At 47.8% G+C, this 118,465-nt stretch overlaps 2 protein-coding genes across 2 annotated transcripts; both read left to right on the forward strand.

Annotated features, from left to right (window-relative positions):
* Nucleotides 1-16,753: 16,753 nt before the first annotated feature.
* LOC119441907 (4-pyridoxate dehydrogenase) lies at nt 16,754-40,876 on the forward strand. Its single transcript, XM_037706573.2, has 11 exons — nt 16,754-16,980; nt 17,313-17,515; nt 17,670-17,856; nt 20,460-20,591; nt 26,018-26,142; nt 27,354-27,521; nt 32,700-32,847; nt 33,595-33,755; nt 35,885-36,062; nt 39,476-39,698; nt 40,697-40,876. The coding sequence occupies exons 1-11, from the start codon at nt 16,800-16,802 to the stop codon at nt 40,851-40,853; spliced, it is 1,863 nt and encodes a 620-aa protein (XP_037562501.1). The 5' UTR covers nt 16,754-16,799; the 3' UTR covers nt 40,854-40,876.
* Nucleotides 40,877-44,717: 3,841 nt separating this feature from the next.
* On the forward strand, nt 44,718-105,072 carry LOC119440467 (uncharacterized). The gene is made up of 22 exons (XM_049662931.1): nt 44,718-44,841; nt 58,202-58,404; nt 58,495-58,900; nt 59,446-59,577; nt 62,099-62,223; nt 63,212-63,430; nt 66,697-66,844; nt 67,345-67,505; nt 69,473-69,650; nt 71,028-71,250; nt 72,298-72,430; nt 81,073-81,250; nt 93,924-94,126; nt 94,873-95,059; nt 95,265-95,396; nt 96,743-96,867; nt 97,151-97,318; nt 98,823-98,970; nt 101,049-101,209; nt 101,793-101,970; nt 103,071-103,293; nt 104,307-105,072. The coding sequence occupies exons 1-22, from the start codon at nt 44,736-44,738 to the stop codon at nt 104,494-104,496; spliced, it is 3,927 nt and encodes a 1,308-aa protein (XP_049518888.1). The 5' UTR covers nt 44,718-44,735; the 3' UTR covers nt 104,497-105,072.
* The last annotated feature ends 13,393 nt before the right edge of the window (nt 105,073-118,465 follow it).

Consider the following 118,465-nt stretch of genomic DNA (forward strand, 5'->3'; position numbering starts at 1 on the left):
GAAATATGTGCACAAGCACGACTTGTTCGCACCGGATATGTGACAGGCGGAAACCTTCCTTCCCCCCTTTTTTTTTTCCACTCGGTCGACGACGACGCGATTGTTGCACCCACCATTAAAGCGTCGTTTGCGCGCTGGTGGTTTTTGAGCGTCGGACCGAGATCCACATCCTCTGCGCAAGGGGCGGCTGGAAGCAAAGCACCGGAAAATTCTTTTTTTTTTTTTTTACGGAAATTTCGTTGTTTTTTTTTTGCGTCTATTAATAAAGAAACAAAAATTGAGTGCCGTGAGCAGCGCCACTGCTTTGTTTCTCTGACGTGATGTACCTTTCAGGTTCTTCGTGAGAAGCGCTGCAAAATTTGGAGACGTCTCCCGCAAGCGTTACCAGCCGTGTATGTAGATATAAGTTTGACTCCCGACAAAGAAAAGTGTTTGCACGTCAACGAAACGTGAGAAGCACCTGAAACGATCACGCTTGGCTTCTTGGATTTAGAGAAACATTTGATAGGGACCCATATGCTTACAGCGCGTTAATGTGAACGTACCACGCCGTTGAATAATTCGGTCATAAATTAATAAGGTGCGTACAAATACCTGACACGTGAGGGGCGGTCTACGCCAACACGAGTGTATATGGTTAGTCACGTTCCACTAAGACGGCCGCATATCAGATGCGACATTCTGCCACAGAACATACAGAACAGAGCTTGTTTTGTGTTCTTGTATCTGTTGTCCCAGTCTGGCGGTTGTAATTATATTGTAACTCGGCCAAATGAAAGCTTTACTTTGTAAGAATTTCCCATTATATAGGAGCAACACGTAAGAAAAAACGTGTATGATGACGTGAGGCCAACCAGGGTGGCGTGCTGTCATTTTATTTACACGGAAAGGCGAAGAGCAAGCGGAGCGGGTTCAGCGGGCGGCCGAAAACAAAAGTGCGTTCTTGTTCGCTCGTCGCTCGCGAGTCGAGCTTACCTGCACTTGCGGTGGTGATTACGACGCGTGATGAATATGATACATGGCGATGATTACGACGCTACAAAGAAAGAAATGTCTATACAACAATAATTTCACGTTTTTATATCCGTGCAATATCCGCACGCTCAGTTTTTCCAAAACATGCAAACAAAAATAAAGGCGTTGCTGAGTTGCTCTGTGACATGTATATACCAGCTGTTGTCTTTTGTGTTGTTTTCCTTTTGTTGTTGGTTAGCTTCATCATTTTTTTAATCGCCTGTGGCAGATAGCACAATTCTAACCCTTTAACTATATTACTCGATGATGCGGACATTATATACTTCCCCCGAGCAATGTAATGCGTAATTCACTAATGAAATGAAGTTGTTTTTCTTTCTTTTTTATTTATTATTTCTTTAGTAAGAGACTGACGTTTTGAAGCCACTTGGGAAGAGCACCGGATGGTAAGTTGCTTCTACCTGAGCGTTGCTGTTCCCCGCTACGCTTTGATAGCACAGCAATACTGGAACGCGTACATGAATGGCCTGCATGGAGTTCAGATTTCCAGTCCGCAGATAGCATGGAAGAGCAACACAGCGTTTCATTCGTATCGACGGCGCATGCCTTGAACGAGCAGAAAGTAAGGTTTGGACCGCGATACTTGGCGTCCCGCCAGCATTTTACGCCGACGGTGCCGCCCGCCCCTGCACAAAGCTGAAAACCGTGCAATAAAATCCAGCGGTGCCTCACGGAGCGGCCAACTTTGCCACCTGGAAAATAATTAACAGATTTTAGTGATCTTGCAGAATCGAGACTGAATCTCCAGCGATGCTTTTCAGTGCATCTGTATATAGCTCCGAAGCATATATTCTCGTTTCGTATAAAGTCTGTATCAGGAACGCGTTCAGTAGTTTTCCCGCTTGCGCGTCATATGCAGCTTCAAAATGGGCCTGAACAAGCAGTGACAGAAACCGACCACCTAACTGAAACGCACGCTTGTAACTTTACCCAAGCGTCCAACCGTATCACCTTTCACATTTCTATGAATTTCCATCACGGTTATCGATGTTTTGTTCTTCAGATAGGTGGACGCTTGCGCCCATGCGTGTGTGATTCATCGCGATCAACCTGCATTACGTCTGCTCCTGGACGACGTCTTCTCCTATCGATTTCCAATTAAACTTGTCTAGCGCCACCTGACCCCATTCGATGCCTTCAAGTTTTCTATAGTTTAATCACACCACTCAATTCCTTGCCGTCCTTTACTGCGCTTGCCTTCCCTTGCCACTCATTCTGTATATAACTCTAATAGCTAGACCACCAACCGCCTGCCCTACGCGTTGCACGGGCCTGCCAAACTTCACTCCCTTTTCTTTATTCTGACTAGAATATCGGCTACTCCCGTTCGCTCGCTAGTCCACACCACTGCCATCCTGTATCCTTACCGTGAGGCCTATCATTTTTTAGTTACATCTTTCCCAGCTTCTACGGTAATCTCCGATTTGCTGGCCCATATGTTAGTACCGGTGGAACGCACCGACTGTACAGTTTTCTTTTGAAGGATAGCGATGCAGGCTGCTGATCATGACTCGGCAATGCCTGAGGTATGAGCGCCAAACCATTTGTACGCTTCTGCTGGATTCCTTATAGTGATCGGGGTTTCCTATGACTAATCTGCCTAGATAAACGTACTCGCGCACAAGTTTTACAGCCTGGCTGTCTTTAGGCGTTTCCTGTTCGCGATTACGCGTGTGCGTTGGGGTTACCTTTCCGAGTGTTTCTGTAGTCGCAATAACAACTTCGCTGTGCAACTGAGCGACTCCTTCAACAGCAGCTTACTGGGAACAGACGGAGTACGTAATCAGAGCCGACGGAACGCACACCCGCGACGAGTCCCTGGAGACCGGCAGCGGGAAATGTTCGGGTACGCACGAACGTGTTCGCGAATAATGGACACGTGCCACGACAGCGTCCACCCGAGCCACGCGACCACGCAGACCGGAACCACGCGCAGCTGCCTCGCCTGCGGCACTGCTTGCTCGACAGGCTGTCAACGCCGGCGCGTCGCGGTGCATGCGCTGTGGAGATGATGGAGCGTTGACAGGTCGGCGGGAGACGGCCAGAATCAAGCGTACATAGATAGACGCACTATACTTGGCAGACGGACGTTAGTGAATCTAAAGCCCCTCCATACGCGGAGGGGCTTTCAGTGAATCCTCCTTGCTGCCCTGCCATTCTTGTGCCTCGATAAATAGCACCTCGCGCATCGGGTGTTGCGAAATTAAGCATGCGCTCGAGAACCAAAATAGGAAAGGCAGCTCGCGCGTGTAATAGGCATAACAAGAAGCGGTCTCACAATATTTTACAGCGAAGCTGATAGCCTCTAGTTGGTCGGCATTTTTCGGTCTGTGCTGACCGAAAAACAAACGGCAGCTGGACAAGGGCTTTCTTTTTTTTTTTTTTTAGTTTCCCCGTAACACAATTATGTTTTCTCGTATGTTCGAATTACAATCCGATGCTACCATGCCTGCAAGTTGTATATAATTCGTACGCTACAAATTTTGTGATGCATTTTACTTTGCGAAAGTGAATTACTTCAATAACCCACTTGCGCTTGGCGGATGGCCTAGAAGAATGAGGGTGTATGCTGCACTTCCGCACACGTGCGTGAGCACGTGACGTAGGTCGCTCTTGGTGGTGGTGCTTCTCTAACGTCGGCAACATCTTCGCTGTACATCCACTTTCACAGGGTGGAATGGTGATGACGCATTTTTGTACTTTGAAACATTACTTCACCTCAGTGCACGTATTAATTTGAACCACAGTCCACGTCATGCTGTAGTGCACGTTGAAGAACCCCCCAGGTGGCCAAAATTAACCCTCCACTACGGCGTGCCTCATAATCAGAACTGCTTTTGGGACGCAGAACTCCAGAAAGAAGAAGCCTACGGCATGTGAGCCGTGTGGGTTTTCTTCAAAACGGGCCGTTAGACTTGCACAATCGAATTCACAGACCACGTTTCAGACCTCATAAGGGAGAGTGGGCTCCGCAGTTGTGTGTAACTAATTTTAAAGCGAAGCTCTACATATATGTCTAGGCGAAATCACCAGTGTACAGAAAACTATCATCAGCATTAGCTCGAGCGTCGTCGTCGTCTTCCACAGCTGGCTGCGTTGCCGCTCATTATTCCAACGTAGAATTTCACTTCTCTTCTGTCGTCGTAATGGGGAGGCTGCATTTACGGGGGATAAGCCATTGCTAAAGGGGGGTATGAGCCATTCATTGTCTTACGTAACGGACAGATTTAATTTTGAAGCAATTTGATATCGAAGAATCGCAAGCGGCAATGGCGGGCGAATGCTACTATAACCACGCCACCGAGCAAACTCGAGACATCGAACGCAAGCGACAACGGCGGACTGCGGGCACACCATCAGTGACGTCGTTCTCTCCGTCGCAACCGAACGTTTGCGTAACCTCATAATTGAGAAATAATTTAATGAACCCTCGGGATTAACTCAGTGATAAACACCGGGGCCGCGCGTTTCAACTTCGCTGTTTAACCATCTTCACGAAGTGGTTTACACAGACGGGTCCGCGTCATCAACGGCATCGACAGCAGCTGTGGTGATACCAGCCCAGCAGATGACTCGAGGTTTCATTCTAGATCATAATTCAACTTCAACCGCTGCAGAGCTTGTGGCTATACGGGAAGCGATTCGCCACATCTGCGGGGAAAGACCTCAAGAGTGGTGCATTTTCACGGACTCAAAACCCGCGCTGCAAATTTTGAGATGCTTCCTGCGCCACAACGCATATCAGGTTCTGGCACTGCAGATCGCCGAGCTACTTTCATGCGCTCAAGAAAAACACCACCGCATAGTGTTCCAATGGATCCCAGGACACTGTGGGCTCAATGGTAATGAGATGGCCGATGCTGAAGCAAAGCGCGCCCTCAGCAATGGCCTGCGAACTGTAGTGCCGTTGTCTAGACCAGACATCACATGCCTCCTGTCGAAATTATTGAGGAGTGCGACGAAAACCTACTGGGCCCAGCCAGACGCTCGTCACGTTCGCCTTAAAAGGCTGGATCCCGATATGCAATTTCCTGTTCTGCGTGGAATTCCACGCCCTCATACATGCTTGATACACAGACTGCGACTAGGCGTCGCTTTCACGCGCAAATATTTGCACATCATTGGACGGACAGACTCCCCGGACTGTTCAGTGTATGGTGTTATAGAGACTATAGACCATGTTCGTGGTGTGCCCTGAGTATGCACGCGAAAGACTCACACTGGCAGCCACCTTGAGGCATTTATATAATAGACCACTGTCGGAGGACCTCTTGCTAGGCGCAGGGCCACAGAGTTGTCAGACAACAGAGGCAATGCGTGCTTTTTCACGCTTCTTAGGCGACACGGGCCTGGACTCACGCTTGTGATAATCATCTGTGCAATGTGTCCTTTCACCTAGTTTCTCCCATTATCATCCCCCATTGTGAACCTCTTTCTTCCCCTCCTCCCCTTCCCTTACGTAGAGTAGCAGGCCAGATGCTCCATATTCCGGCCGACCTCTCTATTTTTTCACATCAGTAAACTACTTCTTCTTCACGGAGTGGAAAGGCCGATGAATTATTGTCATTCCGTAGGGCTAACCATTGCACAAAAAAGAACAATAATATCATAAAGGATTTCGGAGAAAACAATAGGATACACATGACAGTGGCGCACCGACGGAGGAGGGGGGGGGAGAGGGGGGTTGTAAGCCCCCCCCCCCCCCCCTGAGGCCGACTTAACCCCCCCCCCCCCCTTTTCTTTAACCCTTTTTCTTTCCTTGCGCATTTGAGTACTGCAACTAAGACGTAAGACGCGCAATTATCGTCTGCACACTCGCAAAACGCGCATTTCTTGACAATTTATCGTGAAGAAATCGAAGTTAGTGCTGTTTAGATGTTATTGGCAAACGTGTCAACCCCCCCCCCCCCCCCCCTAGCAGAGATCCTGGGTGCGCTACGGAGAGAGGGCAATACTTCTGTCACTTGAAGAAAACAAAAAAAAAAAAACACGGTAGTACAATTCGGTTATCACTGCTTATCTCCCCATTATACTTATTCTGTGGCGAAGCTGATACCACAGATCCTTCCATACTACCGACGTTGCCTTGTTCTAAGAAAACGAGTATTACAAACTCCGCACGGCGTTTTGGACATGAATTTGTCGGTACTTTTAATGCTGTCCTAGGAACCTCTCTTTTTGTTCAGCCACAAAAATGCTGTTTTCGTAGTCCGAAACTATCTCACTGAAATCAGCCGTTCACCATGACAAATTGTTTCTTCGTATCTGTATTTTTTAGGTATGTGACTTGCGTCTATTTTTATTATCTTTTTGCCTGCAGCCTTATATTTTCCCGCGATGAACTTACCCTTAGCACAAGTGTGCAGAACATCCGGAACTTCAAATACAGGTTGCCACAACAGACGCGACGTGTGGCTGTATTTATAAGTTTGCACGCAGGAGCTAACGCGTCATCTCCCTACGAGAGAAGATTTATCACCTCGAGCTCACATCGTTAGCGACAAACGTTCCAAGCAAAGTGTACTCCGGTCTGCCCAGCACTCGCTCAAAAAAGCTTCCTGCCACGTGGATCCGACAGTGGCGATCCGTGCGGCGATCCGTGCCACATCGATGACCTTTCTCCAGCTAAGCCATCAGCCGAAGTGGAACAATGACCGAAGAGGCAAAGAGCACGCTTGAGGGCAATGCTCCTTGATAGATTCGCATAGCAGTTCACAAATTCACGCCTCATTTACTATAAGACGTGCATGCAGCCGGGCTCCTTTCTCGCGCTTCTCTCTGGACATGCTACGCCATCGGGCGGCGGCGCCGCGAAGTAATTCTTAGTACGTATGTGAATCCACATTTAGATTAAATTGCCCGAATATGCATTTCGCGGGTTCAATTTATCTCAGCACCGGAGAAGTCTTAAATCATTTTTCGTCATCGAAGAGTGGGACGCACCCAGTGACACAAACCCGCGGTGCCCCTGTGCCCCTACACGAGGTTCACTGAAGAGTGGCACATGGCCAATCGCAGATAACCAGTGACCCAAGCTGACGTCAAAGGGGTTCGCTGAAGGGCGGCACATACTCAGTAGCACAAACCCAGGGACCCAAGTTGGTCCGATGGTTGGTTTTAAACCCCGTTCCCCCAGCACGGCAGTCCAATGCTCGACCCATTAGACACCGTGACCCAAGTTGGCTTCAAACACGGTTAGATACCCAGACAGACAAGCAGAAAGGTTAGTCGCCGGGAAGTGTGAGAAGTATCCTAAGAATGATAATCGCATTAACATGGGCCAATCTCGGAGAGAGAACGCGGTCACGTAGATCACGTGGGGCGCATAGGTTCCTCGTTTCGCTGATTTGCCGAGCAAGCACGCAATCGCTACGCTGCTAAACGCGTCGCAGGAAACGAACAGTTTCATAGCACTTAACTGTTTGGCAAAAGGTTTGCTTCGCACAGACTCCAAAATATGCGTTGGATCGGCCAAATATTTTCTCGCCATATGTTCACCCTCGCCGTACGGCGAGGGTGAACATATGGCAAGGAAATGTCGGCAGAAAATGTTGATAAGGTATGATGTTGGAAAAATGATATGGTAAAATGTTGATATGATATGATATGGCAAGAAAATGTTGATTCTCATGTACGGCGAGGGTGAACATGAGGATCAAGGAGCGAGTCTGACAATTACGACGGTGTAACCAAAATGACTGGTGGGCGGACACAACAAACACACTTTCGCGCTCTTAACTGTTATCGCAGTTACAAAAATCTATCGAATTCATCGTCGCTAAAGACACACCGCTGGCGCTTTACACACACAAAAAAAAAGAGGGAGTGCTGTGTACAAGTCGTTCTGATATAGAAACTGTCTAATATTTGACTCTATTTTCGAGTGTTGTCGTTATATTATATAGTCTACGACGCCATGCATTCGCTCTCCCTGGTACAAGCCAATCCTATACTTACATACCTTCCTTTATGAACAAATCTGTGTGTCACTCGCCGTGGTTGCTCAGTGGCTATGGTGTTGGGCTGCTGAGCACGAGGTCGCGGGATCGAATCCCGGCCACGGCGGCCGCATTTCGATGGGGGCGAAATGCGAAAACACCCGTGTACTTAGATTTAGGTGCACGTTAAAGAACCCCAGGTGGTCGAAATTTCCGGAGTCCCCCACTACGGCGTGCCTCATAATCATATCGTGGTTTTGGCACGTAAAACCCCATTATAAAAAAGCACAACGCTGTGGTATCAAAGTTACATGAACAGGGATAAAGTGCCTCAGAAACACTGGCTCTCGTTTGGATAGGTGGACCTATCTTTGTCAAATGCAGCCTTGTTATCGTTGGCGGGTTAGTATAGTCCACTTATCGAAACGTTGTCTAGCCATTCTGAGGCACTTTATCTATGCTTATATGACTTCTATACCACGGTGTGCTACTATACTCCATCTGTCGACTCCTTCCTTGATTTTGGATTCTAAATAACGAGCATTTTATATCGCGCTGCCGTACATAGACATTAATACATCCGATTCTTCGCGCCTCTCTATTTGTTATATTATAAACTCACCGGCTATATAGACGAAGACATGTCATGTGCGATGTTGGGTAGCCTTGGCTATGTCTCCAATCCGCAACACTGTCTCCATGCCTTTTAACGTAGCGCCTATCATTTCTCGCTGTATCGCTCATTCCGCGGTTCATCAAAGTTCTTTATTATCCTTCAAGTTAAGGCGCAGAACGATATAATCGTGCAACACTAAGTATAAAAAAAACGATAGGTGTTTTCTTGTTTCACTATGCCTAGATATTTCAACTATATAGGGCTCTTCGCGCCTATGTCTGACATAGCTATGAACGTTCCACGAACGTTTGTCTAGATACCTTACGAAATGCTTCCTACAGTAAATACTACATATTTAATTTATAGCTTCTGCAGATGATGCAACTCACTACTCTATACAAGACTCAGAACTCTGATGAAATCCCGACATTGAGAAGCTTCGAGCGTCATTCACATATGCACCTCTGTTACAGGCTTCGATGCCTATAGAAAATAACGTAGCTTCAGTTTACATTCGTCTTTCCAAATACACGGGCGGGAGGATTGCGCACACACGAGCCATGTTTAGAAAACCGTTCTTTCGCATGCGCGCTGCCGCATGTCCGAAAACAAAAAGAAGGAAAAGTGGCGAAACTGCTGTACAGGCTTCGACATTTGTCAGCCCGGTGGTGAGCGAGCGACGACAAAAAGTAATCGTTATTGATCGCGCGATCTGACGCCGGTGTAACGCCCCTAGATACACAGCACCCGTGTTCAGACATTCTGGCCTTTGTTCAATCGGAGCTGCAGCCACGTGCCCTATGTCGGGAGCAGGAGCCGAATCACACAGCTTTGTGTACGCAGAGCAGTTTTTTTTTTTTTTTTCATTCGCCACCTACATTTCCTAATAATACATTCGCTGTCACTTCTGGCAGCTACTTGCTCATGCGAACTGCATGGTCTAGTTTAAAAACCGCTTCGTGAAAAGGGTTCCGGTTTTAAAACTCAAGCTAACTTGAATATTTTTACGTTATGTTTGTGCTATTGTTAAAGGCTCAGAAGTAATTACGACCACCCGGCATTCTTTGACGGGGATTTAACTCTAAGGGCCGCCGCGGACCTTCTCCATCGGCGTCGCCGCCGCTGGAAGCCGGCCCTGAAAAGTTCGGATTTGGAAGACCAGCTCTGGGCCATCCGGCAAGCCGAAGATGCCGCCCGAGTCCAAGGAGTTCGAGCCGACACCTGAGGCCACTAAAAGCAAAGTGCCGGCTCTTTAAATAAAGTTTATTTCTTCTTCTAAGAACACGAGTGCGCTTTTACATTCCACCCAAAGTGGTCACCACGGTCGGATTCAAACCTCAATCTCTGCAGCAAAATGTCACTGCCACTCAGCCACAGCAGCGACAGGTACAAACGAAGAATGACGAATGAAATGGGTCGTCAGAATAAGCGATGCCACGTTTTACTTTAATAGAGAGAGCGAGTGATTGCACAAGTCGTGCAAGCACAGCACCAGGTGCACGAGTCTCGGCTGAGTACTGGAGCAGGGCATGGCGCAAGACCGTAAAAGTGACAGGAAAAAGTACAGTCGCTTTCTGGCGCGTGATTAATTGCACTATTTTCCCTAAGAGGAAACACGCAACGTCACAAATACCTGGCAGTCCAGTCACTACGGGTACGGGACCACCAGGCAAAACAGAATGCGTTCACAGAGGTTGTCATGATTTCCAGCAAACAGAATGACTCCTCGATGTGGATGTGGGCGGCATCAGGCGAATGTGCTAATTGCGCACGAACAGAACTACATGTGCACACAACAAGAAGGTCAAAACTAATGGCGTAAAAGCGACATCTGAAAAATTAAGTTCTCCATGCCGCACTCAGCACTTTACGTCAACAAGTATGAAACATCAGAGAAAAAAAGTCAGTTTTGCCCGAAATTGTGACAGCAAATCTGCAGAGGGCTATATCGCCGTATGGTGTGTGTGTGTGTGTGTGTGTGTGTGTGTGTGTGTGTGTGTGTGTGTGTGTGTGTGTGTGTGTGTGTGTGTGTGTGTGTGTGTGTGTGTGTGTGTGTGTGTGTGTGTGTGTGTGTGTGCGTGCGTTGGCAGAACTGTAATTCCCGGTGTTCGAACACCATACAGCCGCGCAGCACATGTGATGCCCCGATTTCGCCATCTTTCTAACGCTTGGTTGGCCTCGTTTCCTGCGTCTTCCATTCCTCGCAAGCCTGATCAAGCTTATCTGCGTTACACTCTACAAACAGTTGCACCCTTTGGGGCGTATTTTTGCCGCAGAACAATAATCTTCATCTGACTTGCGTGGCTTTCCTTGCTTTAACGCTGTGCGCCCGGCACTTCTCGGTCACGAACGACAAGAGCGTTATCAGCGTGACACAGCGTTCTCGACAGGAAAGTAGCAAGTGCAGATTTTTCAAGATAGGAAACGCAAGCAAGACGGATGACGATTATTGTTGTGTGGCAAAAATGCACCCCAAAGGGTGCAACTCTTCTTAGAGCGTACCTTTCGCATCTTCATAGTTGGGACGACAACTGAAGCTGATGATCAAGCGCGATCCGGTTTTGATATCGCTGAGCGAGTGGTAGGGTGAGCGGAGCCAAGCTCGACCACCTTCCCGTGCTTCTCTCGATTTAACATTCACAAAGAAAGAAACAAAAAAACGGGCAAGTTCGCGCTCGGTGGTGCAAAGCTTAGGCACAGCGAAATTGTCGATCCTCAAGTCTCACTGGCTGCTACTGCTATATAGCATTAACTTGGTTGCTGCTAGGTCTTAACTTGGCTTAACTTAACTACGCATGTAGGGAAGGTATTCTCGAGCGGTCGTTTTCGGAGGTGCGTGACTAGCGCTGGAGGCGTCGGCGCCTACGAGCGACAGCGTTTCTGGCATGCCACAAACGCAGGCAGGCTAACCAAGATTGGCAGAGGGCAAAGAACGCTTTTGCTTGGCGACGCCGAACGTGTTGGAGGCTAGCCGCTCGATATCTAGCGAAAGTTGACAAGACTAGACGCAGCGCCTTTTGGCAAACTCCGAAAGCCCAGCGCATGTTCCGTATAAAGGCCAAACACGGTATAAAGGCCAGACACAGCGCATGTTCCGTATAAAGGCCAAACAGGGTAACAGCGTCGCCGCGCGCCGTATGCTGGATGTGCGAGTGAAAGCGTGCGACACTCTAAAAACAGTTGCACCCTTTGGGGTGCATTTTCGCATTTCTCGGCAGGTTTCGACCAGCCACGCCGCGGCAAGTGTGGAGGCGCAGCTTGGCCGTGACATCACCGCGGAGATCAAGTTCGGAGCCACCGCGACGGCGGCAGAACTCTCGTTGACTCTGTGACGAGTAAATGTACCCTTGACATGGGACAACCAAAGAAGATCCGGACACCCGAAGAAGAAGCCGCTCATGTTGAAGCGCGTCGCATGGCCAAAGCGAAAATCTGCGCGTCGGCGGCGAGCTGATTCGGAATACCATGCCAAGCAGCACTTAGCATTTCCTAGCAAAACTTAGCCAAGCCTAGTAAAACCTGGAAGAACCTACGTCGATCACCAGTTCCGCTGTTTACTCCAGCCTTGCACCACTAGTGCAAGCTGCCTACATTTTTTTTATTTCTTTATCAAATGTGCAAAAAATAAAGTAAAAAAAAAACGGTCAGCCCTTCCACTAGTGGAAGACCAGCGAAGCTGTACTATGGTGGGAATTATGTATTTTCAATTATGACTATTAAGATGTGTTGGTGTAATTGGTTATTTGAACTATTAAACATTGAGAAATATATATGATCCAGTGGTTTTCATTTATTTAGTGACCACGGGGACCATAGCCTTACGGTGGCTTCAGCACACCGCCATAGGGTGTGCGGCAAAGTTTGGAACGTTCTTCATAAACACGTCACTAATTCCGCGCGCGTTCGGTGCGAACGCGGGCAAAACGCCGCCGCCGTCGACAACAGTTCTACGCGTCGTTTGTGTGACCGCACACAACCACTGTCAAAACGCTGGCTACGTGACGAACGGCTAAACGTCGTTGTCGACACTGTTAGGGGAGAGGCAGGAGAGAGCCCACAGTGAGTCAGCGGCAGAGGCCGGCAGGGCTGCGCGCATGCGCCGCAGTGGCAGAGCGGGCACGCACACGGACAGTCTAGGGTGCCACGACGCCCTCCTCGTCCACCACCCCCCTTCCACTGGGAATTCGCGTTTGCTCTCCGCCGAGCGCCTCCTTCCTCTTCACAACCACAATCTCTCTCCCTCCGCCGTTCGCTCCCCGCGAAAACGCGCGCTCCTCGCCCTCGCGCTCTTTCGCTCGCACATAAGTCGCGTTTGCTCTCCGCCATGCGTTCGCTACCCGCGAAGGCGCGCGTCCTTCGCCCTCGCGCGCTTTCACTCGCACATACAGCGTACGTCCAATGAGAGTTTTTTAACACGAAAGCGTTTTATGCCGGGGTCCACCAAGACTTCACTGACGTATTTCCGTCACGGAAATACGTCATAGAACATAATACAAAGAAAGAAACCAGAAGAAAAAGTTCCACAAACATGCAAAATTTGGAAATCGAACCCACGACCTCTCGGTCCGCGACGATAGATCGCCGAGCGTTTAACCCATTGCGCCACAAACGCATTTGCAGAGAGCTACACAGACGCGCCTTATATATCTAACACTCCTCCGTGTACCCGCGCTCTTGCTCGGGGCGGTGCCGCCGCCTACGAGCAGAAAAGAGAAGTACTGCATTATGACACTAACGCGCACCGACAGTGAACGCTTCGGTGGTCTCAGCACTACGACGCCTCGATGCCAGCATTCGAAGGGACGCTGGCATCAAGAAGCACTACCAACGCCACCTAGGTGGCGTTCACCGTACTCAGCACAGCGGAGCGTGGCCTCCGCAATTAGCTCTGAAAATGTTTCTGAAGTTGATCGCGGAGGCTGCAATTACGACGCGCTGTACGCGCTGATTTGACTCGGTGACGATTCAGTTACGTGCTTTGTCTTGCGCGTTGTATTAGTGTGTCAGTTACGTGCTTCGTCTTTCGCGTTGTGCTAGCGTATGCAGCGTAGTGCAGCTTCCATATGCACGACGGTTGCTCATGGTCATCGACGTTGGTAGTCGTGATGGAGGAGACGTGCCACCAGGCGTCAGCGTGGGTGCATCAACGCCTAAGGGCGCTTTAGCCACAAAACACCAATAGACATTATATATCAATGTGCAATAAACATTACACTACTTCTGTGAAGACACGTTTCACTTTCGTGTTCTATACCGATTCCTATATAAGAGGGATCAACCACATTTTTTTTCTTTTTTTTTTGCCGGACGCGACGATCGAAAGGTGAGCCCTTAAGCTTCGCTGGAAAAAACGATGGGCAGCTTGGCCGCAAGCAGGAGCGGCTATCCAGAAATCATAGGTATGTAAAGCAACCACGACACCAAAGATAATGAAAATACAAAGCAGTGTCTAAAGTGTATAACAAATTGCCCAAACAATAACCGAGCAAGTCTGTAGATGACGAAGAAATTGAAGGGATAAAAATCGTGCAGATCCCAGGCACCATGGGAATCGATGCTGTGTGAAGCATTTTGCAGTCACCTGGCTATCCAGCATTGTTTGTGGTGCCGCAAACCCTTACCAGGTGAACTAAAGTGTAAATTGAGCACGACGACGACCACGCCGCAAACGATCGTATGGCAGCAAGAGCATTTCTACGCCAGCCGTTTGACGGGAGCTTACGACGTGACGATTGTTGGGTTCTGCATTGGTAGTGGATGAGCGTAAGCGAGAGATACACGGATTGTGGTGTCATCAGCAGCTATTTGTTATACAATCGTATGCACCAATGATTATGTTATGTGGTGACCCGCAGCGGTGACTTAGAGGCTATGGTTTTGCGTTATTTTAGCACGAGGTCGCGGGATCAAATCCTGGCCATATCGGCCGGCTGCATTTCGATAGGGGCGAAATGCAATAACGCCCGAGTCCCGTATTGTGGGCACGTTAAAAGATCCCTTGGTGGTCAAAATTAATCCGGAGTCTCTCACTACGGCGTGCCTCACAATAAAATCTTGGTTTTGGCACGTAAAACCCCAGAATTCATAGACTGCCATGTGGTACGTGTATCTTTAAAAAACGATGGCAATTCTGCTCCAGCGAAAAAAAAAAGTCAACACATGATTAACTTGGGCGATCATAAAGATGGTACAACGTGGCACAGTTTTTACGTAGCGTAAACAACTACAAGGAATGTGCGAGGGAAAGTGGGCCGGTCCCGGAAATAGTGCAGTCTAACACGGCGCGAACTGTCACAGGAAGACGACGATAAAGTGGCACGTGGAGTACGCGTCAAGTGTCTCAAAGAACTGTGGATTATCACAGAATAGATTACGCTGTGGATTACCACAGCATTGCTTTGGAAGGAGAGAAGTGTGCGTGCGATCGTGGCTTAGTGGTTAGAACCACTGTGCTGTGCTCGACGGCAGAGGTTGGATTCTACCATGGGTATCACATTATTTTCTTTTTGTGAAAGCCGGGCTAGATAGGAACCTCCCTACCCCAATGTGCCACGAATGCGGCAAAGAATGTTTCGTATATTAAAATGACTTTTAGACTATACAGCACTTGTTCGGGCGTATGGGAAAGCGCGCACGGAGAAAATAGTGGCACACCCACATGGAGGGAAAAAAAAAAAGGCCAAGGAGGAGTATTGCGCAGCACGATTGAAGCTTTTAACGTGCCGGCTTCACACGTGAACGCACTTTATAGCGCACGGTAAGATTCAATAATCGCGCTCTGCAGGCAAGAGATACATAGGCAGGGCAGACGAACAAGACGAGAGCTTCTTTCTCGGGTTTGCCCGACCCAAAGGTCCCCGGAGAGGAATCTGGGCACTTTTGCTAATTAATATCTGCCTTTGCCAAGGTATCACGGAGGACGCCGCGCTTTCCACCATTTCCCCCGTTTAACCGCCGCTTAAACTTCTGTCCATGTTCTGCATCGTAGCGACCTATGCAGAGTCCGTAATAGCGAAGCAATTTTTCTGTCGTCATTGGTTGGCCCGTGTCACTGGGGCGCACTTAACATAACGTTTGCCGCTTCGCGGTGCGCCTTCAGCGTTCTCACTATTTTAGCAGCGTCACTGGTGCCAGTGCCAGCCATGCGCACGTACTTCAGTGTAACATCCGAATGCTTATTTCACAATAAAACAATTTCGTAAAGCAGTAACAACTTGACGTTATTCATTGGTCTGCAGCCGCTAAAGTGCCATCAACCCCAAAGCGAAGTCAATTGCTTCACGGCGAGTTCGCTTGCCAAGGCCCGCTGCGTGACGTAGCGCTCTCTCCTAGTTGGTTTCCTTCGTCCATGTATACATTCTGCCGGTCGCACAGCTGTTCTAGCTGTGCGGGTCACATTTGGCTGGTCGAAATATAGCGCTCGGAACACATTCGGTTCGTTCTTTCAGACCGCTCTCAGAGCGCTCGGAGGTGCTCTCGCGTTCGACCTGGGAGCAAGACAGAGATCTGGCGGAGCTCCACGTGGTTTCTGCAGCTGCCGTTGTTGGTGTGGCGTCAGCCATTGCGGCATGCGCGCTGGTAACATCCGCTCCCGCGCGCCTTGTTTGTTTTGCAACAGAAGGCGCGCAGACCTGTTTTCTCTTTCGGCCTCCGATTGCTCTGGCGAGCGGCTGCACATTCGGCTGGGGCACGCTTTCTCTGGCTCTGATACTTGCCCCGATACTGTTCCCACAAACACTCTGGTACGTGATCAAGCTTTCTACAACAAGCAATTGATAGCTGTTGATGGTGCTATGGCATGATCGTGACATCAGGAAACTGTAAGGCTCATTCGGTAACGAATACGAGACAAAAATAGGCAGTTCATGCGGCATGCATAGATTCCACCGCTCGCACACATAGCCCGTATATATTATTGTTGCTTTCCGACGCCTATCGCATCCGCTCTGTGTTCGTGGACAGCTGCGTCGCTTTTCGTTTAAAGAGTTGCTGGCACCACCTGCACACCGGGAAACTAATTGAGCATTAATCACACGCAATGTACCCGTATAGCCCCCTCTCCTGTTGCCAGTTTTCTCTTTCTTTTTCTCTGTTTTTTTTTTTTGCGATCTCTCTCTCTCTTGTTTGAACTACAGGCCAGCAGCGGAGTAATAAAAGGCCGTTATTTCCGTGAAAAGAAGTGCGCATCCTCGCTCGACAAACAGACTATCATGAGCGGCAACTTGGACTCGATGTCCTGTGCCCTGTGGGGTCGTGGTGCGGCGCCACAAAACGAGCTGGGACTGTTCTTCGCTCTGGTCAACCTGGTGATTCACCTGCCTTTTACTGACCTGCCCATACTCCGGGACTACGAGCTGGGAGAGCTGCAAAAGCAATACGACTACGTCATCGGTGATGTATACTCCAACTACATGCTGCATCTTCCACCGACACAATGCATATCCGTGCCTGTCAAGCTGTCTTTTCAAATGACGGGGAGAACGTACGGTGTAGCTCAGCATGAGATAGGTGTTATGTGCCGTCGCTCTCACAAATAGCTCTCGCACCGTTCTCCACAGCAATCGGACTGTGTTCCATAATTTTCACAAAACGTGCCTTCCATAAACTGCGCCCCATCAGACAAGGGCCATGGTCACGCATTCATTGCATTACAGAGTCGAATAATAAAATTAACATAATAACGTTACATTTATCTTAAATTGGACGTCATTTCTACCCCACAGTGGGCGGTGGTTCTGCTGGATGCGTGATCGCCAACCGGCTGTCAGCAAACCCCAACGTCACGGTGCTGCTTCTCGAAGCCGGAGGACTGGAGACGGCATCCCGGCAGATACCGGGAGCGGCTCCCTTCAACCTAAGAGGACACGACGACTGGGATTACCACAGCGTTCCACAGAGCAACGCCGCTCTCTCCTTCCGCGGACAGGTAAGAACTTCTCGACTTGTCGGTGCGGGCGCATTTACGAATCAGTGGTTTCCACAGCGCTTTCTCAAAGTTTCAAAACGTCTCGACTCGGATATCCTGCTGGCTTAAATCAGTTCCTCGCGGTTTCGTTGTTCCCGATCCCGCTCACGTGCAGCGACTGCCACTCCCACGCGGCAAGGTACTCGGCGGCAGCAGCGTGCTCAACTTCCTGATCTACATGCGGGGTAATCCCAAGGACTACGACCGATGGGTGCGAGAGTACGGCGCCACTGGCTGGGGATACGAAGACGTGCTCCCACATTTCAAGGAGATCGAGGACTACCGTGCCGGACCACTGGACGGTTAGTATACGTACAAAGGCTTGCATATCTGGCAGTGACTCTTAATGACTCCTCTAGCGACAACACGCCGATTACTTGGCGTAGTATCAACTGGAATCTACGCACACTGGGTTTTTTTACGTTGAAACCTGCATTTTTCTTTAAGTGTTACATTGCGGAAGAATGTAACAAAACTGCATGTTGGTCACATTCATCTTGAGTTACACAGACTATATTTAGAGCGCACGTAGGTATGTAATTAAGTTGCAATGAGGAAAATTTCAAATATTCTTTTAGGGTGCAAGTTACTCTCGAAAAAAATCGTAGGCCCCATGCTCAGTAGTAGTAAATTGTTCCCGTTAGATATTTTAAGTGCTTATTTCCAGTTATGAAGAAAGCCCGCGAAATATTTTTAACGCCGCCAGGACGCGCCTTTGCGCCAGGATTGCAGCACTCTGCACCCTTTTTCACAAAAAGTTGTCGCAGTTTCACCCGAAAAGCGAAGCGTCAATTGCGATAGCAAATTAGTAGAGAGCTATACGGAGTAAGTATAGTAGTTTTATCAGCTGTAAAAACTTGGACATGCAGCAGCACCGGCAACATGCAGAACTGTTGTCGAAGCCATCGGCATTTTGCCCGCGTTCGCATCAAACGCGCGCGGCGTTGGTGACTGTTGCAGGAGCCTCTGGGGGCGGCTCGGAGGTTTTCGACGAGATCAGAACAGGACACTCGTCGAGCAGCGTCGGAAGTCTTTACCACATTCTCGCCTCACAACGTTCTTATATAAATAGGCATTTGGTGCCGCAGCTAAACGCCGCCTTCGTACAATTTCGTACAACTTCGTACAACACTTCGTACAATTCCGCACAAAACAATACCAGCAACGTGGAGACCTATAAGGGCAGTAAATATGGTAGTGATGACCTGCGTTCGAACAATTCGGCAAGACAGCAGCAGCAGCAGCCACCCAGCCGGCCAGCCAGCATCCACGGTCGGGGAATTCCGGGAAGATTCGCAAACAAAGATGCGCTTCGATGAAAGCGCTGTCGTCGGCTCTCTTTCTTCCTTAACGATGGGCCCGGCAGGCTTCGTTTTTATTGCGGTAGCAATTATATGGACACTGAAGGTGTATTTTTGCCGTCGGCGTCGCCGTGATTTTCCGTATAAGATCCAAGGGCGATAACACCGTCACCACGCGCTGTATGGTGTATGTGCGGGAGAAAGCGTGCGAGGGGAGCCGACAATCGCGGCTCAATCTCGCGCGCGCAAGGGAGGAAAGCGGAAGATAGCGCGCCGTCCTCCGTCGCGCGCTAGGTTCCGGGGAGGGGAGGGGAGGGAGGGGGACGGCGCTGTACTCCGGCAGCAACTGCATATTCCGCGGCCGCACGTGCCATACCTTGAAAGCGACCTGCGTTGAGGGCAGAGTCTAGGCGCTTCGACGGCTCATACCTTTGTTCATGGTGCGTTCTCGCAGCTCAGTTTGCGTTGAAGCGATAGACAGCACGGAAGTCACTTCGCTCGCTGCCGGCGCCGCGCTTCCTCACGCCAGCGTTTTGTAAGCGACTTTCCGCGCTCATCGAATGTGGTGTGTTCATGTTTGTCTGTGTGCGCTGACACCACGCTTGTTAATTTAGTCAGTAAGCAAATGCTTGCAAGTTTATACGGCCGATAAAACTACTCTCCTTGCTTTTTATAGCTGTCTATTTATTCGCTATCATAATCGATGCTTCACCGTTCGGGCGAGACTGTGACTTTTTATTCCGATAGCAATTATACGGGCACTCCAGGAGGTATACTGCCGTCGGCGTCACTGTGAGGAGCCGTACGAAGTGCAAAGATCATAACATCGTCGCCGCGCACCATTTCCTGTATGTGCGGGTGAGGGCGTGCGAGGGTGAGCCGGTGATTGCGGTTCAGTTTCGTACACAGCACGATACACAGCACTAAGATCACTTCGCTCGCTGCTGCTGCCGCGCCTACCAACCCCAGCATTTCGACAGCGAGTACCACGGTCATCGAATGTGGTGTGTTCATGTATGCCTATGCGCACCATGCTTGTTAATTTAGTTAGCAGGCGAATATTTCCAAGCTTATGCGGCGGATGAAACTACTATCCTTACTTCGTATACCTGTCTACTAATGTGCTAGCGCAATCGATTCTTCACCTTTCGGGTGAAACTACGGCTCCCTTTTTTTCTATGCACGACTTAGAGCGTTAGAATGCATGCGTCCATGCGCCTTGTGGCGTCATTGTTTGGCATAGTTCACGGGCTCTGATTAGAGTCCGAGAGAAGGAATCAGATGAAATGCCTCACGAGAACAACGGCATTGGTTATTTCCGAGCACCACTCTAGAACATTTTCCATGCGACCCATACAGACCAAAAGAAATATTTTTAACAACTGAACGTATTACTTCAAGAAATAACAGCTATAGGCGAGTACGAGCAATGAGCTCTTGATAACCGTCGCCTAGGATGCACCCTTTCTTAAAAGCTTCGTTCGGATTATCTGAAACACTCAGCATGTATTATTTCAAGCTCGGGAGTGCTTCGTAAGAGGAATTGCGTGTCGTATCCCAACTCTCGCACTTTCATTTTTTTCTCTCGTTTTCTGAACCAGCAGAGTACCACGCAAGCGGAGGTGAGGTACCAGTGGACTATGCGAACACCAGCACGCTACTCAGCGATCTCCTTCTCAAGGCTTGCAACCAGTCCGGTTATCGCTATGTGGACTACAATGGACCAACGCAGTCAGGTGATCAGGTTGTTTGCATTACGAGATCCATATGCGTGCCCTGCCACCAATCCCGCCGCGTTAGCTGATGTTCATCCAACAATTTACCTTCCTGTCGTTTTTCCAGCCGCCACTGCAACTCGGCAATGTTGTACCGAAACGCATTTCTGTCATCAGTTTACTTCACAATGATTTCACTATCCTAACAAGAACATGAGCGTTTGTCGACATCGCATCTGCGACCTTGTACATCAATTTAAGTGCTATTTGTTTGCTTGTTTGTTTGTCACTTTTGTCTATTAGGAGACGGGTAGGATATGCTATAGCGGTTGGTTTGCACAAATTCACTTGCCGATTCGAGAAAGAGAGATCAACTATTATTGGTGCCAGCAATTCACGACGGCGGACGCCGCCTCCCTCCGCCTAGCAGACGGCCGAGATCCCCTGGATCTCAGCGGCTGTCTCGGCTAGCTGGACAGCCAAGACCTGGTCTTGCTGGTCTAAGCTCAGCAGCAGGGTCTCCCACTGCTGCCGGTTTTGAATTTTGCGGCCTTTGAAAGGAGCCGCCTTCGAGCATGCCCATAGAATATGTGGCAGATTCACCCTACTTTTACATAATTTGCCTTGATCGTTGTATTGCCCTGGAGCAATACAATCGTTGTATTGCCCTGGATCTGCTGCAGGCCACCGGGTTAGGATACATGTTTGTTTGCAGGAGGCGCCAGGCTACCGCCTGTTTCCTGGTTATCGCGGGATGAGCTGGCGGGTACCGGGCCCTTTCCAGCCGATAGTATTCGGTTATTTCTTTGTAGCTGACCATGCGGTCTCCTTTCGTTCCCGGCTCAGCCGGCTCACTTGCTCGGTGAGTAAGTCCTCGAGCTACGTTGTGAGCCGCCTCGTTGCCGGGGAGAGAGGAGTGCGCGGGTGCCCAAATAATTTGGATCGTCCCGCGGTGACGGTCGCTGTTATTGTTTAGAATTTTGAGCGCCTCTGGCGAGATGCGTCCTTTCGCGAAATTATGAACTGCAATTTTTGAGTCACTTATGATAATTCTCGCTTTTGTGGAGGTCACCGTTAATGCTATGGCGGCTTCCTCCGCAACTTCGGCATTGTCTGTTCTCACGCTGCCGCTCACGAAGGGTTCTCCGTCCGCGTTTACCGCTACTACGGACATCCCTTTGCGTTCTCTGTATTCGGCGGCGTCTACGTAGGCCACGCCCTCTACGTCATGGTATTTGCGCTCAATGTGGCGTGCCCTTGCCTCTCGTCGCTCCTTGTGGTGCTCCGGGTGCATGTTCTTGGGCAGTGGAGGAATTTTAAGTTCTCTCCTCGTCTCTAGTGGAATGCTTAGTTTGGTGCCGTGTTGCGCTTCATATCGAATTTTGAGTTTCTGTAGAATGTGTCGCCCGTTGGGGTTTAGTGTGAGTCTTTCGTATTGGGCGGAAGTGTGCGCCTCGATTAGTTCGTCAAGCATGTTGTGTAGCCCCAATTCTAAGAGTTTGAGCGTACTTTGTGCGTAGCCTGAGTATTTCGGCCTTCACCTCGGCCTCCGTGATCTCGTCGTACAATGCGGGATTTTCCCTGCCCGTGTAGTTTGCTGTACTTGATGGCAGTTGTCCTTGACTGGGGTGCTCATCGTTAGTGTATTATTTCGCGCGTTGATTCTGAGCGTATCGTCTCTCGCTGCTTCATGCCGATTCGAAATTTATTTTTCAAACGCGAGTTCGGATCAGCACTCCTCAATGTGCACAATGTTCAGCGGTGTACTATAGATGATACGCTATCGCCGAAATTTACGCTAGAGATATAGATAAAGCTACACGTTTCGCGGAGAGGAGGCCTATATGAATTAATAATAATAATAATAATAATAATAATAATAATAATAATAATAATAATAATAATAATAATAATAATAATAATAATAATAATAATAATAACCTTTATTTTTTTCATCAACGTGATGGGGGAGGTAAGGGAAAAAAAGCTGAAACAGACAGCTTGACTAGTTCCCGCCCCCCCAAAGAAAAAAAAATACATTCCATAAAGGCAGACAGTTCAGCTATCGACGAGAAGTGATAACACATTTCTGATTGTACAAAAAAAAATACCTATCACTACAAGCATCTTTGTGGCATATGAACATACACATTCCCAAACGATTGCAAAATGACAATTACAGTCTCGGCCTACGTCAGGAATACTCCAGGACTGATTTATTACTTGCTTTCTATGAAAGTCAACGAATAGGCGTTATTGATTCATTTTCTAAATACTCAAAGGAGACATAGCATTGGAATGCTTTCTATGTAAACTCTCTAGGCGGCACAACGGTGTTCAGCGGATCCGACGCTGTATAGCTCAGTTGCTATGGCATTGCAATGCTGAGCTCGAGCTCACAGGTTCGAACAGGGCCGCGGAGGTCACATCCCGATGGTGGCGAAATGGAAAAAAAAAAACGCTCGCGTACTTTGAGTTAGATGCCCAATAAAGGTGCCGCACACTGCATGGTCAAAATTATTCCCGAGCCTCTCACTACGGCGTGCTTGATAATTTCGCGTGATAGTGACGTTCAAGAACACACGGCAAGATTGCGAATGACGAAACTAACTCTTTATTGGGCGCACGTGTGCCCACACAAACAGGCTACACACGAAGCACAACGATAACGGCGAACACAGTCAGCGATCGTCGAAAAATCTGATTTGCGGGTCAAGCGCGTCGGTTTTTATAGATGAGTCATCGAAGTTCCCGAGTAATCGCTGTTGCCTGCGTGCCTTCCAGAAAGTACTACACAAATCGCGTCGTTCATAATCATCACATTACACAAGGTTCGGTGACAACAGACACCGGATAGAACCATCGATAACGTTCGAGAAACTTCCGATACATGCAGGCACGTCCTGCGCTGAGCGATAACATTTGTTGGGCGGTGAAACTAGGTGAAACGCGGCCACTAGAGAAAGATAAACAAGTACACGTGTCAATAATAAGATAACAGCTTTGGCAAATAAAACCTCACAATGATTTTATGATTAGTAACTAACTCATCGACTTCTTGGCGCATTTAGTCCGACGTTACAAAAATAACGTGAAGGACACAAGTTCAGAGAGAAAGTTAACACTCCTTTTGCGTCGGGCTAGGAAAATCCCCTAGCGAAGCATAGAACATAATAATCAAGTATACGCTGACGAATTATCGACAACCTGTGTCTTTGAATGACACCGAAAAATTCGGGAGGACAGAGATTCGGTGCAAGGCACTCGCAGAGTTGGCCACCGGTCAACGTCACATACTGCAGTATGTGACGTCACATACTGCGTATGAGGCAGTTATTGCATCCGGGAAGACCTGAAATAACAATATCTTAAGTCTTTAGGTGCACGTTAAAGAACCCCAGGTGGTCCAAATTTCCGGAGTCCCCCACTACGGCGTGCCTCATAATCAGAACTGGTTTTGGCACGTAAAACCCCATAATCTAATCTCTTTTGGTATCAGAAGATCTGAAAGTGAACAGAGATGTGTGTAAGCAGACATTACGTAACGATTTAGGTAAACGGAAACTGAACGCAAAATTGGCGGTACTGCATTCAGTGCGAGATAACAATCTCGCACTAAATGCACCTCACACTGAATTTCGCACTGAATGAATCTGAACCTCGCACTCCGGAGGTTCGGGTTCGATTCCCACCCAGGCAGAAATGTACCATAATTTCTTGTCAAAACCATTAATTGAATTTGTTTACAGGAACCTTCCTGAGAAATCTGACGTCAATCCGAGCATTTTTTTTTTCTGGCGTATTTTTACGCTTTGCGGCGTCGGCTAGTTTTGGTACCATCGTTCGGTCACGCCGACGGATGTTCGTGTAATGGCGCATATAATGCTGTCATATTAAAGAGTGCAGGCGCACGATTTCTGCAGAACTTTTGGAAAAGGCCAGAAATAATCGCACATTTTCGCTCAGCGCTATTACACCGGAGATAAACGTCAACGATACGAGTGTGACCCTAAAATGAAGCGACAGAGCGCCGAGTGGCGAGGTCACGTTTCACTTACATCTAAAAACGTGCAGCGACAATCATCGTAAACAAACTCGACGTCGATCACATTTTTTTTTACGCTACAGGGATGATGCACCATAGATATCTGGACAAACGAGAACCCATAAATCAAAACTTCTACACTGACGTGCTAAAACTGTCGCTCCAAGCATTTCGGCGGCGCCTACCTGACTCGCCGTCATCTGGACAGTGGGTCCTGTGGCTCGACATCGTGAGCTTCCCTACTGCTGTATTAGTGCAGGAATATGTGACCAAACACCACATTCACCCGGCCTGACACCGCGTACTTTTTTTTTTCATTGCCCTGGGAAGCGTCGTAAAGATATGGCCGCAGTTCAAAATGTTGTGACTGATGTGCTGAAGAGCATCCCGTATTAGTTGCACGAGCAGCGAGTAACTCCTGTTTCTTCAACAGTGACTTCCGGTCGACCACCGCCTGCCGGTTTGTACGAAATAAAAAAAAAAGTTTTTAAATTCAAAGTAAATCATGAAAAATAAAGACTGCATGAAGTCGATGGTTATACTTAATGTTGATGATAGATATGACATCAGAGCCTCAGTTTAGTTACAAGTTGAGTTAGGTAAGTGACAGGAATGATTGGAAAATAATCAGAAATCACTAATTACAGTACACCAATGAGCGTGGTGGTTTGGCTCCATCCGCGTGGCGGTTTCCCACCCGTTCCGTTCGCCATGGAAGTAGACGACGAGGACGCCAGGCGAAGTTTTGTGTAGTGTAGTGTAGTTTAGTTCACATCGTTCATGTCAAGAATTCACCAGCATTACCTGTGTCTGTGTCGTACTTCACTTTAACAACACAAAGTTAACACAAACAATACAACAGGGTACACCAACGCCAAGGTGCGAGTGCCACTATAGCAGACACTTAAGTCAAGGATTAGGGTCGTTTCAAATATTGTTTTTATCTTTCTCGGCTTGCTTCCATGGCATTCAGAAACGGTGGCAGGTGTGCGTAGATTGCCGAGGGGACTACTCTGACGAGACTATCGTGTGACTAGTTTGTGCTGAATAATATTTTTTGTTTACGATCTCAGTTCTGGTACTCTTCTGACAAAGGTTGTATAATATTTAATGTTTTATGAATCTCACTGCACTCTGCAAGAACTTTAGAAAAAGCTAGGCAATTCCACGACAACTATCACACAATGTTTGCAGTAGAAGTACCTACTAAAAAAAAACAGTGCTTTCCTGTAGTAAAAACGAACAGGCGATAATCCCTGCCTGAAGTGCCATATGTATAATTTCATTACTTGGAAAAAACCATATTCTCAAACGCTGACATCATGGTAATAGTAAAGAATGAAAAACAAGAAATGTGGCAGTAAATGAGTTAATTATATCGGCCTTATCATTTTGCACCCAGGCTGCTCTCGTGCGCAAGCCAACGTGGGAAACGGCGAGCGCTTTAGTTCGAGCAAGGCCTTCATCCAGCCCATCGTCGGAGTGAGGAAAAACCTACACGTGGCCTTATTCAGCCAAGTCACAAAGGTACGTGCGTACAGCCATGTCACCACGACGAGGAATTAATGCAATAAATTTTCAATCCCCTCATTCGACCCATTACCACCCCATTTAATGGAGGTGCCTGCATCCTTAGCAATAAGTGGGATCCTATATAAAATCGCCCGTGATTCCTCATGATCTTAAGAGATTATTTTATGCGGAGAATGTGGGCCCCATGTGAATTTTTTGTAGGGTTTTAAGAAGGAACGTCGCTGTAGGTTGCATTTCTTGTTTTTCAGGCCGCCCTCCCCCTTTTTGGATTTCTTGGAGATAACTTTGGAGACATTTTCTTGTTGGGTAATTCGTTGGGTATAAAACCGAGGATCCCCCATCCGTCATGGCTTTCCAAGCAGCTAATGGACTTGTAAAGCTGACTGACCTGCAGAAAGCAGGTTGCAATTATCGTCCATGGTCGCTATGCAATCGACCGCGCCCTATGTTTCAGTTCCTCTTGCAGGGTACGAATATCATAATGTTCGAATGAAACCGAACACGACAATTTGTACAAGACTGGTTTCGAATCTACACTTTAGCGTGAATGTCGCTTCTTTCGTTTCCTTCTTGCGAGAGGGATAGGGAGGACGAGAAGGAAAGGCAAGGAACTCAAGGAGACGCACATAGGGTTTTCTGCGCTACACAGAGGGAAGAGGGTTAAGGGATGTAAGTAAATAAATAAGTAAACAAATAAATAAACGAGAGAGGGCATTGAAGGCGCGTCCATCGGAAGATGCACCTAGACACTACAATCGGTCACTGATATTGGTCGACTTCAGGAACAGCAGCAACTCACGCGTCGCTTTCATAGCTTGCAACGCATGCAGCCACAATCGAAGGACCTCTGTCACCGAGAATGATGGTGAGTCCAGGTGATCTAACGGGACCAGACCAGTAAGGCGCTGGTCGTCGTAGTAGAGACTGGCACGGAGGAGATGTTCCTTACACCCGCAAGTGTAACACGAACGTGTGTCACACGAGTGTTCATAAAGAAAGGGGAGGGGCTGAACGGTGAACAAATCGAAAACACGTTATTTATTACGCGCAACTCCACATTCGCACACAAGGAAATTAAACCGCAAACGCCTTACTCGTTCTAACGCGTCAATGGAATCGGAATAGAACCACTACCACTATGTCATTATCGTGTTAGAAATTTCGAGTACTCGCGCCCTCCTTGATTGCCGTGCTTTTAAACGCAGGTGAACTTCCAAAAAAGGCGAGCCGTGGGCGTAGCCTTCACAAGGTACGGCAAGCCTCAGAATGTGTCGGCTGGGCGAGAGGTGATACTGTCAGCGGGAACCGTGGGATCCGCCCAGCTCCTGTTGCTCTCCGGGGTGGGGCCCAAGAAGCAGCTGGAGAGTTTGCAGGTAATAACGCAGCATTCTTGCGAACTGCACTCGAAAAGTTCCGGCCAAGAGAGGCGCAAGCTTTTTTTTTCTCTCTTTTTTGTTTGCAAGCTTTGGCGCACATTACTTTTCGCTGCCTCTTTCAAGCTGCCACCATCTATTAATGTCAGACAAGGCTAACATACTTTCCTGCACTTCGTATTTAAGAGTCCATATATTTGCGCCCTTTTTCAATACTCTTAAAGACGTTTATGACTCGCCGTGCCCGCAAAATTGTTAGCCACCAAGGTTCTCGCTTTAACAGAACAGTTTACAAAGAATTGTACTCAGTGTGCTGCCCGAAACCCGTTTAATTGGGCGGAAAGCCTTGGTTTTCGCTGTTTCAGATGACAAAAACAAGGTGAATGCCATGCGGTCTCTATATTCCATAAAAACACTATTAAGTGCACAATCATCTGAAGTCAATATAGTTAAACCAAAGAAAGTATAGAGACAATTACTTATTTTATTGCAATAGCAATTATGTCCACACTTCAAGCTCATTTCTTCCTTCGCCGTCGCCGTGATGTTCCGTATAAAGTCCCAAGACAATAATATCGTCCCCGCGTGCCGTACGCTGTATGTACAAGTGAAAGTTTGCAAGGGTCAGCCAGCGATCGGGGCTCAATCTCGCGCGCGCGTGTGAGGTAAGCAGAGAGGAGGCGCGCCGTCTTCAAATGCGCGAGAGGCACAAGGGGGGGGGGGGGGGGGGTAGACGACGGAGAGGGGGCAGGTGCGTTCTGCCCCGGCGGCTGCTGCTTACGGCGCGGCCGCCGTATCTTGAAAACGGTCGGCGATGTGGACTAACCGCGCGCAGTGCTGGTAACTTCCCATGCGTTGTGCTTACGACGTTGAAGCGAGAGACAACACGAAGGTCAATTCGCTTGCTGCTGATACCGCGCTTCCTCACTCCAGCGTTTTGACAGTGAGCTTCTGCAGGTCATCGAGCGAGATGTGTTCATGTTTACCTGTGCGCGCGTGACACCGTGTTTTCTAACTTAGTTAATAAGGTAATGTTTACAACTTTATGCGGCCGATAAAACTACTATCCTTACTTCATATAGATGTCTATTAATTTTCTATCACAATCAATGTTTCTCCTTTCGGGCGAAACTGAGATTTTTTTTAGATGGAATGTAAAAAAAAAATTGCGTAACTTGCACTATATACAGGGTGTCCCAGCTATCACGCAGCACGATTTAAAAAAAAAAGAGGAATGGCGTTACGCGAAGCAAACCTAGTGCGTATTGTTTCCAGTACTGTGTAGTAGCCGCCAGTAATTTTTTTCGTTACTGAGATTTAATTAGGTAATTCTAATTAATTATCTAACTCGTTAAGTACTGTCTTAGTTATCAAAGTGTGAATGAGAAAGTTGTAGAGCAACATGAAAAGCTCCCGATACAGCTTTCTGTTTCTCAATACGTGCTACATAAAAGTGTTTTTTCCGAGCGCGAAAGAAGTCCGCGAATACACGCAGAATTTCCGCGCGAGTGGCCGCTTGAAGCACTTTGCGTGTATTCGCGGTCTTCTTTCACGCTCGGAAAGACACCTTTATGTAGCACGTATTGAGCAACAGAAAGCTGTATTGGGAGTTTTCATGTTGCCCTACAACTTTCTCATTGACACTTTGATAATTAGGACAGTACTTCTCGAGTTAGATAATTAATTACAATTACCTAATTAAATCTCAGTAACGAAAAAATTACTGGCGGCTACTACACTGTACTGGAAACAATACGCACTAGGTTTGCTTCGCGTAACGCCATTCCTCTTTTTTTTTTAATCGTGCTGCGTGATAGCTGGGACGTACACCCTGTATAGTGGCACAAGGCCAAAAAAACAGCGGAGCTGGTCGGCACCTAGCTGGTCCAGGCATAGCCTCCTATATACTTTCTGTGCCCGCGCAATCACTCCGGGAGCGCCGTTCAACCTCCTCTCCTGACCTCCTCGCAGGTCGCCCGCTCGGGGCGCTGCTACCCCAGAATAGTTCGCTAGCCGCCGTGCATGGTTAAAGGCGGGAAAAATTGCGTGTGCGCGTCTCCATTAGTGTCAAATCGAGACAATATTAATTTGCCTCGCCTGCCGACGGTTCGCTGGTTTGCTGGGAGATCACCTTTCTGCAGCAGTCCACGGCTGGAAAAAAAAAAAAAAAAACTTGCCTTCTCCCTTGGATTGACGCGGTGAGCTGCGGCAGGGTATTGAAGGACTGTGGCTGTCGTGACACTGTCGGTTCCGTATTGAGGATGTCTAGCAGCAGCGCAAATGAGAGCCTTCTGGCCGAAAAGAAGACATTGTGGTCACGAGTGAGTTGTGCTACTTTAAATGGTTTGATAGGGCGCTTTGCGAGTTGACACCCAGTAGTATGGCGTATTGTTGTGGACCTGGATGCACCTCGTACAGTAAGAGAAAGGTCCCGAGCATCTCATTTCATGAAATTCCGAGCGATGAAGAACTTCCAGAGAAGTGGCTCCAAGTTTGAATGTGTCAAACGTGGAATGCGTCAGATACTTGCTGAGAGAGATGCACTTTCGATTTGTTCTGACTAGAAAGCTCTCCTCTGACGCCAATGAATCTTTTTTTGGGTGGTTGAGGAGGTCAGCTGGAAGCAACGATCAGACAGACTCACGGGCAGTTTTGTGCGGAACAGAAAAGTCTCTGAATACAGGCATTGCGTCAACATCGACAAGCAGCAACGTGATGGACACGGAAGATAGCACATGCTCGTCGCTACGCCGGCAACTGAGCGTAAGTACTACGCCAGAACCATCCAAAAATTTCCCGAAGAGGCGACAGCAGCGTTGTTCAACCACATTACCCGGCGCAAGGAAACGTTTCGTTCGCCAGAATGTGCAGCACTAGCGATGGTTGACGGATACCTATCGAGAGCTGTTAAGCTGTTAATGAGCGGGTGTCTTGCAAAGAATGCCTCAGTTTGTTGACAATGCCCAAGCCCTCGGCGCCATCAGATTCTCTGATTAGGCTTCAAGACAGAAGCCGTCTGCTGTATCGGTCAGGCGAACTCGTAGTTGTGCTGAACTCTCTGCGCAAGTAGGTCGAAGTAGTGCTCGCTAAGCTAAGAAATTTTACGCGGCCGCTGAGGGAGACTGCCGTGAATGCTGCTCAAGTGCTGCGAGAGCGTGAACTATGTAATTGTTCAGTGCCTGAGCACCACGAGAAGCTGTTTGAGATCATGGTGACAAAGTTATTCCGCCCTCTATTCACTAATTTTGCGCTGAAGATAACGGACAAGAACGAAATCGCAAAAGTTTTTCACAGAAGTCCCTGTCACGAAAGCTCCACAAACTTTAAATCCAAATGATGGCAATAAAAGCTTTTGTTGTGCAGTTATTAGAGCCGACATTATTTTTTTTTCGACACTGACATAGAAAACATATGTAATAATAAGCAGAAGGAAAATGAAGCTTCATACTTGTACAGATAAGAGCTGTGGTTTTCCTTTTATCGTTCTTTTCTTTTGGAAGAAGCAATGCGCGGCGGCCTGTACGCTTCTGTGTCGGCGTTAAACGCCCGGAGATGTTGTAAAACAATAGAATCGGCACCGGTAAAAAAAATTGCGTGATATAAAGTTATGCTACAGCGCACGCCGCCGTAGAGTGTCCTTTATTTCTATTCTGGGGTAGCACCGCCAACTGGTGGTGAGTGACGGCACTAGGCGCGACGACCGGTTCCCTGCGTTCTCGGCGCCGATGGGCAGGCATGAAGTATATAGGAGGCTATGGTCCAGGTCTTACTGGTTATGCTTTTCCGGAATTTATTGATTATTGATCGATTATAAATTACCTATTGATTGGCTATCGATTGGCTATTGCAAGGTATTGGCCACTTATTTGGGCTATGATAACCACTATCAAGTCATCCCCAGCATTTTCCGGAGTTTATTGGTTACTGATCGATTATCGATTAGCTATTTATTGGCTACCGATTGGCCGTCGTAAGGTAGTGGCCACGTATTTGGGTTTGGCTAAGCACCACCAAGTAATCCACAGCATTTTCCTGAATTTATTTATTATTGATCGATTATTGATTAGCTATTGATTGGCTAGCGATTGGCTATCGCAAGGCGAAGCGAAGCGCAGCTGTGCGCAGTGACGTCATCGCTAGGCGAGCTTTTGTGAACGCTACGCGGGGAAACGAAAAGCTTAAACAGTTCCGCTGTTATTATGATAAAGTAAGGCCAAAGGAAAGTGGATAAATGAAAAACTTTCCGCAGTTGGGAAGCGAGTCTACATGTTCGCGTTACGTGTGCGATTCTCTACACGGCGCCATTTTCCCGTCCAATTTCTTGGTAATTTGTGTATGCGTACCGGATCTAGCCCTGGGAGTTTTAGCCAGCGTCACTATACTCACGGCCATGGCGGTGGATGTTCTACATCTTTTCGGTCGTAGACATTGCGCAGTACGTGAACTTGGGATAAGGTAACATGCCAATGAACCCTCGCACGCTACTTGAACGTTAATCTATGCGGCTTTGGCGAAGCGCGCACCTATAACATGGCACCATGTGCTGTAGCTGTACTCCATTCTGAAAGCGATTGAGTGCTGGCAAGTTTTTTTGTGCGGAAGGTGCTGCTTTTACTATATTTAACCACATTTTCGAGAACTTGGGTAGCTTCTGATCAAGTACACGTTTTATTTTTCTGTTGGTGACTAATATCAGTAAACGTATCTCGTTGCGCCGGCACGCTAGCTCCAAAGATGACAAGCAGTCGCTTCTGCCAAAGAAATTCCCAGCCCTCTGTTTGCTCTCAGAGAACAGCACCTGCCTAACATAAAAAGCATCAACAGGGTGGTTCAAGCGAAATTTACAAGTTTGTCTTATTGATATGGGTTTTGAACAACGCTATCCTTAGTTAAGCTTTTTTTTTTTTTCGAGTTTCTTTTCATTTCCCACTCAACAAACCTGAAAGAGCAGCCACGATAAAACAACCTCGCAATGAGAAAAAGCACACGACATGTAGGCCCCGAGCCATTTCCTACGCTTTTCTCATAAGGTCGTGGAAGCTCCTCAGTACGAATGGACGTATCAGACAGCTCTAGGCTGCTGACGGAATATCATTTACAGGTGCAAGAAAAAAAATGCTTTAGCAGCTGACTGCAGTCTATTTGTTGTTAGATTGAGCCCCGTTTCATGATACGCAGATTCCAGTGATTGCTGACCTTCCAGTCGGGCGCAATCTACAAGACCATTTGGTACTTCAGATGGCCCCTCCCGTCAGTACGAACGTGGACGCTGGTATCCCGCCTTTCAGCTTGGATGATATCCAGCAGTATAACTGGAACAAAAGTGGTAAGGCTAGGCAACGCTAAAGTGTTGTGGACTCTTATTCTGGACCGTTAAGCTGATCTCATTCGCGCTCATATATCCATGGCTGTCCCCCAGGAGTCGACAGCGACTCGACGGTACATAACATCAAAATTCTGGACGGTGTTTCTTGGGCACTGTTTCTTTTCTTTAGAGGCAGACGTGTGGGAAAAACGTCTAGTGCTCAGTGTTCTGTTTATAGCTCAAGCACGAGTTTCGTCACTGTAAATTCTTAATGACGACATAAAAAAAAGAAAATGTATAAACCGCGAGAGAAAATGACAATGACACACTTAATTAAGCTGTCATGCCGTGTTAAGCTGGCCATTTCAAAAGGGCTAGAGTCAATGAAGGTCTAATTTTGTGCTGATCGAGCACTTCTCCGCCAGTAATTCAGTCGCACTCGATTTAAATTCTGATACAGATACACTTCTCGGTTCAGTCCTGCTTAAAACATTCAAGGCAGACACGAGTACTGCGACCACTGTTCATAAAACACAGTGGCTGCCGTGAGTGAAGAAAGGGCCGTCGCCTCGAGTCAGCTGGGTCAAGGCGAAACGTTGGGTGAAGGCGCGTTTATGAATACGGGGGTCGGACTGCCCGTGAAGCAGGGGCATTTAGCAAGACGACGCTAAATCTCGCGCGGTGCACACACGTGGTCAAAGACAAGCAGATCTGTTTTTATGCAGAGTTTATAGCTGCGTTATTATTTCTGTCCACTGTTTCCGGTAGGCACGATCGCAATACCGGCTAGCACCGAGTTCGTGCAGTTCCTGCACACGGACCATGCGACGGACGGCGACATTCCAGACATCGAAATAGCCCCGGCTTCGACCTCGCCGGCCAGTCAGCTGTTCAAGTCCGCAATGGTGGAGCTGGGCCTGTTACCAGAGGTAAGGCTGCTATCACACACACACACACACACACACACACACACACACACACACACACACACACACACACACACACACACACGTGTGTGCCTCGCACACACATACACGCACACACGCACGCACGCATCCCCCCCCCCCACACACACACACAACACACGCACACAAACACGCGCGCGCGCACGCAGAAGCTAAAGATTTTGTTTCATTGGTGATGCCGCTCATTCTGTTGCGCTGTGGCAGGCACAGTGACACACGGAGCTATTGGAAAACACCGAACACACGACAAGTGAATAACGTGAAAAGAGAGATGGGGTAAGCCTTTTCCGCGATTGCAGCTGGTGCATAAGCCTGCGTGAGAGAGCCGTCAGTTCTTCTTCTTCTTTCTGAGGTTTTCCGTGCCAAAGCCGCATAGCTTAACGTTCAGGTAGCGTACGAGGGTTCATTGGCATGTTACCTTATCCCAAGTTCACGGACTGCTCAATGCAGTCAGTGTCACCTCTCTCATCTTCAAACAGAATTCTTAAGATAATGTCGCTTGCATATGATTCAAGTGGGACGCATGTCAGATCTCATTCCTCATACTTTTTTTTTATCCGTTTTTCTCCTTTTTGTGAACGCATGTAAACCGCCGCTGCTGATAGCGGTTTTGGCTATAAATTCTTTTTTTTCTTTTTTACACTAAAACTGAGTTGACACTTGGCGCTTCAGTCGTCACGTGTTTTCCTTGTTTTCCACTAACGACGTGTGCCATCGCGCCTCTCGCAGCGCAAGACAATAATGAAACTACACCAAACAGGCTACTTTCAAGCTCTGCTATACCTGCATTAGTGGTGAAGAGCGGCCACAGTCTCTAAAACAATTTCGCGAGCGCGTACGCCACTTGCTGTGGCTCAGAAACCTTTTCATCCAGAAAGTGCCCAGGATGTCATATGTACAGCTTCTGGTCACAAGAGCATTGCGAAAGGTATTTAGAAAGATGACAATGAAACGCGCCAAAGCACCTTGAAGCCAACGTCAGCCCATCGATACACTGAGATATCGAGTTGATTACTGCGTTGCTCTTATTAAATGTCAGCGATAACACTGATCAAAGACATGAACCACCATGGTATATATAGCTAAATCACTGCGCTGCTGAGCACAACGTTGCGGGTTCGATCCCAGCCACGGCGGCCGCATTCAGATGGGGGTGAAGAATGCTAAAACGCTACTGTATCGTGCAGCGGGCGGACTTTAAAGAACCCCAAGTGGTCAAAATTTATCCGGAGTCGTACAGCTTGCTTCGCAATAAGATCACGGTTTTGGTAAGTAAAATTCTTGAATTGATTAAGTTAATGCAGCACATAATCTCAGATAAAGCAAATCACAAACGCCATCGTCGACTGAGCAAGACTGAACATGAAACTGAAGCAGAAACATAAGCATTAACTAATCGCACAAACCCGTTGCGCGCGAAACTGAATTACCCTTATATTCAAACTACCTCACGAGCGCCGCCTTTGAGCGGTATAGCGTTCACCTCGTGATGCAGACGTGGGATAACTTGGTCCCCGGTTTCCACGTCAGCTGGCTGCAAAAGCACCTTATTCTCTCTTCTTGAGGTCTTTCAGAGTGTTGCTGCTGGCTTTAGGTGTGATTTAGGAAGGAACCAGGAATGCCAATTTCAACTTCCTCACCATACCCGCGCATGTGTAGTAGAGAAACCAGCGTGAAAGATGGACAGGGACGAAGAGAGAACAGTCGATATGTTGGAGTGCGCTAGTAAATGAGCAGAATTTGAATTTGGGAAGAAAGACGAAATTAGCATGTAGCGTTCGACTGTCTCGATAATTAAAGATACTGCCAGTGTTTGCTGCACATCCCATTTATTCGTAACGTGTAAGTTGTACACGCTTATGAAGCCTGTTAACGTTGCTGTTGATTTGTCTCTTTTTTTTGTTCCACCAAGGCTCTAAACGCAGTCATGGAAGGTGCTTTCCGCTTTCTTATTCTCCAACATTTACGTCTCCGTAATTTCCTCATCGTCCTTACCACCTCTTCCTTGTTCAAGGCTGAGCAGCTGAGCTCAACATGACGCACCAAGCTGATTTTTAACAACCTATTCCTTGAATATTATTTGACTGGTGTAGGCTTTTGACCGCATAATTGGACCTACGGACGGAAGGCTCGGCTTTCGTAGCGTAGTCATCCTCAACCGGCCAAAGTCAAGGGGCGCCATCACGCTTCGATCTGCTGACCCTTACGACTACCCGGATATCGACCCAAGAATTCTTCATCACCCTGATGACGTTAAGAGGGCCGCTAAAGGTAACTGTGCAACGCTGGCTGCCGAAAGCGCGCTTACACTCGCACGCCCTTTCCCAGCTGTGTTGGTTACTTCGAGTTACCTTCTTGAACAGCCTAGTAAAAAAAAAAAAAAGCCGGCAGATTTCACGCTCTGTGGGAGTCGATGTTATGCGAAGCAGTGTGCGGGAAGCCTACCAAGTTAACGAAACGACTATGAGAACACCAAGACGTAGACTGCTCTTTCATGACCTACATGACACTCATATAATGAGATTCATGTCATGACCTATCATTTGTGTTCGTCATACAGTCTTGTCACACTGTGCCAAATTTGGTACATACCAAGTTAACGAAACAGCCATGAGAACATCAATACGTATAGGCTGCTAGACGAATAGATAGATATTGTCAAAGTGGAAGATGTTCGCCAAGGAATGCTTCGCATTTAAAAAGTAAGGTCACTACATCTGGAAAGTAAGCTGCATGTAACGAATACGGAATACAAAACGAAGAAGAAACCCATCGGTGCAGTATACGAAGACGCGCACGGAAAAATTTGCGCAAGCTTACACGAACCGGCGGTTCAGTCGGAGAAGCTGACGAGAATCGCAGCAACGAAACTATTCTATGAGATAAGTTTACCGCATTATTTTTGCGATTGTTGGTTGTTAACAGTTGAGAGGAAAAAAATGTCACAGTTTCGCCCTAAGGGCGAAGCAATGAATGCGATAGCAACACAGCAATGTCATACGAAGTAAGGTGAGCGGCTTTGGTAGCAACAACACGCAGAACTGTTGTCGACGCCATCGGCGTTTTGCCCGCGTTAGCTCAAAATGCGTGCGGCGTTGGTGACTGTTGCTGGAGCCTCTGATATAAATAGGCACTTGGTGCCGCAGCTAAACGTCGCCTCCCTTCCCTCCCCCTCCCCCACGGCCTCTCGCGCGTCCGAAGAAGGCGCGTTTGCTCTACATATATGGTGATTGTAAAGGAGAAAAGAGACGCCTACTTCTGCAGCCCTTAAGCGAGCACGGCGCAGAACGCGCGTTTGTTCTCCGCCGTGCGTTCACTCCCCGTGAAAGACGCGCCCCTCGCGCTCTTTCACTCGCACATACAGCGTTCGGCGCGCGGCGCCGATTTCATCTCCATTGACGTCATACGGAACCTCACGGCGACGGCGACGGCTACGGCGACGGCGACGCCGACGGCAGAAATCTGCTTTTGAGTGTCCATATAATTGCTATCGCAATAAAAGTTCCACAAACATGCAAAATTTGGAAATCGAACCCACGACCTCTCGGTCCGCGACGATAGATCGCCGAGCGTTTAACCCATTGCGCCACAAACGCATTTGCAGAGAGCTACACAGACGCGCCTTATATATCTAAAGCCCAGACCACACGTACGCTTGCAAACGCGCGCGAGCTCGCGTCCGCGCGCCCACGCATGCGCAGACGGTGCGGCACGGCTCGTACGCGTCGAAACGCGGTGCGATCTCGCTGATCAGCTCCTCTCAGTTATCGCGCGCCTGGGCTGCCTCGCGTCGGCGCGCCTGGCTACGCAGCGACGGCGCGGTACATTCAACTCTCAGTTAAGCAGAATTATACCATGCAAGAAAGTGCTTCTTCTTCACTTTTTGGGCTGATCTAACAGCTCCAAAAAGATAAAAATTACGTTTATAAATATCGAAGCATTTTGAAGCACTGCCAACAACGAAATACTAAGTGGCGTCTGCCAAGGTGTAAACAAGTGATGCCAGTGAGCGCGCGCTGTCGCGCGTATTTGTGGATGCAAAACGCCATTCCTCGCTAGGCGCGGCAACCGCAACGCGCGTAGACGTGAGCTTACGCGCGTCCGCAAGCGTACGTGTGGTCTGGGCTTAACACTCCTCCGTGTACCCGCGCTCTTGCTCGGGGCGGTGCCGCCGCCTACGAGCAGAAAAGAGAAGTACTGCATTATGACACTAACGCGCACCGACAGTGAACGCTTCGGTGGTCTCAGCACTACGACGCCTCGATGCCAGCATTCGAAGGGACGCTGGCATCAAGAAGCACTACCAACGCCACCTAGGTGGCGTTCACCGTACTCAGCACAGCGGAGCGTGGCCTCCGCAATTAGCTCTGAAAATGTTTCTGAAGTTGATCGCGGAGGCTGCAATTACGACGCGCTGTACGCGCTGATTTGACTCGGTGACGATTCAGTTACGTGCTTTGTCTTGCGCGTTGTATTAGTGTGTCAGTTACGTGCTTCGTCTTTCGCGTTGTGCTAGCGTGTGCAGCGTAGTGCAGCTTCCATATGCACGACGGTTGCTCATGGTCATCGACGTTGGTAGTCGTGATGGAGGAGACGTGCCACCAGGCGTCAGCGTGGGTGCATCAACGCCTAAGGGCGCTTTAGCCACAAAACACCAATAGACATTATATATCAATGTGCAATAAACATTACACTACTTCTGTGAAGACACGTTTCACTTTCGTGTTCTATACCGATTCCTATATAAGAGGGATCAACCACATTTTTCTCCGCCGTGCGTTCACTCGCCGTGAAAGAGCGCGTCCCTCGCGCCCTTTCACTAGCACATACAGCGTTCGGCGGCGCGCGGCGACGATTTCATCTCGATTGACGTCATACGGAACCTCACGGCGACGGCGACGGCAACGGCGACGGCGACGCCGACGGCAGAAATCTGCTTTTGAGTGTCCATATAATTGCTATCGCAATAAAAGTAAGGTCCCTACATCTGGAAAGTAAGCTGCATGCAACGAAGACGGAATACCAAATGAAGAAGAAACCCATCGTAGCAGTATACGACGACGCGCACGGAAAAATTAGCGCAAGCTTACACCAACCAGCGGTTCAATCGGAAAAGCTGACGAGAATCGCAGCAACGAAATTATTCTACGAGATAAATTTACCGTGTTATATTTTTGCGAATGTTGGTTGCTAACAGTTGAGAGGAAAAATGGAATAGCAAGAAAGCATTTTCACATTTCAGCCTTCCATTAAAAAAAATAGGAAGAAAACAGACAATCACAACAGTCTCGCACAATACAAAGTCCTCAAGTGCACGTGGCTCCACAAACACATTCATCAGTCGCCATGCTCGACATCTTCCACAGTTAAGCCAGTCGCTGGAAGGTATCGCTTAAGAATGCTGACCCAGCTACGACATTGCATAGAGCCCACGCTTGGGATGCGTCATTCAGGCAGTCAATTATTTAAGCTCAAGGAGAGGCATACAATACACGGAAAACATCATGTATTCGCCTAAGTGACGCATACCTGACGCAGACGTTCGGAAAGTGCCGATTGTGAGACGTCTGTTCCGTAATCGACGAGTTTCATTCCGAGTTGCAAGGTGTTTTGCTGCGCGCGACTCAAAGAGTCCAAATAGAAAAAAAAAGTACGCCTGTGAGTGGTTCGCGCTTCCGTTGCAGGCACGATAAAGTTCATCCGCGAGGTGCTGGGCACGAAGGCCATGCAGAGCATCGGTGCCAAGCCGTGGAACGTTACCTTTCCTCCGTGTGCTAAGGCGGGAGCCTTGTGGAGCCAGAAATACACCGAGTGCCTGTTCCGCCACGCCGCGCATACTATATGGCACCTCTGCTGCACAGTGGCTATGGGATCGCACTCGGAAGCTGTCCTAGACGAACGACTCCGGTGAGTAACAGATCACGTGACATTTAAAACAAAGAAAACTAGTAAACATTGGCCTCACGCATTGAGTGCTGCGCAAATCCTGCCTAATGACGCGTCGGTCCGTGTGCCACGCGTGTCTAATTGCTACACAGGAGCTAGAATCGCGGTTCCTGCCACGCGTATTTTTTCTCAGCACATGCAGCGGTGAGTTCAGCCAGGTTAGTTCCCTGTTTATTTCTCGATATGCCCAACTTTACGCTGAAGATGCCGTATGAACACAGAGGAGAGATTCCTTCGTCCACTGGTGTGTGTGTGAGTGCGTCAAGAATAGAAGTTCCAGCTCTTGACATCGTCCACAACGGATGTGTTTAGGAAGCTCCCTTGCGTCCAGGCCTACACTAAAGCAGTGACATCTAGAAGGCTCCAATCAATGGAATCTTTGGAACGCAATTTGCAGTTTTCTCTTTCATCCGACCGACCGTGATGCGCATGCACACTTTTGTGTCGCCTGGCACTCGCTGTAGAGATGACGAAGACACTTAATCGCAACAGCATACAACTCTGGCCGGGATACCTATCTGCACTTGTATAACGAGACTATGAGTTCGCATTTGTATTAGCTTTCAGTGTATAAAGAAACATGCTCTCCGCAGTCTTTGGCAAAACGAGACAACCACACTCCTTCAGGACAGAGGTTCTCAAATCGTGGTCGCGGTACAAAACATAATAACAACAAAGCTTGGATCGTGGCGGCGGGCAAATGGTATATTCGAGAGCTTCTCGAGACTCCTGACAAGCGGTCTAAATAATTTTGCCGTGGTCACAGTACTAAGTACGCCAGCGTTGTGGCATTTCGCTCCCTGCGGAAAGCGGCCGACGCGTCAGACCCGCGCGACCTCGTGCTTAGCAGCAGAGCGCCACCGCCGAAGAGCCATCGCGAGATGTCCTATTTATAATAAAGAAGCGGCACACCCTTTAATTACGCCCGTACTGTCGTGTCTTTGCTTTATTGCACGCAGGGTCCGAGGCAACGTGACGAATCTCCGAGTGGCCGACGCTTCTGTGATGCCCGACATTGCGAGCGGTCACACAAATGCGGTGGCAATGATGATCGGCAGCAAGGCGGCCGCTATGATCATAGAGGACAATAAAGGACCACAATGCCATTATGTGTGACTTGCAAGACTCCCGGTAGCGTTGAACACTTTTTTGTTGCAGTGTGCTAGACTCGTTACAGAGGGCACATATTCATTTGAAGCGCTCCATCCCTGTAGTGCGGTCCATGCACGTCTCCATACACAACCCCTCTCTCTCTCCTCTCTCTCTCTCTGCGTTCTTTCTATTCCCCTTCCCCCTTCAACCAGCCAACCGGACGGACTGTTGGCTGTTTACCATCCCTGCCCTCCTTATATCACACTCCTCTCTCTCTCCAGCCTGTAGGCTTTCCACAAGATATTGTGTGAACGACATAGCGCTTCCAAATGGACACTGGGGCATTCAGGAGGGAGATGTTCCGACACCTAAAGTTTTTAAGCCATGTGGACTTATCCTACGATTGGTAACGCTTTTTGGCAGACTCTTTTCAGGGTGTAATTCTGTTGGGGGCGGGCGGCCCGGCACGGCATCGTGAGCGGGATGGATCACACGCTGCGGGCATGTGTCCTGTTATACGCCTTGCTATGTGCGTCATCTTGTTTACCCGTCCCGCGCCATGCTTCTGAACGATGACAGTATCTGAGCCTTAACAATATCGCCAATTAAACAACAGTGAGCAGAACAGGCCATCGTCTTTTCCACATTTGCATTCCAACGCTCCCCCCTCCCACTGGCCTTATACAGGGTTTCTTTGTTTTAGACAGTACAGATTTTTTAAATAAAGAAGTAATAAGAGCAGCGAACGCGCTGTTTTCGCACACGAGTTCCCACGCAAGGTGGCCATGCTTTGCCGCTAATGACGTGAGCTTCATAAGACCAATTGACACAAATTCATTAACAATACTTTATTATTGCCTTGGGGGCAGTTGTCTAAAAGACAAATTTGGAGGCACTGACATTTATGTACACGTCCATTTTTTTTCCTCAATCTAAAAAATCTCAGCTAATTAGGGATATTCACCGTCAAATTCCAAGGCTCAAACGAGACAATATCGATACCAATGCGGCCCGCTGCGCGTCTGACAGCGACGCACCGTAAAGAAGTGTGGAGGCGAAGTTTAAATGATAACATGCCACGGCAAATCCTCATCCGACACACAGCCGAACTTGCCTGCCAGGCAAAGCGTGCCGTATCAGTAGCTGCCGCGACTGGCCGAGACGTTCAGTTTCAAACTTCCTCGCGCTTGTCGTCTCGGGGCGTTTGCGTCTTATGTGACGTCGGGGCCGCCTTTTTGCCGCTCCCGCGGCGCTCGGTTTCAATTTTGCCTGAATATAGCGTTGAAATTCTATGATAAATATGGCGAATTAGGGGCGACTTTCAAGATTTAAAAAGAAGTCAGAGCTCTTCCACCCTGTGAAGTAAAATTAAATTAAATTATAGGGTTTTACGTGCCAAAACCACGATCTCATTATGAGGCACGCCGTAGTGGGGGACTCCGGAAATTTGGACCGTGCACCTGGGGTTCTTTAACGTGCACCTAAATTAAGTACACGGGTGTTTTTGAATTTTGCCCTCATCAAAATGCGACCGCCACGGCCGGGATTCGATGCCGCGACCTCGTGCTCAGCAGCCCAACACCATAGCCACTGAGAAACCACGGCGAGTGCCCTGTGAAGTATACGGCAGTCCAGCTAAGCTGGCGCTCTGGTGGGATTTGCTATGTTGGAGTTTAGCTATATTGGGGATTCGCAATGTTGAATTTGGCAACAAAATGGTAAACCGACCCCTTCGCTACGTACTCGGGAAAGAGGCTTCGGTGCCGGTTCCGGGTAGCACAATGGGTTTTTAACACTTAGACGATGGTTCCACAATGCCCGGCTCTGAAAGAACTGGCTCGGCATCCACGGGCAACGGCGTTCCTAGCGCTTTCCTCACGCTTTTCTACGACGTTCCCTGACAAGAGTCCTTGATCAAAACTCCGTATATAAAACCAACGCTAACGCGAACTCCTGTCACACCCCACTCCTCCGCTGACCTACTTTTTTCATACACCGCCATTCGTTGGCGCGCCTCACGCTCTCACCCTCCAACGCTATAGTATTTGACGGCGCGACTTACGTCAACCTCCTTCTCCGTTGTCCTTTTCATCTGCACCCGCTCACACTATTCTCAAAGGATTGAACTCTTCGTTTTCTCTCCCGCTAGATCACGTGGCTTTTCTACACGCGGACACGATCCTGGGGGAATTAGCTGTTAACAGCTTCGCTGTAAAAACGAGGGTGCAGTAAAATGTTACAGTCTTCAATTTCGTCATTTAAACATCTGGCCCCCAGCGCTATTAAATTGTTAACTAATGCATATTTGTTAATTAACATTCTGAAACTCACGTTATTAGGGAACAATGTGTACACTTCGCCTAAGAATTCCTGTGCAAGAATGCCACATTCACTGAGCTTATAGTCTTTTTATTTAAAAAAAACTGTATTGTCTAAAAAAAAAGTCGTAGTTTCTCGCGGAAAGCGAAGCATCGACCGCGATAGCTAATTAGTGGACAACTACACGAAGTAACGATAGTAACTTCATCGGCTGAAGGAACATTCGCATACTAATTAAATTAACAAGCATGGTGCTACGCGTGCACAAGCAAACATGAACACATCTCACTCGATGACCGCGAGAACTAGCTGTAAAAACGCTGGAGTGATGAAGCGCGGCAGCAGCAGCGAGCGAACAGACCTTCGTGCTGCTTTTCCCATCAACGCGAACTAAGCCGCGAAAACACAGCGCACGGCGAACTGTGTACCCGCCGCAGATGACTTTCAAGATACAGCGGCCCGGGCGGGCGGGCGCGGCCGCTCCGACGGCTGAAATGCGTCTGGAGTGTCTATATAACTGTCAGCGTAACAAAAAAATTACGCCCTATATACTAAAATGTCCGCCCCAGCACTCCCCCCCCCCCCCCCCCCCCCCCCCACCATCCCTTCCCTTCTACCCCCAGTGAGCAGAACTGATAGTTGGGCGAGTTGGTACGAATTCATAGTGAAATCTTTTTGCGCACACAATCGTCACGTGTGTCCCCCCTTCACTGTGTCCGTGTCGATTGTGTGCGCAAAGAGATTTCACTATGTACCACCACTGACTTTAACCCTCATCAGTATCATCAGTATATTTGTGTTGCTGTAATCCGCAACACAAAGACCGCATTACCATTTTATTTTCGCAACACTAATCCTCTCCTTCAAGTGACGTCACTGCTCTTCCGTACGCGCTACGCGGAGCCCGCCGGTATATCCTTAGCAAAAGCTCCGGCGTCTCAGCGCTGCGTTATGGCAAGATGCCAAGAGGGGCGAGTTCCACGGAGCCACGCTTTCACCGCCGGCTCCTTGCGCCACAGCGTGGTACGTCCGCGTGCTGTGTCTGCGAGGGACTCGAACAACACGACGACCTCGCAGTGTGTTCCTATTTTGATCTGCGCCCACATTTCCTGCGTCTATGCGGACATATATCTTCACACATGATCTCTGTGATTCGCAGTCCGAAGTTAAGCGTTTGTAAAGGCAAATCATCGGAGCACCCATTAAGCAGATATTAAGCAGGCGCATAAGCTTATACGCATATGGCGCACGCCGTACGCGGAACAATCTGCATGGCATTTGCGAAATCGAAACGACGTGGGAGCCACGCGTACACAGCGCGCCTGCTCATCAGCTCAAAGCTGACTTCCACGCAAGAGCAAGACTCTTCGCCACGCTTCTCTTCCTCTCCGCGCTTCCGTTATTCTTCGCGCTCAATCGCGTGACAACGAGGCATAAAAAGAAGCACGCGCCTCGTTTAGACGAACGTATTTCGCGCGCCCGTAAACAAAACACATCGCCGTCATCATGAGTGGCGGCCCGAATACCACCACTTGCGCGTTGCCGTGGGCTGCCGCTCCGCCAGCGCCACAGAGCGAGTTGAGTTTAATGCTGGCCTTGGTGAACCTGATAACGCACCTGCCGTTCACTGACGTGCCAGTCCTTCGAGACTACCAGCTAGGCCCGCTGCGGCAGGAGTACGACTACGTCATCGGTAAGAGAACGAACCCGCGAAGCCAGTCTAACGATGTGCGTTTGAGCACGGGATAATACCCACGTCCCGTCCGAGGATGCCTTGGACAAGAAATCGATAGTTGGACGACTTACCGTCTAGAAGTGAAGCAAATTGATGTTATAAACCGAAAAAAAAAGAAAAACGGTAACGAAACAGAACGCCTACCAAAGTAGTGTTTTAAGGGGTTGGCGTTTCATGATTGAAGAAGGCTTAAGTTCCGTGTGGAAGCTGAAACGTCAACCCCTTTAACAACACTACTTTGGTCCACGCTGTCTGTTCTTCCCGCTGATGATATGAATGACTTCGGAAACGATCCAGCTCTACAGTGACTCGCTGTGCTCGGAAACGTACAGAGTCTGCGTTAACGGTTTACGTCTTCAACTACAGGGAACAACCCGAAAGACGAGGACGCAGAAGAGGCCCACACAACAACCACATGTATAGCGCTGATGTGCTGCATTAGGACGTCGTCTTTCTGAGACACACCTTTAGGCTTCGGCTTCTTCAGCCAGAGGAGAAACTATTCTGCGTCCACGTCTCTCGACTGTTCCCAGTTCCAGATGTTCAACCAACCAACTAGACGACACGTTCGCTGCTCGGACGTTTGACAGTGTCTAGGGCTAGCGCAGTACTTGTTACGCCTAGTGTACCTATACCGCGCAGTGTGGCGGACGTCAAAAGCATATCAAGGCGTTTGACAAGAGCGGGCTTTGGTTTCTTCAGTGAGGTTATTATTACGGAAACTGTACCTTTTCAATGGCAAGCAACGTCGCAAGCTCTCTCCCCTACGCCCTGGGTTCAATGCCGTGAATTTAGCGCCATGGTTCCGCGGTAAACCAACGATACGACCCGTAACTGAACTGTAAAATAATTTGCACCCTTAAAAGTGAATACGGATGCAAGTAGCTCTGCACCTCGCACACTTACATCCTTCTGAGGTTTAATGGTGTGATTTACAGACTGACTTAAATAAAGCCTTATTCACTTTTAAGGGTGCACATTATTTTACAGTGTGGGGCTTGTCTAACGAAAGAATTCATTTTGCTCGATTCCGTTCCCTTAGTATCATCCACTGCTCACGGCCAGCCGATAGCGGTATGGAGTGGGCGCAGTGCTGGTTAGACCGCTGACGAAGAGTGAAGAGGAATAGCACAGGTGTTAAGCTTTAAAAAAAGTAATTTCTGGGATTCTATGTGCCAAAACCGCGATATGATTCTTAGGCGCTCCGTACAGTGGGGTGCTCCAGGTTAATTTTGACCACCTGAGGAACATTGACGTGCACCTATATCTAAGTGTACGAGCGCCGTTCTTCTTTTTTCTTTAGCATATCGCCCCCCATCGGAATGCGCCGGCATCGAACCTTCGACCTTCTCGAGTTCACCAGCGCAATGCCACAGCCGCTGGGCTACCCGCTGGGCTACCACTCCGCATTAGCGTTATTATAGAATGGTTGCATCACACTGACCTAGCTTTGACGAGCAGGAAGTGAGCCAAACATTTTTTGACGGTTGTGCAACGACGGAATTGGCGCAGTCTTCTCGGCTGCTATGCCACAAAACTTAATTATGATAATTCGGCGAAACTACGAGCTCGAAAAACGCATCCACTTGTGCGTTAAAGTGCAGTTGCATTTCGATGCAAGAGGCGGCAGTCCTATCGTTTTTTTTTCTACTTTTTGTTGCTTACAAAAACGCTGTAGTGACGCTAAATCAATCCGCAAGGCAACAACGTTTCCGTGATAAATTATCAGTGGCCATTTTTTTTGCTACGGACGATGATGATGGTCATAGCCGTCATTAAGTAGCACGCGTCATTAGGATTCTCGTTATCTCCAGTTGTCCTTGCTACGACCAAATTGGCCACAGAGCAGAATACCTCAAGCGCAGTTTTCCTTCTTCATTTTTTCTTCATTCATTCATTCTCTGCTCAAAGACCGCGTGACAGCTTCATCAACAAGGGGCCTAAAGTCAAGTTCTAAATTCAATTTCTTTTTTGACATGCGTTGGTAATAAGGCATAACAAAAACGTACGCAGCTGTTCCTTTTTGTTTAGTTTTTTTTTTTCTTAGGTTGCATAACTACGCCATGTAACGAACGAAGGCCGCTGAGCGGATATGACGACAGCAAGGAAGTGATAACTAGGTTCAACAGGATTACTCCTCTTTTTATCAGCTGTTCGTGCGCGCACTGCAGCGGCAAAAGTAAACAGGCTACGTGACGAACTTTCTTTTGACATCACCGTGAGCGTCATCCATCCAAGTCGATGTATGAAAAATGCGGGTGGAGGTGTGTTACGTTTGCACGCAATTACGCATATGCAATATCTCGTTGATAAGCCTTGCCTGCAACCAATTAAAGAAAAAGAAGAAAACAAGACGAACAACGTCAGCTGTTTACATATGTACGCGCCAATTGTTTGGTAGCAGAGTGCTAGGCGGTAGCCCATTCCGATCAATTTAATAGGATGAAAATGAAGCGTGTGAAGTAATGTGGCAGCGGACTTCGATACAAGGACGTGACGCAGTGAACGAACACGAGCGCTGTACTGCAACTGTTTGTCCACTGTGTTAACGTATTTGTATCGAAGCGCGTTGCCATATTACGTCATGATTAACCAACTAGCCTACCAGAAGTGTGTCGTAAGCAAGCATGTAAACACTGGCCACGAGTGAAAATAAATAAGGTAAACAAGACTAGTGGGTCAGTTAACGATTTACTGTGTAAGTGACTTAGGCATAATTGTGTAAGAGAGGGGGAAGTGGGCTCAGTTAAGTGCAACGGATTTTGTCCTGTTAGACAAGCGCAAGAACAGAAGAGAAGGAAATGCAAGGATTCTGGCGTTGCTAAACCAAGGCTTACGAGTATGTTAGAGAGAGATAGAACGAGGGAGAGAGAAGCAAGCGAAAAGCAGGGAGGTTAACCAGACGCACGTCAGGTTCGCTACCCTGCACTGGGGAAAGGAAGTGATGAAAGGAAAAAGAGAGAGAGAGAGAGAACACCATAGTTGCAAGCACACTTGAAGCTGCGCACCTAATCTGCCGGGTGCCCCGGCTAACGTTAGCCAAGCTATTGAACGAAACGAAGGGTAAAAAAAAAAAAAGAACATGGTGCGAGCTACAATTTTAAAACGTATACGGTGTACGGGCGTCATCAGAGGTATGCCGACCTAACACCTGGTAGGTCTTAGGATCGTATCTTGTAGTGTGTTTTGTAAATATTTACCCGCCGTGGTGACCTATAGTGGCTTGGGTATTGCGCTACTATATAAAATTTAATCCGGCATTTTTTTTAATTTTTTTTTAATTTGCAAAAATTTTATCCGGAATCCGCTGCTATACGGCATGCCTCGGAATCATATCGTGACTTTGGCACGGAAAACACAAGAATTGCCTTAATCTTTTGAGAAGACCAAGTGACTTTCGGTTAATGCTACTAGTTACCGCGTAACAGCCCTACAGACTGATGGGAAAGGAGCAGAGGCGACCGAAAAGGAAACGGCAGTGAATACACACGCACGTGAGCGTTCAGAACGAAGTCAGAAGTGGTCGCAGCCCAGTATTTTTCGGAAATGTATCAGCAACGCTCTATTTGGCTTCCCGAGGCTGGAAATGTTTCTTTCCGCGAGCAGTCGACTAATTGAATTATAGGGATTAGAGAGAAGCGCCATAGGTTCCTCTAGACTCTATACACGTGCAAGGTTGCCCACTTCAAACATTTTGCTGCATTTGGTCCGCGAGAAAGAACGATTTATGTGCAGAAGAAATCAGTGAATAAACTGCGTATAGGAAAATAAATATGGCTCTTTAGCCTATATGCGCTAGCAGTCTCGCAGAATAAATAATTTCCAAACTCAGCTTCTCAGACTTGGCGATCGTACGACGGCTCTATGAAGGCATGCACGGCACCACACCGCATTCCAGCGTATATTCGCATGCCTTCTTTCTGCAGAAATAGCATACCCATGTTGTCAGGGGAAGTTTCGTTTATTTTCCTGGGCAGTCTATTATTTCTTTATTAATAATTTAGCCTTAGTCAAAATCGAAGATGTCACGGCAAGTTGGTGCGGCATTCCGAAGTGCCTTCACACAATTGTTTTTATGTTAGTGCCACTGTTAAAAGTACCTGCCAATATCACGAGCGTAATCTACTAAGTATCAGCTTATTTATCTACGTATTGTTCCGTTAAGGATAGCGTCGGAAGCAACACTTGGCCAGTCGAAATTAAGAGGGGCAGTGGAAGGTTGCCAACCGCCCTCAATTTAGCTCGACAGTGCTGACATGAGCCAGTCGAGACGGCCAAATGTCCCGACTGTTGCCCATTTTTTTTTTCGCTGGAAAGCGAGTAAATAAACTAGATTTCTTTTTCACATTGACTGACAGCTCGATTGCACATTCTTCTTTTAATGCGAAGCATCCTTTGCCTCATTTTATGCACTCTGCGGTAGGTATAGGTAGGTAGGTATTTCCTGGATCACCACACTTCGGACCTGTGCAGTAAAAGCAAGTGCACGAACGAAAGTGGAATCGCAGATCTGCCTTCGCGCACAGCAGCACAATGCTCTAAACACTAGGCCATGCTCGACTGCATGACCATATTAAGGCGATAGCGTTAAGGGCCCCGTGTCGCAGAAAATCCGGCATCGGCAACCGGCGTCGGCGTGCAATGCGGGTGGCGGAGAAAATCATCCCTACCCACCCCGACCGGAAAGGCCCTCCACGTGGTGCAAGGTTTTGGTGAGCGAAAATTCGAATTTCTCACAGTGAAATCCGTCAGAAAAATGGTAAAGTACCACTTTACCGCTGAAGGAAGTATGGGACAGGCGGAAAGCAGACTTCAGGAGAGCATTTATGAGGTAGAGTCCATTTTAGAAGACATGGGACTGAAATGCTCTGCAGAGAAGTCTGAACTCCTAGTACTCAGTAACAGGAAAAGGGGTAGAAAACCGAGGGGGATATGTTCCCGAGGAAGAACCCAAGTTAGTACTAACCACGAAGGCAGGCAAAACTATTAAGCAAGTCGAATCCATTAGAGTCTTAGGGTTATTCCTGGAGGCAAACGGGGCAAACGGAAAAACAATACAAAACATCGCAATCAAGACTGAGGAGGTAATAAGACTGCTAAGGAGAATCACTAACAGACACAGAGGGTTGGGAGAGGAGAGCGCCATGAGACTGGTCCACGCTTTCGCCTTGTGTCACTTCTCATATGTAGCAGGGATGCTTAGATGGACACAGACAGAACTAAAGAAGTTGAACAAATTAATTAAAAGGCTTCTCAAAACAACAGTGGGATTGCCGGTTAGCACACCAGATCATAAATTAATGAAACTAGGGCTCCACAACACAATAGCCGAAATAATTGAAGCTCAGCAAATTGCCCACAGAGAGAGGCTTTCCGAAACAAGGTCAGGTAGAGCAATACTCGAAGAGCTAAGGTGGTACCCAAGCGAATCCGAAAATTCGGAAGACACAGTATAACTAAAATATAGCATAAGAGAGATCATCAAGACGACTCCTTTTCCCAGAAATATGCACCCGGTGCACAACCTGGAAAGAAGAAAGGCAAGGGCCAAAGCTCTCCTGCAGGAGATAGAACAGAACAGAGAACATGCGGCTTTTGTAGATGCTGCATGGGTCAGAGGAAAGAAAGCCTTTACGGCAGTAGTAGTAGATGCAGATGGACTCACTCGGGATGCTATTACAATCATGACTAAAGAAGCGACAGTGGCAGAACAAGTAGCGATAGCATTGGCTTTAAGGAATAATAAGTGGACGCGAATTTACAGTGACACTAAGATGGCTATTAGACATTTTACCAAAGGCTTTGTAACCAAAAGAGCTGCCCAGCTGATTGGTGAGATGGACAGCCAAGGGATCGAAATCCGCTGGTTTCCTGCACACATGGGGTCTGTCGATCCATCTCGGAGGAATTTGAACGAGGTGGCTAACGCAGCTGCACGAGGACTTACTATCCGTGCACTACGCGACCAGGACCCCAATAATATGCTGGAGGAGAACAGGGACCGATTACTTACATATAATGAAGTCACGAAGCATTACTACATGAACAGAAGGGAATTCCCAGTGCCACATGCTAAGCTCAATAGAGCTCAAGCGGTGACTCTGAGATTGTTACAGACAAGAACTTATCCTAGTCCAAACTTTATTAACAAGCTATATCCAGAAAGAGAGGTACCAATCAATTGCGAGAAGTGTAATGGCATCATTACTCTGGATCATATGCTTTGGCAATGTCCTGTGGCTTTCACAGACTGCGACAAGGAAAGAGACTGGTGGCGGCGAGTGCTTCACAGTGGAGTGCTTTTAGATCAAGTACAGGCCGTCCAGAAGGCCCACGACACGGCGGTAAGGTTAAACCTTACTGTCCCGACGTGGGAGCCGCCTGCGTCATCCTAAGGGTTGATCTTCAGGACCTGAATAAAGTTTATCATACCATACCATACCACTTTACCATTCGGCGTCGGATTCGCCGTCGGATTGTTTACCAATCGGCGTCGGACTGTAATTTGAATGTACGAGAAAATCTGATTCTGCTACGAGGAAACTCAAACCCAAACCCCCTTTTCCAGCATTTTTACCAGACCTGCGCGCGTCGGGGCAATAGCAAACAATTAATAAAATAATAAAAAAAAGGTGGTAGGGCCTTCACATTTTAATGTAAGACCAATTATATTGCCCCTGGAAAAACGTCTTGCCACAATGCATTTCTGTTTAAAAGTGAAGCCGACTTTAAGGGAATTGGTGTAAGCTTTGTCTTTGTAAGCTCGCTTTCCCACGTTCAGTGTTGCAGTGAATGAAGCCTACTTGCCGTATGAGAACGATGCGATGCGAACGGGTTCCGATAACGCTATCGCGTTCTACTCTTAAAGGTGAAGCTGAAGTATCCTCCAATTTTTCCATGCGTCAGCGTTAGGAGTGTCAAAGTAGGAAGAAAGTGTATGTGTGTGAAGTGTGGCTAGGCGTTCCTGTAGTAGAGGTGGGTATATATATATATATATATATATATATATATATATACGTTGTCCCAACTATCATGCACCACGATTTACAAATATGCAAACGCTACGTAGCCGTACAGAACCAAGGTAATGTTCTTTGCAGTCACTTAGAGATTCTCATAGAAATGTTTGCATTCAGCGTAAGTTTAGATAATTAGTCTTCAATAACTACTCAATTTCTAAAATATTACAATTATATGAAAAGTGTCAATGAGAAAATTGCAGAGCAACATGAAAAACTCGCTATACAGCTTTCTGTCGCCCAATACGTGCTACATAAAAGTGTTTTTGCGAGCGCGAAAGAAGCCCGCGAATACACGAAAAATTGCCTCGCGAATGGCCGCTCGAGGCACGACGCAGAAAGGCGCCCATGTCTGGCGTCGCACAATATAATGAAGTGCACTGCGATAGACCACAGCTAAACATTTAGGCGGTGCATGCGGATGATTGGTCCATCAGCACATCCCAACGGAGCAGCGTGATTGCTCCAACCGGCGATGACTATAATGCGCGATCGCATACTCCGGTACAATAACATTCCCACGAAGTTTTCTTAAATTGAGACAAGGAAGCTTCTCCTAGTTGGGGAAAACTTCGCAAAATGATTGCAAGGAAGAATCAACAATAAACAAAATGAGAGAAATGCCCCCCCCCCCCCCCTCACTTAGAGGCGACGTTCGTCTCAGTTTATTTTCCTCCTTTAAGGAAAATAAACTGAAGTGGTGAAGTAAACTGGGCACTGAACGTGCAGTATAAGTAATGGTGGGCACGAAGCAAACGGAATGCTGTGCGCCAGCACAGCGCATGGTATGCATTAACTCAATGCATCCGTCGGAGCAGACGCAGCCATTTGCTCGCTGTGCCCACCTGCTGGTGGGAAGGAACGTACAACAGCGAGACACATGCGAGGTGTCAGGCGCATGGAAGCGTAGCACATTCATAATACATGCAATACTAGACCGTAAGCACACGTGGGGCTCACCTGAATCTCAATTAGCAAAGCGAATGACACACATGGAGACAGGAAAGCAAACGATAAATATAAGGAGAATACAAAAAAAAAAGAAACACACGACGAGATAATGATCAAGCGCCGAGAGGGCAAACAAATGGCGTCGTGTGCATAAACAGCGTGATGGTGGCATAGTCTTTCCTGAAAAAAAAATGCTTGCTGAAAAACAACGCGCCCGCGTGTCGTATACATTGGGTGCACGTTAAAGAACCCCAGGCGGTCAAATTTGATCCGGAGTCCCCCTTCTATGGGGTGCCTCATAATTATATTCTGGTTTTGGCACGTAAATTTCGTTATTCTATTTCCTTAAAAAAAACGTGGAAGAAACGCCGTCCCGAGGCCAACAAAAAAACATTCTGTAAAAACGCAGTCAGGTAAGAGAGCAGGCCGTAGAAGGTCTTCCATCTCGTGAAACCGCTCTAAATGAGACGATTTCGGAGATCATTGCAGGAGATGATTGCGTTGGTTGGCGTCAGTCGCTTTATCAAAGAAAGAACTTGCATTCCTGACATAGACGGCACGTGGCAGTTTTCCTTCTTCCTCTGTGCAGATTCAGATCGATACTCAGGATCTGCATTAAAACCTTAGGTCTTCGTCACAAACGCGGCTGCTTGATTTCGTGTATAGCACGAAGTATCGGAAATGTGGTCTTCAGCTGAGATAGCTGGCGTCAAGCATTTTATCTTTTTTTTTATCGAGCGACGTCAGCCCACAGAAAGAGGAAATATAAATCTTGCAGAATGAGTCGCTGAGTCCACATTAACACTTCGTCGTTTCCCTAAAGCCGCGTATATTGCTTTCATACTTCAACTCCGAATTCTGATGTTTCCATAACCGCGAAGGTGTTACCCACCATAATATACAGGGTGTTTCAGTGAACACTGTCAAAAATCTTAAAGCTTGCCTGTGGCAGATAGCACAATTCTAGTTCATGAGCTGGTCTACTCGAAGAGGCGGACATTACTTGCACAAGAAATTAAAATGCATAATCGAATAATTATCAGAAATTCACTAATTAAGTTTCTAACTAATTAGTTGATGGCTAATATTGCAATTTACAAATTGTAGCCGTGGAGTTCGCAAGGCGGATCCACTTGGAACGAATTTTCGGGATGACACCAGTTTCGAGATATTAATTCCCGAACTTTGCGGAGAAATGCATTTTCGCAGGGCACTTCTGACGTCGAGGCGAGCAATCACTGCTCTTGATAATAGGCAACGGGTAATATTAGGTCACACCCTCGCTAAATCAAAGCCAACGCAGTATCGGTGGACCAGGCGGCTACACACCTCACGCCGTTGGCGACCGTGGAGGTATAATAGAAGCCTTATACCCCTTCCCCAGTGCAGTGTAGCAAACTGGATATCTACCTTCCGGTTAACCTCCCTGCCTTTCCCGTCTCATTTATCTCTCTCTCTCTCTCTCTCTCTCTCTTATACGTCAGGCAACGACCGATGCGGCACATGGGCCTCGACTCAGTAGAACCAGCCCCTTTCGAGCGTATAGCGAGAAAGACAAAATTTCATCAAGCCCTGATTAATATAAACGCCTCCCGGCCTCCATATGTCAAGGTTCTAAAGCGATGCTTGCTTTGCCTGCTTTCCCGGATTTGCCTTGCATGTCTGACATGTTGGGTCGAAAAGAGAAGTTTAATAGACTAATAGAGCTTATCAAATCAAAGTAGGTCAGCAATTCGCGACAGTGACATGACAAGTGACAGAAACACAGAGTTCTCAAAAGCTACTAAGCGAAAAGAACATACTTCAAAAAGTCCATGCTGCACAGAGCAGTTTGAAGGACAGACAGCCCAGGAATAAAATGTCCGAGGCTACAAACAGAATTTTCAAAAGGACGGTCAACAAAGAAGGCCTTCGCGAACACAAAAAGTTATATGCAACACACTAGGCTGACTAACATTGCGGCATGGGCAACGACCACACGATTGTTCCTAATTATCCCAAAGCGTGTTGACCAACGTCGAAGAAACTCTTCCTCCTCGGGAACCACAAGTTCACTGTTCAAATATTTAATGGCAGGCGCACGTAGTCGCAATAGCAAAGGGAACTCGGCGCTTTGCGGCAGTCCTCTGAAAGCTGCTGAATCACGCTTCTTTCAAATTAGAAATGCCCCACACACAAGATTAATTCACTATTTCGCCGAATATGTTTGGGGATATAAATACGAAGGTTACATGAAAGTACCCGCGGAGTCGCTTATATATAACCGTTGAATGCTGACCAAGTACACCCGCCACTGTTCTACGTAACAAAATAAAAAAAAAACTAGTTTCTACATAATATCTGACCACATAATGTCGGCTGACAGGCATCTCTAAAGAACACCAATCGGTTAATGGAATGGTGAATTATATTTAATGTACTCGTTGATTTGCTTTCCTTTCCTTCATTTAGTCAGTATGAGGCACTGAGTGAGAGAGAGAAGTTTAATGATGCCAAATGCAGAGAGAGTGGGTGTCCGTTTTTGGCCAATCCTCCTGAATCGGCATGTCCCACTACCGATTCCTACATAAAACTCATCAAACCATACCAACGCAGTCTATTTATAGCATCAAAGAGGCATCATCAATCACCAAAGCTTAGCTTCACATAGATTGCAACATGTGCGTTAGATCTGCATATTTTTGTTTGCTTGTTTGTTTGTTTGTTTGTTTGTTGTTTGTTTGTTTGTTTGTTTGTTTGTTTGTTTGTTTGTTTGTTTGTTTGTTTGTCTGGCGCGATATTTTTTGCCGGAACTGTCCTGAAGCATGTGGACACGGATAAGGCCGTGAGCAACCGTATCGCCTGCGATGGCCTATTCCGGAGTTAGCAACTTAGGTATGCTCGGCGCGGTTCGCAACCCCGTTGATAAGGACACTATGTGGTGAAATGCGCGCGAGTCAGAGTAGCTCATCACGACGACATAGTGAACTGCAACCAGATGCAGGCGGTACGAAACAGTTGTATCGGCATGACGCATTTTCTTGTGTCGACCAGACGGTGCCCCTGAAAGCGCCACAGCCGACTCGCCACGATGGTTTAACGGTGACGGCCATCATAAAGCACCGCTTGCTATGCGCTGCTAAGCCTCAGGTCGCGGGTTCGATGTCCGCTCGCGGCGACCGCATTTCGATGGGGGCGAAATGCGAACAAACGCTCGTGCACCGAGTATTGGGTGCACGTTAAAGAACCTATATGTTGCCCCCATCACTGTGGCGTGCCTGATATTCATACCGTGCTTTTTGTGCGTAAAACCGTAGCTTTTTTCTTTCTTTTTTTTTTAGGCGTCACTGTCACCGACCGGTTTACCTTAACGAAGTCAGTGCCAACCGTCAGTGCAACAGCACCTGTTAGGTGCAGCGCCAAGGTTAGCCCGTGCAGATGATCGGTGACGAGCTTTGCGAGGAAAACGGCCATGACCAGCTGCATTTTCAAGGATGACGCAGGCAGCGTGCTGCGGTACATAATTGTCACCATGCGGTGCTCTCTGTCATATGCATATGAGAATTATGACCTGCGTATAGCGTACGAAAGAAATGTGCTTGCAGAGGAATTCGTTCGGTGCAGAAATATGAGAAGCTATTCCGAGCATTGTGCAAACTCGGTGGTATATATGCGTCGATACCGCGTGTCCCTACCACATTTGTAGGTTTCTCTGCGGACAGACTTCAGCCGCAGGCTCGCCGAGTGATAGGTAAAATCAGTGCGATTCGTGCATCAGCTTAAGTCCTGCTTACGTCAGAAGTGTCATTGTCTGACACTCTAGAAGTCGAACGATAGTGTGACCGAATTACGTGTACGTTGCCGCGGACGTAAAATGCGAGTAGTTGTACTGAAGTGTTGTTAGTCTAGGAAAAACCCTTGCCGAGCGCAGGTGTGCGCTACGCCACAGATTCCGAGTTTGTTTCAACCCCGCTGTGCCAAAAGGTCGCCCGCTAACGACGTGGTGTCTGTTTAGAGGCAGCCGTCAAGCTGCTCGTTCATTCTCTGCTTGGAATGATATTTAACCTTAATATCATGGTATATAAAGACGTCCACGACTGCCAAGCACTGAAGTTGCTCTACAACAAGCCGTAAAACACGAATCTATTTAACCGGATCAATTAAGTCGAAATTATGGGCTATATTTTCGAAATTTATCGCCCAGAATATGGGCGCATTGCTGACTTTGGCGTCGATCTTTTTTGTCTATCATTAATTGCTGTTACATCAGGTGTTAACTCTGAAACGGTGCTTGCTGTGATTATTTTTTTAACCAAGACATGATTCGTAGTTTGCCGCCAATATCACTGAAATGCCTGTGAAGATAACTCGGAGGAGACACAGATTACAATGTTGAGCCCCTGATAACGCCCTAATGTAACCGCAGCTATGTTAACCGCTACACAACGTAACTGCATAACATAACCGCAACCACATCAAAGCACCTTAAGATTAGTGCTTTACAAAAAAAATTCTAATAACCGGAAAATAAGAGTATTGCTCTGTTAGAATGTCGTAGGCAAAACTCCAATTATAATTTCCAGTTCATTCTAGTGCATGTTTTTCGCACTTCGTACGCGAACTCTTGACTGATTAACATGCCTGCCTTCCTCTTATCTTTCTCTCTCTCTCCTGGACGCGGGTATCAGGGTGCCATTTCACCGCATATCAGTTACAACGAAATGTTTCCTGCTACGCATAGAACCTGCAAATCGGAGAACAGGGTATGGAAGCAATATCTTAATTAAAAAGGAAGAGACTTCATTTTTCAGCATACCTCAGTCTTGGCAGCACCGACGGCCCAGCTTCTGCGAATAACCGATTTGACGCAATGACCTGCTTAAGTGCTCCAAAGCATGCGGTGCATCATGAGGTTGGCTCGACCGTTCACTTAATCAGAGCAGTAGCATGGCGACTAGTCAGTTAAGTAGTTTGCTCGAAATTGGGCGCAGCATCCACTTCTGCCTGCCCATCTCGGAGGCAATGGAATAATGTTTTTACGCATCTCTCAAGGAAATATGAGCATGCACTGTTCCGGTTCATTTCCGTTTACCCGCCGTGGTTGCTTAGTGGCTCTGGTGCTGGGCTGCTAAGCACGAGGTTGCTGGATCGAATCTCGGCCGTGGCGGCCGCATTTAGATGGGGGCGAAAACACTCGTGTACTTACATTTAGGTGCACGTTAAAGAGCCCCAGGTGGTCCAAATCATTCCGGAGTCCCCCACTACGGCGTGACTCATAAGCAGGTCGTGGTTTTGGCACGTAAAACCCCATAATTAATTTTTTTTTAATTTTCGTTTGCTCATCGGTGCACAACTTTTCATCTGCGCAGTGGGCGGTGGTTCGGCGGGCTCCGTGATCGCCAACCGGCTCTCGGCGAATCCGAGCGTCACGGTGCTCCTTCTAGAAGCCGGAGGACTGGAGACGCCCTCGCGGCAGATCCCAGCTGCCGCGCCGTTGAATCTCAGGGGTCACGACGACTGGGACTACTGGACCGTTCCGCAAAGGAATGCCGCGCTTTCTTATCGCGACCAGGTGGGACAATTCTTCGCTGTGTGAACAGGTCAAGTTGAGTAACGTCAACGTGCGAGCTCTCTTTCTTTTCATTATTTCATTCGCACCCAGCGGCTGTCCCTCTCGCGGGGCAAGGTGCTCGGCGGCAGCAGTGTCCTCAACTTTATGATCTATACTCGCGGAAACCCGAAAGACTACGACCGGTGGGCCAGCAAGTACGGCGCCAAGGGGTGGTCGTACGAGGACGTCTTGCCGCATTTCAAGGCCATCGAAGACTATCGCGTGGGGACGCCAGACCGTGAGCACACCCAATCACAAGCGGTTCATATTTGTGTCCAGTTAGTTAGGCTCGGTGATGACGTATGTCGGCGCCTGATATTCGTGAAGAGAGTAAACGTGCTACAGTTTTGGGAAGAGAGTAAATGGACTACAATTTCGGGAACAGTCGCATTCGGGAATATCACTTTATGGCGTTCGCAGGCTGATCAGTTGCGCCGAAACAAACGTATAACGATGAAAACTTGAGAGTTGGACTCACTTTTGACCAGTGTAACTTGCACATTGTGCCTTTCTCCAGATCCGACCGCGGACCGAGAGAGCAGATGGCAAGGAAAGGCTGTTGTGATATTGAATAACTTATCAACAGAAATACCACTTGATGCGAGTTCTTTGTGCTATTTCAAGAGCTTCGTACTTTCGCAACAAAGTCTTAGTTAATGACTCAGTGTGCGCAATACTTGTGTCAGTATAAGTCTTAGTCATCGAACTTGCACAACTGTTCGGTTGCACTGAACTGAAAATGTCGGCGATGTCGTTCCTGAAATTAGTTGACCCCCATTTACAACTCATAGACGGTCAACTTCAAAGACCATGTGGTAGCCGCATTTCATTTTTTTTTTTTTACTTTTCTCCTACCACTTCGCTATTCATGTCAAGACAGTACCCGGCCACGCTTTGTTTCATATATAAATCTACCAAATTCTAATAAAATACCACAGGGCTGTTGTTATGAAAGCGCAAATAGAATCTACTTGCTTACCTCCCCTGTGTTTACACCCACAGAGTACCATGGAACAGGCGGCGAGGTGCCAGTGGATTACTCCAATACCAGCACGCGCCTCAGCCAGCTTCTTGTGGAGGCGTGCAAGCAGTCGAACTACCCCTACGTCGACTTCAATGGCGCCACGCAGTCAGGTGACACATTTGTTACATTACGTGCTAAGCGTGCATACATGTACAAACCAGCAACACAGCCTTACAAGTACTGCAAAAACAATAATCATGCTGGAGGCAAAATGCAAAAACGCCCGTGTTCTTGCGTTGTGGCGCACGTTAAAGAACCCCCGGTGGTCAAAATTAATCAGGAGCCCTCCACTACGGCGTGCCTCATAATCAGAACTGGTTTTGGCACGTAAAACCACAGAAAGAAGAAGAAGCTACAGTATTGCTGATCTGAAGACTTAGAACTTTGCAGACCATTGTACAGTTTCAAAACAATATTCACGGTCACATTCAGAAGGTTATACGTAGTTGCATCGCTAAGTGAACGCATTCTTATGGCGCCTGATCGGCAGCCTTATCGAACGCATTACCGACGCATTATCGGTGTGGTGTCGCCGTCTTTCTACACCTGCACTTTCAGCTGCGTGATGATCGCACTGGAGCTCATGCCTATGCCTGGCACCCCCCAAGTTACGTCCGGTTCGGCCACCACAATTAACGGCACAGCCTGAAGTGCCGACATCGGAGGGCGCTATACTGGCTATACCCTAAACGTATGTCGGAAATATGCTCAATTTGGCTTTAACCTTAATGCAGTTTGTAAAGTGGCGCTAAACACCATGCATTGGTGGTCATGTGGTTCTACTCCCGAGCTTTAGGTCGCAACATCTTGTCGGCTCCTGCATGACGCCCTCCCTCCACCTATGCGCAGTATCGTCATTCGTATACTCTGACGTAGGCAGTAAATTTGAGCCGAAAACCAATGAACTCTCATGCTCCGTGTCCTGCTTTTTTTTTAAGCACAAGTATTCAATTAAAGGACCTATCCTGCAATTTATTATTCTGGGGTATTACGTAACTACACCACGATCTGATTATGAGGACACGCCGTAGTGCGGGACTCCGGGTTATTTTTGACGACCTGCTGGGGATCTTTGACGTGCCCCCAATGCACGGGACACGGGAATTTTTTGCATTTCACCCCCATCGAAACGCGGCCACCGCAGCCGGGATTTGATTCCGCGACTTCGTCCTTAGCAACGCAACCCACTAAGCCACTTCGGCCAGGTTAGCCTTCAATCTAAATGGCTTCTCACTTTCTGCATGCGCCCATATGTGACCCAGAGCGACCAAGACAAACTGTGGGGTAGAACTACGCGGAAGTAGCCAGAAATATTGAGTTGAATTATGCGTGCCCATATCACGTACCTAAAACACGTTTAAATAACGCTCGCTTTACTCAACTGAAGCCTTCTTCTATCCTGGAGTACCTCTTCTTCTTCCTTCTGGGGTTTTACGTGCCAAAACCAGTTCTGATTATGAGGCACGCCGTAGTAGAGGGCTCCGGATTAAGTTTGACCACCTGGTGTTCTTTAACGTGCACTACAACGCAAGCACACGGGCGTTTTTGCATTTCGCCTCCATAGAAATGCGGCCGCCGGGGTCGGGATTCGATCCCGCGACCTCGTGCTCAGCAGCGCAACGCCTTAGCTGACTGAGCCACCCCGGCGGGTCCTTGCGTACCTCATTTGCTGGAGCGCTAAACGACGGCACTATAGGAAGAACACCGCAAAGGCGCCGACTAACAACCTGTTTTTATTTGGAGGAACATACAGGAACATAAATACGGAACAAATTTAAGGAACAGATAAGACAAAAGACTTTTAGTACGTAGATTCCTTCAAGTACAAACTGGTAGTTAGTCGGCGCCCTTGCGTTCTCTTTCCTTGTCTCGTCGTTTCGCGCTCCTCCAAATAAGTTCCAAAATGTGACAACAAGCTCAATTTCGTACCCTTCTGCAATCCTTCTGTAAGATCGCGGCGTATGCCAAAATGATGCTACCGCGTATATTGCAACCTATTCTCTCAGAGTTATTTACATTTTTGCTACTTTTATATCACGTGCGGTCATTAAAGTGATAAATGTAGTTGGTGTTCCCACCAAAAGTTAGCAGCATCGTGACACAGTGCAGCATACTGACAAGTGTGAATTGGAACATCAGCACCATTTCGCCACAGAATTTGAAGACATAGTTCTCAAAGGTGGCGAATGCCCAATTACCTAATGAACTAATAAAATGTACGCCTTAATTAGTTAACCTAATTCCAGAAAAGTAATATGCGCTCCAAAGTGATAACGACGAGAAAGAACTTGTCTTGGTTACTTCTCTACACTTCGATTTGTCTTGCGCCGTCCACCTCATCTACCTCAATTGATCCGGCTCACGCCGCGGAATTCCGTTATCTGTCACAGCATATATATGTTTAATGTTGTCCAGTTGGACTAAAAACCACCATGTAAGCTATAAACAAATAATACTGAGTAGCCGACAGGTATATCTATATTGTTTAACGTGCTATCGCATCACTTGGACGTCATAGGAGAATCCATGCATTTCTTTCGACTCTTGCGCATATATAAGTACGGTAGCGCGCTCTCCCGAGATACGGGAAAGCGCTGCGCTGATGTCTGATATTGCTTGCCTCACACACAGGCTGTTCTCGCCTGCAGCACAATGTGGCGGACGGCGAGCGCTACAGCGCAAGCAAAGCCTTCATACGACCCATCGTCGGGAGACGCAAGAACCTGCAGGTGGCATTATTCAGCCAGGTCACAAAGGTATGTCCTGGGTGCAAAGTTACGGTCACTTGGCGCGTGCCCGGATGCTTCCGGGATGGCCTCGTGTAGCGTGCGAATCCACAAGTACCTTTCCTAATCTCGGCCGTTCTTAAGTTTTCTGAAAACGCCCACCATATATAGAAAACTAGCGCTGGCTTGAAGGCGCTATACGGTAATTTGCTTGTCCTACTGAAATATGCCGACACCGTCCGATAGTGACAGGAAGGCAAAGGTATGATATCTTGAACAATGACATGCTCGCTCCTATAAGAACACTTGATAAAGCCCGGTGCATCTGACCAAGCTTTTTTCCGGGGCTTTTTGAGTAGCAAATGCGCTCAAACGCTCTATAGCATGCCGATGCACTGTCAGGTTAGATGCTGGGCACATATGCGCCTCAAGAGAGTGGCGAATTTGCTGACGGGGAAAACAATGAAACGCATGTCCTGCTAAAAACTGTTTCCACCACTCTCTTGGCTGTGTGTTACGGCACTGCTGCTGCGACGTGAAATTTCAGCGCAGGTGTACAACAGCTTTGCAGGGTGAACACCTTGGGTTTTGCAACGACAGAAGAACGCACAGGCATAATACCGGTGTACCATGTCAAGCAAAGAAATCTTTGCTTATGTGTCATCAAAACAATACAAGGTATTTTGTGTTACAATGCCACTCGCAACATTACTGCCCTCATCATTTTCAAGCGCTCAAAAACGAGCGCTTGAAAATGAACTTTTTTTAATTTTTAAAGATTAGCGGGGTTACGAATAGATTGTAACGTTTTCGTTTAGCCTGAACTTTGGAGCAGGAAACAGTGCGAGAAATCCAAAGTTGCGTAAACTGCATTTCCGTGTATTGTGCATATATGTCCGTGAAGGTAAGACCTCCGAGCGTTTTAGCATCAAAGCTAAAGTTGGCATTGTCCTAGGCATATGTTGGTAAGCTAAATGACCCATCTGAAGAACGGTGTCGCCACCGTCCGGCAAGGTAAAGAGCTTCGCCGTGCCTGCGGCGATTCAGATTGATCTATCTTCAAACACAGGTGAACTTCAAAGAAAGGCGCGCCACGGGCGTGTCGTTCACCAGATACGGGCAGCCACAGAACGCATCGGCAAGGCGAGAGGTCATCCTATCCGCGGGAACCGTAGGCTCCACCCAGCTGTTGCTCCTCTCCGGTGTCGGACCCAAAGAGCAGCTGGAGAGGCTGAAGGTAGGCATTGTGCTGCACCATTTTGAGCACCTCAGTGAACGCTAGCGAAACGCTATTGCGCTAATGCGATTAGCATTCTTAGGGTACTTCACGGATCTTCCGGGAGCTTTCTTCCTTTCTATATATTTATCTATCGATCTATCTATATATCTCTGTATATATCTCTGTACGTATCTATATGTATATAAGTTTTGTGGATATTTTAAAAATATCTTGTTGCAGATAACATCATGCACTGAAGTCCTTGAGCTGGATTATTCAGAGAGGCGGACATTACTTGCACGAGAAATCGGAAGACATATTCAACTAATTAACAAGAATGGACTAATTATATGTTCAATTAATTACTTTACGGCACATGTTGAAATTTACGGATTGTAGCCGGTGAGCTTGCAAGACGTACACAGAAGAAGAAAGAAACTTTATTTAAACAGTCGGCACTTTGCTTTTAGTGGCCTCAGGTGTCGGCTCGAAGTCCTTGGACTCGGGCGGCACCTTCGGCTTGCCGGACGGCAATATTTTCCAAAGTGTGGAACAAAATACATGGGCGTTCCAGGTACCTTTGTGCTTTAATACATGAAAAAGTGTTTTGTTAAAAAAGTAAGCGGAACAACGGTGTATCTTTACTGCAAGTTTGATAGCGCACATCTGGAAACTGGCGTCATTCTGGAACTTCATTCCAAGTGGATGCTCCTTAACCTATACAATTAAACCACTCAGACATTTAGAAAGAGAAACTCTACGCTTATGCTTCGGATTACCTAGATTCGTTGCCAACAATATTCTGTACCAGGAAGCTCATGTACCCACCATGGATTTCAGATTCTCCATGCTTACGATTCAGACATTTTATTGAATGATTTTTCAAAGAGACATACACAATGTATATAAATCACTGAACCATCTGAGTTGTTTGGCGTATCGTGATCGCGATTACACAGCCCTCAGATAATACTTGTGCAGTCACAGTTACCACAATTGAATGTGTCCGTACGTCAATTTTGCCATTCGAATGATGCCTTTCCAGAACTCAAAATTGAGTTCGAGGAAATAAATCCGAATCACGCTAAACTACTGCCTAGCAGACATTTAATTATTATATTACAAGACCACCTAAGCCAGCTAGCTACTGACAACATAATAGCCACTGAAGCTTCTCTGTGCAATGAGCAGGCAGGAGTGGCGATCTTCTCTGAATCTCTTCAATGGGCATACTATCTTCGCCTTCCCGACTTCTCACCCATATTTCAGGCACAATTATTAGCGATATGTATTAGCATCATGAAATCTTCCCCGAAATGACTCATTAGATGTTACTGTGAGCGAACTCGCTGTCTGTATGTACAGCACTTACTGCATCTTTAAATTCAAGAATTCTGCAAACATTCTGTTCAATGGTTCCTCCTTACTTACGGAAAGTATACTTGCTTTGCGTACCGGGACATCGTGGGTCGCACTTGAATGAAATGGCTGATTCACTCGCAGGAGCATCCCCTTAATGGCCCTGTCAGATCTGTTTTGCCGACATCAGCTTATGTACCCGCGGCTAGGTACAGAAATTTCTCTACGTCGCAAAATTCCGCAAAATCCATTCAAACGTTGTCTTATAAATGTCACCCTCTTTGTTTTCCGTGTAATAGTAATTCCTGTCCTTTGAAGGCAATTCTAAGTTTCCTTTACAAAATTGAGATGCCGTATACCGCCTCTAAATTTTTACTTACACAGGTGTGGTCTTGCTCTGTCCCCTGTATGTTCTCTTTGCAATGCATCTCAATCTATTAAGCATTTTTTTGCTCTCGGGCCACCGATTTCTAGGACAAAAAAAAAACTCTTAGAAATTTCATTTCGACGACTTGGGCTATTGCTAACCTCGCCAAGCATACTTGCTTTTGGGGCGACGTCACTGGGATTCAGCCACAGGTATGCTTTTCTCGCCGTTTACAATTTAATTACAGACGCAAAAAGAGTACCTCGTTGAATTTCTAAAGTGATTAATTATTTCTATTAGTTCACATCTTTATGTTAAATTATTTTAACTCAAAATCCTTAACAGCGCTTTTCAAATTTCTAAACTATATTCATTTAACCCACGCTCTACTATGCATATCTATTTTTTTATTCTAATAAACGTACTTTCAACCGGCTGCTTCCTGGCCAATCCCCCATAGCGCGCGTATGAGCCAGTATTTGGAGAGAAGATGCTTGTTATGAAAGACCTTTCGGGATATTGGAGAGCGGCTGAAGGAAACATCGGGGAGAAACGAGGTTTCTGTTTCGTTGTGATTTCTTGTCCCCTTCCTGCACGATTTGTGGATCTAATGCAATGCATAGAAATGTAGTGAAACGGACTTTGAACTAAGCGTAACCACGCATTTCGCTTGACCGAACTCCATCAGCGCCAACAGACTTCTTTTCCATCAAAACACGAATCCCAGTGACAGGCATGAACGTTACTCATCTGGTTCGATATATGCCTCAGGGTGACGTCCTCGCCGGTACTGCCAGATACTGCTGTCATAGGCGATAACGTCCGTCTCTTCAGCCCTCGCAATGGATTCATTAGGTGATGTGAATATTCAGACAATTTAAGGCACGCAACGAAACGGGTAATCTGTCAGCTGACGGAAACATTCGGACATGCCAAGCCTGCGTTTGGGGGAAGCAAACTTCTCCCACCAGCATACGGTTGCGTCTGCTAAGCCAGCCCCGCATGCCGGCAGCCGGTGGATTCCTCCCCCTAAGTCAAATTAACTGCGCCGACACCAGCAAACTGGTCTTCTTTGACAGAGAAAAATTTGCATCTCACAACTGCTGAGGATAAGAATAGGAGTGTTTTGACCATTACGGCTACACTTAGACCAGCTTGCAAGCCATGGGTGCAGGCATACTGGCATAACAGGCACGCCAGTACTTTGAGCGCTAAAAGGAAGCAGAATCTCTACACTCTAAAAAGTCTCACAGCTCAATCCGTTGTCAAGAAACGTAAACTTCTCACAATAAAAAGCTAAACCCAACATTTCCTGTCGCCATACAGCTAATACAGATGCCGTTTACGAGGTAACGACATAAGGAAGTTCCGAACCTCATTAATAACTGAACCCTTAGAAGGTACTAAATGATTATTGCAACGGCCTAGCATTGGCGCAGAAAGTAGTTTTAATTGTCTAGCTCCCTCACGCAACCGTGGTACCGAACGTGCGAGCACCTAGCTTATCCTGAGCTGCAACCTCCTAAAGATATGACGATCGCTGCAACATTCTGTTTAGATTCCCGTGGTGGCTGACCTTCCGGTGGGACGTAACCTGCAGGACCACCCAGCTATCATGCTGGGATTTCCCATCAGCACAGACGTGGATGCCGGTATTCCGCCATTCAGCCTGGACGACATAGCGCGGTACGCGGGCAACAGAACCGGTAAGCCGGCTCTACGACTTCGGTGAACAATGCATCGATGACCGTGTTCGTATTGCATATACCTTCTGCGTTCTAGCATGCGATTCGTGTCGTCAAATCGTCGTGCCCTTCGCATTGTAGCATATCACGCATGGGCTCACGGTCCCATCTGACATTGTGCCTGAGATGTCTAACTGAGAAAACGAGCCTAGCGGAATGAAAGAACCACGAGGACATGCTACTCTGAACCCAGGCAGATATAGCTTACAACATCTCGGTAAAGTCAAATAACCTAAAGGACGCGCATCGTCCCGATATTACTGGAATCGGTCTCTGGATGCTAAGCACGTACTATCACGCTCAGTATGAGCTACGACGCGTTAGCGCGTGGCAACACGGTCGCGACTTGTAGCTCACGCTGAGTTCGATAGTGCACTTATACAATCTTAACTGTAACAACCACGAAGTGGTATAACTACTGTCCTCTCACATTCTCTCCTATCACCCGCGTTTTGTGCCAGGTACGATATCCATACCGGGAAGCAGCGAGTTTGTGCAGTTCTTGCACAGCGACTATTCTACAGATCCCGACGTCCCGGACGTCGAAATTGCGACGATTTCTACCTCACCATCAAGTCAATTACTCAAGTATTTTATGGCACAACTCGGCCTACTGCCAGAGGTGAGTTCAAAGTTACAAAGAGCGAAATCACTTCCTGCATACCACTCAATCAGCAGCAGATTAGGGCATTTCAACCTGAAGCATAAGTGATCTGCGATTCAAACACGAGACTAGACCGCATGGCGCCCAGCGCCGCATCTGTTAGAGCATTTAAAGCGGACAAATTTGATATATGAAATTACAGCTTAGGTGAAACGGTTACAATGTTTACGAGGGTTTCGCAAAAGTACTACTCACAAATTAGTGGTGCATTTCAGAGCGCTGTATATTACACCAATTGTAACCGCTTTAGATGTATGATTAGGTGCAGTATGCAGTATTGTGATACCATTTTTCATTGTTCCTTACAAGGTTGTAAATTTGGTGCTTCAATTTGCTTTTTGATGCGTTAGCATTCTTAGGCTACTTAACACAATTTCCCGGGGCTCTTAATCTGTAGATGTTTCTATCTATGTATCTATCTATGTAAATCTCTATGTATCTTTCTATCCAGCCGTTTTCCAGCGTACAGATTGCAGGTTTCGCTTTTGACTTTACTTAACTTCTTATTTCACCCCAAGAGGCGAAACTATGAACAGTGAGAACTATCGTGATGTGTTGCGAACTATACTGAAACCTGCAATCAGACCCAAACGTCGTGGAAAACTACGAAAAGGTGTCATCCTGCAGCAAGAGAACGCTCGGTCACATTCTGCAAACGGACCACTGAAACAACAAAGGAGTTGGCATTCGAATTGCTGGAATACCCGCCATAGAGTCCAGACCTAGCTCCAAGCTATTTTCGTATGTTTGGACCATTGAAGGAAGCGCTCAGGGGAAGAAGATGTGCAACCGATGCAGAAGTAATTGATGCGGTTTCAAAACTGGTTACCGGTGCAACCAAAAAAAATTTTTTTTTCGACGGAATCGAAAAACTTGTGAAACGTTGGGCAAAGTGCGTTGAAGTGCAGGAAGGTACGTTATGTAGAAAAATAATGTATGTTTCAGTTTTCTGTCATTAGAATAAATGTACCTATTCTCAAAAGTCCCTTCACTTTTTGACATCCCCTCGTACATCGTTAGCCTAGCCTACCTACGATGCAATTTCTCACATGCCGCACAGTCTCTACACCCCAGCCAGGTGCAATAGCTCCGTACAAAAACCCTAATCGAACCTAAACTCGAATACGCTGCCTCACTTTGAGATCCTAGTCACTTCGACGTAATTTATTCTGTAGAAATGGTGGAAAACAGTACCACACGACTTATGCTCTCAAGATCCAACAGGAGAGAAGGCCCATCAGCACAATGAAGACATACCTACAGTTGCATCTTTAGCATCGCGCCGTAACGTCTTGCGTCTCACTCTCGTTCACAGGCTATTTTGCCATTCTGTACTGCGGCACTCCTGTACTTCTTTCGTCGGCCCATTGCGTATCATCTCGGCTTGATCACCAACATAATCATGACGCTCCGTCATGCAGCTCATTCACCTTCTTGCATTCTTTCGATATGCAAACATCTGAAGAGTTTAATCGCCTTCCCGGGACAGTTGCCTCCATAAGTGAAACAAACTGTTTTAAATAAACTTTGCGCAACGTTTTATTTATGAGTCCTTTCGTGTGCTTTTCATGTGTTCATAAGTATCATCTGAAATTTTGTTACTTCAAACTATGAAGTATGTACTTTTGACCCGTGACTCTCTAAAATTGCATAATAGTCGCACTTATATGCTTTTTGATGCATATTTTATGCCGATCATTTTTCCCACTCCCCTCTGTAATGCCTGTGGCCCTGATGGTATAATAAATGAATGAATAAATAAAATAATTCATTCATTCATTCATTCATTCATTCATTCATTCATTCATTCATTCATTCATTCATTCATTCATTCATAAGAAACATGCTCAGGGCATCATGAATGATGCCTATCTTTAATCATTAGTTTATAACCTCCTGTTTCCCGATGGCGTTTTTATTTACAGGCATTCGACAGCCTTGTTGGACCCACTAACGGTCGGCCCGGATTTCGTGCGGTATCGATATTGAACCGGCCCAAATCCCGAGGCTCCATTTCCTTGCGCTCAGCGCATCCCAACGACTACCCTGATATAGACCCAAACATCCTCGAGCACCCTGACGACCTTAGGGCGGTAGCTCAAGGTATGTGAAAGTTAAACTTCTTGACAGCTGGAACCTCATGAGCACGTACACACGCCACGTTAGCTCGGTTCAGAAAAAAATCTCGAAACCAAAAATAGGTATCATCTGGCTAGGCAAACGAACCGCGTGCAATGTATATTGTAGCAACGGGTAATTACGTAGTAAAGTAGTAACAGGTCGCTAACAACCCTTTCAAGAGGTATATGTCAACACATATCGCGCAACGAAGGCATAATTGTGTTTCCTTAGAGACACTGGTGTCAGTAGACATTTTTAGCAGAGCGCCGCTTACGCTCCGCCCCCCTCAGATTTCACGCTCCGAGATATAGTGCAGGGAAATGCGTAGATTTCACATTTCATAAGCGCGTCTTGCCGAGACGCGAGCGACGCGCTACCAACTCGGCTGCAAAACGAAGAAGAGGCCAAGTAGACACGCTGCCAAGCTCCGCCGAGTCAGCTTTGTAGCGGAGCGAGGGATGCGGACTTCGTTCCGCTGCCGGTAGGAGCGTTGTGCGCAAGCGCATTAGCGTTCCCGCTAAGCGGTTGTGTGGTATTTGCTAGCATATGCCGGTCTGAGCGGAGCGGACATCAAGCGCTCGGCTAAAACACTCTAATGACTCACTCTCGTCGAGCTTTGTGTTTTGTGTATGTTTTGCATTTTTGTTGTGAACTGTGGAAATAATTTCCGCTACCATCTGGAATAACAAACTAGGCATGCCACCAGGCAAACCTCTTCTTGGTCAAGTAAAGAGTTTGTCTCTCTCTCCCTCTCTCTCTCTCATATTTTTTTAAAAATCAATGTGCTGATACGCAGCGGCGTAGACGACAATATAGGCTATTATAGCTGTGATAATTTTCCGAGAGAAATGAACTAATCATTCAATGATTGATTGAATGATAGTTAGCAAAGTTTGTCACTGATCTTTCCTCAACTGCGATGATTAAGTAGAGCATTAAATTTAAAGGAATACAATAGTCATATCAGTGAAGCACTAAAAGCGATGGTTAACATCAGTTATGTCGTCGCACGAGCACGGCGCCAATCTTATGTTGAGCAACACTGGTACCAACGCTTCTCGGCTTGCCTGCCAATCGTTGTATGGCTTCCTAGATATGCAAAGCAGAATAGGTAAGACGCGAATTGCTAAGCAGAAGATGCCACTCGGTATATCCGTTGCAATTGATTGGCATGGCGTGTCAAAAGGACTCACAAGAGCTACAGACCTGTTTGGAAACGACGTTTGGGTTTCAAGAGAGCTACTTCTAGTGATTAAGCTAGGCAGCAGTGCATATAACACTAGTGTCAGTGACATAGAATGAAGTTACACTACGGCTCAAACGAAAAAGAAAAGTGAGCGTCTTCACACTCATTCGCAGGCACAAAGGCCTTCATCGACAGGGTGCTGAATACGGATGCCATGAGAAGCATCGGTGCCAAGCCATGGAACGTCACCTTTCCTCCGTGTGCCGAGGCAGGAGCACTGTGGAGTCAGCAGTACATCGAGTGCGTTTTCCGGCACGGCGCTCAAACGGTGTGGCACCTCTGCTGCACCGTGGCTATGGGAACGCATTCGGAGGCAGTACTGGACGAACGTCTCCGGTGGGCATAAGCGAACGCTTCAATGCGAATAGTTGTCTTGGCATTATCAGAGCAGTTTATTTCCGGCTACCTAATTTTACCCGAAACACGAAGCGATCCGGAAGATAGTGGAGTCTAAAAACGTAGGTAAATTCTGAAGGTATATAGTGCAGTCTAACAATTAAACCTATCTTCCACTTCAACAGCGAAGCTCTGTTAGTTACACCGAGCGTTACGAGTGTTACACGTGCATGCGTTGCACGTGATGCAATTGCGTAAACAAAAGTAAACACAGATCTACAACAAAAACTGATACTGAAATGTTGCGAGGCGAGAAGGGGCAGTGAATTCCGACGCTACTTGACGAGTGTCCAGTTCTCCGGTCGAAACCTGCCGAGCCGCTGCCAGAGGCATCGGTTGCAGTCATGGACACTGGGCGCGTTCGGCGGGAACGCGGGGAAACGCGGACGGCGTCTGCAGAAGCTCTGCGCGTTGCGCGTTATCGGTAAAGGCGAGCCGCACAGAAACACTTCTCCTCCTCGCGCCCAGCATGACGCCGGACATGCGGCGATGGGTCGCGAAAACTACAATAATGTTTTCATGGTCTTCTCACGGGATATCGACTTGCATATTGCTATAGAATTGTTGCTTCTGACAGAGGTCGCTTTTTCAAGCTTCTTTAGCACTGCGGTAAGTCAGCGTATCTGTAAACGCTACTGCGAAAGCTGGCACAGAACATATGAATGATAATTTACTATTTACCACAATTGGTCACAGACTGCGGTGTCGGCCATCTGCGTGGAAGGCGTTTATAGGCAGCCTATAGCCGTATATACATATATGGTGTACTAAAGCCCGATAATTCACCTTCTGTCTGCGATCAAACTGCGGCGAACAAGATAAACTGGGCACCACCTATAGTCTTGCTAAACCCGCGTGTCACTTCTTTCTTGAGCTCCTGGAGTGCGTTCCTCGGCATTAAATCTGAAAAGTAGAAATTGACGGGAGCTAAGTTGACAATAATTGCTCTCACTCGTTCATATAAAATGGTGGCAACTGTACATTCAGGGTCCGAGGCGGCTTGACTGGTCTGCGCGTGGCTGACGCTTCAGTTATGCCCGACGTCATAACTGGTCACACAAACGCGCCAAGCATGATGATCGGCAGCAAGGCGGCAGCGATGATCATAGAGGACCACGTGTGACCGTAAAGAGAAGATGGAAACAGTGCTGGCATCGGCCCAGGACGACGGCTGAGGAGCAACGCCCTCAACCTACGAAAGATTTGTCGACGGTGTATACCAGTGTGTGTGTGTGTGCGTGTGTACACATGCGTGAAGTAAAGAAAGAACAATAAAATGGAAATCCTAATACACTGTGCGTACTTTAAGACAGCCCTGATTTTCATATCCTACTCGCTTAGAAACGAGAGCACCATGGGACCATTTCAAAACTTCGACGTTTCTTAACTATTATGCATCATTTAGAAAGGAAAATGCGTGAAAAAGTGTGAAAAATAAACGTTTTTTATAACGGACCACGACGGCATGACGGCGCCTGTCCGCAAGGAGCAGCTGTTATCTGGAGTTCGTGCTTGCCTAAGCAAGTCTGAGCGTTTGAGAAGTGCCAGCTTTGCGTGGAGAACGACGCGTTCCTTTGAGAAGCTGCAAGATAGAAGATATAAGGTTAATTTTGAATTACTACCCTCAGCTAGATCCAAAAAATGTGGCCTCTGGCTCAGCATGTCTCCATTATAAGTTACCTTAGAAGCATGGGATTCAATAGTTTATCGATTTCCAGGGAAGCAACTTCAAAACTTGTGCCATTTTTTTCTCACTAAAATATTATGAAATATTCACGTACTGCTTTAGTTTTCTTCCAGCATTCCAGCTTCTTTTAAATCACACCTCTTGGCTTACGATTCCAGCAGCCAGCAGTAACCAAGCGTTCGTGTTCAGGGCGTTTTAACGCTCATTCATCGAGCGCGAAAGGCGCTCGACTGTCATGCGCATACGCCAGAAACTAGACATTTCTGGACCTTTCTCCTAGCTTGTGTGCAAACACCTTTGCTTCCCTCTCCGACAGCTACTTCCTGTGAGACTATAGTCAAGAATAGTCCTCTGGCATCGAAACAGTGGAAATATCTACAACTGCATGGGTACTGAGTGAGTCCGTGTAAAATTGATGGAAAAAATTGGTGTCCTCAAGGTTAACTTGGCACGCTCACGCAAATGAAAGTCTCCACCGTGCATGACTGGCTTCCCGCGGCAGTTTCGTCTGCAAGACAGCATTTTGGATCTATTGAGCCATATTGAACATAACAGAGATGATGGCCTGTCGACGCTTGCAGTATTCATGGCTATGTGCAAGGCATACGATTGTGTATTGCAGACAGCTATTCTCAACCAACTGCAAGCCATGGGGGTAGCAGGACCATCCTGAGCTTCATCCAAGCTTTCCGCCCCGACAGGGTCATTCAAGTACGACTAGAAAATGTTCTGAGCGAAGGGAGAGGCATTTCTCGTGAAGAACCGCAGGGTAGTGTTCAATCCTCCACTCTTCAACATCGCCTTGGCTGGCCTAGCACCCACAAGTGCTATGCCGAACGCCAGTCAAAATGTCGATATATGCGGATGACATCAGTGTCTGTGTGTCAGAATTCCAGCACCAACATAGATAGGCCAGGGTGCTATTTCATCACTTGAGGCCTACCTTTCAAACGTTGGCCTCTTTTTATCAGCTGCACAGTCATCTATTGTGCCTTTTCCTGGACTTAGTCAACGATCAAAGCGACTGCAGCTGAATATGGTAGATATTCCTATACGACAAATTATCAGTGTTAGCTTTTTCGGGCGTCTTTTTGGACAGCAAAAATTATATTTCGGCGGGCTGTATGGGCACCCTTGCAGCGTCCTCATTAGAAAGGCTGAATGCACTTAAACGCATCGCTGACGTCTACTGGGGTAATCATGCCACCTCTACGTTGAAGCACCACTTGTTGTAAGCAGTACAATATACCAACTGCCGCTCATGTCGCCATCGGAAAGCCAATACCAACACTTGGTTATTATCCACAGGAGAGGTCTTCTTTTATCTCTATACGTTGCTGAATCAGCATCAAGGAGAAAAAAAATGTCACAGTTTCGCCCTAAGGGCGAAGCAATGAATGCGATAGCAACACAGCAATGTCATACGAAGTAAGGTGAGCGGCTTTGGTAGCAATATGAATTGTAGTAAACATGAGCTGATTAAGTAAGCAGGTGTGCTGCGGCGCAAGTAGACCGACATGAAGAGAGACTCGATGACCACGAGAAGGCGCGTGTGAAACGGTGGTGTTGATGAGAAGCGCTTCCCGTGGGCAGCGCGTGCGAAGGGACACACCTGTAGCGCTGCACTGCCGACCCGGGCAGCATTGCATGTGTAGCGTGCGTTGGAAAATGTGGCCCGACTATTACTAACTGATTGAACAAGCGTGGTGTGAGCGCGCACAAACAAACATGAATAGATCACACTTAATGACTGCAGACAACGACTGTCAAAACGCTGGCAGCAAGCGCATATATACGCCGCAGTAGCGGGCGAAGGTACGTGCGGTCTATCGCTCGCTTCAACGGAAACTGAGCGGCGAATGCACGGCGCATAAAGGTCAGAGCCGTGTGGAGATAAGAGACGGTGCGGTCGAACGAACGACGAGCGCGGTTGTTGGCAGCGTAGAAGTGCGCCCCCCCCCCCCCCCGCCCGCTCTTTCCGGCGCTGGCTTCCCGCTTCCTTGCTTGCGCGTGGGAGAGATAAGAGACTGTGCGGACGAGCGACGAGCGCGGTTGTTGGCAGAGAAGTGCCCCCCCCCCCCCCCCCCTGCTCCCTCCGGCGCTGGCTTTCCGCTTCCTTGCTTGCGCGTGGGAGATTGAGTGCGTTCGCTCTACGTGATAGCGCGCGTCCCCGCACGCTGCCTCTGGGGCATACGGCGCGCGGCGAAGATTTTATCTATACGGAACCTCACGGCGACGGCGACGCCGACGGCAGAAATCCAGTTGAAGTGTCCATATAATTGCTATCGCAATAAAATAATAGATCAAGCTGCGTACCTACCTCTCCGCCTTCAAGCCTCTCAGGCCCTACTGACACAATTCTATCAATGAGTGAGTCCAGCGCTGGAAAAACCTTGCTTCGCATAATCAGTGCTCGACGTCGCTCCCATTTATATGTCCTTGGCTGTCCTTGGCTTTCAACAACTTAAACGAAGCCGGAGAGCCGACCCACACCGGATGCTTGCTGACGTAATATGCAAAGTCACTGTTCATCGGCTACTTTCCAAATGTTCCTTTCCTATTAAAGAGGATCGGTCACTCGTGTTTGAATATTTGGAATTAATATACCAGAATAGGGCGCGTCGCGAACGGCGACGCGCCCATACCGTTGTTGCCGGCACATTCCCAAAGCATGTGTCGCACCGTTGCTCCAAGTCCGCACGCTTTACACGCATCAGTCGGATATAAGCTAGGGTAACAATGGCGTAAGACTGCCGGACTTGGGTAACTGTGTGTTTGTAGTAAGCGTAAGTTCACGGCCTCTGTCCTGTTTATTTAACGTGCGGTGGCGGGAATTTGTGTATTTCGAGCCTGTAGTGCTGTGTGAGGTCTCTGAACGTGGTCAGGCGATCACCCCACAGCCATTGTGATTGTTGTTGTTGCAGCGTGTCTGTCGTAGTGTCTCGATCCGGCAGATCCGACGCCCCGCATTCGGGGGCGGAGGCGGCGGCCACATAGTCTGCCACGGCTCGGCAAGTGATACCTCGAGCCGCGGCGTGGGACGCCTCGTTGCCCGCGAGCGGGACGTCGGTGTGTGCCGAGGTCCAGAGGAGGAAGACCGTAGAATTTTGTGACGTCGAGTCCCCGTCCTCACAGATTTGGAGTATGCGGGCCGCTTCCCGCGAGACGCGGCCGCGCGCGAAGCTTCGGACTGCCGCCTGCGAGTCGCTGATCACGATCGCAGCGTTCGGCACCGTGGAGAGTGCTAAGGCTATCGCGACTTCTTCTGCCGCCTCCGTGTGTCCCGTGGTCACTGTGGCACTCGCGAGGCATTTGCCCGTGCTGTCTACAACCGCGATCGGGTGTGCGCTTCTTCCTTCGCCATATCGCGCGGCGTCAACGTACACCGCCTCGTTACTCTTACCAAATTTCTTTTGAAGGTCGCTAGCTCGTTTGTTGCGTCGCCCGACGTGATGCGTCGGATGCATGTTCTTCGGAAGCGGCGGGACGATCAGGCGGTCGCAGATCGAGGCTGGAACCACCGTTATTTCTCCATGCTGAGTGTGTTACGTGATGCCGAGTGACTCGAGGATGCGTCGACCCGTCGTTGACTTGGATAATCGTTCGTATTGCGCAACGTCATGCGCCTCGATTACTTCGTCGAGTGAGTTGTGAAGTCCGAGCTCTAGAAACCTGTCGGTGCTCGCGTTGACTGGAACGCCTACCGCCCTCTTGAAAGTCTTTCGTATCATGCAATCGATTTTCTTTTTTTCCGAGCCTATCCACTTTTTTCCGACCCTATCCATTTTCAACTAAAAAAGGAGGCAATTCGCCGCCGTTTTCGAAAACATAGGATGCCTCTGCATGAGAATATAAATACTTAGGTAAAGCAGCACATTGCAAGTATAAATTCTCTACTAAATATAAATCTTGTAGTAGTATGTCACAAAAGAGCGCGTAATCAAAGCGCGCGCTGCGTGTCACGCAAGCCAGCGAAAGAAACACGCCGGGCCGCGCAAGCTTCAACAGAGGGGGAGAGCACATACGCTTTAAACAGCCGACGTGACCAACGGAGTCTAGACGTCGAGGCGACGGTAACCAGAGAGAGAGAGAGTGAGAGAGCACGGGCGCCGAGACACCTTCTCACCCGGCGAGTCGAGAGAGAGCTAGATTACTACAGCGTGAGCGTGCACCAACAGCTTCCATGAGTCATCACCCCCCCCCCCCCTTGACGACGCTCCGACAGCAGCGGTGGAAGTTGCGAGAATGGACTAGAAGATTCCCAGGCTTTGGCCATGCTACGGGAGCATGACTCACATAGGAAGGTTCGAGAACGCCAGTGACGGCTATATAACCGCCGTGCGAGCATCAGAGGGCAGTTCAGATCAGACCGCTCCGGTAAAGAGATGTAACGTGAAGACTGACCGTCTGCCGAAGGAGGGGTTTCCCCGGCAAACTAGTCGACGAGTTCATCGAGCGTCTGCATTTCCGGAAGAAGTTCCTTCTTCGAGATTTGCCCCGAGCTACGCCGAGATCGTCTGACTCTCCAAGACCAGCACGGTGAATACGATTGGACACTTTGTGTCCTATTCATTTTGTACTCCACCTGTTGCACTCTTAGTGCTTGTCGTTAATTATTTCCTGTGTTTTGTGAATACTCATCTGATTTGTATTGTTTGTGTCTAGCCTAATTGTGCAAGTGTGTGTGTAACTGCCTTGTGTGAAGAATATATTTTGTTGTGTTTTGACAATGCTGGGCTCTGACTCGGTGTTTGGACAGCAACCGGCTTTCGCTGGCGCACCAGAGGGCCCATTCTTAATTGTCCTTGCCTTCGTGGGAATATTTTCGGAAGCTGATAGGTCGGTTTTGGAATTTCGTCCGGCGTCTGCACCTCGTTCATGGGGTCTGTTACATATTACTACGGAAAAAAGAAAAAAACTTTAGCCTGTTGTAATAATGCAATAGACGTTATATTTGCAGGTCAGCGCCCGTGTACTTGCTTTGTCAGTTTTGTTGCGCGCTTTGGCTAAACAATTATAATTGTAGGCATATGTATCTGTTATAAAAATGCGAAAGTAAGTCACGAAAATATCCTAAGGAACAACTTCATACACCACCAAACAAAAAAAGATAAAAAAAGATAAGAACACATATAGAAGAGTTAAAATCCACTGGATCTGGACTCTAGTCTCATCTCAGCCTCGCTCGGTCTGCCGAGTCATACATCGTATTTTTTTTCTATATCTTCTTTTGCAGCATAAGCAAAGTGACGGGAGGCGTTCGCAATGCATGTATGCGCTTCAAGTCATTCGTGAATCAGTCAAGCTTTCACTGTATGAAGGCCTGGAGCCATATTTACAAAGCTTTTCTTTTCGTAAGTTCATTTTTCCATTGGCCGGCTGCCTTGGATAATAAGAAGTCTTGCATCCAGATTGGCTGAAATACTTTCAAACGAACAATTTTGGCGTTAGAAGTCTTTGTGAATTCTGGCCCTGGTTCTTCCCCAATTCATGAAAGATGTCCAGTATGCACATTTTTTCATCGATGAAATCGCACGCCTCGTCTTATAATACAGCTACAAGCAGTACACACAACGGTGCACGAACAAGGCGCTCGTTGATAGGGGCGCTCCATCACTTTCAGAGGCGAGACAACGATGAAAACACGTTTCACAGAATGCCAAAGACTGCGAATCTGTTCCCTCGCAGTGCAGAACTTAACTTCAAGTTAAATGCAACAATCCTCCAGACTGAACTGAATTCTGAGGTTCTACGTCCCAATAACCACGATATGATACATGCCGTTGCGGAGGGCTTCCGGATTAATTTTGATCACCCGGAGTTCTTAGAGCCCACCCAAAGCCCGGTACATGAGGGTCCTTGGATTTCGCCCCCATCGAAATGCGGCCGCCGCGGCAGGGAATTGAACGTACGACTTCATGCCTATAGGTGCCTTGCACTGACGTCATCGTAGCCGCCATGTTGGTGCACTGGCACTGTGATAAGCTGGGTCCGTGACGTCACATGAAAGCTATCAATATAAGATCGCTTGAACTGATCTTAGTCGTAGCCGCCATGCTGCACGGGTACGGTGATAAGCTGGGTCTGTGACGTCACGTGAAAGCTATCAATAGACATAGCAGCGCAACGTCACGTCCACTAATCCCACACCGGGTAATCCTCCAATTCACCGAGTTTCAACGTACTCACAACATCGCCGCAAGTGACTTTACTTCACTGTACATGTTGGTATAATTATTCAGACATTAAAAAAAGCAAAAAAAAAAAAAACAAGGAGACGAAGAGACACAAATAAACAGGCCGAGTGTCATTTGTGTCTCTTCGACACCGTTTTTTTTTTTTGCGCGTTAATTACTGTACCAGTATGTTTGAACATGATTCATGTCTTGGTCAGACTTGGAGGCACAAGTCGGAATCAGCTATCACAAGAAAGGGGTAATTGTATAACGCTGGCACAGGCCTTCGTTCTGCAGTGGGCCTCAAAATGGGCTGATGATGAACAACTATAGCTCAAACAAAGGCTATGCTACGTACGCGTACATATCGTCATCCGCTGCGCCTACGACAGGAGCACAAAGCCTGCAGTGCTGCAGTGCATAAATAAGACGTTGCGAACGTCGTGCCTCCCCCTCTCCCTCGTGACAGTTTGCGTTAATTAAAACGGAAACACGTTGCGAATCGCCTTGACGCCCTGATTACTAGTCTGAATGTTACATAAGTCCGACAGAGCGAAAAAAGAACAGGCGCTGCAGCAACGTTCTTGCCCAATTACGTTAACGTGCACATGAAAGCACCGCTTCCAGTTTCGATTTCACAGACATGAGATGTTATGAAAGAAACTTCATAGGAGAAAATCATTTTTGCTTCGAAACGTTCCTTGCTAAATAGCGCGCTTCAGCTTAAAACAAAAGAAATAAACACTCTGTCGCTTTCAACTTGGCCTAACATTTTAGCGCAAGTGAAGTCTCAACAGGCTGATACCGATAATGAACTGGTGCCGCCGTGGTCCATCTCCCGACGAACAACAGACGTGCTCGCATAGCAGAATCGACAGAATCGCATAGCAGGCGAGTCTCCGCGGCGATCGCTTATCACGGATAATCAGACGCGAAGTGGCCTAGTCTCCTCTCGCACGAGATATGATAACTCCGCTTCGGGCAGCGAGAATGTTTGTCTTGGACCTGCGGATTGCCAGCTCTTTTATTTCTAGCTGCACGTGCGTCTTCCGCTAAGCGATAGCAGGACTCCGTTATGCCATCAAGGGCCCTTTGGTACCTTATCCTCCATTTTTTTTTCTATTCCATCTTTGTTTTCGGCCAGGGTTAAACCCATTGAGTGTGGTTTGGCGGCAGGAAACAGGTGTGGTGGAGTGCCGAGCCGAAATGAGACGCGAGCTACAAGCAAGCAAAGCAGAGCAATTACTGTTGCTTCCACGCAATCTGGCCTGTGCCCTTGGCGTGATTAGCTTGAGGAGGGTCAATTTTGGTGTTGCAGAATGTCATGCGGCCGCTTCCGCAACGAAGCCACATCGCATTTCGCAGTAAATACGCGTACGAGTTACTTTTGCTCGTTGCTCACTTTATTTCGTTTTGTCACCTACCGTTACCAACACCCACACACAGAGACGCGCACGCGTGCACTTATCTTTTAGGCATCTTTCAGAATACAGTTCACTCTCCTTCCTACTGTATGCTTTTCTAATCAGCGCCTAAAAACAACGAAAATGCAGGACCTTGTCATTCGCTATTGCATGTTGAAGGATGTGCAATCAAAACGGGTTCCAAGGATTACACCCGACCCTCTCCGCTGCGGCTAAACCCACAATTCTAAAAAAAAAAATGAAGTGGCGCCGAAACACGCCCACCCGCACGACGCGACGCCAATATCTCTCGAATAGCGCGGGGCATACCTTCAACGTCCCTCGTTATTCGCCCTCTCCCCCGCGAACATCGAAATGACAACGGCGTGTGTGCACGAAAGCGCGCGACAGGAGGATAAGGCAGTAGCGGTATAACGACCCGCCTACTGCGTCGCACGAGACGAGCGTGCTTTCTGCCCCGGACTAACGCGCCGCGAAGATGGATCTGAACGCCACGGCGCCCGCCCCGTGGAGTAGCGTTCCGGCGGCCCAGCCAGCGCTAGGCCTGCTGTACGGCGTCGTCAACATGCTGGTGCACGCGCACATCACGGACCTACCCGATCTCGGCGACTACGAGCTGGGAGAGCTCCGGCAGCACTACGACTACGTAATCGGTGAGGCCTGGCGTCGGATAACCCTCACGTGTACTATATGGCACGTGCTTGCCTGCGTGTGAATGTGCGTGTGTGTGTGTGTGCCTGTGTGTGCATATGTGGGCGTGTTCATGCGTGCGTGAGTGCGTGCGTAAGGCCATATATGCGTGCCATGGGGTTAGTGAGCTGTGCAGAGAGTAGAAGTGAAACAAAGAAAGAAAGCAGAGAAAAAAGCGAACCTTCCGTGACCAGGAAAAAATGAAACCCTCCCGGCGCACTACAATAAAGAACAATAAAACAAAAATCGGAGCCGACTTTTCTCACGTCGCGTGCAGCGGTTTTCAGTGACGACCGCATCTCGCAACCGCCATTTGGGCACCGCGCCAGGCCTTATACATAACCTTCATTTGTAAAAGTGAGCCGACGGTAGAATCGTCCAAGGTGCGCGTGATCCCTAGTCCAGGATACCTGAGCCCATGGCATGGCATCACTTACTATTATGATCTTACACGATCATAATAATAATAATAATAATAATAATAATAATAATAATAATCAAGATAACAATCAAAACACTGAACACAGCCGCAACCCCTGACCACATCATCTAAACCTTCGTACGCCACGAAGGAAGGTGTTCCGAATCTCAGCCAGTTTTGTCCGGCTGAAACTGAGAAATTGGGCTTCAGCCCAATTTCTCAGCTTTAAGTTAATGACGGTTGCAAATGAATGACGGCGCGGCTGCGTGGTCTTCTTTACCGGGTGGAAATCTATTTTCACTGTCAGCTGTAGCAAAGGGAATGCGCTCGCTTTTATGAGTGAACTGGTGCAATGACCTCGCTCACGCGTCGAGCGTCTCAAAGTGCTAGCTTGCATGAGGGAATCGCTGGTAGGTTGGTTATTCTGTCGATGCACTCTTGCGTCTTCTTGGCTTTTAATGCGTCATTAACATTAGGAGTGTGAAAGCGGAGAGGCGGACATTACTATAGCAAAAAATTGAAATGCATAATCGCTTAATTAACAAAAATTCACTAATTAAGTGTTTAACTAATACCTGATGGCCCATATTTAAATTTACAAATTGTAGCCTGTGGAGTTTGCAAGGCGGATCCACTTGGAATTAGTTCTCAGGATGACACCAGTTTCGAGATGTTTATTCCCGAACTTTGCGGATAAATGCATTGGCGTTCCAGTTAATTTTGTGCTTCAATGCATAATCGACGTTTTGTTAAGAAACCTAACTGGAACTCCAATGCATTTCTCCGCAAAGTTCGGGGATTAATATCTCGAAACTGGTGTCATCCGGAGAATTCGTTCCAAGTGGATCCGCCGTACGAACTCCACGGCTACAATTGGTAAATTGCAATATGGGTCATCAGGTAATTAGTGAAAAACATAATTAGTGGATTTTTGTTAATTATTCGATTACGCATTTCGATTTCATGTGGAAGTAATGTCCGCCTCTTCGAGTACACCAGCTCATGAACTAGAATTGTGATATCTGCCACAGGCAACCTTTAATAATTTTTGAAAGTGTTCGCTGAAACACATTGAAAGTAGTGCTGGCACACGTGCAAGAGCAAATACAAACATCTAATTGAGACGTTTCGATCAGACCCCGGCCTTCATCAAGCGTGCGACTGCAAGCACCCGGAGCTCAATTTATACACCGTCTTTGTGAAGCGAAGGGGGAAAAGAAAGTAAAGAAAAAGAGAGAAAACATAGGTAGTCTACACATACAAACACGCGTACGTTCATTCCAGTAAAAAAAGAAAAAAAAAGTTAGTCCATCAAGTAGATTCCGTGACGTCCACAAGAGAGGAGCGTACGGAATTTAAAGGAATGACGCAGCCAGTGGTATGCAGGGGACAGGGGTCACGTATTAGCAGAGAGCATGCGAGAGGCCGCAGCTGACAGAAATGTGTTGCTGTTGTTCTTTGATTGGAGTTCTCTGTTTGAACAAAGAACAAGAGAAACACAGTTATGGCAGCTGCGACCTTTCGCATCCTATATGCGAGCATGCGACCACTCTCCCCTACATTGCACTAGCTGCGTCTTTCCATCTAATGTTTCTGACACTCCTTCGTTGTGGATGCCTGTGAATGTACGCGCGTTCCTTGTTCATAGGCTGTGTGTGTGTGTGTGTGTGTGTGTGTGTGTGTGTGTGTGTGTGTGTGTGTGTGTGTGTGTGTGTGTGTGTGTGTGTGTGTGTGTGTGTGTGTGTGTGTGTGTGTGCGCGTGCGCTGTGTGTGTGTGTGTGTGTGTGTGTGTGTGTGTGTGTGTGTGTGTGTGTGTGTGTGGTGTGTGTGTGTGTGTGTGTGTGTGTGTGTGTGTGTGTGTGTGTGTGTGTGTGTGTGTGTGTGTGTGTGTGGTGTGTGTGTGTGTGTGTGTGTGGTGTGTGTGTGTGTGTGTGTGTGGTGTGTGTTGTGTGTGTGTGTGTGTGTGTGTGTGTGTGTGTGTGTGTGTGTGTGTGTGTGTGTGTGTGTGTGTGTGTGTGTGTGTGTGTGTGTGTGTGAAGCCAAAGCTTCAGTACGCTACCTCGGCCAGCCGTCAGCGACTCTACAGTTTGCACCTTGAGAGCTAGAGGTCCAACCACAAGAGAGCATTAAGGCACGTTTATAGTCCATCAGACGCCGGGCGCGTCGGAGCGCATTGGCCGCGCGTCCGGTGACCTTAGCGTCGAACCATCGGTCGAACTATAGTCGCTGTTGTTCTCGCCAACGTGACATAACGTGCGCGCGTTCACGCTGCGTCGGACTATATTTAGGCCTTTTAGGGAGCCCTGAAAGGAGACATTACCGCCGTTGCCCGAGTAGAGTTGGGCGAAACCACAACCTGGCCACAGCTCGACAATGGGCCTAGCCAGGACAGTGAAGCTTTCGCTATCTATCAACCTGGGTTAACCAACGCTAAACCACAGCAATTTTTTCTTGGGTGAATGTACCCGTGATGGTATTTATGACGCCAATGAATGTACGCGTGGTTGTCGTCATAGGCTACCTACGCTTTCTCTATTTCTTTCCTTCGTTCTTACATAGAAGATGTATAAATTGAGCTCCGGGTGCTTGCAGTCACACTCTTCATGAGCGCCAAACCCCGGCCGGAACATCAAATTAAATGTTTGTTTTTGCTTTCTTTCCGTGTGCCTGCGCTTTCAATTTATTAAACACCATATCCGAAGCACTACTTCCTTCATATATCTATACAATATATACATAATGCGACTGACGGTGGTAGGCTGCGGGCTCCTCGAAGTGGCAGGACGTGTCGACCGAGCTCATGAACAAGGCTTTGCAATGTGGTGAATGCGGTTGATGATGATACAAACTTTATTGGCCAAACACAATCGTCATTTACTTTCAGATATAGCGCAGATACACCAACTAGCCTAACAGGCGGTCATTCTGGAGGACAGTCGTTAAGGTGGCTGTTGTCTTAGACAGCCGGAAGCCACCTGGGTGCCGGCGGCCTCCGCGGTCCCGGCCACGTCTTGAACGGTTTGGTCAGAACAGAGAATCAGTGCCTCGCACTGCTTCACAGTGTTCAAATTACACAAGGAAATGGTAGTTTTGTAATCATGGAACCGGGGACCTCAAAGAGGTACGACGCAATGCTAGAGCATTTCTCTCGCATTGACCACTAAATCACCACTGATTTCACAGCGTAAGCTGTTATGGGTTCATTTGAATAGCCGTTTCGGTTCGCGATGGTGTACGCCGCCGCCTCCACCACCGATATCCGGTGTCCGCAACCGCGGTCACTGGAAATGCGAAAAAAATTACCCGGTTCCCGCAGGGATTGAGCCCAGGCCCGCTGCGCAGGAGTCAGATGCTCTACCACTGAGCCACGCAAGCGCTTGCTATCAGGCAGCGAGAAAATGCCCTATAAACGTGCCCTAAAACGCAATCAACGCGATCGCGAGCCTGATGATGATGATGATGATGATTTATTGGCATCCCCTTTGAAACGGGACGGCGACAAATAGTCACCTAGCCTGCTTGATTTAATCAGGTATACTCTACATGTTCTTTATCTAGCATTTTTGTACACCTCTCATTATTTTTCTTTTTCAAAAATTTACCTTGTACCACTGCTTATGATTTTAAGAGATCAGGTCGTATCCATCTTTTCGCTGCTTTTTTTCCACCAGTACTCTAATCGTCTCTTGCTGATCTCTATGGCTGATCTGTTTATGTTTCCTTCCACTTTAAACCCAAGCGCTTCTGGGAGTTGCACGTTATCTACGGTTCTCGCTGGGTGGATCCCGTCGCATTCCATTAGGATGTGCTGAGTGGTCTCTGGATCTTTACTGCAGCATACACATGTCTCATCTAGTTCCGCATATTTGTTCCGATATGTTTTCGTCCTTAGGCAACCGGCTCGAGCCTCAAATAGCAAGGCACTGCCCTTTGTTTTATCGTACAGATTTTCCCTTCTAATTTCTTTCTTCTCATTCTTGTAAATCTCCATTGTCCTTTTCGTTTCCATTCTTTGCATCCAATTCACGGTCTCTATTTCTCTCACTTTCTTTCTGATGACCCCTGGTTGTCTATTTACAGTTTCGATTATCCTGTACTTGGTTGTCAACTTCCTTGACCTCTTCCTCCATTCTGTGTCCACGCTTTTCATGTAGAGATACTTGTGCACTTTAGCCGCCCATTTATTTTCATCCATGTTCCTGAGCCTTTCTTCAAAACTAATTTTGCTTTGTGCTTCTCTGACTTCAAAAGAGGCCCAACCCATGTCACCATGCACTGCCTCATTTGTCGTATTACCGTGTGCTCCCAAAGCCAACCGGCCTACTGATCTTTGGTTAACTTCCAAACCCGCCAATATATCCGATTTTAAGCATATAATGGCATTTGCGAATGTTAGCGCTGGCACCATCACTCCTTTCCAGATTCCACGCACCACCTCATACTTATTGTGGCCCCACAGTGATCTGTGTTTCATTATTGCTGCATTCCGCTTCCCCTTTATTTTCAGATTATCTTGGTGGTTGCTTGAGTAATTCTTTCCTTCGTTTATGTGTACGCCGAGGTACTTATATTGCTTCACTATGGGTATTACTTGCTGTTGAATTGACACCACGAAGTTACTCGTGTGTTCATTAAAGATCATAATCCCTGATTTCTGTGTGCTAAACTTAAGGCCTAGATTTCTCGCTGCGTTCCCACAGATATTCGCAAGTATCTGTAAATCTTTTTTATTGTCCGCTAGTAGCACAATGTCGTCTGCGTACATCAGTCCAGGGACCTTCTGTTGCACCATTTGTCCATTACGCATGTAGGATAAATCAAAACCTAATTCGCTGTTTTCCAGTCGTCTTTCTATGCTCTTGACGTAAAGCGTGAACAACAATGGTGACAGAGGGCATCCTTGCTTCAATCCTTGGTGAATTCCCACCATTTCATTTCCTTTTCGGCCTTCCCATGCCACTTGTACTTGGTTGTCTCGATATATCTCCCTCAGCAGCTCCACGAAATCGTCATCTATGCCTTCGTATTGAAGAATATCCCACAACAATTCCCTGTCTACGTTGTCATAAGCTCCTTTAATATCTAGAACTGCTATCCATAAAGGTCTTTTCTGAGCTACTCAAATCTCTATGCACTGAGTTAGTACAAACATATTGTCTTCTAAGCGTCTGCCTGGCCTGAACCCATTCTGTAGTTCCCCCAATACACCGCTTTCCTCCACCCACTTCGACAGTTCTAATTTTATGGCTTGCATTGCCATTCTATACAGGGTGTTTCATTTTAGCTGCACCAAATTTTTAAACATTGCCTGTGGCAGATAGCACAGTTATAATCCTTGATCTAAACTAATCGGTGAGGCGGCCATTACGTCCACGAGAAACCAAAACGGCTAATTGAGTAATTAACATAATTACGCTAGTTAACTTTTTAATTAATGATTTTAAGGCACATCTTTCAATCTACGGGTTATAGCCGCTGAGTTCGCAAGGTGTATGTACTTGGAACGAATTCTCGGGACTGAACCAGTTTCGAGATATTAATTTTTAAAGTGTCCGACGAAATGTATGGGCGTTCCAGTTAACTTTTTGAGGAAAACGCTGTTTTATGCATTGAAGCACAAAGTTAACTGGAACGCCCATGTATTTCGTGGGACACTTTGAAAATTAATATCTCGAAACTGGCACAGTCCTGAGAATTCGTTTCAAGTGGATACGCTTTGCGAACTCAGCGGCTATATTTCGTAGATTCAAAGATGTGCCGTAAAGTAAATAATTAAAAAGTTAATTAGCGTAATAATGTTAATTACTCAATTGAGCGGTTTTATTTCTCGTGGAAGTAATGGCCGCCTCATCCAGTAGTTTAGCTCAAGGATTATAATTATGCTATCTGCCACAGGCAATTTTTAAAAATTTGGTGCAGCTAAAATGAAACACCCTGTATATCACCGACGTTACTGTAACTGGCCTGTACGAGCTCGTCTTATCCTTATCTCCTTTGCCTTTGTAGATGAGATTCATCTTGCTTTCACGCCATCCAACGGGAATATTCTTTGTTCTAATCACTTGCTCTATGGCATTAGTCAGCAGTGCCTTGCTTTTTGGACCGAGGTTTTTGATTAGCTGTATTGGGATTTCATCGGGTCCTGCTGCCGTGTTGTTAGGGACATTTTCTGCTGCCTTTTTCCAATAAAAGCTTTCGATGCTAAATTTTGATCTCTCAGGCCTCTCTGTTGTATCTGGATCTGTTGTCTGAACTACGCTTTTTCTCGTGCCGAAGTTATGCCTGATAACGTCTGTGATGTACCGCAGCGCATCAGTCGCCTTCATAGATGTTACCGTCTTCATCCCTTATAGCCGTTTGCGAAAGCCTCCGCCAGTATGGTTGCGCCATCTAGTTACGGCGCCTGCAAACGCAGCATGCCCGACATGTAAGGTGCATATAGCAGTTGCATGCTGCATGTGACTAGACCTGGTTAACTCAACCAAGCTAGGTGACTAGTTGTCACCAGCCCGTTTTGAAGATTCCAATAATCAACCATCATCATCATCAACCACAACAACGTACCGTGCCACGGGTCAGGAGATGTGAGATGTGCGCCTCGTATTCTGGATACCTCTTCGGTGCACGGTATGGCGTCTCCTCGCAAGGTACGAACCGCTTCTGAAGAAGCGAATCGTAGAGCTACGTGCGCGGCTACAACCAGGCATCATTGGGCTCAGCAGACTGCTGTGCAGAGAGCATTACAAGCAGCAGCTCGCCGTCGGCACTGGGCGGACAGTTCAGATCGCTCTCGTCAAAACGAGACGAAGAGACTTTGCCGTGATGACGCTATTGTGCGTGGTGGCCAAATTGGAGCTACTCTTGAGCTGCTCCGCCAGCTTGCGCTGTGGCTGTGCCGCATGTGCCGCACAGGCCTGTGACTTTTGTAGCGAGAGCTACACTGGCCGCATTCTCGCCGTTTCGCTGAGGCCGGTGGCCGCACCGCGAGCTGAGCCGTTGCCTAGCAACCGCCGCAGCTGGTAGCGCCGCTCGCCGCGCCATCTGGCGTCGTCTGCCCGAGTTACCACGGCACGGCGACGCGCCACCGCCGCCGCCGCAGTTGTGTTGCAAGGGTTCGCAGTTTGCATCTGGCGTGACGTCACAGGAGGAGCCGGTGAAACCGCGTTGCAACAGAGGAGGAGCCGGCCTTGCATCGTATATATAGAAGGGGCGGCTCGGTGGGATTCCTCGGCAGATATTTAAAGTGAGTCCGAGAGACTGAAAGATGCCAGGCTTCGTCGTCGGAACGAAACCAAGAGGAGGCAGCGAGCCGAGGAGACGGAAGAAGAACGAGCCGCACGCCTCGAGAAGCGTCGTAATTACGAAGCGACCAGGCGAGTGGATTCAGATGAGGATAACACCCGAAACGTGTTCAAGTCACTGGACGACAACTCCTTATCCTCCCGCCTCACCGACCATCGGGCCGTCTTTGTGGCAATTGAGAAACAAGATGAAAACTTTCAAAATAAATGTGTTACACTTTAAAAATGTTTAGTCTTTAATGTAACCATAACTTAACGACAGGTAACAACCAAACCTAAACACTCAGACGTACGAAGCTAAACGATAAAGATGTAACCGTAGAGAGAACCAAGCTAAACAATAAGATTAACCGTACCTCTCGCTACGCATGAAGCATAACTGAGTTAAGTCACAGCCAATTTTTTTTATCGGGTTGCTTCTCTTGGAGACCGGAGTTCGAAACTAACCATCAAACACGCCATTTATGATTTATTTATTTTTATATTGAGCGACAATTTGGGCTGAGCCATCCAGGCGACAAACCGACCGACTGAGCGATCCAAGGATGCTAAACCCTGGGGAGATAGGTGAAGAAAGCTTCGCTTTGTGACCGCTGGCAATTGCTCCACTTGGCCAACGCCACCATAAGAATTCAGTCCCCGCTGTCGACAATGGAGACTGCGATTGCAAGTGTCTCGGCGCGGTAACCATCACTGGACATGCCAGGAAACAAAATTAAAAAAAAGATAATGAAAAAGACGAAACGAGATAAGCGCGGCTTCGGAAGTCCGCGAAGGTCGAGAGAAGCCTCCGCTTCCCGCCCTGTTGTTCGTGGTTATCGCGAAGAGTATCGAAGCTCTTCCACGTTTTCTTTTTCGGTTCTTTTTGTCGTGTTTTTTTTTCGCGACACGTGGTTCCCGTAATCGCAAGGATGTAGTCATCACTTCTAGGAAGCACTGAAACAAAGCAGTTCGATCTCGGAGCGTCACCTAGACATGTAAGATATGTGCTGTCCCTGTACTCTCACCTGTAGTAAAGGAGGGGAATCTCGATGGCGTAATTTATTGTCTCTCTCAAGTACTAGTAGAAATCGGGGCATGCGATTTTCTATCTTGTGCCGTCTATATGTCGCCGCATCTTCTATTGCGCAACATCTATAGAAACCTGCAAAAAAGGCAATGGCTTTCTCAAGAGCTGACTGAGAACTGCGGCGACTCACGACGCAAAGGCAGGCAACCGACACCGCTCAAGTGACTTACGCGTAGGACTAACTGGACTCAGGCGTAACTGTGACGGCATTCGTGTCCTATTTGCTCAGTAGTGTGAATAGATTTGCATTTGATTACTAAGGACCCTGAACACCTTTGTCGCCAGTTGTTCGTCGCCCGTTGTTCGCCGCCCACACGTTAATGACTTTCGTTTAACGCAGCAAAACGGGTACACCCCATCGGTTTACGGTACGGCAAGTTCTTGCTTGTAGAAAGCAAAGCGAACTGGCAAGACTGGCAGCATACTTGTGTGACCTTCCATAATCACTACCCAAATTCCAGCAAAGCTGTTTCTTTCAAGCGGTTGAAATAAATATTTTAGTTCCTTATGACTAAATCGCATACCTTAAAAAAATGTCCCGCATATAACAGGCCCGTTTGAAACATTTCCCGCATATAACGGTTTCGAGAACATAATGTCTTCACAAAGGCATTTATTATTACACGCCCATTTTACTTCGCAAGAAGGTTGGCCTTATTGGTTCTCGCACACTTTGAACTTAGCAAATTATTCTGCACAATTTGAATGTAGTTTAAACATTACCCATAACTTGCCCTTAATATTAAACAAATATAGACAACGTGCCTTGCTTAGCTCCCCGAGGACACAAGGGAAACCCGCTAGGAACCTCGTATAACGCATAAAAAAGAGAGGGCGAACGAGGGTTCAGTAATTATTTGCAACGTTTATAAAGTGGCCACGAATTTTTATGTTTCACCAATAATTACGCCTAACCTGACACTCATTTACTTGAAATATAAAGTGGCCGTTGCATAAGTTGTTTCGGGACATTGGGAAACATAGCTAATAACAGCTGCATGACACTTTTGAACTCCTGCTTAAGAAATTTTCTGCCAAGGCTGTATTTGGTGTGCACACATTGAACTTCGCCTATTGATTTGTCATAAAGGTCCCTCTACTTTTGCTAAGCTTGATCTAGGGGCCCTTATAGTTATGCCATGGCTGCGCGCGCTAAATTTTGTGCCTCGCATTAAACACACTCGTAACACTCTAGAGTACTTGCATGCGTAATTTATTGCACAGGCCCCAATTCAGCCACACAATTTGAACTTTTCTTACACAGTAGCCTATACGTACCTTTTATTTTCGCTAGATATAAACAAGTTGCCTTTTTTAGTTCACCGAGGACTCCGGGGAAACCAACTACGATCCTTGTATAACGCATAAATATAAGGAAAATAACAGAGTTCAGTAATTATTATCAAAGCTTCGAATTAAGCCAGGAACACGAAATGTTCGCTACGTAATAAGGTTACCATGCCTGGTATTTTCACCGAATTTTTAATTGGTGTCTTGTGCAATTGTTTTAAGACTCTGGAAAACATTTAATGCAATGACAATATGATGCTCTGGAACGCTAGAGCAGTTAATTTTACTGGAAAGACTGCAATTACATTCTTCAAACTTTCGGTACACGTCGCCCAATGAGTGCTCCCCATTTTCTTTAAATATGAAATTGTTGCCACTATGCGTCCTTTCAGGGAAGGGGATACTTTGTTAGCCTGTCCTATTACTTTTCTAGACGGACGGGAAACGAGGCATAGCAATTTTCATTAAACCCCTAATTAGCAAACTTCCAAATTTGCCTGGATATCATCCCTAACATTTCCCCAGAATTCCTCAAGTCATAAACTATACATAAACTTGGTGATTTAGTATTTGACGTGAAACGTCTCTCAGTTAGGTCAGCAGTTAGGTTGCTAAAAACCGCATGTAACGAAAGCGTGTTACACTGTTATTGCTTATATCTTCGGAACGATGCTATCCGATGCGCCTCGCCTTGAAATAATATTTTAGAGGAAAGAAGCCGATCATGCATGGCTCGCGTCCACGCATGACGTAATCGGAGCTAAATTAGGCGCTCTCTCGGCGTTCAGAAACGCAAAACCTCGGCAGTGTACAGAGGTCAACACACTTCTCTAGAACGCGCGAACCACGATCTCAGGACTGCACTGCATGGTATATCTAAAGATGACGTGTGCCACTAAATCGGCTGCATGTGAACTTGCGTGGCCACATTTACAGTTCCCATTGATTTCTCTCGACCCGGTGGTCGGCGTAAGCTTTGGAAGCTGCTTTGGCCGTCAGGAGTGTGTTCTAGACAAGTGCTTTGACTTGTGTACGCATGTCGCTCCAGGTGGAAGTGGTCGCATTCCAGAGAACTCATTCAGTTATAGTAGGTACAATCTGCCGAGCTCATCGGGAGTTATAAAGCTCAGAAGTGCTGGCAATTTTTCGCAGAACTATTACAGTTGCTGGCACCGCCTTGTCCGACACGTAGGGTCCAGAAATGGTATGAGGAGACTCGGGACAGCGAGACAGAGATATGCTAACTCGCGGCCAGCACCTTTGCCCACGACGGGCCCACTACGAATAGGGGGCGAGCGCGATTGCAATGTTAGACCGTACACAACCCGCACTAGCTCTATCATACGTTGAGCATGTAAGCTTCGTGATGCACGAATAAATGGCACTTGTGCATTTGGTTACGTCATTTCAATACCCTATATGTGCCCTACGCCAATAGCAGCACGCATCAAGACGTTTCACGCACCTTACTGCGGCTGCGTCAAATGAGAGAGCCTACCTGGCATTTTTTTTTAGAAAACCGTGAACAGAGGCAGATATTTGCTTTAGCGCTTCTAGTCGCACTGACCGTCATCCCAGTAGAAAAAAAAATTAACTCTCCTTTGCGCGTCGCGTAGGCGAATCTTGGGTACAAGCGCGTTGTTATTGCTACTGTAATTGTTTATAGCCGCACTTGCTGAGCGCGTAGGTTGTGATCGCTTAAAAATATCACACGTAGACACGTTTAAAAATGACAAGGACATAGCTGTATTGCTTTCTCAGTTACAAGAGCACAAAATACACCAGCGCTCTTGCAGAACACATCGTACCGAGCGTCTGCCCTTCTCTGCAGCCGTCTCTGTTCTACTCCACTCTAAATTTTCTGTCAGCAGGTCGAATACAGTTCCCAGCGTGTTTTCTAAGAAGCCGTGCGGTCGAGACGAGCCCCGGTGGCGCAGTTGAGCACGCGCGCGCAGTTACTGTAACACAATAGCTGGGCACGGGGATCGGCCTGCTCCGGCTCAGGTCTCCAATATTCTTTCGAGAGATTCTTCCCGCCCTTTCCAGCTCTGCAGCCTTGCCGAAACGCTCGAAGTGCAAAACACACCGTGACGAAAAGAAGACGCGAAAAATTACGGCAGATCAACCCACCTCACGACGACTGTCGACGCTAACGCGATTATAGTATTCAAACAACGCAGCGACACACCGTATGCGCCACCGCCCAAGCGCGTCATGTATGAGCCATGTGCTGCACCCAGATTCCTCTTCACGCTTCCCTCTGGGCAGGCTGCGCTATCTAGACTCCGCCCAGTACCAGAGAAATTCAAAAGTGTACAGACGGGCGAACGGACGGATCCAAAGTCGCTGACGTTGGCTAAGATTGCTACTCGCATTAGCAATCGCAATTCGAGCTAGTAACGCTGTTCTTCCACCGTGGAAGGCACATTTTCTGATAGGTTTGCCGAGGCAGAGGTATCGTAAACGACAGCTTTCAATCTTGAGCGGCGTTACTCCTCCAAGATCTGCTCGCATTCGAAAGTTTCAGTGGCGGCACCTTCCCGCTTTTCACGCAGTCGGCGGCGGTTCCGCGGGCTGCGTCATCGCCAACCGACTGTCCGCGGATCCAAGCGTCACGGTGCTCCTCCTGGAAGCCGGAGGACTCGAGGAAGCCTCTCGGCAAATCCCCGCTTTCGCGCCGTTCCACATGAGAGGCCGCGACGACTGGGACTACTGGAGCGTGCCGCAAAAGCACGCTGCCTTCTCCTTTCGGAACCAGGTCGGGCATGTCTGCATATAAGCGCGTGTATGTTCGTAAATCGAAGCGCCATCGCCGCGCCTAGCAAACTATTTTGATTTGCCTCGATGACACTAGACATCAAAGCTCCCGGCGAATGAGGAATTAGCGTGTCACAGCCACGGCGAGTAAGGTGGCGATCGGGTACAGATGACATTCTAGATCGCCGCAAAGAAAGGGATCTCGAGGCGCACAACTTGCGGATAAATTTACCCGAATCGGTGCATAGCATCACGTTTGAGACAGTGGAAAGTGGCAGGTCAAACATAACGACTTCACAAAACGAATACAGACTCGGACAAAATACTGAAGGCTCCTAAAAGGAGTTGAACAGGCAACCTTGTAAAGGTATCGTTGGGAATAATCCCAGAATACTGCGAAGTACGGGAAGGCTCGTAGTGCCTTGAACCACTTTGCCGCCATCGCGGGAATAGCCGGACGATAATGAGCAGATGCCGGAGCTTGACACTTTTCTTTTTTAAGTAATAGCTCGGCGATGCAATCGCGTAAGCATTGCAGAGGAAGTTTGTGACGTCGCAGATAACATCTCAATATGGGTTGGGCAATGCAAGCTACGCCTGCTCACGGACGCGCCACTCAGTCAGCCTTGATATTTACATCAGCACAGAACGACCTGCCACAAGGAATGGCGCGAGCTGCTCTCTCTTCACATTGCGACGGTCGATAAATCATCCTTCCCATCGCTTTTGTTTTTATTCGGCACGCAGCGACTAGCGCATTCGCGTGGCAAGATGCTCGGTGGAAGCAGCGGGCTGAACTTCATGATGTACACGCGAGGCAACCCTGGGGACTACGACCGCTGGGCCAGAGAGTACGGAGCGGAAGGGTGGTCGTACGAAGACGTGTTGCCGCACTTCAAGGACATCGAAGACTACCGTGTGGGTCCAGTGGACGGTGAGTATAACATAAAACCTTCTTCTCAGGTGAAAACCGTGGCGCTCTTTAAGTATACGCAATGACGCATTTCCCCACTCCTCATGAGCCCGTATACCGTACGCCAGTTAAACTCAGCGCCTTTTGATGCATGTATAGACGGGAACGCGAAGTCCATGACGCACCTTGTCCTTCTCTACTTCCATGCATGCACGTGCACTGGAAGAGTATCACGGCACTGGAGGCGAGATACCGGTGGACTACGCGAACGCCAGCTCACGTCTCACCCACCTCCTTATGGAGGCGTGTGAGCAGGCCGGTTACGCTCACGTGGATTACAACGGCCCTACGCAATCAGGTAACACGTTTGCTGCAGCACTTGGGCAGATCGAATTGCATGCTGTCTTCATCCTGCCGATTTACGCCAACGCCATTCTTTCGCAAAACACTGTATTAAAAAAAAAACCTCAAGCCCCATACCACGGTGTAAGAAGATAGGTGCTCCGACGGCGCGCCCGCGCTGGGGCGAGAGAGCGGCCACTTCATGTGACCGGAAGTGAGCGCCGCCGCTAGGGGCAGCACGTGTTCACGAGGCCTTGGAGAAGCGGCACAACAGTGGATAATTTACGACCTCTGTCAGCATTTAAACACCCATACCGAAAGATATGCAATTTTTCGTTATTTATACGCCAAATCCTGAGCAGGTAGAAGGTTTCATGCCACTTACAGTCAAAATACCGTCATTTCGAACACGAGAGAGACGCGTCGTCTGCTCGAGCAGACGGCGCGCTGCGCTTACCGCTGCTCGCCGCGTCGGAGTCAATCAGAATGTCGGCAGAAATATAAAGGGACGTTCGTCGAACCAAATAGAGTCGTTTTAAGCAGGCGAACGACATATATTCATCGAAATAAAGCACTTCTGCCGCGCGTGCCCATAAAAGCGCCAGCATAGCGAGCGAAAAAGTGGCCCCCAGAACAGGTGCTGCCCCTTGCGGCAGCGGCGTGCGTAGAGTCACACTAAGTGGCCGCGCCTCGCGCCGCCGTCGGATCACCTTCCTTTTTACACCGTGCCCCATACTATACTCATATCTTATGATGTCATACGAACATATATGTTCATATGGAATAGCTGTATATGCCCCATAACTATTATATTGTCACGAGCAATTCTTCATTCTTCTTCTTTCTGGGGTTTTACGTGCCAAAACCAGTTCTGATTATGAGGCACGCCGTAGTGGAGGGCTCCGGGTTAATTTTGACCACCTGGGGTTCTTTAACGTGCGCTACAACGCAAGCACACAGGCGTTTTTGCATTTCGCCTCCATCGAAATGCGGCCGCCGCGGCCGAGATTCGATCCCGCGACCTCGTGCTCAGCAGCGCAACGCCTTAGCTGACTGATCCACCCCGGCAGGTTATTATATCAAACAATGTCATATGAAGATATGGGCTCCTATAAAATTTGTCTTAGCAAGATGTTAGCGGCTATCATGGCAATCTGCCTTTGTCCTCTTCTTTTATTACGCTATGATTGCTATTTCTTTCTATAAAATACACCTATGTTCCGATAAATCATAAAGATTATTGAATACGGCAGTTATGGTGCATATGAGTTTTCTCGATAGGGGAGAACTGCAGCGCCTAGATCTGACTGCAAGAAACATAGCAGTCTCCGCACCTGTTCAGACCGCTCCACTCAACTCTAGGCTGCTCCCGACTGCAGACCAACGTCGCGAACGGAGAGCGTTTCAGCGCCAGCAAGGCTTTCATCCAGCCCATCGTCAGAGCACGGAAGAATCTACATGTAGCACTCCTCAGCCACGTGACGAAGGTAGGTGAGGGATGCCGTGCCGGCAACAAGTAAACCTACTGTAGTCCGCTCCATGTGCGCTCAGAAGCTTTGTATATCACCCTCAAAACAAACACATTTCAGATATCTTTCCAACAGTTCCACAATTTGGAAATGCGCAACTGAAAACCAAGTTGTTCCACTTTTCTTAGCGCCTTAAGTGCGATCTTTAGTGCGCCTTCTACGACAGCATGCTACCGTAATCATGTGTCCTTGTGTGTTAAACGCTGCCGTGTGACTTGCTTTCTTCTGTTTCGGCTCGCAGGTGAACTTCGACGGAAAGCGTGCCGTGGGCGTAACGTTCATTAGACTTGGCCGGCCGCGAAGCGTGACCGCAAGGCGAGAGGTGATCCTCTCCGCAGGAACTGTGGGATCCGCTCAGCTTTTGCTGTTGTCCGGAGTTGGGCCCAGAGAAGACTTGGAACGGTTACAGGTCAGCACCGCGTCATCGACGTTTCAAATAGTCTGCGACATATTATCGAACAATGCTTTATCAGCTACCTATGTTAACATGGTGCGAGGATAGTGCGAAATTGCGGTGTTTATAAGGCGGTAATTACACTTCACCACAGATATTGAAACTGGTAATACGCATAGAAGGGCGGAGGGGGGAAAGAAAGGGAGATTGCAGGGATGTTTACGAGCTGAACGTCTGGTTGGTTACCCTACACTGTGGGACAGCAAAGGGGGAATAGAAAGTGAGAGAGAGAGAGAGAAAAGAAGGAAAGATGCGGTGAATTCGCGCACACACGCGGGGGGCCCCACAAAGGCAAATGCGCTCACACGGGCCAGTCGCACTGAAGTTCTGACAAATGGGTATAATTTCATTACTGTTTGGCATCAATTCCGCAACTGGAACTCGCCCTGTAGGGCTAATATATACGATGTTAAATATTTAATGGTTGTCAACTAGCTAAAGCCACATTGCGATTTGTCGTCCTAATGTCCACCTTTTCAAGTAATCAAACTTGTGTGACACACGAGCTATTTGCCACAGGACAGTTTTAATGTTTCTTTCTACGGAAACAATATTCACAATTACGATGTTCACAATTATATGTCCTACATAGCTATAAATGCCGCAGCTCTTCCGAGAATTCAGCAGTTTTCTGTAGCAGAGGTGGTGGCAGGACGCCTCGTGGTTGTGATCGTTTTCAGATAGCCATAGTATGAGCGTTCCGCTTCGCTGCAGTGCTCACACTTTGTCCATTCAATCAAGTGTTGTCGATATATACGGTAAACGGATGCGCCCAGTAAATGACCACTCCTACAAGAACAGGCAACTCCGATGAACTAGCTGTCCGTGCAAAGCCTTTTTATATGCCAAGTAGCTATACACCACATGACATCGCGTGCAGTGGGCAGTCCGAAATTATAAGAGGCTGCCTCGAAACGAATAATGCAACAAAAAATACAGGTGCAGAATTTTCGGAGCAATCCTGCATTCCAAACGGCGGCAGAAGGAAACTATGGTAACAACGACTAGTTGTTAGTACGGGAAAGTAAGGTTCAATCGATAGGAATTCGAACGCTGCTACTTCCTTCAACCAGTGGGACCAGAGGTGCGCTACTTCACGAAACTCGTGTGTTTAGTTAGTCGTACAGCGGGTTACGGGTAAAACGCACCAACGTTGCAATCAAAATATAGAGAGAACACATGCCATGATCGAGTTAAAGAGAAGCAAAACTCTAACGGAAGTACATTTTAAAATACCGACGTTTCGGAGCCCGGTCGGCTGCATCTTCAAGGGGTGACATGGCGTGAGGCGTAGCAGTGCTTATATGCGTTTTTGGCGCTTTAACAGGCGCGCCTGTCAACGCTGTGGTGCACGATTGCCTTTTGTTGTTGTTGACCCCGTCCCTTGTGCACTGCAGAGCACCAGAGCGGTTCGTGTCTCACTATAAAGCTTAAACTGCAATGTAACATTCTTTTATAGATTCCGGTGGTTGCCGATCTCCCAGTCGGCCGCAACCTCCAAGACCATCCAGCTCTCGTTCTTGGCGTTCCCGTTAGCACCGACGTGGACGTAGGCATACCGCCTTTAAGCTTCGCCGACATTCAACAGTACGCCTTCAACAGAACAGGTAAGAACGCAAAAAAGTCCCAACCAAATTTTTGTTTTGGGCTTTATGTGGTATAGTTCATGCGGACACGCTCGAGCGCTGCTGCGACAAGGTCAAGGAATAGGACTAAGCATGTATGGTGCCATATTCTTGTCCACTTGTTTTGGCCGTGTCCTAGTAGATATTGCATGAGGAGCTTTAGATTGATTACATAGTGCTTTGCGGTAGTATGATTAGCATTTCGTTCGTAGCTGTTGTTGAAGACACATTCATGACAAGCGCGTGCCAACCTATCTTAGATACACCCTCCCCGTGCACCCGAATCCCAGACCAGTGGTCAGGTTAACACGTATAGAGAGAGAGAGAGAGAGACTTTCATGTTCTGCACGCAGGTCTCTCGTGCGTTCCGATTGTGCGTCACTTGTGGCGGCCGTGTTTAACATAAGATACTTGACTACACTAGAACAACGTCATCTATTATTACTTTGATTCTGTTGCTTTTCCTCCTACGGCTTTCTTTCTCGCGTAATATTTACATGACCTATTCTCGATCATTGTGTAATAGTAAACTATAGTGTACTCATTAATTTGAATTATTATTCTTAGCACGCACATTGCATTAGTGCACTAGTAAGGGCCGGCGCGTGTTCAAGACTTGTCCGCCTTTCGACAGGCACGAGTTTCGAAATCGCCTGCAGAAAATGGGGCGCCATCCGTGTTCTACGTACGATTTCCTTCACACACTGCGGCACAAAGCTGCTTCAAACACACGCTAATTTCTGGAGAAGTTCTGGGAGATGACTGTCTCCAAAATAGTTCAAGGTTTGCATAAAGAATGAAAACGATGCGACCGCTAAGCCATTTCGATTGCGCATTTGTAACATTCCGTGCTACTTTTCCTAATTAAACACGATAACACCCTATTTAATTAGAAATTAATAGCAAACACTCGTTTGTACCAAGTGATCTGAATAACGTGCTGCAGAAAAATCGACTTCATTGTTACTGCACTGGTTTTAGGAATTACCTCGGTGCAACAAGGAAAAAACAACAATGGCACCAGATGTGACGTCAACGATCATTAAAAGAAAACTTTAGCTCAGAGCCAACTCTGATGCCGCCTATTGAAATATATGTAAAACGCAGGAATGATTTTATGAGACAACCCCGACACCGATATGAGTTAAAATTGTTGCATTTGAGCAGAGAAAACCATATTCTAGTGACTGCAGGAAGCATCACTGCGACTTATGGCATGGAAGTTTTTTTTTTTTTTAATTGCCGAGAATTTCTCGCTACACGCCTGAGGACACTCGCTGTCAGAATGCTGGCATGATGAAAAGCAGCAGCAGCGGCGAGCGAAATTCCACTTCGCACTGGCTCTCGCTTAAACGCGAACTATGCACGCGATAAAGCAGCGCTCACGAAGCCATCGACTATCTCGGGTCGGTTGGTCTTCGAACTCACTCCAGATTACCTCCGAGATAGGACGCGTGCGGGTGCGCTCATCCGCGCCATGTGCAGCCGCGGCCGGAGTAGAAGCGGAGACCGGAGACGCGCTCTACCCTACACCCCATCCACCTCCCCCTCCCCCCCTCTTAGCATTTGCAAATCTACCCGTTCTTTCCCTGGGCCGCACGAGAATACGCCGCCGCACCAAGCCACCATCCTTCTCGGCTCCCCCTCGCATGATTTCCCCACGCCCCTACAGCATACGGCACACGGCCGCGATCTTATCGCTCTTGGACTTAGTACGCAACTTCACGGCTACGCTGTGGGCATAATTTCACCTGGAGTTTCCATATAATTGCTCTCGCAATAAATTTTCGCTTGTTAAAGTCACTACAGACATTTCCTTTTCACTTTAAATGCAACAAGCCTCATAAAATTTGACGCAGGCGTTGCAGAGAAATTTGATTTCTCCTCGCCTCCCACGTATTTGAACAGCAGCCCCACTCATAGCTGAAGCTTCCTCTTAAGTGGTCGATTATTAGGCGAACTGGCAGTTAGCGTTGACGCCCAGTGTGATTTCCAACGACCGAGATGAATACTGTCTAGCTGCAATGCCGACCTCGTTTCCGGTCCGATGTCGACGCCAGGCACAATATCCATACCCGTGAACAACGAGTTTCTGCAGTTCCTGCACACCGAATATGCTGAGCATCCCAACGTCCCGGACATCGAGGTGGCAACCTTTGGTACATCACCGGCAACTCAGTTGTTAAAGGCGGTGGCGGTGGAGCTGGGACTGCTGCCAGAGGTAAGGTCCAACCCACAGAACAAAAGACATTGCCGGAACAAAAAATGAAAAGAACACCTTTCGTTCATATGGCAAACACACTGCTCGGCAACTCGATAAACTTCAAAACGACAGTCATGAAAACATCGTTTTTATCAAACGACGAATTCAGTACGCATCACGAACAGGGACCCAGAATAAACATAAACAACATGCTGTTGTACGTTGGGCGCATTCGTCGTTCCACGAATCACCATGAGCGCAAATCATTTTGAACTACCGTCTGCTACTCTTGAACGTGCTTATCATGGAGTCATGGTCACAAATGCAGTGTCCTCACCAAAACGTAAACGGACGCTGCAACTTCCGCACGCAATCGTTCTTTAGAAACCAGTTTGTCTAGCACTATCAACTCATTCAGCCTTACATGTGCTAGATAACTTAGCCTTACGAAATTTATCCTCGGAATTGTTTCTTATAGTGCTGTTCTGCTTCCCTTACAACCATAGTTGATCAGTTGTCAAGAACATAAGGGTCAGGCCTACGTCGTCGATTAAGTTTCTTTTTTTTTCTGTCTCTATTTCCCATGGTTCCGTTATACCAGGCTTTTGACAGCTTAATTGGGCCCGCTGACGGTCGGCATGGCTTTCGAGCAGTAACAATCCTCAACCGGCCAAGGTCACGTGGCTCCATCTCACTGCGCTCCAAGAACCCATTCGACCATCCAAACATCGACCCAAACATGATGGAGCACCCTTACGATGCGAAGGCGCTTGCTCAAGGTACGTATGGCTTTGGTATACTTGAGCGTATATACTGGCACGTTCGCACTCTTTAATGTTTATCTACAAGTACAGCTCAGTATAATGACTCAATACGTTAATCGAGAGCTTCCGGAGCATATCGAGAGTATACACGTTAAGCAACTAAAGGCATAAGACTATTTCCAGATGGAACAGAGGACTGACTTACCGCAGTATACTCTTTGAGACAACGGGAGAGAGACAGAAAGACATGAAATTTCAACACGGTCTAGGTTCACAGTCCATCAGTGGTACGTTAATGTGGTCGAAACACGAATGGAGACTAGCAGATCAATTTCAACCTGCACTTTAAGGCTCCGGGAACACGGAACATTATTCACGTGACCTGTGTATCACACGCTATCTTCCCCCATTAGCACGAAAACACTAAGATCATTCTATATGAATGGCCAAAACCACGATATGATTATGAGTCACGGCGTACTGGTGGACTCCAGGTTAATTTTGACCACCTGGGGTCACTACGACCCGCCGTCTTGGTGGCTTGGATATTGCGCTGCTTAACCCGAGGGCGCGGGATCAAACCCCGGCCACGTCGGCCGCACTTCGATAGGGGCGAAATGCAAAGACGCCCGTGTCCTGTGCATTGGGTGCACGTTAGAGAATCTCAGGTGGTCAAAATTGACCCGGTGTCCTCCACTGCGGCGTGCCTCATAATCAGATCGTGGTTTTGGCACGTAAAACCCCAGAACTTCAAAGCCAGTATACGCCAGCCCGGTGGGTACCAACTAACCTAATAAGAAGTTACTTTGATGCGAGAAATATCCCGTAGAAGTCGTTGGATTGTCACTGGAATGCTTTACGTTCCTAAAGGAGATGTCTACCACTACAAACACGAAACACGGAAAGGAATGAAAACGACGATACAGTTGCTATCGCCCATGTAGTGATCCTTTGTTTCCAGTCTGGGTTCCGTCTTTTCAGCCGCAAACTTGGCCTTTAGTAAACACCCACTACGCCAAGAACAAGCTCTTCTGAAATAACGTTTCCTTTCCGCCTCGAACTGCAGTTGAGACAATGTTAACTTGCCTGTGTGCGACCTCGTGTTTGACCCCCAGGATCTAAGATCTTCATCGACCGGATATTGAGCACGGACGCCATGAAGAGTATCGGCGCCAAGCCGTGGGGAGTGACCTTTCAGCCGTGCGCCGACGCGGGACCCCTCTGGAGCCAGGAGTACATCGAGTGCCTTTCCCGGCACACCACAATAGCGGCTTGGCACCTCTGTTGCACCGCAGCCATGGGCTCTCATCCTGAAGCAGTCCTGGACGAACGCCTCAGGTAAGCACCACACAAGGCTTTTCACGAACGACCCTTTGGTCCTGAGTATTAAGTGCTGGACACGACGCCGTTGTTCAATTAACGATTTGATTTAATGTGACGACTGCTCCGATTCGCGTTGGCACTCGTTGTCAACGACTAGCCAGCCCACTCGTGACATGAGTCTACGCTGCTAGTATGTGCTTAATGAAGCGAGGGCTGTACCGTTGGCCTTTACCGTGGCTATAGTGTACATAACGTAAAAGGCGGCTCAACGAGTCGAGTTAACACGACTTGAGGCACGCCTGTATCGTGCAGTCGCTAAGCATGTCAGATAATACGGTGCACACCGCGCAGCTCCTAGCAGCCCTACTAATGGGCATCGGCTGCATCGCGGTTGAGAACAGACGTCGCCACCACTAATGACAAGTGTAGTTCGGACGCAACGCTAACGCTGCAAGATAACACTGCCGGGATTTAAATGACCGTATCTGGCGTCAACGTTTTGCGAATGCCAGCAATATTTCTACCGCCTCGATTGTTCCTCGACGCAGTGATCTCGAACAGCGATTGAACTTGGGTAGGCAGGGCATTTCTTTTCGAGGTGGTGTTCCCCACGGCAATTAACCGCCACAACAAATTACGACACACTCATTGTGCTCACGGTTCCACAGTGCGAAGGCTAACGGACCAAAAAAAAAAAAAGAACCGACTATTTACGAACAATATTTCGTAAGTTCGCAAATAATTATATAGGGCCCAGTACATATCACGAGTGTTGTATATGTGCCTGTCATCTTGCCATCACTGTGACGCGTCTGTTAAGCTGTGTCATGCTCTTCGTGACACAGCATGTTTATGAGTACGGCAGTGCAAATGAATAAGCTTTCGTACGGGGCTGAGCCAGATAACGGAGAAGTAGTTCATCCGAAGTAAAAAAAGAAAACATGCACACCATCCAGCCGGAGACGTTGTCGTTCTTGGGCCACTAATCACGTTTTGTTCGCACTGCGACGCCAACATTGTCTACGCAGGGTCCGAGGCAACGTGACGGGCCTGCGAGTGGCCGACGCCTCCGTGATGCCCGACATAATAACCGGTCACACAAACGCGCCAAGCATGATGATCGGCAGCAAAGCAGCATCTATGATCATCGAGGACAATGGAGGAGAGAGAGAGAGAAATTTATTTACAGAAAGGCAGAGAGGTCGGCATGAGCTGTAACTTTCTCTGACCTGCTACTCTACACTGTGGAAAAGGGACGGGGAGGAAAAGGGTTAATGAATGATGATGGTGATTATGATGATAAGAGGAGGAGGTGTGTAAGTTTACAACATTGTGGCACGAATGTATGAGGATTACAAAGCGTATATATTATTTGGTTAAAGGAATGGACAATGGAGGAGTTCAGTGAAAAGACCATGGACACCACAGCTGGTTGCTTTGCCGGACTACAGTATCAAGTACGATAGTCCATGCCTTCGGGTTGCTGTTCCCCAGCAACGTGGACTCGTAATGGAACGTACAATTTCGACGGTGTTTGCCGCCTCTTTTATACAGCGCCTTATGTTCCCAAAGAAAAGTACAGTGCTGATCTAGGGCTAATAAAATGTTACAAATGTTGCCACTGGAAGTGGCACATACAGTTTTCTGCACAGGATACGCCACTCCACCCCTCCTGGGTACTGCTGCAACCATGATTATGAGAATGCCTGCAACGTCCTTCGTGAGTACTCGAAATACGCCATGTAAAGAGGAACGTTAACGAGAGAACTAGGAAATCTCGACAAACGCCCCCTTTACAATAGAAAAAGTACTTGGACAGCACGTGATCTGCAGCAAAAAGCGAAAGTATTCTTAAGACTTTTTCGTGGACTTAGAGTTACATAAGCATTTTTGATAAGTAGTTATGTTCAGTAATGTGTTAAGTGACGCGCTTGTGTGCTTTATTGTGAACGGAACTTGAACGGAGGTCTGTGCGTGAATTTATACCTTCGATCCATTTACTATACGTTGAGGACACTTGCACCAATGTATGAGGATTACAAAGTGTATATATTATTTGGTTAAAGGAATGGACAGACGTCAAGTGAGCTGTCCGTTGTGACACTGTTATCTTTATTAGTTTCATTGTCACGTTTTATTCATGTATTTATCTTAGCATTATTATTTTTACTCCATTTCTTGCTGCATAAGATAAAGAAATGGCGTAGCTGAGGTTACTCTTCGCCACAATTTCCCCACAACAACATATTTATAGTAACAGAACAGAACGAAAACAGAGAAACACGTACACACAAGAGCAGCGCGGGTTCTCTGTGTACATATTTCTATTTGTCTTTTCGCCCTGTTTCAACGTGCAGTATGTCTTACCAACTTTCCCAAGCAGAAGTCACCATCATCAGCCTATTTTTCCGCCCACTGCAGAACGAAAGCCTTTCCCCGCGAGCTCCAATTACCCCTTGCGCCTGCAAATTTCCTAACTTCATCCCCCCACCAAATTTTCTGCCGTCCTCGACTGCTCTTCCCTTCCTTTCGCACCCATTTCTGTAACTCTAATGGTCCACCGGTTATCTGCACTACGCATTACATGACCTGTCCAGCTCTGCTCTTTTCTCTCAATGTCAAGTACTTCTCAGTTAATAAAATGCCTCTGACATCACCATTTTTTTTGTGTATGTGTATACCAGCGAGCATAATGTTAACAAGAGAGTCGCATTAGAAGCGATCCAAAGAAAAGCTATTGCGGCAGAAATCATCGAAGATGACCGTCATTGTCGGCGATAGCTTTCTTGGGTGACCCTGCTGCTCATCTCCATGCCATCCGTGATACACGAAGCCTTATTGGCACATCAGCAGACACAGTAAGTAGCAATCTCACTGCCAACCTCAATGCCACCCACTGTGCCAAATGAGAGACCATAACATAATATATCACGCAATCACAGCACACCAGTTGAAACTCTGTAGCAATACCTGCAGTACTGTGGCTGTGACTTAACTGCAATAGTTATCCATCAAGTGGCCGCGCTCGACGCGGAGATGTAATTTTGACAGCGTCTTCTTGGTCTTAGTTTATTCTTTAGCGGTAAAGAATGACTACGTTGTGTCCTAAAGGAGCCAAATACTGAATATGGCAAGTTTCGCGAACTTTTACTGAGCCAATGTGGCCCAAATACGAAAAGTTTCTTTAGAAGTCGTGACGTCACCCCGAAGTGCTGACGTTTGGGTTGCGCATGGAGGCGCTATCGATTTAACATATTTAAGGCCACTTGGCCCCTTGTGTCAACATGGTACATACACAACGCGGGATTCGCCATGAATGCGCACATACCGATATCACATACACCGCCCCGAATTTCTCCGTTCGGTCACATACTAAGTGGAACCACACCCAGTGACCAAAGTTGTCTACTAGGCCAGACAGGCAGCCATGCTGCAAGTTGCCTATTCGGGCGGCCCATGTTGTCTGCTCGGCAAAGCTGCAGCCAGCACATGCAGTAGTGCGCAAAAAGATATGTTCTCTATTTAGATCTTGCGAGCTAATGGCCTCAGAATGCTGGTGCTGCGTCACGTTAGATCGCTAAACTAGGACAAGAGGCCCTCGAACACGGACTGGCATTTATTCACACCGCATACGGCGCGGCCATCGCGTACATAATTTGCCTACTAGAAGAATGTATTACAAGAAAACCGTAATATCAACCAGTAGTGAAAATACGTGGGAGCTTGCTAGCTAGTGATAAATGCTAACGATAGGTGGTAGCCGAGCAAAAGGTTTGGTACGCTACTACAGGTTTAAAGGGACACTAAAGGAAAAAATGATTTCTTCTGCATCAGTAAATTCGCCTTTCACAATACCGAAAACACCACTCTTACCGCGAGAACACGCTTGCTAAGCCAGAAGGAAACGAAAAACACTGAGGCGAGTGGCGACGCCACATTGAAGTTTGCGCACCAGCTCACCGTGACGTCATGGATTTTGACAGCGTCTTCTAGGTCTCAGTTTATTCTTTAGCGGCAAAGAGTGACTACATTGTGTCCTAAAAGAGCCCAAGACTGAATATGGCAAGTTTCGCGAACTTTTACTGAGCTAATGTGGCCCAAATACGAAAAGTTACTTTAGAAGTCGTGACGTCACACTTGAAGTGCTGACGTTGGGGTTAGCGCGCGAAATTCAAAACAATTAACTTTGAGCTTCATTTTCTCTTTTAATAATTGACCTATTGCAGTGTAATTAACGACGACAAAGTCTTCGAAGAATATTTCAAGAGTCTAAGTTGATTTACTGTTTTGGTTTAGTGTCCCTTTAATATATAGCATGATATCAACGGACGAGAGAGATTAGAGATAGCTATCGCTTAAAAATTCTCCAAAAGACAATGAATTACCACAAATATACTTCCCGTTCACAAAGGCAGGGCAGACTTTTCCGCCGCGCTGAATATTTAGGCGCTCGTTCGTCTTCCGTCCACCCAGACAAAACAGCAAGCGACGCGGATGAATGCGGCACCGAATCAACGTCAGAGGTGCATACATTGCTCGTAGAGTCGCAGGGTGCACCGCATCTTCATGGCGGTCACGGTCCACTATAGCGACAGCATACTCTACATGCACAGCGCTGTTTCCCTACATCCGTCCCCACCCTCGACTAAACAATTCCCATATGTTGGCGACTTGAAAAAAAAAAACAGCTAAAGTTTAAAACGGCGAGATGAATACCGAGCACAACATGCGAAGGGGGGGCAGGTTTGGCGTGACCTCTTCGAAAAATGTAAGCGGGTGTGGTCGCAGCATATATGCCGACGCGATTCGTTTTCGAAGACAACAACGCGGGAACTCTCTCGCGCGCCACCGCAAGCGCCGGAGGGAACTGCACCGCAGTACGTCCACGTGCGTCACGCGAAAATGAAGCGCTCTTACGTGCTCCGACGACGCAATGCGCGGAACGTATATATACGGCAGCTTCTCGAAGCAGCGCGGCCAATCGATTAAGGGACGTCGCGTGAGGGGTGCGAGCCGCAAAGAGATATGACGGGAAGTCGAGCATTGACTCCGATGTGCGACGTCTTTGAGAGGCAGCGAAGCGTTATAGCGCTGGTCGTACAACCAAACGGGGCCCTGCGTCGCCGCAGTCAAGCACGAGGATTGTGCTCGCTCGCACTCGCTCATACTGATGCGACTGCGCAGATGGGCCACTTGGTGTATGTATACCTACAAACACGGCGAAAAAAAAAACGACGGTAGAATTATTATTATTCGGTTTCAAAACATACACACAATGAAGAGAGAGAAAGATAGAGACGGAAGAAAGGGGAATGGAGAGAGAAAATCCGGTTTGCTACCCTACGCTGTGGAGAGACGGGAGGGGGAGTTAAACAGGTAAGAAAGTAGAGAGAGATAAAGAAAGGGCGCTCAGCAGGGTAGGCTCACGTCGGCAGTAGTCCAGCTGGGATGCGATGGCGGAGAGAAGAGTTTAGGTGGTGCAGCCGGTTGCCTTGAAAACTTGGGGTATTCCACGTGGAGAAGGTGCCATCCCGTGCCAGCATTCGAAGTTTTGTAGCGTCATCTCTCCTTGATAACGGTATCGACCTATATGACCCTTTCTTCTGCACAACCTTCTCCTGAACAGAGAGGAAAATAAGGGACGGAGTTGGCTAGCAACTGCTACCGAAAAAGGCACAACGCTGGCGTTCTCTATAGAAATACACAGCACAAGCAATACTCGTACGTACAGTAGCGAACAAAAAGATATATTATAGTTCATTCTCTACGTTTTTCATTCTCTACGTTTTTAAGCTATTAGTTGTTGATGATCTTTTTTCAATAATGACAAAAACAAAACAAAGGCGTGTGCTGCTGCCTCAAAACGAAAAAGGATTAATAACATTTTGTTTATTGACGGTGCCATAGATCTTCACTTCTTACTTTGCTCATTTTACGGTGCTCACTGTTGCCTACATTTCAGAGTTTGGGTGCGAGTGGATGCGCGCGCGATTTTCTTGATTTTCTCCGCTTTGACCTCTCGTGATATATCGAACCTGCAATAGCATATCAAGTCTTTCACTTGAATAACCTCACTAGTTAGCATTAAAGTGTCACCAGCGCTCGCATGTTTCTACTTACCGGCTCGCACATATACGGTTTAGTTGTGACACATTCTTGGAATACGCAAGTTGCGTGCAGGATGGGTAGGCTACGCGGTGCGAATAAGACAAAAAAGTGTTCAGCGAATGTTTCAGAGGCTACTATTGCCCTTGGCTAGTGCCTTAGCATACCGCAGAGCCAAATGTTTGAGCCATTTGCCTCAGAGGAACCCAAAATGCACAATATCATATCTTTTTGTTCGCTACTGCTGTGCATCTATATAACCTTCTTTTTATTTTTTTAATTTTTTATGTATACCGTTTCCCGTGTTCTTTGTATTCGCGAAGAAAGTAGCACAGTCACAATCGCTCAACATTCAACCTCTCATTTGCCGACATGTAAGAGAGTCGGGCAAAGCACAGCGATGTCCTAAGCGTTGGCTCCTGTTTCATACCTCGGTAAGTCAGAACTGCGGTTCTTGATTCTGCTGACCGTGTCCCAAATAAAGAAAGATACCCACCGTCACCGCGAGGCAGGGAGAGTAAAGGCACCTCGTGTTATGTGCATTGCTCTCTCATTTTCGTTCCTTTGCTAACCTAGAACGAGCCGTCAGGTTGAGCCAAGTACGTGGGCTGGCAGGAGACCAGGCCGCTTTCAGAGTCTCAGAATTCATTTAGTTTAAGCGACTCACTTTGCACGCTGCCACTCCGACAAGCAGCTCCTGCGTCAATCTATACTAAACACCTACATACGGCATAATGATTCAAAATTATTTTCTAGAAAGATTACGCAGCATATAGCTTAGGATTTTTGCACGCTAACTACAATAAACAGCAATGAATAGAATATGGGCAGCACGACAAAGCGTGAATGTAACTAGGCGCGATTTGCTACTCGCCGGAACTCGCTCTTAGGTGCTTTTGTATTGCTATGGCTTTGTCATTCCAAGAGTGTTTCTTCTCTTATTGCACGTCGGAGCAGAGGAGTAGCGGGCGCCTAGACGAGGCGCCAACATCTCTCTGATTGCATATAATAATTTTCAAAAAAAAAGCTACAGCGCGCAAGTGAAGAAACATCTCCTGAATTACCCGAAGCCAGCAGTCGCTACGGCTCCACTCGCAATTTGTGCTGTACTCGCTTGGCCATTACTCGCGTCACAACCATTCCACGTCAGCGTAAAAAGGCCTGCTCCAGCCGCAGGGTAAGCAATCAGAAGTGGAGTCATTTCGAGCGACTGAATCCATTAGCAACGACGGTCGCTGGCGTTCCTGCGAGTCAGTCACCGGGCAATGGAGCAACAGGTACACGAGATGACGTAAGGCAGTTACGGCAGTGATGAGAACAGCCACTTTTTAATGCGAAGCATTATACACGAAGCTCCCAGTAAGACCACGCACGGTCATTTTACATTTTTCTCTTCCCCGCATTTCCTTCCTCCTTTTCCTCCTCCTCCTCCTCCTCCTCCTTGGGGTTCACCGTAAAAAAATCAATTTACCACTTCCAAATCCGGCAAAATAATGCTGCAATCTTAAACTAGACCTAATAATGTCCATAATGCAGCAAAATCATGAAAATATACGCAGTATTTACATAATGAAATTTAATATAACACTCCACTTCTCGGCTTTGTGCGGAGTGTGAAGTGATAAGTTAACTTAGGAGTTTGAACATAGCCAATCTGTATTATCTATGTCGTAACGGTTGATTCAAGGTGAACCGCGTGACGATACAATAATTTGGGGGTCCTGGGTCCTCTGTGCACGAAGGTCACATCACCCGCTGCAAAGCCTGAAGCTTTGCCCCCCCTGACGCGCTCGAGGCACCAGCTATACCGCGCAGCCGGCGCGCACTTGTTGCAGAGGCGCGCGCTCATTGGGTGCCATGATTGGACACCGCTCGCCACTATTCACAACTGCTCCCGCTCTCGCGAGGGCTGCACACATGCATCGACCAAATCACGTGAGCGCCAGAATAGCCGGGCATAGGCAGCGCTACCCTAATCTGAGGGAAGAAATGAAAGAAGAACGTTTATAGCTTGCAAACACGCAAATAAGGAGCCACTATATAATGCTTCGCATCACGATAATTCCCCTTAAAGGAGCTTGAACCGTATTTTTTTTATATATACGAGAGGATTTGCCGGGAGGCATATGGAGAATTAAAAAAAAAGTCAAATAAATGCCTTCAACTCTGCAGCGCGAACAGTCATGCGCTGACTGACTTTATAAAGACAAGAGCAAACGTACAGTGCTGGACGAACGAAATCCGACAACACGACACTAAGGCTAGCAGATGTTACAGCATTCGTGATTATCGCTCTCATTTCCCTATCTCTTGAATCAGATAGGCATCACAGCGCCGCAGAATGTAGGATGTTGCGATTATCGCGTTTCATTTATTAAATGCTGTACCTTGCGCAAGTTATGCGCGTAGTGACACAGTTGCAATCAAAACAAAAAAGCAAATCGCATCACAAAGAAACGAACGAGGAAATCACTTCACAATAGTGCCAAGCCGGGATAGTTGGTACGAACACTTACTTCAACAAACAGTGCGAAAAACGGGACGCAGAAAAGGGGCACACGACGCAGCCGCTTCGTCGTGTGTTGCAGCGCCTGTGTCGTGTGCCCCCTTTTCTGTGTCCCGTTTTGGCGCTGTTTGCTGAGGAAATCACGACAATGAATCACTGATATCTATGGCGAAATAGCCTGAGAAAGATATAAGGCTCGGCACGCACACGCCATTAAGAAAATTAAAACGATAAAGCATACACGACGTAACGCAAAAGCTATTAGTACCTATAGGAGCCTCGCCATCTCCTACCATGATGACTTAATCGCACCAGGCGACGTATTCCGCTACGTTCCGTATGTCATAGCAAAAAAAAAAAAAAAATGCGCTTGTAGGAATCTCATGCTTCCGCTACTCCAGCACGTCCTGCTGTAGGTAGTGAAACCGCGCCACATCTGATGGGAAATTCCAGCGACGACCCATCCACAAAGACCTCGAAATAACATTCCGCAAAGCACCGAACGTTGTGTTGCTGTGTTTCTGAGTTGACTTTCAGTTTTAGTGTGACATTAGCGTACTTATGTGACTGGATTTTGTGTATGGTGATTTGGAGTCGACTTTTAGTTTAATGCGTGTAGGTTAATTTTTTTTTTTGATATCTCTATGTGAAATGGAAATCTATGTGAAATGAAAATGCGCTGCCTGTGGGGAGGATCACCCTACGGGTGACCGCAGCTGCCGAAGACGACTTAAACCTGTGCGACTTTCAAAGAAGACTCCGCTAGCCAAGCGCACACCACGGTGGTTTGCCAGCGAGGATGAGGACTCTGAACTAGAGGCCTACCCAGGACTCTGGTCTGAACATCGACGCAGCTGTTCCCGTTCGAGGTCGAGGGAGCGGACCTGGTCCGGGCAACCTGTAGTGCAACCACGACCAAGGTCCCAGTCGCGACCGGGAAACCAACAGCAGCAACATCCCATCCAGATGGAAGACAGCGCCAAGGCCGCAAAGGGCCCACTGGCACAGAGCAAGTCACAACATAATCAGGTGAGCTGGGCCCAAGTCGCGTCTCACACTGCCAAACCAAACTCTCCCAAAAAGGCGCCGACGCCCATTACACAGAACCCCGAATATCTCAAAATAGTGGAGGAGAACCGTGCCCTCAAGAGTAGCTTGGCGGAACTCAGAGCCGAGTTTGAGGCATTTCGTAGATCGGTTGCTCACAACAATACAAATGCGCACACACAGGCCGACACAAACAGACAGGCGATCACAGCGACAGCGCACACACAGGCTGAAACTAGCTCGCCGACGACGACGCTAGACCAGGTAGCCCAAAATGTGCAGAGACTATTCGCTGAGATTCACACGCTCAAAAGACATGTCGATGACTCTATTGCGTCAGTTCGTGCGGGACTCCGCAAGCGCACGAGCGTAAGCCCGGGAGCGCCGACGCGGGGACCAAAGGGTATGGATGCGACTGACAGCGATAGTGGCATCCATGGCTAAACTGGGAACACGTATCGCAGAAAGTCTTGAGGTGTGGCAGTGGAACTGCTGCACGTTTCGTACTAAACACGCTAATTTCATACAATATATGGAGTCGGTGCCTATTCCTCCGGATATAATTTGTTTGCAAGAAATAGGAAAGCACAAGAGAAATCTTAAAGGGTACGACTTGTACACCCATCCCGATTACCCACAGGTCGCCACTTTCGCCAAAAAGGGTGTCGCGCTAAGTGTAGAATACATTCATGGGGAGAATATACAACATCAAATAATCACGATATGGCCCCATAAGCGCGGCAAGCCGAAAACAGTGATTGTAAACATATATAGCCCTCCCACAGACAGACTGGCGGACTTTGAGGATGTGGTTTCCGCAGCGATGCGTTTGGCGTCTAGGCGGGACAGAGTCTTGGTTTTAGGGGACTTCAATGCCCAACACTCCGAATGGGGATACGCGGCAGACTCTCCGAAAGGAAAACTTTTGCTGGATTTGACGGAGAGGTACGATTTAACCCTGTTAACTCGTCTTGATGAACCCACCAGAATCGGTAATAGCGTCTCGAAAGATACCTCGCCGGACTTAACCTTTACGAACCAAGCGGATGAGATAACGTGGACAAATCTAGGAGAAAACCTTGGAAGTGACCACTATATCCTCAGCCTTTCGGTAAACTCGTCCCGTATAAGACGCAAGGTTGGGCAGGCCACACTGACAGATTGGACGAAATATCGCGATCGCCAGGGTAGCACAGGTCCGATAACGAACGTCGGAATCTGGGCGCAGCAGCTTCTCAACACGCTGGCGGGTGTGACGAAGGTTGTAGACACAATGCGAGACACCCCGGTAGTGGACAGGCACCTGCTACATTTATGGAAGGCCCGCCGTAGCCTCACCAAGAGATGGAAAAGGCAGAGGTTAAACAGGAAGCTTAAAATCCGCATTGCTCAGTTAGCTCAGGAGGCGAACACGTACGCGCAGGAATTATGCGACGGTAACTGGCGCCAGCTCTGCGATTCCTTTAGGGGGACCCTCAGTACCAAAAAGACATGGCACATTCTCCGCAGCATGACGAATCCCGGGGGAACCAAGACGGCAGCGCACATGACACTCAAGCTACTGGAGAATGAATTCAAGGGCAACGACGAGGAACTCATTGATCACTTAAAGCATATTTATATAGGTACAAATTCCAAAGAGGCGAGCCGATGCGGTAACTATACGGGGCCGGAACAACCGAATCTGGACGCACCGATAACTACGGCGGAGGTTTATGCCGCGGCGCAGTCCTTCAAAAGAAACACGGCGCCAGGGCCCGATCAGATTACTAACGCCATGATTCGAAACTTGAGCGACGAAACCATAGAGCAGTTAACTGAATACCTCAACGAGAATGTATGGGTGGATCAAGGAGAAGTACCTGCTGAATGGAGGGAAGCAAAAATCATCCTTATTCCAAAACCGGAGAAGCCCCGAGATATTCGAAACCTACGACCTATATCGCTAACATCGTGTGCCGGAGAGCTCTTTGAAAAGGTGATACAGACCCGGTTATCGCGCTACATAGAAAGCAACAATCTTTTCCCCCCAAACATGTTCGGATTTCGTCCAGATGTGTCGGCACAGGACGTTTTTCTGATGCTTCAGGAGGACGTTCTGCACCCGGTAAGGGGTTCCGAAGACAGCATTGTGCTTGCTCTCGACGTAAAAAAGGCATTTGATACGATTTCCCACGATGCAATACTGGAAGGACTAATAGCAGTAGGTTGCGGGACGCGCATTTACCAGTATGTACGCAGCTTTCTGAGAAACCGTACGGCCACCATCGGTCTGGGCTCAACTAGGTCGAAACCCTTTGCAGTTCCCGATCGAGGAACCCCACAAGGGTCCATACTCTCCCCTCTCCTATTTAATCTGGGAATGCGTAAACTCGCACTAGAGTTGGATGCGAAGCAATCCCTAGGGAGCACCATTTACGCTGACGATATTACGCTGTGGGCAAATCGGGGATCCTACGGGGATAAGCAGGAGCTTCTCCAGTGGGCGATCCAACAGGTCGAAACCTTCACGCAAGGGGCCGGCATGACATGTGCCCCAGAGAAGTCCGAATTTATTCGTATAAGAGCAAAGTACGCGAGACGAGAAAATCGTCCGAGTTTCGAACTTTTCTTGGACGGGGGGCGTGTAAGAGAGGTGGATAAACTCCGCGTCCTGGGATTATGGATCCAACAAACGGCCAGAGTAGCGCACACGCTCCGCCTCCTCAAAGGTACTACACATAACGTAGCCAAGATGATCCGTAGGGTTACGCGAACCTGCGAGGGCTTCTCGGAAGAAGAAACGATCCGACTGGTACACGCCTTTGTCATCAGTAGGATAACGTATGCACTCCCCTTCCAAACTCCCCTTCCAAAGCATTACCAAGCAGGAGCTCAAACAGCTTGAAGTGATCATTCGGCGGGCATTTAAAGCTGCTGTAGGACTCCCAGAAAATTCCAGTACAGAACGTTTCGACAAATTAGGAATCCACAATACCTTCGAGGAATATGCGACGGCCACCCTCATCGCGCAAAAGGAGCGGCTGTGCGCATCAACGCAGGGTCGGGCCATATTAACCAAACTGGGCTTTGCCCTCCGCCCCCAGTTCAGTGCAGAAGAGACAGTGCAGATGACCCAGGAAGTCAGGCAGCACATAATAGTGTCCCCAATTCCGAAGAATATGAGCCCGAGATATCATGTAGGGCGCCGGAAGGCCCGAGCGAGAACCTTGCACCAGAGATTTAGAGGACAACCGGACGTGTACTACACAGACGCGAGTCAAACGGACAGGGACAAGTATACGGTGGTAGCCACGAACCAAAATCATGTGATAGCTGCATCGGTCAGGACAAAATCTATCAGCACAGCAGAAGCCGCAGCGATTGCACTTGCAATTAGGGACGCGGAGAATAGGGACGTATCTGCTGCCATACTCACGGATTCACAAACCGCCTGCCGCCTGTATCTCTCCGGGACGGCGCCGCGCTTAGTACTAAAAATTCTAGGGAGTCAAATTACCGGATTCCACAACCTCACTTGGTGCGCCGCACACGAGGGCATGGAGGGCAACACAAGGGCGGACCGGCTAGCTCGCGTACTAAGCATCCGAGCTCCGGACCGACCCAGTGACGAGCCTCCTTCTACACCGCGCGACATCCTCGAACACCAAAGGCAGGAGCGGAGGCAATATGGACGCCCTCATGCTAAGTTAAACAGTCAACAGGCGAGGAATTGGCGCCGACTTCAAACACACACATACCCAAACCTACATACACTTAGCCGTATTCACCAAGCACGATACACTGACGAATGCCCGTGGTGTGGGGACACGCCAACGTTACCACCCATCACGTGGATATGCCCAAACAGACCGAAACATATAAACTCCACACTACTAAAAACACAAGATTTTAACAGGCAGTGGGAGGCGCGGCTTGCGGACGAGGACCAGGACAGCCGACTGGCTCTCCTGGACCAAGCCCAGCGAACCGCACGTGCCAGTGGAGCCCTGGACTAGGGGCCCCAACCACGGGACCTAAAGTTTCATTTTATTCATTAAAGTTTCTCTCTCTCTCTCTCTCTCTCTCTATGTGAAAAGGAGTAGCCAGCGCTAATTAAAGGCGACATCTCCTAAATACCTCATAATTAAAAAAAGAAGAAAACACCTAAGGAAATAGAAGATATGATGTCGTTCAACAAACGGCACACCACTTATCTACAAGATCTTCTGTATGCCCGCGAAATCACCGCGGCTCGGTTTGAACCAAAGTCACGTGACCAATAATGCAGTGTAGAGCTCGCTCCACGCGTACGCTGCCCATCCCTCACAGGCAGAGTGTTCGGTCCGATAAATACTCGTAGCGCAAGGTTACGGGAACCTTACTTAAAAGCAGGCATCAAACAATGTTAGCACGCATTTACTGATGCAATAAATACAAAAAAGAAGCATTTTCCAACTTGCACCAGGGTCGCCAGCAGAGAGGCAGCGCGACGCAGCAGAGAGGCTCGGCCTTTCTGTGCCGACGTGGGAGCGGCCCGCTACGTGCTGACGCGCGTTCCGAGGGACAATAATAAAGTTTTACCATACCATACCATACCAGGGTCGCCAAATCGGCCTTCATAGTAGCTCAAACAGTAGCCAAAAGCAAAAATTTCAAGTAGCCCTAAATTCACCAAGAAGCTGTGTTTCTTGTGACATGATTCCAGGCGTATTAAAATAATTTTCCGCAATGAACTCTACTTACTAGATTCTTCCACGGATATCCAGGGAAAGCAGAAGGCCGGGATTTCCCCAGAGGCTTGCGCTAGAGTCACTGAATAAGGCACTAAATAAGTTTCCTGACCTTGCCAAGGAATATTATATGCGAAGCAGCTTATGGCGGGGGCTTTGTCCGTCCTGCGTCCCTCGGCGTCTCACACCCCCACAGCGCATACGCGTCCCCTCCCCCTCTCTCTCGTCTCCTACGCTCCCCCCTTTTTTCTCCTCTAAGAATCCGGAGCGGCGCGCACGACAGGTGGTGCGACAGCTGCATACTCCGCTGGGGGCGCCACGGTAGTTCCGCGGTATGAAAATGACGGAGCGCGCGCGCCTCATTCTCTCTCCTGTGCTGCGCCGCGATGAGCACTCGAGCCGCTGCCGCGAAACTATCTCCCGCTCAAGCTAACCATTTCCCCGCTGCTTCGCATCCACACATGGTTCTCTTTAGCGGGAGATGGAGTAATCGTTTTGTTCAGTCAGTCCTGCCATTTTATTGAGGCTTTATCCGAAAATCCGACGCCGACATCGGATTTTCTGCGACACGGGGCCCTTAACGCTCTCGCGTTAAAAGAAAATTTCCGACTCCAACTCGGATAAGAAGTAGCCCAATTTGGCAGCTGACAGCCCTATCGAGTTTATTCAAGTTTGAAGTTTATTTAAGTTTATTTGAAGTTTATTTGTAGCGCAAGAGCAAAAAAAAGCATACATCTTAGGTAGTAAATTAGGAGGTCCCAAAGTAGAACTGTCCGGGGGACTTCCTGTTTTACAATCCATACGATATAATCACATA

This window comes from Dermacentor silvarum, chromosome 2, assembly GCF_013339745.2.
Source record: "Dermacentor silvarum isolate Dsil-2018 chromosome 2, BIME_Dsil_1.4, whole genome shotgun sequence".
Classification (NCBI taxonomy): domain Eukaryota; kingdom Metazoa; phylum Arthropoda; class Arachnida; order Ixodida; family Ixodidae; genus Dermacentor; species Dermacentor silvarum.

Bases quoted from the DNA above. Each gene is read 5' to 3' on its own strand.
- LOC119441907 (XM_037706573.2), top strand. From the start codon at position 16,800: ATGAGCGGCAACTTGGACTCGATGTCCTGTGCCCTGTGGGGTCGTGGT. The intron at 17,516-17,669 runs GTAAGAACTTCT...GCTCACGTGCAG, and splicing joins CTCTCTCCTTCCGCGGACAG to CGACTGCCACTCCCACGCGG. The intron at 32,848-33,594 runs GTAAGGCTAGGC...TGTTTCCGGTAG, and splicing joins GTATAACTGGAACAAAAGTG to GCACGATCGCAATACCGGCT.
- LOC119440467 (XM_049662931.1), top strand. From the start codon at position 44,736: ATGCTGGCCTTGGTGAACCTGATAACGCACCTGCCGTTCACTGACGTG. The intron at 63,431-66,696 runs GTAGGCATTGTG...CATTCTGTTTAG, and splicing joins AGCAGCTGGAGAGGCTGAAG to ATTCCCGTGGTGGCTGACCT. The intron at 98,971-101,048 runs GTAAGAACGCAA...TGTCGACGCCAG, and splicing joins GTACGCCTTCAACAGAACAG to GCACAATATCCATACCCGTG.